The sequence below is a fragment of the Periplaneta americana genome, chromosome 3 (genome assembly GCF_040183065.1).
Source record: "Periplaneta americana isolate PAMFEO1 chromosome 3, P.americana_PAMFEO1_priV1, whole genome shotgun sequence".
In the NCBI taxonomy this organism is placed as follows: Eukaryota; Metazoa; Arthropoda; class Insecta; order Blattodea; family Blattidae; genus Periplaneta; species Periplaneta americana.
Window position 1 is genome coordinate 78,704,814 of NC_091119.1, and position 120,241 is coordinate 78,825,054.

At 35.0% G+C, this 120,241-nt stretch overlaps 2 protein-coding genes and 1 long non-coding RNA gene across 9 annotated transcripts; 1 reads left to right on the top strand and 2 right to left on the bottom strand.

Annotated features, from left to right (window-relative positions):
- Positions 1-48,582: 48,582 nt before the first annotated feature.
- Positions 48,583-84,785, top strand: RpL27A (ribosomal protein L27A). The gene is made up of 5 exons (XM_069820825.1): positions 48,583-48,643; positions 48,907-48,970; positions 49,063-49,160; positions 78,110-78,262; positions 84,586-84,785. Exons 1-5 carry the CDS (start codon positions 48,641-48,643, stop codon positions 84,712-84,714), a joined length of 447 nt encoding a protein of 148 aa, XP_069676926.1. The 5' UTR covers positions 48,583-48,640; the 3' UTR covers positions 84,715-84,785.
- LOC138696192 (uncharacterized) lies at positions 57,125-62,991 on the bottom strand. Of its 2 annotated transcripts, XR_011331277.1 has the most exons (7): positions 62,831-62,991; positions 62,544-62,703; positions 61,424-61,580; positions 61,067-61,317; positions 60,679-60,804; positions 60,245-60,452; positions 57,126-60,025 (listed from the first exon to the last, which is right to left on the bottom strand). It is a non-coding gene; the product is annotated as an uncharacterized lncRNA (long non-coding RNA). The 2 variants fall into 2 exon arrangements; XR_011331276.1 differs by having other exon boundaries at positions 57,125-60,025; positions 62,544-62,991.
- Positions 82,374-116,935, bottom strand: LOC138696193 (N(4)-(Beta-N-acetylglucosaminyl)-L-asparaginase-like). Of its 6 annotated transcripts, none has more exons than XM_069820823.1 (7): positions 116,863-116,912; positions 115,409-115,532; positions 108,452-108,608; positions 103,889-104,114; positions 102,842-103,032; positions 94,521-94,628; positions 82,374-85,264 (listed from the first exon to the last, which is right to left on the bottom strand). In XM_069820823.1, exons 3-7 carry the CDS (start codon positions 108,463-108,465, stop codon positions 85,027-85,029), a joined length of 777 nt encoding a protein of 258 aa, XP_069676924.1. In that variant the 5' UTR covers positions 108,466-108,608; positions 115,409-115,532; positions 116,863-116,912; the 3' UTR covers positions 82,374-85,026. The 6 variants fall into 6 exon arrangements, with proteins under 6 accessions (XP_069676924.1, XP_069676923.1, XP_069676919.1 ...); XM_069820822.1 differs by lacking the exon at positions 116,863-116,912 and adding an exon at positions 116,612-116,856; XM_069820818.1 differs by lacking the exons at positions 115,409-115,532; positions 116,863-116,912 and adding an exon at positions 116,612-116,856.
- Positions 116,936-120,241: the final 3,306 nt, after the last annotated feature.

The window sequence follows — 120,241 nt, forward strand, 5'->3', positions numbered from 1 at the left end:
ATAAACTTTACAACAAGTACTTGATTTGTTGCAGAAAAATACTGTACATAAGGCAGAGGTCGTTACTTTGAACAATTTCTGTAATTTGTTTTTCAGCTGACAGTGAGTAGTGAAAGAATAATTTGTTTTCCTTTATTACAGTATACATACTACGTACAGTTACCCTGAAAAAGAATGAGACGATTCTTGGTCGTCGGAAGTTAAAGTTCTACAGCGCGGTTCACTCGATATCGACGTAGGGATACATAACATGACAGATAGTACAAGAATTGTTACAAGGACCACAACAAGGACAAGGACCAGAATAAGGATCACGAAGAAGACTGCCATTTAAGGCCAGGATTTCACAACATAGCTCGAGTCCCAAAATATCATTGCTTCACTGTACCGAATGGCAAATGCCTGCTAAGGGATCTACATTCTGGACTGCTGCTATCACTGTCTTGTCTCGGTAGCTCATATAGTAGCGTGCCGGTTCCATTGTATAACCGAAACGTCTCGTGTTCGATCCCAGGTAAAACTTTTTTTTTATTGAGGTGTAATTAATTTGTTCAGAGTTCCTCGACTGTCTAATTTGTCGAAAAATATGGAATAATTTATGCCCAATTTCTGGGTCTTACAAGTGGGCTGAACCTCGTCAAAAAAATAAATCTTACTTGGAAGTTAAAAGTATTCTTCCTCAAACAAAAATCATAAGAAAAAAAAAAAAGAGACCTGTTAACTTAAAATCTTGTCCACATGCCATCAGCTTCTATTACAGCTCTAAGTCGATCCGGCATGGATGTCACGAGATTGTGGAATAAGTTTTGATCCCCGGCGAGATCTTCCCAGGTGTCAACAACTTGATCCCACAATTCGTCTCGATTTCGAGGGCGTCGGTGGGCATAGGTGGCTATCCTTCTCTTTTTCAATTCCGCCCATAAATTTTCGATGACATTCAAATCAGGTGACTTCGGAGGCCAATTAGTGATTTCGATCTCGGGTCTCCTTTGAAACCATCTTTGAATGCTTGCAGCATAGTGCACGGGATGGTTATCCTGCTGGAACAGCAATGTTCCTTCGGGAAAACGTTCTCGGGCGGAGGGAAGGAATATATTTTCCAGAATGTGCTCGTAAGTTTCCGCATTAAACCGGCCATCGATGCGTTCTATAACGCCAGATCCATCGTAAGACATCCACCCCCAACACGATATGCTAAAGCGCCCCGATCTTTCACGTCGGTGCACATAGCGCTGATCATGTCGGAGACCATCCTCACGATAGACACGGATAGGACCTTCGTAATCACTCGAGATGGTTGTTTCGTCGGAGAAAATTACATTTCTCCAATCGAAATCCACTCGATTGGTAGCGAAGGCAAGACGGTCGACAGCTTGTGCTTCCCCCAATATTTCCATTTGCGCAGCCCTCCGGCTCCTAATGCCGCGGTTCCTCAACCTGCTGATCACAGTCTGTGAAGAGCCGGGAAAGTTAGATGCTGCTCTTATTTCGTTAGCAGTCAGAAAGGGGTCCTGTCGAACTGTCTCGAATAAAAGAGCATCCTCTTCCAATGAAGAAATCCGCGGACGCCCAGGAATAGGGCGATTTTCGACCTCCCCAAAATTTTGGTAACGATGAACCCATCTCGCGGCTGTACTTCCAGGAACACCGACCAAACGGCCAGCAGATCTAGCCCCATATCCAGCCTCAACTAGAGCTATAACTCGCTGTCTCATGTCACGTCGGTTCGCCATTACGATGAGAAATGAGAGATGACGATAATACTTTAGTGTAGACAATGACTATTTAACATGATATAGAATTATTGAAATAAGAGGCATCTTGCATAGTAAGAGTTAATAAATCAACCCTAAATTAAATATCTAAATAACAGGATATAACAGGAAGTCCAATTGTTGCGAAACTAATCAAATTAAATCTAATTACATTAAATAAACAAACCCCAAGTTATGACACCACATTGCTACAGCTAAATTGTATGTTATTAACATAAGCATTGAATAGGTCCGTGGTTGTGCGTTGGACGACAAAACCAAACATCGAAAGTTCGAATCTTGCCGAGGAATGTAACTTCTTGCTTTTTATAATGTAAATCAGACTTATAACTACAATCATTCATATTTCTTACATTACTTATTAATATTTATAGCCAACATTGAATTTGTAAAGAAAAGACTTTAGAAATCTCATATGGAATTTGTGATCTGTAGTGACATAAACATAGATTATCTCTCGGAACTTTTCCGTAAAAGTAAATTAAATTCACTCCTTGAAACTGGAAACCTTATTCGTAGGGTCATTTTTCCCATAGCATACAAGCTGAAGTAACACAGCCATTGATAAACGTTTTGTACACAGAATTAGACTGAATTCCCATTCGACAGAACCTATAATCAATGGCTTGTCTGACCATGATAAACAAATCCTATGTGTTTCCAATGTCACTGAACAATTTCAAAATATTAATTTAAAAACTAAGAAAGGATCGTAATTGCTGTATCTAGTGATTATTTACATTTATGTCTACAAAATGAATCTTGGATAAACATATATGATACTGGTACTACTGATATTAAGAGTAAATATATTGAATTTTTCACTTAATTTCATAATCACTTCAGTGGATGTTCTCCACTCAATGTTGTGAAAAAATTCAAAAGTTAAAACATGTAGATAACGCAGGGACTTCAAAATCTCATGTATTAAAAAGAAGAATCTATATGTAATGAGTTGCAATGTAATGATCTTCATGTTCTTAAATACTGCAAGAAGTACAGAGTAATTTATCAAAAATTATGAAAGTGGGAAATAGAATATATTTGAGTAGAAAAGTACAAAATTCAGATAATGCAATTAAACCTATTCGTAATATTATTAAATTTAAACTTGTAGATATCCTAAGAAAGAAAATATTTTTTCATTAAAACCAATTATTATAAAGTAGAGGATCCCAAATCTATTGCAAATTCTTTTAACGTATTATAGTATATAGTACAGAAATATTATTGACAACTTAAACATTCAAGATTTTGCAAAAGATACTGCAATTGGTTACTTAACAGATGTATTTAATAATTATTATTAATATATGTAATTAGTCAATAACTGCAACAGTGCTTATACATTCAATCATAACGTGAATAAAATTGAATGCAAACACGTAGATAAAATAGTTAAAATTAACTGCAGGGGTGAGAATGAAATAATCCAAAGCCATACTTTTAACAAAAATTGTTTTTTGCGAGTGCATTTCTTACACATATGGGAAAGCTATTAATAAATTATCGTAATAATTACTCAACAAATGACATAGCCTAAGGACTCTAAACCTTTGTAAAAGTTTGTCTATTATTATATATTTTTTTAATTTCATTTTAATTGTTAGTTTTTAATATATATGCATTTACATTGTATATATGTGTGTGTATAAATGCATTCATTAGATTAACGTTTATAATATTATAACTTGTAATTTTGTATTGTTTGCGATCATTAACACTTAATCTCAGGACTTTGTAAAACTATATTTCAACGTGACTTAGCTATTTCAACGTTATTTAGACAAAAAAAAAATTGTTGTGTAGACTAAGAATCGAACTCGCACTCTTCTACACAACACGCAGAAGTCTTACCGTCAGAGCTATGGAAACGAGATGAAAGATTTCCTTTCTGTGCGGAGTGTCGATCTAGTCATGAAGGTCCATTGTCGATTTAACTACACGATTTATGTATATATTTATCTTTTATTTACGTAATATTATCACATTTTTTGCAGTTTTTTAATTGAATTTCGGAACGATGCTAGTAACAAACCAAATAGCCTGAATGTAAGTAACTCAATATTCGTTATCTTGTGTATCGGTGCTCTGGTCTCCGATCATGCGCAGTGTCTTACATCTGAGACTTAGGAATATTCAATCGTCTCATTCTTTTCCAGGGAAACTGTACATTAAAAAACTCAGGTACAATAAAAATTGAAGTAAAAATAAAATGATGTCTCTGTACTAAACTAAAGGCACTACCGTATATGTCGGTGGTATCTTCTATTAGTCTGAATTATAGTAGGTATAACTATGTAAACAAACTTTCACTACACTGCACTGCTTAAGCGATGCGTTCACTACCAGCTCTTAAGAGCAACTGACTCAAAACAACGGTCAGATATCTTGGTCTAGTACTGGACAGTCGTTTGACATACAGACAACATATAGCCTACAGTTAGTACGAGACAGAGCTTTTGAAAGATTCTTAGCATTATATCCAATACTTAAAAGCTTCATTCCCCTCAAAATCAAACCATTGCTGTACAGATCACTTATACGATCATACATGTCCTACGCGTCATAAATTTGGGCTCAAACCCATCCCCGCCACATCAAGAAACTCGATGGAATCCAAAGAGCTGTGTGCAGAACCATCACAGGAGCTGATTTTTACATTACTAACGCACAATTGTACAATGACCTGGAAATCATTTTATTCAGTGACTACGTGCAGCACTTACGTAAAAACTATCTTCAGAAACTACAAACACACCCTAATCCACTTAATAAACTATAAATACACATAGCATTCAGTGAACAATCAAGTAATGTTAAGTTTTCTGCAAAAATCATTGACTTTGAAAGTTTTCCTACATATCCAGCTTACCAGTCTCCGTTTCTGATGGAGAAGATAGTCACACTTTATTTACGTACTTATGTTATACTAAGCAATATTCTTGTTAAGGCAAGGGTCCATGAGACCTGGAACTTGTAATGACATGTGTCTTTATTGACACAAAAAAAATCTGAGCTTGGCAGCTTTGAAAGGAGAGTTAGCTAATTTTCCCAAATTATCAATGAGAACATCTAGTTTGACACAAGATCAATTACAGGCATTTGCAGGTACGTATTCTTGAGAGTCTAATTGAAGAATTTTCTATGAGATTTCGAGATCTACACGATGCATCTATGGATCTTAAAATCTTTGCTGTCCCTATTCAGCTACTATAATAATAATTGATGCTGTTCCTTCTGATCTTCAGTGCGAGATGCTCACAATTCGATGTGATAATGAGTTGAAGGCTAAATATGAATCACGAACAAGCCTATCACAATTTTATGAACATTTTTCGCAAACAGATTTCCCACATATGCAGAAAATGGCTACAAAACTGTTATCAATGTTTGGCTCAACATATCTGTGTGAGAAACTGTTCTCTCTAATGAAGATATATAAAATATCTCCAAGAAGAGCTACTCTAACTGATGAACATCTCACTGCAGTTCTTGGAATTGCAAGTGCAAGATCGATCGCACCAAACATAAACTCGTCTTATTCATCATCAGCGGAATGAAATTTAAGGTATGTAATAACAAATGATTTGTTTATGATTATTAATATTTATTTATTTCTGTATTTAACCTACAGTTTGTCATTCATTGTTTGTGCTGTATTCCTAATCAAGTTTTTGTGTACTTATATTACCGTATTTCCATGACTACATTATTTAGTTATCACTACATCTGAAAATAAATTATTTTCTTTCCTAATCATAACCTAATGAAGTGATCTAGACATATTTATTTAGCATATGTTTGTGTTTCCTAAACATAAGCTGACGAACTAAATAGAACTAGATATTAGGTACAATAAAACTGTTAAATGTTTCGATACGCGTCCTTTCCCTAGTTGTAACTACGAGACGCAAGCAGCTGCCTGCAGTGCCTTCCGTCCGAGCGCTTACTCTGCTCCTTCTCCTGACTGAGCAGGACGCTGCCCTTTGAGTCGAATTGTGCCCGCTAGAATAGAATAACATTTTTTTCTGTAAAATTTAATTACTTTGTTGCCTTTTAATTACGTAAATTTATTTATTTAGTAATATTGGAAAATACAGTTATATAATATACGTTATTGACTTGTGGGCGAAATTCTTCCAAGATTATTGATCCCACTCCAATAATAGATAGCCACTATCATACACATGCTTAAAAGCATAAAATCCTCTTGCTTTCAGAACAATTTATTTAATATTTTAAAGACTTATTTTATTATATTCAACTAATCGAATACAAAATGGTATTACTTCCATTAGTAATGATGCCTACATGATGACAACAACTTGGTTACCATGCCAACATCTTTCCTTGATTAAAAAGTATAAATACATTATATAACATTTCATTTCACTACCATTTTAGTTTATTAGTTCAGTCGAATTGGTGGTTTTATTGCTCTTCTACTTCCTGTATAATATATTCCAAGTCTAGACGTATTATTAGGTGACATGTTTTTTTAGCTTCGTTTCTGGTTCCTTGTTCTTCTCCCTTTTCTCCAACGTTTTTATTTTCTTTCTCTGTACCCTTATCCTCTTCTATCATTTGATGTTTTTCTAATATATCTTTATAAATACGAGACTGCACTCTCCATCTAGATTTTAAGTTGACTCTATTGTGTCTGATTCTTTTTCCATCTACCGTACTTCTACTAGATATGATCTTAAATCTTTCTTATGAATGACTACACCTGGTTTTCATACTGGTTTTGCTTTAGAGCTAGAATTCATTTCCATTCTTACCTTGTCTCCATTACGAAATTCTGGCAAATCCTTTTCTGTTTTATCATAGTACTGTTTGCAAGTATTTAATTTTCTTTTTATCAATTGGTTGTCTTGCAGGCTTACTGCTCGTGCTTACATAGTAAAAGGAGGCTGGACGTCATCATTGCGGTGATAGTATTTCCCCACACTAAAAGAGTTTCATATGCATCTCCTTTTTCTTTTAACTCCAAAAATATGTTGACTAGCTTTACGGCTGACTCGGCTTTACCATTGGATTTGTGATGATGTGCAGATGATGTTTTATCTTAAGAAATTCCAACTTACAATAAAGTTTTTAAATTATGCAGAACCGAACAAAAATTTGTCCTTTCATCTGCATATAATAGTTTTGGAACTCCTTATCTAGCAAACATTTTTTTAAATGCATTAGTTGCACTTTTGAAGTGAAATCATTCACTTTTTTAACTTAAAAATTGGTTAATAATAATCTTTCAATACTAAATACAATATTTGCTCTTGAATTCTAATATATCAGCTGCTTTTTCACTCCAAGGTCTTACAGAAGTAGGCCTAAAAATCATTGTCTCTTTTTGATTTTTATTTGTATCAAGGGCTTCACAACTTCACAACTTTCAACCATCTCTTTCATATCACGGTTCATTCCTATTCAAAACATCTTCATTTTAGCAAATCAATTACAGGCATGATAACCATGATGATCTCTATGTATTTTAATCACAATTTTCTTTCTCATGCTTTTAGGCATACCTACGTGGCTAACTTTCAATAGCTGTGCTTGTGAAGCTCTTGTTATACATATGAAGACATCAAGAACAATTAACTTGCTTCCAAGAGCATAAAATCGTAGGGTTGAAAACACACATAATTTCTGTGAAAAAATTGTTTCTTGAATTTAGTAAACTGTTAATAATTGACAGAAAACAGTACCGGTATGGAAGAATATCGAGTAACTTAATATTATTATGTTATGAGAATTTACCTCTCCGTCTTAGGCCGAATTTCTTAATGAATAAGACGAAAAAGTAATAATAATAATGGTTTCGCCAAGCGAAATGGCTTAAAACACTCTTGATTACCCAAACTTTCGTAACAATAATATATACAAGGTGGACCAAAAGTCAGGTTACATACAAAAGTTAGAATATGTGTTCAATATAAGAACAGGCTGCTTGATAACTTGGTTCAATTCGATTCTCCCAGTTGTGTAAGACGTCCCCTACTGTGGTGGGAGTGATTTTTGAAATGCAATCCGTGACCTTTTGTTTGAGGTGATCCATGTTGTTAACCTTTTCGACGTACATCATGGCCTTTAAGTGGCCCCTCAGATAATAATCCATGGATGTTAGGTCTGGTAACCGTGGTGGCCATTCAACAGGACTTCGGCGACCAATCCACCTCTCTGGGAACTGTTTATGTAATCACGTGCGAACAACGATACCGTGATGCGGTGGTGTACTATCTTGTTGGAACATACTGGGAAATTTCCCTTCTTCATTAAGGATGCTCGGGAAAACATTCTCTTCAAGCAGTTCCTTGTGCTCTTCAGCACTGAGATTACCTTCGATGAAAAAATGCCCGACGACTGTTGTTCCCCATATGCTACACCAAACCATCAATTTATTGGAGTTAGAATCGCTCCAGTATCCCCAATTTTGCTTATTGACTTCGCCATTAATGAAAAAATTGGCTTCGTCACTGAACAGAATTGAAGACACAAAATGCGATCCTGCCTGATACGTTCACGTGCCCACTCGCAAAAATTCCAGTCGCTGGTCTAAGTCATCTTCAGTAAGGTGCTACAACATCTAAAGCTTGCATGGATGCCAATGATATGTGTGCACCGCTTTTGCTGACATTGTATTCCATTGACTATTACACTTTTACTACATCATACTACTTTTGACCAATAAAACGGTACGAAAGGACGTCTTTCAACCAACCATGTCTGCTTATCGCACAATTTTATCACTTCCCTAGCATTTATTTATTTTTATCACTTCCCTAGCATTTATTTGTTTTTATCACTTCCCTAGCATTTGTTTCTTTGTTTGTCAACATTTAAAATTCTTTACGGTACTATAAAACATGCTTTGCGATCGTCATTTCTTTCCTGCATAAATAGTCGATTGAATATGGCGGCTCCGTTCAAACTTTTGGTGAAGGGAACATTAGTGACATAGAATTTCAATGAGTCCATTAATATCTATTTTATTGTATCAGAGTACCTACTTTATTTCTTCTAATCTTTGTATACTTTCTTCTGTTTTTGTCACCTTTTTACCATTTGTTTTGCGATCGTCATTTGTTTACCGCATACACAGTCAACTGAAAATGGCGGCTCCGTTCAAAGTTTTGCTGAAGCTAACATTAGTGAAATAGAATTTTAGTACCGGTAAGTTAATTAATATTTTATTGTATTAGAGTACTTTATTTATTTTAATCTCTATATAGTTTCTTCTAATCGTCTAATAGTCAATTAAATCCCGTTCGAGTTTTGATTTTCTCTAGATAAATCAAAACCTCTAGTGAGATTACTGTTGATAAACGTCTAGAGTTTTTATGAAGGCTCTTGGTGAGTGCGGCTAGAACCGCGACTATGGTTCATCTGTTGCTGTTTGTGGTCTTCCGGAACGCCGTCTCTCTTGCACAGAACCAATGTCCTTGAAACGCACCAACAACTTGGCGACGACATTATTGGTGATTGGCTCTCCGTCTGGATGTCGCCGGTTGAATTCCGTAGCAGTTTTTCGGTAGCTACGTTCACCCATTAGTAAAATGACTTCCACTGTATCGTCTATCGTCAACATGCCAGAAATCTGGGAAAAAAAGAAAAAAGAAAAAAATTTACCAATGTAAGCTGACTTTTGGTCCACTCTGTATGTATGTATGTATGTATGTATGTATGTATGTATGTATGTATGTATGTATGTATGTATATATATATATATATATATATATATATATATATATATATATATATATATGCTGACATTGTGTTCCATTGACTATTACACTTTTACTACGTCATACTTCTTTTGACCAATGTATCTTAATACATGTGTCACTACACGAGAACTACACGATTTATTTTCGCCATTTTATTCAGCTTATCTTGCAAATTCTTTTAACGTATTATAGTATATAGTACAGAAATATTATTGACAACTTAAACATTCAAGATTTTGCAAAAGATACTGCAATTGGTTACTTAACAGATGTATTTAATAATTATTATTAATATATGTAATTAGTCAATAACTGCAACAGTGCTTATACATTCAATCATAACATGAATAAAATTGAATGCAAACACGTAGATAAAATAGTTAAAATTAACTGCAGGGGTGAGAATGAAATAATCCAAAGCCATACTTTTAACAAAAATTGTTTTTTGCGAGTGCATTTCTTACACATATGGGAAAGCTATTAATAAATTATCGTAATAATTACTCAACAAATAACATAGCCTAAGGACTCTAAACCTTTGTAAAAGTTTGTCTATTATTATATATTTTTTTAATTTCATTTTAATTGTTAGTTTTTAATATATATGCATTTACATTGTATATATGTGTGTGTATAAATGCATTCATTAGATTAACGTTTATAATATTATAACTTGTAATTTTGTATTGTTTGCGATCATTAACACTTAATCTCAGGACTTTGTAAAACTATATTTCAACGTGACTTAGCTATTTCAACGTTATTTAGACAAAAAAAAATTGTTGTGTAGACTAAGAATCGAACTCGCACTCTTCTACACAACACGCAGAAGTCTTACCGTCTGAGCTATGGAAACGACATGAAAGATTTCCTTTCTGTGCGGAGTGTCGATCTAGTCATGAAGGTCCATTGTCGATTTAACTACACGATTTATGTATATATTTATCTTTTATTTACGTAATATTATCACATTTTTTGCAGTTTTTTAATTGAATTTCGGAACGATGCTAGTAACAAACCAAATAGCCTGAATGTAAGTAACTCAATATTCGTTATCTTGTGTATCGGTGCTCTGGTCTCCGATCATGCGCAGTGTCTTACATCTGAGACTTAAGAATATTCAATCGTCTCATCCTTTTCCAGGGAAACTGTACATACTGTATTGTACTGTACTGCACTTCACTATACTGTACTGTACAGTAATTCCTGAATATAGATTACTTCCTCCTCTAAGAAAGACGAAAAGGGAAATTTCTTTCCTTTCTCATTTAGACATTTTGTTAAGATATTTTCTATTAAACAGAATACTGGTATGCACAATTAATGTATACTACAAGTTAATTGATAAACTGTGACTCGTCCACAGTATGGATATACATTTCTCAAACCACCCTCTTTACCTTCCTCCCCACAGAAATCCACACTTCCACAGTGCTTTGAGTGGAGTTTGTGGTGAGCTTACAGTGGACCGTAGTACAGTTTCTCGTCGGGCTACTCGTTTTCGTGATTGTCGTGACAGCAATTTTGCAATGTTCAGGTTTTTCTGCATCTGTTCATCAGTCAAGCAGTGAGGGTCTCATCGCGCAGAAATGTTTCTCTTCTTCAAATTATTTGTTAAAATATGGAATACTGAATTTAGTGAAAACCCCGTAGCTTCTGAAAGTTCCTCACATGTAGCTCGACGATATTCTTCACGAGCATTCGTCACAAGTTTCACACCTTGTTCATCAGTTGATGTTTTCGGTCTTTCTGATCTTGCGTCATCATATATTGACATAACCATCACGAAAACGAGGAATTCGATGAGAAACTATACTATGGTTCGCTTTACTTTACTCAAAGCACTGTGGATTTCTGTGAGATTTTTTTCATGTTAAGATTCGATCTTTGATCTTCAATCGTCACAGTACCCGAAACACATGTAGGCGCCATTTCTAGCTCTCATTATCTAAATAGAGATTAAGTTATGGCTGAAATGAACACAAGTGCTTCTTCCTCAAGTCTTCAACTGTAACTGGCGTAATTTTTATTGGTGTTGCGTCTTCCACTTCACAGTTTCACCAACCTGTGCATTATTTATAAAATGGCCCTAGTAAAATGAATAATGGAAGAAAATAAGGTAGTGTATTTATATGAGTTTGCTTTTACTTTGAAGTCCACACCTGTGAAGTATGGCTGAAATGAACACAAGTGCTTCTTCCTCAAGTCTTCAACTGTAACTGGCGTAATTTTTATTGGTGTTGCGTCTTCCACTTCACAGTTTCACCAACCTGTGCATTATTTATAAAATGGCCCTAGTAAAATGAATAATGGAAGAAAATAAGGTAGTGTATTTATATGAGTTTGCTTTTACTTTGAAGTCCACACCTGTGAAGTAACGGTCAGCGCGTCTGGCCGCGAAACCAGGTGGCCCGGGTTCGAATCCCGGTCGGGACAAGTTACCTGGTTGAGGTTTTTTCCGGGGTTTTCCCTCAAGCCAATACGAGCAAATGCTGGGTGACTTTCGGTGCTGGACCACGGACTCATTTCACCGGCATTGTCACCTTCATTTCATTCAGACGCTAAGTAACCTAGATGTTGATACAGCGTCGTAAAATAACTCAATAAAAAAAAATTTTACTTTGAACTCTTAGAAAAGGTTATGATGACCAACCACGCACACTTACGTCTTACTGGGAAAGACCCGAAAAACATTCATAATGGTTCAGTAACTTGGGGGGAGGGAAGAGATGCTACTGGTAATAACCTCGGTTCGAATCTTGCTCTCGGAAATTAACTCCCATCCCATGAATACTGATACATATCCGAACACTGTTTTCCTCAGGAGTGAGAGAGGAAGGAGCTCAAGTTCTAGCACCATGTTGCGAGAATGGACGGCAATCAGTTTCTTTGTACATTACAAACAAAGTTGGTATCTTATTTCAATTCAAAGTTTATTCAGAGTCTATCAGATGATAACAGACATGTGGTGCATGCAATGGGGTAAATCGAAGAAATTTACCAAAAATAATTTTATCCGCCAAAAATCTCACAGACCCTATCAACGGTTGATTTCCTTGAGGATCCCTTGACGTTTGAGTTATCGTACACAGATTCAGACATGATGTTAATAAAAATGAAGCAATGAGAATGAAGGTGCTTGAAGAAATTATGTCGCAGAAGAATTTTATTTATTTAAGTTTCTTAGAAATTGCCTTCCCAGAAGCCATTAATTCTTCAAGACAAAATTATTCTACAGGGTGAATCAAAAGTCTGGAACCATATAAATATCTTCTATTTGCTTGATTTTCGATTACTATTGGTGTTAGGCCTACCAGTATTTGTAAGACCAAATGCTCTACCAGTGACACATTCGATTCTAGCCCTCAGCTATCTCAAAAGCCGCCATTTTGAATGTAACTTTGAAATGTTAAATGGAAAGGGGATTATGTATGTACTCAAAATCATGTGAAATTTTCTGAGAAAAACAACGGCGCAATCCGTTTTGAGATATCTCTAATCGTTTTCAAGTAATTTAAAGATAACTGTCATAATGACACAAACATTAGTTACTGCAGCTATAGATATTTTGTAACATGGTATAGTACTAAGGAGGCTTTGGAAAAAGGTATTTTTATGCAATTCTGGTAATTAACTTTTCCTGATTTATTGTTTAGTTAACCTGTGACAGTTTCAATGCATTGTTGTGAATATTTGAAGCTTTCCTGTAACAAATTTCTTGATTTTCGTGATGGCATTATCGAAAGAGGAAGAATTAATATCATCCTTCATTCTGGTAGGTTAAGCCACAGAAATGTTGCAGCAGACTGGACGAACAGTTCCCTGGACATTGGATTGGTCGACGTGGACGAGTAGAAAGGCCGGCTAGGTCTCCAGATTTAACACCCTTTGATTTTTTCTTTTGATTTTTCATAAAAGGCTTGGTAGGATGGAGAAAAAATTGAGAATGTGGAACATTTAAAGAACCGTATCATTGAAGCCTGTGCTAAAGTCACCCCGGAAATGCTACAAAATGTTCTATCGACATTCTCAATTTTCCCTTCAGCGTGAGATTCTGTTTTTTCCCTAGAATTGGCGCTGACATCACACCAGTTAGCAGTCGACACTGCGAAATATAACAGGTACCTACATTATGTACTCAAATAAAATAAATTGGACCGATGAAATAATAAATCCGTCATTATCTGTAATGTCTAGACTCTAAAGTTCCTTTATAATGAAAGTTGAGACGTTTACCCCATCAATAATTAAAATATGTAATGATTTGATAGCGCTGAAAATGGAAAAACAAAACTCCCATGAGAAGTAAAACTATATGCCTATATCTTGTATACAAATATTAAACGAATTTGATATAAAATTTTATAATGTATCATATTATTTTACAATATAACTTATGTGCCTACAGTAATTTATTATATATAAAACATAAAAAATTATTATTACAACTAGTTTATCACTAAGAAATAAGGAGAAGCTGTTAACTTGAATTTATTTGAAGCAAAGCGTTACAGAATTATGCCATAAGGTAGGCGATGTTTGGATCCTGTGTCTCAACTCTTTTATTCAATTATTATCTTAGCGTGTGCTCGATTACACTAACCTCTAGCGCTTGAAAGTGGAACTAAACGCCGGCGTACAGAGAAACAAAACAGGAAAATTCGTTCAGTGTTCATTCTGTATAATCCTTATTCGCTGGTTATGTCATGTACTAGGTTGAGTGTATATTAAGTGTTAGTGTAAGTGTAGTGTAGGGAATGAGCGAGGATGATGATGAAGATGAGGGAGGGAGAAGAGGGAATCTCGTACCGGCACGTAGCCTACTCCTGCCAAATAGCACCAAGAGGGCCACCAGTCTTAACGTCCCCATCCGACGAACGAATCACTATCAACAGTGACATTATGTCTTCCCTTCATATGCACTGCGGACAGATTTGGGATTTAACCCAGGCATATTGTGATTAGAAGTTGTGCACCGCCATCTCTCCTAGTCCCGAAGTAGAAATTTTTACACTCGCAAATTTTGCAAACCATGACACATATCGTAGTTCGTTGTCTTGCGGGTTTAAGGCTTTTCTCTTATTCTATCGTTATTCGTAAGAACAATGATATAAAATTCCTGCTTTTTAACTTCATATTGGAATAGGGTTGCCAGATTGGGAGATTTATCGCAATTTAGGCTACATAAGAGGGAAAATCGGAGCATAATAAAATTGTTAAGTCGCTCAGTTGCTATTTAGGCTGCATCAAAATACGAAAGGCGAAATTAGGTTACATGTGTACAATAATATTATTATTCATAGGTTTTCAGATTTTTTTTTTAATCTGAAGTCAATTTTCTTCATTGTTGACAGTAAATCCGGTGAGAAGAGAGTTCCGTAAAAATACTGCCTAACCGAGACATATCTTTACCGTAGCATATATTTTCGGTAAAGTCCTAACCGGACGATATTTTGAGATTATGTGTTCTCGTAAGCTGAATAAAATGGCGAAAATAAATCGTGTAGTTCTCGTGTAGTGACACATGTATTAAGATACATTGGTCAAAAGAAGTATGACGTAGTAAAAGTGTAATAGTCAATGGAACACAATGTCAGCATATATATATATATATATATATATATATATATATATATATATATACATACATACATACATACATACATACATACATACATACATACATACATACATACATACATACATACATACATACATACATACATACATACATACATACATACAGAGTGGACCAAAAGTCAGCTTACATTGGTAAATTTTTTTCTTTTTTCTTTTTTTCCCAGATTTCTGGCATGTTGACGATAGACGATACAGTGGAAGTCATTTTACTAATGGGTGAACGTAGCTACCGAAAAACTGCTACGGAATTCAACCGGCGACATCCAGACGGAGAGCCAATCACCAATAATGTCGTCGCCAAGTTGTTGGTGCGTTTCAAGGACATTGGTTCTGTGCAAGAGAGACGGCGTTCCGGAAGACCACAAACAGCAACAGATGAACCATAGTCGCGGTTCTAGCCGCACTCACCAAGAGCCTTCATAAAAACTCTAGACGTTTATCAACAGTAATCTCACTAGAGGTTTTGATTTATCTAGAGAAAATCAAAACTCGAACGGGATTTAATTGACTATTAGACGATTAGAAGAAACTATATAGAGATTAAAATAAATAAAGTACTCTAATACAATAAAATATTAATTAACTTACCGGTACTAAAATTCTATTTCACTAATGTTAGCTTCAGCAAAACTTTGAACGGAGCCGCCATTTTCAGTTGACTGTGTATGCGGTAAACAAATGACGATCGCAAAACAAATGGTAAAAAGGTGACAAAAACAGAAGAAAGTATACAAAGATTAGAAGAAATAAAGTAGGTACTCTGATACAATAAAATAGATATTAATGGACTCATTGAAATTCTATGTCACTAATGTTCCCTTCACCAAAAGTTTGAACGGAGCCGCCATATTCAATCGACTATTTATGCAGGAAAGAAATGACGATCGCAAAGCATGTTTTATAGTACCGTAAAGAATTTTAAATGTTGACAAACAAAGAAACAAATGCTAGGGAAGTGATAAAAACAAATAAATGCTAGGGAAGTGATAAAAATAAATAAATGCTAGGGAAGTGATAAAATTGTGCGATAAGCAGACATGGTTGGTTGAAAGACGTCCTTTCGTACCGTTTTATTGGTCAAAAGTAGTATGATGTAGTAAAAGTGTAATAGTCAATGGAATACAATGTCAGCAAAAGCGGTGCACACATATCATTGGCATCCATGCAAGCTTTAGATGTTGTAGCACCTTACTGAAGATGACTTAGACCAGCGACTGGAATTTTTGCGAGTGGGCACGTGAACGTATCAGGCAGGATCGCATTTTGTGTCTTCAATTCTGTTCAGTGACGAAGCCAATTTTTTCATTAATGGCGAAGTCAATAAGCAAAATTGGGGATACTGGAGCGATTCTAACTCCAATAAATTGATGGTTTGGTGTAGCATATGGGGAACAACAGTCGTCGGGCATTTTTTCATCGAAGGTAATCTCAGTGCTGAAGAGCACAAGGAACTGCTTGAAGAGAATGTTTTCCCGAGCATCCTTAATGAAGAAGGGAAATTTCCCAGTATGTTCCAACAAGATAGTACACCACCGCATCACGGTATCGTTGTTCGCACGTGATTACATAAACAGTTCCCAGAGAGGTGGATTGGTCGCCGAAGTCCTGTTGAATGGCCACCACGGTTACCAGACCTAACATCCATGGATTATTATCTGAGGGGCCACTTAAAGGCCATGATGTACGTCGAAAAGGTTAACAACATGGATCACCTCAAACAAAAGGTCACGGATTGCATTTCAAAAATCACTCCCACCACAGTAGGGGACGTCTTACACAACTGGGAGAATCGAATTGAACCAAGTTATCAAGCAGCCTGTTCTTATATTGAACACATATTCTAACTTTTGTATGTAACCTGACTTTTGGTCCACCTTGTATATATTATTGTTACGAAAGTTTGGGTAATCAAGAGTGTTTTAAGCCATTTCGCTTGGCGAAACCATTATTATTATTACTTTTTCGTCTTATTCATTAAGAAATTCGGCCTAAGACGGAGAGGTAAATTCTCATAACATAATAATATTAAGTTACTCGATATTCTTCCATACCGGTACTGTTTTCTGTCAATTATTAACAGTTTACTAAATTCAAGAAACAATTTTTTCACAGAAATTATGTGTGTTTTCAACCCTACGATTTTATGCTCTTGGAAGCAAGTTAATTGTTCTTGATGTCTTCATATGTATAACAAGAGCTTCACAAGCACAGCTATTGAAAGTTAGCCACGTAGGTATGCCTAAAAGCATGAGAAAGAAAATTGTGATTAAAATACATAGAGATCATCACGGTTATCATGCCTGTAATTGATTTGCTAAAATGAAGATGTTTTGAATAGGAATGAACCGTGATATGAAAGAGATGGTTGAAAGTTGTGAAGTTGTGAAGCCCTTGATACAAATAAAAATCAAAAAGAGACAATGATTTTTAGGCCTACTTCTGTAAGACCTTGGAGTGAAAAAGCAGCTGATATATTAGAATTCAAGAGCAAATATTGTATTTAGTATTGAAAGATTATTATTAACCAATTTTTAAGTTAAAAAAGTGAATGATTTCACTTCAAAAGTGCAACTAATGCATTTAAAAAAATGTTTGCTAGATAAGGAGTTCCAAAACTATTATATGCAGATGAAAGGACAAATTTTTGTTCGGTTCTGCATAATTTAAAAACTTTATTGTAAGTTGGAATTTCTTAAGATAAAACATCATCTGCACATCATCACAAATCCAATGGTAAAGCCGAGTCAGCCGTAAAGCTAGTCAACATATTTTTGGAGTTAAAAGAAAAAGGAGATGCATATGAAACTCTTTTAGTGTGGGGAAATACTATCACCGCAATGATGACGTCCAGCCTCCTTTTACTATGTAAGCACGAGCAGTAAGCCTGCAAGACAACCAATTGATAAAAAGAAAATTAAATACTTGCAAACAGTACTATGATAAAACAGAAAAGGATTTGCCAGAATTTCGTAATGGAGACAAGGTAAGAATGGAAATGAATTCTAGCTCTAAAGCAAAACCAGTATGAAAACCAGGTGTAGTCATTCATAAGAAAGATTTAAGATCATATCTAGTAGAAGTACGGTAGATGGAAAAAGAATCAGACACAATAGAGTCAACTTAAAATCTAGATGGAGAGTGCAGTCTCGTATTTATAAAGATATATTAGAAAAACATCAAATGATAGAAGAGGATAAGGGTACAGAGAAAGAAAATAAAAACGTTGGAGAAAAGGGAGAAGAACAAGGAACCAGAAACGAAGCTAAAAAAACATGTCACCTAATAATACGTCTAGACTTGGAATATATTATACAGGAAGTAGAAGAGCAATAAAACCACCAATTCGACTGAACTAATAAACTAAAATGGTAGTGAAATGAAATGTTATATAATGTATTTATACTTTTTAATCAAGGAAAGATGTTGGCATGGTAACCAAGTTGTTGTCATCATGTAGGCATCATTACTAATGGAAGTAATACCATTTTGTATTCGATTAGTTGAATATAATAAAATAAGTCTTTAAAATATTAAATAAATTGTTCTGAAAGCAAGAGGATTTTATGCTTTTAAGCATGTGTATGATAGTGGCTATCTATTATTGGAGTGGGATCAATAATCTTGGAAGAATTTCGCCCACAAGTCAATAACGTATATTATATAACTGTATTTTCCAATATTACTAAATAAATAAATTTACGTAATTAAAAGGCAACAAAGTAATTAAATTTTACAGAAAAAAATGTTATTCTATTCTAGCGGGCACAATTCGACTCAAAGGGCAGCGTCCTGCTCAGTCAGGAGAAGGAGCAGAGTAAGCGCTCGGACGGAAGGCACTGCAGGCAGCTGCTTGCGTCTCGTAGTTACAACTAGGGAAAGGACGCGTATCGAAACATTTAACAGTTTTATTGTACCTAATATCTAGTTCTATTTAGTTCGTCAGCTTATGTTTAGGAAACACAAACATATGCTAAATAAATATGTCTAGATCACTTCATTAGGTTATGATTAGGAAAGAAAATAATTTATTTTCAGATGTAGTGATAACTAAATAATGTAGTCATGGAAATACGGTAATATAAGTACACAAAAACTTGATTAGGAATACAGCACAAACAATGAATGACAAACTGTAGGTTAAATACAGAAATAAATAAATATTAATAATCATAAACAAATCATTTGTTATTTACATACCTTAAATTTCATTCCGCTGATGATGAATAAGACGAGTTTATGTTTGGTGCGATCGATCTTGCACTTGCAATTCCAAGAACTGCAGTGAGATGTTCATCAGTTAGAGTAGCTCTTCTTGGAGATATTTTATATATCTTCATTAGAGAGAACAGTTTCTCACACAGATATGTTGAGCCAAACATTGATAACAGTTTTGTAGCCATTTTCTGCATATGTGGGAAATCTGTTTGCGAAAAATGTTCATAAAATTGTGATAGGCTTGTTCGTGATTCATATTTAGCCTTCAACTCATTATCACATCGAATTGTGAGCATCTCGCACTGAAGATCAGAAGGAACAGCATCAATTATTATTATAGTAGCTGAATAGGGACAGCAAAGATTTTAAGATCCATAGATGCATCGTGTAGATCTCGAAATCTCATAGAAAATTCTTCAATTAGACTCTCAAGAATACGTACCTGCAAATGCCTGTAATTGATCTTGTGTCAAACTAGATGTTCTCATTGATAATTTGGGAAAATTAGCTAACTCTCCTTTCAAAGCTGCCAAGCTCAGATTTTTTTTGTGTCAATAAAGACACATGTCATTACAAGTTCCAGGTCTCATGGACCCTTGCCTTAACAAGAATATTGCTTAGTATAACATAAGTACGTAAATAAAGTGTGACTATCTTCTCCATCAGAAACGGAGACTGGTAAGCTGGATATGTAGGAAAACTTTCAAAGTCAATGATTTTTGCAGAAAACTTAACATTACTTGATTGTTCACTGAATGCTATGTGTATTTATAGTTTATTAAGTGGATTAGGGTGTGTTTGTAGTTTCTGAAGATAGTTTTTACGTAAGTGCTGCACGTAGTCACTGAATAAAATGATTTCCAGGTCATTGTACAATTGTGCGTTAGTAATGTAAAAATCAGCTCCTGTGATGGTTCTGCACACAGCTCTTTGGATTCCATCGAGTTTCTTGATGTGGCGGGGATGGGTTTGAGCCCAAATTTATGACGCGTAGGACATGTATGATCGTATAAGTGATCTGTACAGCAATGGTTTGATTTTGAGGGGAATGAAGCTTTTAAGTATTGGATATAATGCTAAGAATCTTTCAAAAGCTCTGTCTCGTACTAACTGTAGGCTATATGTTGTCTGTATGTCAAACGACTGTCCAGTACTAGACCAAGATATCTGACCGTTGTTTTGAGTCAGTTGCTCTTAAGAGCTGGTAGTGAACGCATCGCTTAAGCAGTGCAGTGTAGTGAAAGTTTGTTTACATAGTTATACCTACTATAATTCAGACTAATAGAAGATACCACCGACATATACGGTAGTGCCTTTAGTTTAGTACAGAGACATCATTTTATTTTTACTTCAATTTTTATTGTACCTGAGTTTTTTAATGTACAGTTTCCCTGGAAAAGAATGAGACGATTGAATATTCCTAAGTCTCAGATGTAAGACACTGCGCATGATCGGAGACCAGAGCACCGATACACAAGATAACGAATATTGAGTTACTTACATTCAGGCTATTTGGTTTGTTACTAGCATCGTTCCGAAATTCAATTAAAAACTGCAAAAAATGTGATAATATTACGTAAATAAAAGATAAATATATACATAAATCGTGTAGTTAAATCGACAATGGACCTTCATGACTAGATCGACACTCCGCACAGAAAGGAAATCTTTCATGTCGTTTCCATAGCTCAGACGGTAAGACTTCTGCGTGTTGTGTAGAAGAGTGCGAGTTCGATTCTTAGTCTACACAACAATTTTTTTTTTGTCTAAATAACGTTGAAATAGCTAAGTCACGTTGAAATATAGTTTTACAAAGTCCTGAGATTAAGTGTTAATGATCGCAAACAATACAAAATTACAAGTTATAATATTATAAACGTTAATCTAATGAATGCATTTATACACACACATATATACAATGTAAATGCATATATATTAAAAACTAACAATTAAAATGAAATTAAAAAAATATATAATAATAGACAAACTTTTACAAAGGTTTAGAGTCCTTAGGCTATGTCATTTGTTGAGTAATTATTACGATAATTTATTAATAGCTTTCCCATATGTGTAAGAAATGCACTCGCAAAAAACAATTTTTGTTAAAAGTATGGCTTTGGATTATTTCATTCTCACCCCTGCAGTTAATTTTAACTATTTTATCTACGTGTTTGCATTCAATTTTATTCACGTTATGATTGAATGTATAAGCACTGTTGCAGTTATTGACTAATTACATATATTAATAATAATTATTAAATACATCTGTTAAGTAACCAATTGCAGTATCTTTTGCAAAATCTTGAATGTTTAAGTTGTCAATAATATTTCTGTACTATATACTATAATACGTTAAAAGAATTTGCAATAGATTTGGGATCCTCTACTTTATAATAATTGGTTTTAATGAAAAAATATTTTCTTTCTTAGGATATCTACAAGTTTAAATTTAATAATATTACGAATAGGTTTAATTGCATTATCTGAATTTTGTACTTTTCTACTCAAATATATTCTATTTCCCACTTTCATAATTTTTGATAAATTACTCTGTACTTCTTGCAGTATTTAAGAACATGAAGATCATTACATTGCAACTCATTACATATAGATTCTTCTTTTTAATACATGAGATTTTGAAGTCCCTGCGTTATCTACATGTTTTAACTTTTGAATTTTTTCACAACATTGAGTGGAGAACATCCACTGAAGTGATTATGAAATTAAGTGAAAAATTCAATATATTTACTCTTAATATCAGTAGTACCAGTATCATATATGTTTATCCAAGATTCATTTTGTAGACATAAATGTAAATAATCACTAGATACAGCAATTACGATCCTTTCTTAGTTTTTAAATTAATATTTTGAAATTGTTCAGTGACATTGGAAACACATAGGATTTGTTTATCATGGTCAGACAAGCCATTGATTATAGGTTCTGTCGAATGGGAATTCAGTCTAATTCTGTGTACAAAACGTTTATCAATGGCTGTGTTACTTCAGCTTGTATGCTATGGGAAAAATGACCCTACGAATAAGGTTTCCAGTTTCAAGGAGTGAATTTAATTTACTTTTACGGAAAAGTTCCGAGAGATAATCTATGTTTATGTCACTACAGATCACAAATTCCATATGAGATTTCTAAAGTCTTTTCTTTACAAATTCAATGTTGGCTATAAATATTAATAAGTAATGTAAGAAATATGAATGATTGTAGTTATAAGTCTGATTTACATTATAAAAAGCAAGAAGTTACATTCCTCGGCAAGATTCGAACTTTCGATGTTTGGTTTTGTCGTCCAACGCACAACCACGGACCTATTCAATGCTTATGTTAATAACATACAATTTAGCTGTAGCAATGTGGTGTCATAACTTGGGGTTTGTTTATTTAATGTAATTAGATTTAATTTGATTAGTTTCGCAACAATTGGACTTCCTGTTATATCCTGTTATTTAGATATTTAATTTAGGGTTGATTTATTAACTCTTACTATGCAAGATGCCTCTTATTTCAATAATTCTATATCATGTTAAATAGTCATTGTCTACACTAAAGTATTATCGTCATCTCTCATTTCTCATCGTAATGGCGAACCGACGTGACATGAGACAGCGAGTTATAGCTCTAGTTGAGGCTGGATATGGGGCTAGATCTGCTGGCCGTTTGGTCGGTGTTCCTGGAAGTACAGCCGCGAGATGGGTTCATCGTTACCAAAATTTTGGGGAGGTCGAAAATCGCCCTATTCCTGGGCGTCCGCGGATTTCTTCATTGGAAGAGGATGCTCTTTTATTCGAGACAGTTCGACAGGACCCCTTTCTGACTGCTAACGAAATAAGAGCAGCATCTAACTTTCCCGGCTCTTCACAGACTGTGATCAGCAGGTTGAGGAACCGCGGCATTAGGAGCCGGAGGGCTGCGCAAATGGAAATATTGGGGGAAGCACAAGCTGTCGACCGTCTTGCCTTCGCTACCAATCGAGTGGATTTCGATTGGAGAAATGTAATTTTCTCCGACGAAACAACCATCTCGAGTGATTACGAAGGTCCTATCCGTGTCTATCGTGAGGATGGTCTCCGACATGATCAGCGCTATGTGCACCGACGTGAAAGATCGGGGCGCTTTAGCATATCGTGTTGGGGGTGGATGTCTTACGATGGATCTGGCGTTATAGAACGCATCGATGGCCGGTTTAATGCGGAAACTTACGAGCACATTCTGGAAAATATATTCCTTCCCTCCGCCCGAGAACGTTTTCCCGAAGGAACATTGCTGTTCCAGCAGGATAACCATCCCGTGCACTATGCTGCAAGCATTCAAAGATGGTTTCAAAGGAGACCCGAGATCGAAATCACTAATTGGCCTCCGAAGTCACCTGATTTGAATGTCATCGAAAATTTATGGGCGGAATTGAAAAAGAGAAGGATAGCCACCTATGCCCACCGACGCCCTCGAAATCGAGACGAATTGTGGGATCAAGTTGTTGACACCTGGGAAGATCTCGCCGGGGATCAAAACTTATTCCACAATCTCGTGACATCCATGCCGGATCGACTTAGAGCTGTAATAGAAGCTGATGGCATGTGGACAAGATTTTAAGTTAACAGGTCTCTTTTTTTTTTTCTTATGATTTTTGTTTGAGGAAGAATACTTTTAACTTCCAAGTAAGATTTATTTTTTTGACGAGGTTCAGCCCACTTGTAAGACCCAGAAATTGGGCATAAATTATTCCATATTTTTCGACAAATTAGACAGTCGAGGAACTCTGAACAAATTAATTACACCTCAATAAAAAAAAAGTTTTACCTGGGATCGAACACGAGACGTTTCGGTTATACAATGGAACCGGCACGCTACTATATGAGCTACCGAGACAAGACAGTGATAGCAGCAGTCCAGAATGTAGATCCCTTAGCAGGCATTTGCCATTCGGTACAGTGAAGCAATGATATTTTGGGACTCGAGCTATGTTGTGAAATCCTGGCCTTAAATGGCAGTCTTCTTCGTGATCCTTATTCTGGTCCTTGTCCTTGTTGTGGTCCTTGTAACAATTCTTGTACTATCTGTCATGTTATGTATCCCTACGTCGATATCGAGTGAACCGCGCTGTAGAACTTTAACTTCCGACGACCAAGAATCGTCTCATTCTTTTTCAGGGTAACTGTACTTCACTTCCACCCCTTCTACTATTGAAGTTCAACCGTCCTCCACACAGATCCAAGACCGCATATACAGTCATAGTAGCCTTACGGTCATAGTAAACAGTACATTCCAAAAATATGTTCGCGTTTTCCAGTGACGAAAAAACTTTCAATATTAAATCATTTTCGCACAGGTACTGTCGCCCATTTGCCTACGCCGCATCCCGGTTTCCTCCACCTGCTTCTATTCGCCTCTCTGTAAAGACTAGTGCCTGGGCTGTCTTAGCTCTTTTCTGAGAACATTAATTTCTGTTATGAATTTGACGTCTACGTAATATTATACCCATACAACTGTTTAAAATAACTTAAATAAAAGGGCTTCGTTAAATAATTAACGGTCACGTGATTTCCCCCCTTTCTACGACCCTGCTACATAACCACTTGGACGGACAGTAGATAGCATGTCTGAGTAATTTTATCTTTTCGGATCGGGCAGAAGTGAAGATTGAATTTGCAGTACGTAAGGTAATCTTTTATAGAGTAGGTATAAAATTATTTCAACCTGAATTATTGATACGAAGTACGAACCTGGTAATTGGAATTAGGTACAATAGTCTATAGTGCGATAATATGCACATTAGAACTGAAGCATGAATCGAAATGAACGGCCACCATTTTAAAAAATGTGTTTAAATATCCATATTATGATTATTTTTCAATTTAACTTCATTCTCTATAGTGTACGCTAATGTGCTTTAGACAGTATAATATACACTGCATAATGAATACGTCCGCATGGATAACTCAGTTCGAGAGTAAAAACACTTAGCCTATTGTTAATACTGTATTGTATTTTGATTCAACAAAAACCCAATGAAAATTATCAAACTCAAAAGCGTGATATTTCCTAGTTTACGTAAATGGATGAACTACTTTTCTTCCCTCCTATACCTAGCAGAGTGATTTGTTTGTGTTTTACGCCAGTATCATCGAACTTCAGTCGTGGAAGGGAGTAGCAAACAGTGTTTCCGGTTTTCAATCGTTGATCCAAAGATATAGCCAGGTTAATATACGAAATGTTAGTAAAAATAAAATGATGTCCCTGTATATATTCTATATATTTTTCTCCTTTTATTTTCTTAAGTATATCATGCAAAATCAATCGTTACCATTCAAAGAAAAAATACAGTGAAAATAGTGTTTACAACTGAAGCGCAGAGACCGTCGGCATTAGAAATCCATAATTGGATAGATGGAACATTACACATCACAGAAGACCAAATTGATATGATTCAGCTCAAAACACTGGAAAGGTCAGTATATATAAAACTGGTATCAGCTGTTCATTATGATCGACTGTTGAATAAATATACAGATCCAGTTAACTTTCAATATGATAACGGAACTATAGTAAAAGTGGCCCTAGAGCGTGCCGATGTCAACACAGTTACAGTGCGACTATTTAACTTACCCCCAGAAATAGACGATAATACAGTGGTCCAGTCTCTTTCACCATACGGAGCTGTTAGACACGTCCGTTCCGAGGTTTGGAGTACACAATACAAATACCCCGTACGTAATGGTGTTCGGGCGGTCCGTATTGAGATCAAGAAACATATACCGATCAAATTGGTCATTGCCGGCTATGCTGTCATACTGGACAACCAGGACAACCCAAGCTATGTCATATATATGGCGAAGAATCACATCTACGATCACAGTGTCCGAATAAAAAGTTTAATCTGCCTGTCAACATTACAGGAAGGAAGCTTTTGTTAAGCGATGTTGTACGTGGAGGGACATCTAATGTACGGGAGCCAACAAGGGTGACCGAGAGAGAAGTCATAATAGACGAGAGTAAACAACAAAATGTGGATATGATTACGGAAGCTACTGTAGAAGAAGAGACCGACACATCCTCGGAGACAGAGATGGCAAAATCAGTGGTACCAACAACCGATCATCTTACGCTAGGCGAACTAGACCAGCCACAAGATACCGAGATCGAGCAGGAGCCCACCACAAGACAAGCAACAACTGACGAATGCATGGAAACAACTTCAGTTCCTACTATAGTACAACCACTCCATTCTCCTGGAGAATTGCCATCAAACACAGATTGCAACAAACAAGAGGAACGATCTGTAGGTACTCCCTATAAGAAACTGAAACAAACACAACACGACTTTCCACGCGACCCATGCCTCAGAGGACGTGATTCGGGGCCTAGTGTTACATCCCCGGAAAAAAAAACTTATTTTCGACTCATACAAGCAATAAAATGAAGACCACCCAACGCCCTCACCCATACGCTATATATGGATGCACTAAAGAGGGAGGTAAGAAGGACAGCACCGATGAGAAATCTGTTGCCAAGACGATCTATCGAATACAAATGATACTAATGCCTTGGACACGTCCCAGACTTAACGAAGCTGAGGTTCACGAGATGACGTTCTTTTATACAATAATGATATTGATGTCCGATACAGGAAATAACATACTTAAGAAATATTATTCAGCAGCACATCAGCATGATGAAATATGATCATTTTTGTTTAATTTTAATTTTACTATTGATGACTGCAAGTGAAAACATCGCAACCTTGAATATTAATTGTCTACGAAGTCAAGGTAAACAGCATTTATTACCAGAATTTATTTATGATAATGACATCGATATTTTATTCCTACAAGAAGTAAATATCGACAATTTTGATTTTTTAGGTGCTAGATATAGTTCGGTGTGCAATATAGGAGAGGACAAAGAGGCATAGCCATAATCTATCGTGCAGGCTATGCAATACAACAGAGTGAGATTCACCCTAGTGGGAGGCTTACAACTGTATTAATGGGCGATAACACACTTTTAATTAATCTGTACCTGCATTCCGGTTCGAACAGACAACAGGAAAGAGAAGATTTCTTATCACGCGATGTACCCTATTACTTAAGTCAGAGATTTGAGAAATTGATCATTAGAGGCGATTTTAATTGTGTTCTACATTGCAAGGACCAAACAGGGACATATAATCCGTCTCTAGCACTGAACCGTCTCACCAATGACTTGCACTTACTTGACGTATGGGAGAAGTTAAGAGGCAATGACGTTTAATTCACCTTTCATCAGGGCAACTCAGCATCAAGAATAGATCGATTTTATATTAATAGATCAATGCAAACTTTTCTACGGCGGATAGAAGTTCATCCTGTACCTTTCTCTGACCACGATTGTGTACTGATGGTGTTATCAAGGATTCATACTGCTCCACAAATTGAGAGGAGTTACTGGAAACTCAATTCTAAATTGATATGTGATGACGAAGTCATGGACGAGTTTTCTTCTTGGTGGGAGACGTTGAGTGTTCGAGCAGGAAGATCGAAATATACTGACTTAAGAAAATGGATGTACATATATAAACCAGCCATAAGATCTTTCTTTCGAAATCAAGGGATTGTTAAGGCAAAAGATCGCAAATCCAAATTACAGTTCTATTACAACGTAATTTATGATCTGTATAAGCAACAGTGCGAAGGGAAAGACGTTTAGTAAACACATGAATACTGTGAAAACAAGACTTCGTAAACTACAGGAAGACTTATTAAAGGGTTCCACTGTTAGATGTCATACAGAATCGACATTTCTGAAGAAAAAGCTGCATTATATCACATTATGTGCGAAAAGAAACGAGGACAAACGAAAGTTATCAACAGTTTATTATTAAAAAATAATGAGAGGATCACTTCAACTACATTGTGTTTAAAAGAAGCTGAAAGACACTTTACAAACATCTTTTGTAGAGAAAATTGTTCACCCGACGACCAGCAAATCTTATTGAACAATATTCACAATACAATTACTTCAGACGATCAACTGCGGTTAGAAGAGGATATAAGTGAAACCGAATTGAAAGAAGCAATTCTGAAAGCTAGCTCCAAATCATCTCCTGTACCAGATGGTATAGATTATAATTTTTACAAAAAATGCTGGGCATATATTAAACGACCTCTACTAAATGCAATGAATTAATTTTTTAAAACTTATGTTGAGTGTGTAGGATTTAATGAAGGAATAATTGTATTAATCCCTAAAATCCCGAAACCGCAGACGATTACCGATTACTGACCTATCACTCTCCTCAACACTGACTACAAATTATTTATGAAAATATTAGCAAATAGATTTCGACCTTACATGGATCATTTTATAGGGCCCGGACAAACCTGTTCAGTGCCAGGAAGAACTATAATCAATAATCTGGTATCAATAAGAGACACAATCATGCAATGTAGTGAAATGCCCATGCAGAAAGTTGCTATTTTAAATATCGACATAGAAAAAGCATTTGATAGGGTTAGCCAAGAATACCTGTTCACAGTTCTTGAACAATTTAGGTTTCCTCGACTAATTGTAGATTCCATCCAAAGATTATATAGAAATGCTCATTCTCGTATACAAATCAATGGATATTTTACAAAACCTATACCGATACAGAAATCAGTTCGACAAGGATGTCCACTTTCAATGGTATTATTTACACTTTGTTTGGAACCATTACTTCGGATGATTGATAGGCATTTGACCTTCATGGCTAATCCTTTGGGTATACCAACAGTGCAAGCTTATGCTGATGACATTTCTGTTATATGTAGGAATGAAAGTCAACTTGGCAACCTGGTGGATATTCTAATACTTTACTCTAACGCAACAAATGCTAGAGTTAATTACGCATCTTAGGAATTAATTTTTCTCCTCGACTTGATGATATAATAGAGAATAATTGGCAGTCTACGTTAAATAAACTGCGTGGGACATTACATCAGCATCTAAGTAGGAACCTAAACTTACTACAGAAAGTATGGCATGTTAATACATTTGCTCTCTCGAAATTGTGGTACCTTGCTCAAGTATTACCAATTCCGGACAAGGTATCTCAGAAAATTGAACAGTTAATCGGATACTATGTATGGCGTGGATACCCATTCCGTGTTGTACGTCCGCAGTTGAGACGGAAAATTACAGAAGGCGGACTGAATCTAATATTTGTAAGCATAAACTGTCACTCCTTGTTACTGAAAATCATAATATTAGCTAAAAATGGTATTGGTCATCCACAAGATATAGTTTTTTGGAGACAGTTCTTGCAGCTATCTACTTTTTGTCGCGGGACAATAGGTAGTCACTTTCGTGAAACTATCAAGTTGATGGAGTCTCTTCCTGATACTGTTACTTCTGATATAACCCGTTTAAATACCAAAGAGATATATCACTGTCTTCATCAGTCATTATATGAAATTTCATACATACAAAAAGAATTCCCAAACAAAAACTGGGTTACGTATTTGGACATGTTTTAAGTGGTCTAACGTCCCAAGTGAATGGAAGGTGACTACCTATGAAGTAGTTAATGAAATTATACCTACTGAACATAAAAAGTATATGTGTAATATGGTTATGTCTCTATTATGCAAGAAATGTGGACAAATAGACACAGTTAGACATAGGTTAACCAATTGCAATGCTCAAGTTACACAAATGTGGACATGGCTGAGACGACATCTGCAGCGAATACATCGGATTGGCAATCCTAATGATGTATTACGCATCTTTCTAGAGATGGAATTACCTTCAGCTGCACATTCATATACATCTACATGGCTCACGATGGGATATATTCAATATTGCATGAGAAATACCACTCCATCACTGCAAGGTCTTCTGGCTTTTTTAAGAGGACATCATGAGCATTTGAAACCAAATTTAAGATATAAGATTCAGTGTATTATTAATAGGTAGTGAATAATGTAAATTCAGTCAACCTAGTGTTCTTTAACTGGTTTTAAACATCATATAAGAAATAAAAAAAAAATAATAATTTTATAACTTGAAAAAAGAAACAAAACAAAACCGGATTGGACAACATAGGCCCTCATAAGATCCGAAAGAGTGACACATGCTGATGACACATTTGTGATATGGCCACACGGTGAAGCAACCTTGCACACGTTCCTGACCAACCTCAACGCACAGAATCCCAGCATACAGTTCACCATGGAATTAGAACACGAAGATCAACTCCCGTTCCTGGACGTACTGGTTAAGAAGAGAAGTGATGACTCTCTCGGCCACTCGGTTTTCAGGAAGTCTACCTACACCAATAGATACTTACACGCCTCGTCATACCACCACCCAGGAGTCAAGAAATCGGTCATCAAAACTCTCACCGAGCGCGCTCATAGAATTTGTGACTCTGACAACCTACGAGCAGAACTTCAATTCCTACACAAAACCTTCAAAAACAACGGACATGATAACAACATTATAAGGAAGTCCACATACAAGAACTCACGACCAGAAGCACATGAACAAGATCTTGAACTTATGAACATGAAACAGAAGCCTTTCTCCCATACATAGAAGGAACCACAGACAGAATTGGGAAATTACTGAGGAAATTCAATATCAAGACGATATACAACGCCCCACACAAGATTTCCCACTCATTAGTCAAAGTTAAAGATAAACTTCTATACCTCCAATCAGCCGGAATATACATGGTCCCTTGCTCCTGCGGTTTAAAATACATAGGCCAAACTGGACGTACGGTGGAAGATAGAAGGAAGGAACACATCCGACTCTGCAAATACGGACCATACGAAAAATCAGCAATAGCCTTACACTCAGCAGATTCAGGCCACGCCATCGAGTTCGACAATATCCAGATAATAGATAAAGAAGACAACTTATACAGAACTGGTTAAAGAAGCCTTCGACATCAAACAATATCCCAACAACTTCAACAAGGCGAGGGGTTACAACTCAGCAACTCATGGGGAAGTCTATTCGAAGATCTTACTTAGGAACGAGAAACCAGGTCTCCACATGTACGCGGCGTCCCCCTTCATCCGGACATCGGGCACGGTATCAAGGTCACTCTTTCGGATCTTATGAGGGCCAGTATTTAATATGAATACTCCCCTTCATACAGACCTCAACCGGATTGGGCAACGTAGGACCAATCAGATGCCAGAAGGAGAACCTACGACCTATCACCGCAAGTACTCCTCCCATCGAGACTACTATATATATATATATATATATATATATATATATATATATATATATATATATATATATATACGAGCTCGCAGACTATTTCGTACAGCCCCCAACCCCTTGCAAGGACGCGTTATGCGTACCTTTAAAATTTTTCCTCCCAATTATCACCTTTCGATTTTTTCGATTTTTTTTTCTATATTTCCTTATCCAACAACTGCTCTGAAGATGACCACAACACAGCGGTCGAAACATCAGCCACTAACACCAAGACAACGCGGTAGAAGCCCTGAAGCTTATCCACACATCATTATTTGTTCTTTCTTCATTCAAATAAAGATTATCAGTGTAAAACCAATATTTGCTTCATTCAGAGCGTCGTGTACTACTAGCCTATGTTGAGAGTAGGCCTGCGTGATTATAACAAGGATAATAATATATTTAGAAATAGTGGCTTGTGCAGCAAATGCTCCAAATTAAGTTCAATACAAATATAAATATAAATAAAATTTTTCAGATTTATTTTCCAGAAAGAATACCACACATTTTGAAAGTTATTTGCTTCCATGATAATGATAATGAAACATACTCCACGGAAGATATAACATTGAAAGCAACTTAATAACTCAATGAAGTGTTGAAAATAATTTTGATGTATATATGAGTTGAATATCTTCGTTAAATATGTTATGGTTTCTTTTGGTAATTTCTTCAATATAGCTGGTGTGATTTTATTCGGACCACGCGTCTCTTCGATGCTAGATTTCGAATTATGGTTTTGATTTCTTGTGGTCGTACATGAGGTGCATTTCCAGGTTCAGAGCAATACAATATGGACTGTACATGTTGTGATATTTTTGTTGAAAAGTCTTGTAGTGAGGAGTGATGGTGGAAGGAGAATCGGTTTTGAAAGGAGTTTGCAAGAGCTTCAAGACTATCAATAGGATCATAATGAAATGCACTTGAGTTTTTAATGGGTGTTGACTTTTTTGTGTTAGTGTTTCCTAGCATTCCTTTTGTAAAGTCCAAAAGATTTTTCCTGAAGGCTGTATGTTTTCCACTGTGTTGGCAAACTTATTGATTTTGTAAGTCTCAATTTTATGTGGATCCCCAAGCAAAAAGAGCTTTTCATCGGTATCAACGTGACATCCGAAGAAAGCCCTATAAAAATTATTGCTTTTAAAAAAGCTTCCTTCTGAACGGTTTTTATGCCAAATGCTTTTTCTTGAACATACTCATCTTCAAAGAATTCAACGGAAAAATTGTCCGGGGCTGGGTATCGACCCAGGACCTTTGGCTGAGCACACCGACGCTCTACCGACTGAGCCACCAAGGGACTCTACCAAACCCAGAGTCAATTATTCCATTTATATGGGGGAAGAAATTTTCTCATATTTCGGCCAGTGTATGAGACCTGTGATGCATTTGGGGACCTACGATAGGTATATAGCGAAATCCGATAATGTGCATTACAGTGAGTGACTATAGGGGAACTAGTAGCAACAACAGATATTGCATTTTAGCGGAAACGTCTCTCCACCTTATGCTGTTCTTTAAAAAAAACATGTTATCTGTTATCTAAATGGCATTATAGGCCTAGTACAAAATATCCGCTCATTTATTACCAGTAAAAATACGTAGGCCCCCTAACATATTAGAATATTGGTAATTTGCTAGAAACAAAACAGTATACCTTGCTTTACTAATGTCGGTTAAAAATCCCAGGTCAAAGAAACTGTAGCTCGTTGAGGATAACAATACTGCAGTTAAAATCCGCTAGTAGTATAGAACAAAATATTTAACTTCCAGATTACTAAACTGGGGTTTACGTATCTGAAGGTTTAACTGGAGAACATAGTACAGGCCATCGTTGGTGACAACTATGCAACAACTGAAGGAGCCCGATAAGAATACACGTGAAAATTTCTGCCGCTGGTTGTTGAATATGGATACAGATATTCGTTTATCATGGCTGATGAGGTTCTATAAACTTCCAGAACAGCAGGTATTGGGCGACAGAGAATCCTAACCTAGCGTATGAGCAACCCCTACACTACCAAAAGATCTGTGTGTGGTGCGCTTTGACTGCAAAACGCATTATCGATTCAATATTCTTCGACACCACAGTCAACACGGATGTATACTTGTCCTTCTTGGATGAATTTTATCACCACCTAGCAGAAGAGGAGCGTAATTACTGCTTCTTTCCACAAAATGGAGCAACATTTCACACATCTGAGAAGTCACTTACGCATATTCATCAGATGTTCACTGAAGAGAAGACTGTGAGCAAAGGCTTGTGACCACCGCGATCACCAGATTTGGCATGTGACTTTTATTTATCGGGATACTTTAATGGGAAATTGTACGAACATAATCCCATACTATGGATGAACTGAAGGATAACATCAAGAAAATCATCCGCACTATCACCCGTGAGGAATTGGCAAGTGTTTATATGAACCTGTTAATACGTACACATAAGTGTCTAGATGTTGGTGGATGGCACTTTTAACATCTATTACGAAGGTTAGTACGGGACACATTCATTTATTCGTTTTATTTCATTTCTTCGAAAAAAGTTTGCTTCAAATCAAATGAGATGAGATGGACCGGATTTATCTGTCCAATCCTGTAGAATGGAAGTTGGCCCTAAATGCGTTAAACAATCTTTATGTCTAAGCTTATAACTTGAGTAAATTATGAATTATCACAACAAACTTTCAGGTTTTATGTTTTATTATTTTTTGCAATATTGTATAATTGAAGACCTCCCCGAAATAAGGATGTAACCAATAAAACTGTAATTCATCTGTCAGGAGGAAGAAAATAATTTCAGGAGCATATAATGTGATTAGGCCCATGTTTATTATCACAACTATTTCGCTAAAAAAAGGATTCAAGTTTATTCCGCCATAAAGCGTAATAAATACGTAAAAATTACGTTTTCCACCTATATAACATATTTCAAAACCCTGATGTTGCATTCTTTTTTCGGGGAGATCTTCAATTACGTTCTTAGCTGTCCCTCCTGTCAAAACACTGCCAACAATAATAAGGACTACCCGAGAGTTTTATAGAATTTTGGATGCCACTGTCTAAATATTATTTTAATACGAGTATTATATTGCTATCGGTTTTAATGGGTTTTAAATGGAATTATAGCGGTAGGCCTACTTTTTCTAAGCTACGTATAGTTCATTGTCTTCTTCTTTAAGCAGCAAGTACATAGGGACCTGAAATAAAGGACATTACACAATTTTGTTCATTAAGAAAGCACGCAAAAACATATAAGGCGGAAGTCTAGTGTATTGTTTTTAATGAAAGTGAGTAGAAAATTTGAAAGTTGTAGGTACTGCGCTGGGCAGCAGGTGTCTTCTATAGTAGTTATTCACTATATAATTTTATTTTCGAAGTGTAATGAACACAAAAAACTATACTCGGTGAAATACCACTTATCTGGTTTCACATTTATACCCACCGTTTCATCAAATAAAAACACTACATACTGTAGGATATGCTGGACTTTGTTACAAATTTTAGCATGCAACAAAATGCTGTTAATTAGCAAAACTGTGCTTTAACTTCGTAAAATTAATCTGAAATTATACATCATCCTTTGCCTTTTTTCTGCTACTGTAGTTATACACAGCTCCGTATGGAAAGCAGTTGAAATTATACAAAGAAATGACCTTATTTACTGGCTTTCTTATTTCGTCCCGGCATCACCCAGATCTGTGCCACCAAGAGATACCACGAACCCAACGACGAGTGTGTGTGTCAGAAGCCGTGTGGACGATATCACGTTGAAAACTGCCTCGAGAGGAAAACTTCACTCATAAATTTCTATAAATCCTATGCACATTGTGCGCATTCCATTGCATTCATTCTATAGATTCTTTCTAGCTCGTTAGTCATGTCCCCTCTTTAAATAAATACAGGTATAAGTAAGGGTACGTACACGTTGGAGCGACGATAAACGATAAAAGAAGCAGCGATGCTATATCAGGGAGAATTGAAGCATGCATTCTCATTGAGGTGTGCATATTGGAGAAACGATAAAAGCGAAGATACACGATAAAAGCGACGAAAAAGAAAAGTACCATTTACTTCGCTCTTGTCGTTTATATGATCTCTGATTAAGATAATATTAATCTGTATAATTACCGGTGGTTGTCAATATATCCGAATATTAATCGATTTATTATTATTTCGGCATATTAAATTAATTATTGTAGATATTGGCCAATTGATCAGTTCTGTATTTATTGGTCATATGTTATGCAAAGGCGTTTTATAGTTTAACCTAGACTCACTACGAGCGCTGTTCCTCGACCAAAAATTGAACACTTTCGCGCATCTCCATCTTGAGGGTGAGTAAGAGGCCTATAAGTCCTCTTGGGGTGAGTGTCATGTGACTACGATATGTTTACATCACAACTCCGCCTAATTTGAAATAACATAGAAGGTTATTCAGTATTATTGAATGTGTTAGGAGTAAGTGCGTATTAATTTAATCAATAGTGTGTGTATATAGTGTTTATATAGTTTATATTATAACTAGGCCATATCTAGATAGTATGAAAATACTTAACCACATTTATTTTGCACTCACTTATTGATTCATAAATAAAATTGATTTAGAGAGATGCTGTCTAACTATCTTCTTGTGCAAAGCAATACTGGTGGTGAATTGATGGTATAAATTTATCGCGTTTAACAGCAGATAACCATTTACTGAGAAGCTCAGGCTTTTGCAATGGAATCATAAAAAGAAATTTTGCGCTTACTCCTATAAAACATTCTCTTCTATTAACACAATATATATGTAGTAATGTTCTCAGTCATTTTTCAATATCCTAATACAATATATGTAACTAACTTACTTGTGAAAAGAAATTTCCGAATCCTTCTTACGTCGATTGGTACAGTTGTATGCGGCACAACTATGCACCATGGTTCCACTTACGGAATTTATATAGGAGTACGATGAAAATAAATGATAAAAGAACACTATTTGTACAGTTGTATGCAGCACAAGAGCACATAATGGTTTCACTTTTAAAAAAGAAATATGATTAAAATACTATTGTTTGTATAGGCCTCATATGTAGCACAATAGTAGGCCTGCACTGTGATTTCACGTATATCACAGGAGAACGATTCCTTTAAACTATATAAACACTATATACACACATTATTGATTAAATTAATACGCACTTACTCCTAACACATTCAATAATACTGAATAACCTTCTATGTTATTTCAAATTAGGCGGAGTTGTGATGTAAACATATCGTAGTCACATGACACTCACCCCAAGAGGACTTATAGGCCTCTTACTCACCCTCAAGATGGAGATGCGCGAAAGTGTTCAATTTTTGGTCGAGGAACAGCGCTCGTAGTGAGTCTAGGTTAAACTATAAAACGCCTTTGCATAACATATGACCAATAAATACAGAACTGATCAATTGGCCAATATCTACAATAATTAATTTAATATGCCGAAATAATAATAAATCGATTAATATTCGGATATATTGACAACCACCGGTAATTATACAGATTAATATTATCTTAATCAGAGATCATATAAACGACAAGAGCGAAGAAAATGGTACTTTTCTTTTTCGTCGCTTTTATCGTGTACCTTCGCTTTTATCGTTACTCCAATATGAACACCTCAATGACAATACATGCTTCAATTCTCTCTGATATAGCATCGCTGCTTCGTTTATCGTTTATCGTCGCTCCAACATGTGAATGCATAGAATATCTTCTACTGATAAATCAAAATGTTCGCTTCCCGCGTCGTCGTTGCTCCGATATGAACACTTGATTCTTTGATAATACCACAGTCTAATATACACAGTCGCGCAACTTCAACACTTTTTTGCCAACATTCACGACACTAGCGCTCAAGCGGCAGGCAAGGCACTGGTCATAGGGTTGATACAGCCAGCACGTGCTTTAAAGGTATGCGAGATGTTATATTAACGTTTTAATCATGCGTCGGAATAAAGGCAATGTGTGCAATGGCCAAAATTGCAGTAACAACAAGTTTAAATCTCCGAATTTGTCGTTCTGCAGATTCCCTAAAGACCAAGAGAATATTATAACTCAGCCATAACCTATAATCCACGCTGTAGGTAGCCTACGTATTGTGTTCTATAAAACATTTATTAGTTATCAGTTACCTATTTGTATGTCAGGAAGGAGAGTTTAAATATAAACAAAGTAAATACCTGTTACAGTATATTATTGTTTTGCAGAGATCATGTGTAAATGTGTAACCATTCCGATTTTGGATAATGTATCTACAGTTTTTAATGCAAGTAATTCCATAATTTTTGTATTCGTGTTTTTTACTTTATATTTTTCAAAAGTTGAATGTTATATTGCATTCAAGTAGGGATTATGGTGTTAATTTTTTCAAGAATTCATGGCGTATTATAATCCTTTTGCAAAATATTCACTTCTTGAATAAATCAAGACTGTGTCGATAAATTTCTGATGTGTTGGTGTAGATTCATGTGGCAGACGTATTAAGTTCTCAAGAAATAAAAGTGCCTTTTTAAATTTCATATAAAAACTAAAAAGCAATCTTTTCTGTAATAATTTGCATGACTGTTATTGGTGTTGATTTTACATTGCCAGTGATTATTTGAGCCGTTCAGAGCAGAAGTGGTATAAGTCAAAATTAGGTAATGAGATTTAAAGTAAAAATTCTGTAAAATACAGCGCAAAGTAGCAATTAATATGTCCTTCGTGCTATTCACTGATTACTAATAGTTTAAATAAATTCAATATTAACTGCTACTTTGCGCTGTATTTTACAAAATGTTTACTTTAACCCTCATTACCTATTTTTGACTTACACCACTTCTGCTCTGAAAATAAAATTAGGCCTACATTTTCTGAGTAAATTGAAGTTACAATTTTTTGAACAAAGTTGTGTATTCATTTGTTCTCACCTACGTCATAATAACAGTAAGTGCATGAAAATTACGTATTATATAGGTAGGGTAAGTTAAAATTAAGCTTATGTGTGAAAACTGGAAATGTAATGTAAAATGCGGTAAACATTCCATAAAAATTTAAACCTTAATATCAGCACTATTAGCGACTCAAAATAATAATAATAAAAAATTGAAAAATAATGAACTTCATAAATCAATGTCTGTCAAATTAAAGTTTAAATCTTCTCCTTTTTTATTTTTAAGTTTACCTCAGCGGCCGAGTTTACCCCAATTTGCGGTATGGAAAATACTTAATTTCTCAGGAAATAGGGAGAGGAGTTCGCCACGCGATGTACCTTACGAGATATGCCCTACAATTTTGACTCTTCTCACAGGAAATATAGAGTTCCAGTGGTTTATAAATATAATTAGGAATGAATTGAATTAACCGTCCACGTACAAACAATTATATTATTTCAAACCATGATACGTGATCAGGGCCATGATTCAGTTGTAAGGAGCAGAAAGAATTACGTTTATTCCCAGCTTCTGAAACTTGTAAATTAACTGCGTGTGAAATTCTCCCAGGATTCTAAAGTAGAATTAGTAAGAACCATATACACTTATTGTATAGCATAAAAATATAAAATGAATTACGCAAAACCCGTTTTCTGATGTGTTATCATATGTCGTGTGCACACTTTTCCCTTGCCTGCCGCTAGAGGGCTACTGTCGCGCCAGCTGTCAAATGTTGGCATATTTTATAAGTATGAGTTGCGTGACTGTATCTATTAGACTGTGATAATACCAAAGCGTCGCTAGATCGTTTCTTTTATCGTTTATCGTTGCTCCAACGTGTACTAACCCTTAAGCCTGGTTCAGACGGTGCGTGTTTCTATGATGGATTCCAAGGTGGCTAGCAGGCTGGGTGCCCACACTTCATGGGGATGCAGAGTATCGAACCCAAATGGACATCTTCTTTACAACTGCATTAACAACCTTGGTCTCCATATTCTCGCACCAACTGAACCAACACACTATCCATATAATCCCGCTAATCTTCCCGATATCCTTGACATCGGAATTCAAAAAAATATGCATTTACCAACTTATATTGCATCATTAACAGCACTTGATTCAGATCATTGTCCAGTGTTGATTACTTTCCAATTGTCTCCTAATGTAACACCTAAACTGCAACGCCTTAGCAATGGCTTTGTTGATTGGGATAAATTTCAGTTGACTCTAGACTCATAGTTAGTCACAGAATATCATCCACTAACAGCAACATATATTGACAATGATGTTCAACATTTTACGGACACATTATGCTCATGTGTAAATTATTCTACAATGTACTCCAAGCGGCCATTAACGCGCTACTACTTACCATCTTCCATACTCCAATTAATTAAGGAAAAACATCGTATTCGTAGACAATGGCAACAAGAGAGGCAACCATGGCAGCGGAAGAAGCTGAATTATCTCATACGATTAGTCAAGACAAATCTTGAACAACATCGCCTGCAGTCATATCAGTCTTACTTATCATCTCTATCTGAAGCTGATAATACTCTTTGGTACGCTACAAAGCGTATTCTACGCGAGCCAAAGGTCATCCCGACACTTCGGTTAGACTCTCAAATAGCCACAGACACAGAGTCGAAATGTAATTTGCTTGCATCTCATTATCAACATGTATTCACCCCAAACGAGAATAAAAATGAACAGACTACCTCTGAATTTGAAGAAGAACTTATAGAAAATATTAATAAACCAACTGTGCCAGAGAAAATGTCCTATACTACTCCACAAGAATTGTCTCATTTCATTCAAAGGCTTCCAAATAAAAAATCTCCAGGCCATGATCTTATACCCAACATTGTACTAAAGAAGCTCACCAACAAAGCTCCTACTTACTTGACGATAATTTTCAATGCTGCCCTTTTAATTGGGTACTTTCCTCGAGCCTGGAAGCTTGCTGAAATCATTGTTTTTCAAAGCCTAACAAATCTAAGCACTTGCCATCAAGTTATCGACCTATTAGCTTACTGCCCACACTATCGAAATTGTTTGAGAAGGTTATTCGTCATCGCATTTGTAAATTTACGTTCCAAAACAAGATAATACCAGATTTTCAGTTTGGCTTTCGTCCAAAACATTCTACAACACACCAACTGCAAAGAGTCACTGAATCCATTATAAAAGGCTTTGAAGAAAAACAGTATACTGCCACTGTGTTTCTGGATATTGCCCAAGCATTTGATACTGTTTGGCATGATGGTTTAATGCTAACATTATATAGAATTGGTTTTCCTGACTATCTCACACGCATCGTGAAAAGTTTTTTTTTATCTGAGCGTCAGTTCTCAGTACGTATAGATGGCATTAAATCAACGCTTCGTCCAGTTTTAGCCGGAGTACCACAAGGATCTATACTGTCACCACTTCTCTTCAATATCTTCACACATGACATTCCATGTTTACAACCGTCACATATAGCTATGTATGCTGACGATACAGTTCTCTTTTATTCTCATAGTAATCTAAATACTGCAATCAGCACTCTTCAGACATCCTTACAGGAGCTGTCTAAATGGTTCTCTGACTGGAGATTACTACTCAACATTAACAAGACAGAAGCTAAAATCTTCTCTTTAAGGTCTATTCATAATCCACCTCCTTTGGTTCTTCTAAATGAACAAGTTACATGGCTCTCTAGTCAAGAAGCTGTCAAATATTTGGGAATATTATTAGACACGAAACTTACATGGAATGCCCATATAACTCGCATTGTTACACTAACCTCATCTAGAATTCGAAAATTATACCATTTGGTTAATAGACGTTCACAAATTGGATTGTACTGTTCAATGCTACTCTACACCTCGCTTATACGACCTCTTTTAACTTATGCAGCGCCAGTATGGGGGACTGCAAATAAGACACATATGCATCGCCTACAAGTTCTCCAGAACAAGTTCCTGCGTACTACAACAAATGCCCCCTGGTTTGTAAGAAATCAACAACTGCATTACGAATTGGGAATTCTTCCACTAGAACAGTACATCCATTCAAAGTCAAAATCTTTCTTCAACAAACTTCCTGGTGTTCCTGGAGCTGTGACATATAACATTGGAGCAAGATCTTGTCAGCCATCTCGACTTAAAAGGAAACTCCCTCAAGACATCCTTCTTAGTGATACTGACGACTCTTCAAAATTTAACACAGAAAATCATCATATTTTTGTTCACATAATTCACAAAAATGTTTAATTAATTAACTTCAATTAATTAAAGGAGCCTTTAGAGCCAACCTCAGCATGATATTCTGCATGTGATATTCCATAATTTAACAGTGGTCAGTATAGCAAGTTTGCTGGTCGACCAATATTAAACATAAAAAAAAATAGAAAAGGCTGGGTGCCGTTGTGGCTACTTTGCTGGGTTCCGTGGTGGCTGCGGTGATGGTTTTCGTTCACACGGAGCGAGCTGCCTTGCATGCTGGATCCAAAGAGTTTGAAGTATTACAAACTCTTTGGCTGGATCCCAGTTTGGAAGTTGGAGATGCTGGCGCGGTACGATTTGTAAACATCAAATATGGAAGCTGTATGTTAAGCTGTACGAAGAAGACGTTTAGCAGCCTTTGCTGTTTTGCTAGCTTTGAACGCTGAGGAGACGGATCAAATTAAAAAGAGTAGAATGTGGGGCCGAAAATGGTTGCTGCGTAGAAATACGGGCCAAGATGTCTTAACAATGTTGTTTGTATAGTATATAAACAAGTTTCTTCTCTGTACGCCTCAATTAAAGTTCTGACTTGATCTTTGGTCCAACCGTGGGAATTCATAATCAAAATTTTCGACTTGCTCTCTTAAGGAGAGAGGATGTTATTTTTCAAAACTTTTTTCCTATTTGGTGTAAATTATTAAGTTTTTGTATGTAGAGAGCTCATAGCTGTGGCAACTCAACCAAATAAAAATATTTAAAAAAAATTATTTGGGGGCCCAAATTTGAAAAAAAAAATATACCCAATGTAGGATTGTACTAAAACCGATACATCTAAACCGTTTTTGAAGATAGATTCAAAGAGTTTTTGCAATGTATTTGCAAAAGTATGTTCTATAAACTGTCTGTAACAGAATTTTGATATTAGTCCCTACGTTGGTAAAATAAACAATTAAATTTTAATAACAATTTTCTGATTTCCTTTCTTGCAAACAAACCCACGTATTTTTTAAATGAAATCAATTAACAAAATTCTGTTACAGAGAAAAGTTTCCTAATAGTCTAAAGAATGTGTGTTCTAAATACTATGCATGTATCTTTAATAGTTTAGAAATTATATTCATTTTGTCTGGCAAGGTAGCAAAAAAAATGAAGTTACTGGAAACCGATAAAAACGGGCGTGTGATTTAAAAATCCATAGCGCAGGAAGTTTAAAAATGATGTCTCAACATCCGATAAGGGCACAAATACCCACAAAATGTTATGCAATGTATTCCACACATATCATAGGGTATTTTAAAGAAAAAAACAATTTTTTGAAAATTTAATTTACCGGAAACAACGATAAAAGTGGGCGAGTGATTTAAAAATCCATAATGCAGGAAGTTTAAAAATGGCGATCCACACATATCACAGACTATTTTAAAGATTTTTTTTTTTGAAAATTTAGTAATTTTTCATCAAAAATACCATCCTCTCCCTTTAAAATAGTAGCTTCTGCAACCTTCCCGAGGTTGATCCACACTGTTGTTCACAGACAAATAACAGGCTGTTGTTTTCTCGCTCCCAAGGTCCCAGAACAGTCTAGGTAACACTCATGATAAATAAGAAACTAACCATAAGTGGAAAACAACTAAAATTCTACATTAACAATAGTAAATGTTGCAACAAAGGAATTAAACAAGAAGTTTAAAACAACTAAAGTTCTATATTTGATTATTCTACCCTTAGAAACTAAGAAATACATATAAAAAAAAAAGATTTAGTTGGAAAACAACTATTTTGGTGACACTGAACCAGCACAGAAGCACGCAGGAAAAATAGCAAGGAACCTACCAACGAGTTAGAAAGAGAATACTATAGAGTGGCCATGTTGTCCTGTACAGCGCTCTTTGCGGTGCCACCGCGAAACACGGCAGGTCTGAGCTAAGCGCCCACCTTTGTAAAAATTCGTCTGCTTGCAATGTTGTATAACGGAGGTAAGAAATACAAAAAAACGAAGAAAAAACATGCCTGTTGTGTGTGCTGCATATAACTGCAATATCAAAAGGAAAAAGACAACTGATATATCATATTTCATGTAAATTTTATGAAGTTAAGTCCATAGTTTTGTTAATTAGCAGCATTTTTTTCATGCATAAATGTGTAACAACGCCCGGCATAAACAAAATAAATGGTTCACTGGTAATGTACTTAAACTAAATACGGATAAAACCAATACACTTCCGTTTCAGACCCAGTGAAAAACAAATAGCAATACAATATTAAAACTGTATTTCTACACCGGCATCCTTTATTTCTGCTCCTGTCCTTACTGCTTATACAAGAAGACGATGAGCTGTAGCTTATAAGAAGTAGGCCTATTTCGAAGACAAACGATTAATCAAATAAATGGTTCACTAGTAATAAAGTTAAATAAATACGGATAAAACAGCTACAATTCCGTTTCAAACCTAGTAATAGCAATCAAATATTAAAATTGTATTTCGACACTCGCATCCAAAATAACGCAAAACTCTGGGGTAGGTCGTATTGTTGTTAGTATTTTGACTGGAAGGACATGAAAGAACATAATTGAGCACCCACGTGCAATAATGGGGTAAGTATGAATATATTTCGTAACTACTTACCCCATTATTGTACGTGGGTGCTCAATTATACACTAATAATTATCTGTGGTGCCACAGCCCTTGAAAGGCTCAGACAGACCAGCCGGCTGTTGGCCTCACGTTCACATTTCGATAATAACTATACTTTACTGTAACAAAAAACTGAAAGCGTGTTTCGTCATGTTTCACCCACGTTACAAGCTTGGAGGTTAAAGGTTGTTTACTACAGATAGAGCCTACTTTCATTCTATATCTTATGGTATAGTAAATAGTTTTGCTACGTGTAGAGACTGGGAAAACAATTTAATAAAATCATCCGAATCATACTCGTTCATTTTATAGGCAATCTTGCAGGTCGCATTTAAAAGAACCTAGGAATATTAACATTTCTTCAGTATATTGGCTAGGACTTCTTGTCATACTACATGACAATTTTGCTTAGGTTATTCTTTTAAGCATTCCTTCTAGGGATAGCTCAAGTGTTTTAAATTTAGCGTACATAAGTTTAGATTAAGTTCCTAGCACGCATTTGACGAAATACTAGGTTTTTCCACTTCAGTTTAACTGATTTATGCAAACGAAATTAAGACAGCTGACGATTCTAATGTCAGTTATCACCACGCCCACTTTGTTTTGGGCGCATAAGTTCATTACCGACGGTCGTTCAATTTTCTTAAAATATGGCGGCGCAATGACCACTCTATATCTTTCTCTTTCTAACTCGTTGGAACCTACCCTCGAAATCCAGCAAGCTAGCCATCCACGGAGCCACCAGAGCGCATTATTAACGGTGAGTGACCACGCAGGCGACCCATCCGCGCAGCCACCTTGGAATCCATCACAGAAACACGCACCGTCTGAACCGGGCTTTATCAGAACCTTCTTTAGTTACAAGCCGGGGCCATACGTCGGCAACACTGTAATTAACTGTCACCCGGAGGCTGACCGTACAGTACACGTGTTTGTGCTAATGCCGATTTTCAATGTAAATTAATGTTATAATATAAGTGTGTGTCGATGGAATTATGTTTGCGGTCGTACCAAACGTTAATTGTTGATGTATTATAATCTAAATGCGTGTTGGTGATAAAAAAAACAAGACAATAAATGAAAATAAAATGGTTGCAGTCTTTGGGAATTTTTACGGTTATGGATGACAAAGTAATTGACTATTCTATTAAATATTAAATATTGTATAACCACATTTTTATATTCTTATTTGTGGGTTGTGTGTATCAGAATTCCAGTCAAATTGTTGGGTCTCGCCTACTATATCAATAAAGTTACGCCGTTGGTTTTCAAAGTCATTGTAAACAGCTGTTTTATGATCCCATAAATGTTGCAGTTTTGTTGAAGATTCGGAATGCCTGCTATACGCCAGAACTATCTATAATTTGTAGATGCATATAATCACTGTGTTGGTTTGGTCAATGTTACTTATGTCCCGCCCACTATAGAAACATAGGCCAATTTTACACATATTTAGTATAACTTGTTGTTTCTTTGACAGGTTAGGTTTGGTTAGTTTAGGTTTTTGTTATAGCCTACCTTGCATATACGATTATAGCGCAACATTGGCAGTGATAAAAGTGAAATATTCGTTCAGTGGGCGTTGGATACTCTACATTCACCCACTTGGTATTTACAGGATTTAAAGTCCACAGAGTTTACGCTAATTGATACATACATGTACTTAATAGATAATGTTGCGTTTTGTTACGTATTATGTTGAAGGGATGTGTTTTCATTTTTTCATAGATTGTTTTACTTGGCTTAACTGTATTTACATCCTCATACTTTTATTATAATAGGAATGTCAATAGTTTCTTCTGTTTACATTTTATTTCAGGCCTATTTGCATAATTCACATTCTTAGCTTGTTTTCTGTAGTTATATTTATTTAAAATTATATTTGAAAAAGTTTATAACAAATAATTTAGGATAACAGTATTGTTATGGTGACTGGCCAGGTTCAAATTAAAATTGGCTTCCTGGACATCTGAAACATTTATAGAAAAGCACGACATAATCACATGAAATTAAAATGCATATGATATCCTACACCTTTCATGTCAGAGGTGAAACAACATTAAGCGGCAAAACATTGTCAATTTATTAGCCACATAATGGTTAATTGATTGGAATAGGGTATTGTGAAAGTATGTCATTATTTTATTTATTTTTGGTACAAGTAACATTTCTTTAAGTATTTATTTATTTTCCCTTGTACCATCAATAAAAAACAAGTACGTTTTTTTTTTTTTTTTTAATTATAAGTGTACTTGCTACGACACATAGGCACACAGCACTTTCTAGGCATCTGAAATATTTGTAGAAAAACACGATAGATAATCGCATAAGATAATATTAAAATATATCCTAAACCATTCACAGATGAAACACCATTAAGTCGCAAAACATTGTCAATTTGCTAGCCACAAATTTGTTAACTGAATGGAACTTAAGAATACTGCGTAGGAACTTACGTCTTTATTGCAGTATTGATTTTATTATTTTCGGTGCAAGGAATATCTTTTTTATTTATTTATTTACCTTCGTACTATCAATAAAAACATGTTTTTTTTGTAATTGTTTTAAATGGCAGCCTTTGGGTAAGTAAGTAGCCTACTTACGCCGTATTCTGAAGTATAGCTAATTGATTGCAATAAAACACTATTTTCGAACCCGTAATAATTTACATCACTATCTGAATCTTGATCTTACCTTTGTGCATGAAGTAATATTGAAAAAATACGCGTTACGTATAACGAAAGCAATGAGCAAACACAATATCACTCTAAAATCTCCCGCCTCCACTCTGCGTTGCCAAACCTACCCATGCCCCGGCTTGTAACTAAAGAAGACTATGGGCTTTATAGGACATACCAAAGGTTATAGATTCTCTGTGCACTTTTTATCACAGATTGTATTAGACTGTTGTTCCATCCGTTTACCTCTATGTTCGAGTGTCTTTGGCGTGTGTTGTGTGTGCTCTGTGCAGCGTTGCCAACCGTGGCCGAATTCGGCTAAATGTAGCTTAATTTTTAGTCATGCAGCTTGTAGCAGAATGGTCGTAGCCGAATGTCAAAATGTAGCCGATTTGAGATTCGATCGAGCGACCATCTGTGAATACTCAAATTTTATGTGTAAACACTTTCTTTTAACAAATTTATTTTCTCATACTAATATACCCACCAGAATTTCCTCACTTCCTCATTAAAATTACGAAAACATACCGGTAGAAACTTTGTGTCACAGACTGAATTCTGAACAACGTGACCCGCATTTATGGCAAGGATAGCAGTGCTATTTTCAGTTTTATTCTCCTATTATGTGAATAGCGCCTATTACCTAACTCACAATTTCTGTACTCGTGAATTTGCAGACACCCGTCAGGGGGTTTATTAGGGGTCGCCTACCCAACAAAAGTAAACCAGTAACCTGACAGTTCCTCTGTTTGTGAACTTCCCGGCACACAGCAGAGTTTTTATTAGGAGTCGCCTACTCCGCAAAAATAACCGTATTCCGACTTCAAAATAACAATGAAACTTAAGCCTCTTAGATTTTAAAAACTGGCCCTTCCCACACATATCTATCCCAGTGTCCACTTGCTGCGACACGTTGTCGAAAACATTGTAAACATCATAACATTGATCGTCGATGCTATTTATTAGTCAATAACTGTAAATATGTACCTATAAATACGTAGACAAATATGTATAAACACATGGGCACTGTGACTTTTTTGTATACTTATGTTAGCAAGTGTTATCAGAAGGATCAACTGGATTTCATTAGGTGAGTTAATAAATACTTTCCCGTTTTTATATTGCTGCATGGTTTGTAGATTGGGTTGAGCAACGCTTTACTAAATCTATAGAAGTGTGTTGATGCTTAGGCCTATGTATTGATTTTTTGGTTTGTAAGAAATAATAATGATTATTATAAATATTAACATTAATAACCCCATTAATAATAATAATAATAATAATAATAATAATAATAATAATAATAATAATAATAATAATAATAATTGTATTCGTAGCTCTTTCGAATTATTTTTATTAAATTAATATAACGGGCAATGAAATCATCGTTAAACGCAGCACTTTGAACAACATATACGCAAATTCTTCAAGTTTTGAGCGTAGCTTAATTTCAGTCTTTGTAGCTGAATTTCGGTACGTTTGTAGCCGACTCGCTCGTGTTCAGGTTGGCAACGCTGGCACTGTGGTTCTGAACGCTGAAGTAGACTCTCCTGTTGTGACGTTGAAAGGAAGATGGTGAGTTTTAAATGTGGGATATGGGATGAATTATCAATAGTTCTTTATCTGGGCAATCTGTTGTAATGTAAGCTATTTAATCATACAGTAGAATCAGACGAAATTGTGCTACATTGGTAGAAAATGCGTTTTTCCTTTCGATGAAGCATCTAATTCTGTCGCGTGGCTGTTACTAACCTCACATAAAGATATTTCATAAGTAAGCCTATTTGCTAGGATATTATTCTCAATATCTGTTATCAGTTTTCATGTTGTAATTTCAGTCCACACACAAGAAGAAGACTAGGAAGTTAAGAGGGCATGTGAGTCACGGTCATGGACGGATAGGTAAGGGGTGTTTATATTTTTGTCTGTGAAGGATCAGTATTTATAGAGACGATGTCTAATTGGATTCTTTATATATTTTTTTATCTCTCTAGGCAAACATAGAAAGCATCCTGGTGGTCGTGGTAATGCCGGAGGTATGCACCATCATAGGATTAACTTCGACAAATATCATCCAGGATACTTTGGAAAGGTATTTTTTTCAGTGGGCTTATGTATAATATTTTAAACGTGAAGTTAATAGCATTTTCGTATTTCCGTAAATTTTTTGGGCCTTCTTTGGAAATGACTGCCCACTATTCATGCACAAAGTTACCTAAATATAACACGGATTGCACCTACCAAATTATGTCTTAAAATACTAAAAAGAGCAGATTTGTCTGCGTTTGTCGAAGGCGCATCATTATATTTACGAAAAGGCACTTTTCAGTGCCAATAATTTATTTTGTGTGCACAAGGTTGGAATTTTGAAGTAAGAGGGAAAGGGTGCAATCCATGTTCTGGAGTTTATCCCAAAGATGATATCCATTTTTCATATGGTACCTACAATACTGGATTGCCCCTCTAACCAAATATAACTTTACCATAACCATTGTATATTATGTCTAAAACGTCAAAAATAACAATACATAATATGATACGAGTATCAGTGCTAGCAGTAATGCCTACGAGATGAAAGAGTAGTCCAAAGTGGCTATGTGGACAGTTGGCGACTTATACAAATTACCATATGTCCGCTTCGGTATTGTGCACTTAGGCCCATTTCCTCTAAATCCGATGAAATTACTATGGATGTGTCAGGTGAGGGAAGTAGCAAGCAAATGGATCATGTTGAGTTGCAGTGCAACAATATTGTAAATGCTTAGCTAACTATTGTAGGAACACCAATATATCTACTGTAGGTATGCGGAAGTTTGGGAAACTAGTATGAGTAAAGTTATTTACTTGACCTGAAAGCAATTTTTCTGTTTGTAAAACAAAGCAAAGGAAGTAAGGGATAAATCGCAATATAGAGAACACCAGTTGGGGAAGTTATCCCCTCCCTTGCCGCTCAGCACCTCGCTCGCCACACGGCAGCTGCTCTCTCTCTACTGTCTGCCTCCTGCTCTGGTGGCTCACTGCCTGTAACTGCCAGCCTACCGCCTCGCACGTATTTAGCTGCCACATGACCCGCCACATTAAAATGAAAATGTGCATTCGACACAATAACACTCACGTATCACGTATTTAACTGGGATTAACACACACAAACTTAAAATATGTTATGACAGTCCCCCTTCAACATAATTAGATTCATTTTCCCTTCCATCACCAAGTTGTATCGGTAGCTGAGTGGTCTAAAGTGTTACCCAAAACCGTGCTTCTGTTTCGTTAACAAGATTGACAGATCAAATACTGTCAGCAAAGTAAGAAAAAGAAGAAAAGAGAGAGAGAGATTGAGCGAGGAAGGACAGACGATGAAGTTCTACTTTTGCTTCGTAGATGCTGCTTTCACTTTTTCATTTCTGCTTTTGTCTACTACATGTCACCCCACCCATTTTCCCGCTAGAGTGTCTGGTGAGTGAGTAGGAGAAAAGTGGAAGGGGTGGTGGGCGGAGGTTCTACGTTCTATATTTTGCGATTTTCCTAAAGTAAGTTGTGATTTTAATCTTTGCCCTCTGAAAGGAAATTGTTTGGTTTATCAATATAATTGATCTTGTGCATACAGTTTTTGTTCAGTGAAGATCTACTGAAAATGAAATGTGATGCCACCCTTCTTCCTATAATGAGGCGAGACCGCATGTTATACCCAGAACTTTTGAGCACCTAGACCTTGCCAGCACATACCACATGGATTAGTGGGGAGTATATATTGTAAGGCCTGTAACACACTACAGCGAAAAATATGTAATGTGTTTGTCGAGGTGTGGAAAATGCTTTCCTTTACTTACTTATTCATTTATTGCTTTTAAGGAACCCGGAGGTTCATTGCCGCCCTCACATAAACCTGCCATTGCAGTGGCGTAGCCAAACTATTTTGGATGGGTCAAATATGCGGGGTTTAGAAAGTACCTGACCCATCTCTTGACAATGCCGTTGCTGTCAACTCTCTTGAAACCCATTCTCGAGAGTCTTATGTAATAACGTGCAAAATTATGATAAATCATGCAAGACATTCCTATACAAACACTTCATAAGGTGAACTGGAGGTGTCGAGATTTCCTAGTAATGAATCTCTCGATCACTGGTGATGGGTTCTTCAACAATTCCCAACTTTTCTACCTCTCAATGGATAAAATTGCTAGATTACAAAGCCTTGTGCTTGACGTGGTTGTCCTGGTGAAAGTTTTTATTCGTCGTAATGCAGAAGAAGTCCTTTTTGCGGTTGCAGTTGTGATGAGACATATCAGTATAATTTGTAAAACTTGGAGTACAATATGTCCTGCAATGCCAAGCCCATGCTCATGTTCTGTAGTTCAGAATATGTCACACACGTGTTTTGATTTAATATTAATTAATTTCACTGGGGAACACAGTTTTTCTAGAAGTTCCTGGTTAATGTTTAACACACAATTTGAAGATCAGTATAAGTCAGCCAGTTCTCGCAGTGTCTTGAAGTTCATGAAATCAGGAGACTTTGGATCACAAGCTGATGCTGCTTCACAGAAAACAGAATTTTCTTCAAACTGTCTTTTCATTTCAGACATGACATTATCAAGTAGTTGCTCTCAGCAAAACCTTATCATGTTGCTCAGAATCGGAACTCTTCAGCATAGCACCACCATCATCAGTAACGAAATAGTCTGTTACCAGAGATTGAGGGGTCGATTATCTTTTTTCTTGTGCAAAGACACTGATTCCGAAAACTTCTCCCATACAAACAACACTGGAATAAAATTCTTCGAATTTTTCTTCGTTTCGAAGCTTTGAAAAGTTTTATATCGTTGATTTAATGAAGGACGAACATTTACTAATGAATTTGCAAGAGTAAGAAAATCGTCTAAACATACCAAATAAAATGTGTCGATTTTTTCTAGCTGATGTAACAATCCAGTAGCTTCTACAGCTTCTTTCTTTTAATCGTTGTCACTCAATATTTTTAGGTCCAACCTAACACATTTAAATTGACTCTTGAAGAAATGAATGCATTTTTGACTTATCTTAATTTTATCGATTGTAAGCATTGCTCTGGATCTTTGCTTTAGGACGCACTTCCGAACAGGGGCAGCGGCATTTCCTCTAAGGTTAGAGCTCAGTTTAGGTGTGTGTATATTAATCGAAAATTAGGGGCTAGAAAATATTGAGAATATGACGCATGATTATGACATTTTTTCCGATTAATACACACACACCTAAACTGAGCTCTAACCTTAGAAGAAATGCCGCTGCCCCTGTTCAGAAGCATGCCCCCACCTGGCACATCCGCTGGCTACGCCACTGTGCCATCTGTCCCTAGCCTGAGTAAGATTAATCCAGTCTCTACCATCGTATCCCACCTCCCTCAAATCCATTTTAATATCCTCCCATCTACGTCTCGGCCTCTCCAAAGGTCTTATGCCCTCCAGCCTCCCAACTAACATTCTATATGCATTTCTGGATTCGTCCATACGTGCTACATACCCTGCCCATCTCAGACGTCTGGATTTAATGTAATGTTAGGTGAAGAATAAAATGCATGCAGTTCTGCGTTGTGTAACATTCTCCATTCTCCTGTACTTTCGTTCCTCTTAACCTCAAATATTTTCCTAAGCACCTTATTCTCAAACACCCTTAACCTCTGTTTCTCTTTCAAAGTAAGAGTTCAAGTTTCACAACATACAGAACAATCGGTAATATAATTGTTTTATAAATTCTAACTTTCAGATTTTTTGAATGCACACTGGATGATAAAAGCTTCTCTACCGAATAATAAGTCATTGCCCATATTTATTCTGTGTTTAATTCCTCCCGAGTATCATTTATATTTGTTACTGTTGCTCCAAGATATTTGAATTTTTCCACGTCTTCAAAGGATAAACTTCCAATTTTTATATTTCCATTTTGTACCCTATTCTGATCACGAGACAGATGTTGTCTTTTCGGGATTTACTTCAAAATCTATCGCTTTCCTTGCTTCAAGTAAAATTCCCGTGTTTTCCCTAATAGTGTGTGGATTTTCTCCTAACATAGTCACGTCATCCACATAAATAAGAAGCTGATGTAACCCATTCAATTCCAAACCCTGTCTGTTATCGTGGACTTTCCTAATGGCATATTCTGGAGTGAAGTTAAAAAGTAAAGGTGATAGTGCATCTTGCTTTAGCCCACAGCAATTTGGAAAAGCATCTGACAGAAACTGACCTATACGGACTCTGCTGTATGTTTGTTTAATGAGACACATTTTAATTAATCAAACTAGTTTTTTGGAATACCAAATTCAATAAGAATATTATATAAAACTTCTCTCTTAACTGAGTCATATGCCATTTTGAAATCTATGAATAACTGATGTACTGTACCCTTAGGCTTCGGCCACAGTGCAAGCGCCAAGCGGCGCGGTACCGCTCTCGAAAAATTTAGGAGTGGGGAGGAAAGAGCGTTGGTGTGGCCATATAGCGCAGAGTTGGTGAGCGGCGTGGAGATGAGATCACGACAGTGTATGCTTGTAGGCAATTCTTATCTAGAAAGAACAGCTTCAAATAGGAATGGAAGAGAATTTAATATTCATCCATTTAATAAGAGATGTGAAACTCTGAGAATTTCATAGTTTGTGTGGAGAATTAGGGACATTTCCAGATAGATATTTGAAGTATACTCGCATGCCTATTACAACTTTCGACTATTTTCTAAATAAAAATAAGGAGCGACTACAGAAGCAAGCCATCAAATTTCGGAGATCTATCACTATTGCACAATGGCTAATCATTATATTAAGATAAAATTATTTTAAGTTAAAGACATGGGATCATGCATTCTTCGAGCAATGATGCAGGTAGGCTATAATGCATATAAATTAAATTAAATACAAATAGTCCTACGAATCCTTAAATTTTTGTGTTGATGGAATTAAGTGTCATTCATTACGAATAATTGCATGGGCTGCGTCTTATATGGCAAAAAAACACATGTTTATACTTTCGAAAATTTATCATTAGAAATGAGCAGTTTCCAATATTTTTTTTTTTTTTTTTTTTTTTGCATTTAAAACTTCTTACAATTGTGTGCTGTGCAATTTTAATTTTTCCACTGCAATTATAATTATTACTTTTTATATGCGGCAAAAGAGACATTAAAAATTATGCTCAGGACCACTGTATATAAGGTACTATTTTAAATAACCAATTATTGATAAATAGATTTAACAGAAATATATTTTTATATAAGTGATATATATTTAAATAATTTAGATTTATATTCGAGCCCTTGGCTTTGGTGCTGAGGCATTCGAAGACATATTCGTCTGAAGTGATACGTTATCATCGCTGACAATTGTCTTTACTTTCCCCCAAATCAGGACTGTTTGGAGTCGATGGGATTTCCTGGAAGGAAAGATTTCCTATAGTCCTATCAGAAAGGACGACGTCCTTCATAAACATCGTCAGGTCGAAAAACGTCCATAACAATGTAGCGATTCAAGAGCTTCGGAACCGCTTCATATCTTTGGGAGCTTCTGGAGTTCCTTCTCAAATTTATCTTTTAAATTCTACCACTTATTTTTGCCACAGGAACATCATTGCGATCACTGGCATTTTCCTTCAGGGTAGGAAAATTTACAGCAATTGTAATGGCAAGAGAAACGTGTGAGGTAATCTAAAATGAATCGATTAAAGAATTTATACCATAACCAAATAAAGAAACATTAAACGAAGTTAGTCAGTGATTACTACAAACGTTGTAGTTCCATAATTGCTTTGTAACAAACAACGAAAAGCATGGTCAGGTAAAGGGTCATGATAAATTCGGTTCCAGATATTTTAATTTACGTAGTATTACTACAGAGTATTGCTGGCGCAGACTAAACATGTTAGCCATTGATTTGGTGGGAAGAGGAAAACACAGTGATGGAGGCATTTTCACAACTTTACACTTCTAAATTTGTTGGAGACCAGCAGGTTCAATGTGCCTGAACTATCGAACTCACATGTAAAGGTATCACTTGTACTTATTGGAGATGAAGCCTATCCTCTAAAACTTTATCTTATGAGGCAATATCTAGTGAGAGAACTAACACCTAGAAGGGAAAAATTTAATCAACGTTTATCTAGTGTTCGAAAAATAATATGTGGAATGTGCTTTCGGAATATTGCGTGCTAAGTGACGATTCACGAATAGAAATATGGACACAAATGTGAAAAGAGCCAGCACATATTATAATCTTTCATTTGAGAAAAGATTGCGACAAAGAATGATCTGCATTATCATGAAACGACTTTACAAATTTACAGAACTGATGATGTGCAAACTCATTAGAACTCAGATCGCAGGAATAGGCCTAATAGTTGCAATGAATTTGATAGACAAAAATATGGATAACTTCACTGATTATTTCAATCAGCCGTAGATGTTAATATAACATTATAATTTGTACTTAATAGATTGTGTTTTTTCATAACAGAAGTGTCAATATTCTTATATGAGATTGTAATTAATTACTTTTGACCTAATAGTTTTAATCGTACCAGTATTTCTTTGCTTTAACGATGGTTAATCGTAACAACAGAAATATTTAAATCATATAATTGTACCTTTATTTCGGAGTTGGAATATGTTTAATATTGTACGCAATACTGAGCGTTTATCCCGACAGTATTCTACGAAGTATGATTAATAACAATAATAATAATAATACGACATATTATAAAAATATTATTCGGGTTCAGTAAAATGTCTTTCTACATATTCCTCGTCATGAAGAGGGTTTTGAAGTTCTTCTCCCAATTCCACAGGAATATTCGGGTTTTCACTTCTTAAAGAATAACTTCTTTCTCATTTCTTGACAATTCATACTTGCAAATGTGAGCGGCGCCGCTAAAATCTCAAACAAGAGCGAGCGGCCAGTGGTGTGTAGCGTTGTCCTTGAACCAACTTCCCCTCCAAAATGCCGCTCCGCTCACACTATGGCCAGCTGCATTTGCTAACATGCGTTTGTAATTCATCCATGCCGCCACTCAATGCGCCGCGCCGCTTGCACTGTGGCCAAAGCCTTATACTCCCATTTTTCTCCAATATCTTTCGAATAAAAAAACCTGATCAGTAGTCGATCTGTTATCCTAAAACCACACTGATGATCCCCAATAATTTCGTCTACATATGGAGTTAATGTTTTCAAAAGAATATTGGATAAAATTTTATATGACGTCAACAAAAGTGATATTCCTCGAAAGTTACTACAGTTATAGTGAGGATCACGTAAGTTCAGTTCCCAAACAGCAAATATTTCCGCCTTGTCAGTGTTGCCAACTGTTACCAGATATCACCACATGTAGTAAAATCACGATCCTATGTACTGAATGACTTCTTTACTCACCGTACTTTACCTTAATGTTGGAAGGTTATTCTAAATAGTTTCAATAATAATGAGAAATGTATTGCTATGTTCTATTCTTTTATTCCTTTACATTATTATTAGTATTAGCATTAATAGGTTACTAGACGTAAATATACAACAAAGTATAGTATATAATATTCAAGAATCAAATCTGTTCCAAGACCAATTAAATTATTGTCACTTCACTTCAAAGATTCCAGCGTACATATACTGTACTTCCTAAAGGTAGATAAATTAATAACCAATTGACTTTTGGTTGGAATTCGAATGAACTTCTGATTATCTTTTGAAATTAGTAAGGAAATGGATAATACAACTATGCTAAAACTGAAATAATAATAAATCAACTTACAAAAATAATTTTGGTCCTTAAAAGCCATAAGTAATTTCACTTCTAGATACCTTTTTAAAGATTTCATTTGTTTGTAAATTGCTTAATAATGCTACACTTACACTTATTATTTCTGCAACTCCACGTCTGTCATTGAAAAAATGTATGATACATAACTGTGAAGTCTCTTTTTGGCTCTTGTGTCCTAAATTTAAATAAGAAAAAGCAAATGATTCAAGAAATGTGAGCTGGTGAAAATTAAATACTCAATTAATAAAATAATTACTACCAAAAGAATATTTTATTAATTCTATACAAAAGATGGATTACACAGAACAGATGGCCAGAAATCATAGATTTATACACAACATACAGCATGAAACGATCATCAAAAAATGCTTTTTGTACACAATAACATCTTTCAAACGAAGTGAAATAGCCAATAAGTTCAATAAATATTATGCTAATAAGTAATAACTATAATTAATAATTATCTACAAGCTGTAAAAGGGAGTAAAATAGTATATTGTTGAAATTAGGGGGTTATGGTTTATTACGTGTATTTATAATTTTAATTACTTTTACTACATTTAATTATATTTTAATTTCTATTAGATTAGTTGGTGGTGTGGTTGTTAGTTTTATCTGTGTACGTCAGACTATTAAGGAAAAACTGAAAGAAATATTAAATCTACTATCTACTTTATATAACAATATTTAATCAAGAACTGAATATTACTATTAATTTAATAACATAAGACCCAAAACATCTCCAAGTCCAGACAATACTCATGCTGATTTTCTTAAACATGTTGGCAAACAAGCAAACTCACTACTTTTATCTTGTAATCTCATCTAAAATACAATATCTGTCTGGAGAAAATCTATCATAACATCAATTTTGAAAAGCAATTATTCAACTAATATCTTTTCGAGTTATCGACAGATACCACTTACTAGTATGATAGCCAAAATTATGGAAGAGATGATTTCATAGATTGAATTGGTTCCTGGAATCTAGTAACTAACTTTCATTTTATTGGGTTGACTTTAGAGAATTGCATTCAACAAATGGACAGATTTTAAATTTTAGTCAAGATATTAAAGATATTTTAAACAGAAAACAAAACAACTTAACAATTTTAATTTATTTTCAAGGATCATATGGCTCTGTAGATATAAATCACTTAAGAAATTGCAAATTTAGGGTGTCCATGATAAAGTGTTACACTGGGTCAGTGACTTGATTATTTGATTCATTGTCACAAATATGTAAATAGAGACAGATTCATCTGGGCTTCCCACATTCTTGTTTTCAGGAATACATTTTCCAATATTAATGTCGATGGTCTAACTAAAGAAATAGATCTTATGATAATCTCATCATTTGCAGATAATATGGTTGTCTAGAACAAAAAATCACAGTCCACAAATATTAATAAACTGAGCCAAAATCCCAACAGACTTTTTGACTCTACTTGGAGAACTCAAACTTGCTCAATTAAGGGAAACTTTACTAATAAAACACAATCCCAAGTTATTTCAAAATGAATAGTATATAAGTTAACTTTAACAGATGATGTTAAGAAATGTGATACTTCTCCAGACATTTTAAAAATCATTAGAAACGATAAATGATCTGGTCAGTGAGTGACTACATACAGTATTTTTTATAGATGGATCCTGTTTACCAAGCCATAGATGTAGTGGTGTTGTAGTACAATACCAGTATATTCCCTTTTACAGGGAATTATATTCAAACACTTGTTTGCCCCATTTTAACCGTGACAACGCTTTTTAGCTTTTTAAACATTCTGGTTATTGTATTGTGTTTGTGTTTAGTGAAAGATTTTAGATAAGGGCGCAAATAGCCATAGTAGCTGACGCGCCCTTTTTAAACGCCACTAACTAACTAACTAACTAACTTCAAACACTGACTAATTTTGATAGTGAAAATTTAGATACACTTTTAAGCTTACAAAATCTCCAGTATCGACTTCATAAATCTGAGAAGGCTGTCATACTATCAGATTCAAAATCAGATGTTCTTGCTGCAGTAATGGACGTAACAGCATGAAATCTCAATATTTTACAGTGTTTTAATATTTTAAGCAAAATGGTCGAATTACATTGACGACTGGTACTTCCGTGGATCCATGAACTTTATGGAGTGGGAGGTAATGAGGTAGCTGAAAGGTAGCAAAATTACTGTAAGGTTATCTATACCTGCATCTTACCACACTGTTAAAAGAATAACAAGATCAGAACATGACAATGTGGTAACAAAAATCGGAATGATTCTAAAGCAAATGAAAAAATTGCAATAGGCCATCCGGCGTCTGCTCCACGATGGAGGAAAATCCTCAGAAGAAACCAACTAATCAGACCAAATGGGGGATCCAAACTACCCTCGAGTGCAGCTCTGAATTTGCAGGCCAACGAGTCTACTGACTAAGCTACATTGGTGGCTCCACTAAAAATATGAAGTACATGGCACTCAGATTATTAAATTGACAAACCTAAACAATTATTCATCAGTTAAGCTATAAAATATAATACATAGCAAGCAAGTTAATTCAATTTAAAAGTATAAACAATTCAATCAGTTGAAATATACAGAAACTGATAATAAATATCATGCAAATTACTTCACATTACAAGCATAAACAATTCATCACTTGTGGTATACAGCCTACTATTTAATTTACAGCACATACAATTCATCAGTTAAGCTATAGACCTACAGTCTACTATTCAATTTACAGCATATATAATTCATCAATTAAGCAAAACAAAAATATAGTACAATACATAGTAAAAATAATACACCTAATTTAATAACTGAACTTCTATGAAAATCTACAGTGGCAGTACTCATATTATCACAGGCCATGATTGTCTCAAATATTTACAAAGAACTGATATTTCAGAATCTCCCCATGCCATTTCTGAAATCTCAATGAAGATATGGATCATTGTCTTGACTGTTTAACTTTACACAGCTTTCAATCATCTGGTTAAATATTGGAGTGCAAGATAACAAATGACATCAACTGCTGAACACTTGGTATCAATCAACCAACAACTTCATTACATTAAAGGGGAAAAAAAACTGAAAGAATTAATTGTATATAGACACAACACATAAGACAAGGCAGCTTCAGAACAGTAATTGGCAAGGCTCTGTTGTTTTAGGATTCTTATGTAGATTCAATTTCACCTGAAAGAAAAAAGTAGCATCTATAAGTAGTAGTAGTAGTAGTAGTAGTAGTAAAGATAATAATAATAATAATAATAATAATAATAATAATGACTGTAAAGTATGGAAATTAATATTGCAATGTAATATCAAAAGGTGATTTCACACCATCAACTCTTATCATTTAGTACAACTCTTATCATTTAGTACAACAAATCTATTATATTCAGTTGCAATCACCAGTAGCTGTTCTTTCCTCCATTTTGTTGTTGGCTGATTTTTCACAAGTCTGCTATGATATGCAGCACTATCCATGACAATAACGCATTGCCCTAATGTTCTCAGGTCAACAACTGTGTTTGCACCCACTTCTCAACTACAGGGCTATTCATAGCACTATGGTAGTCCTGACTTTTCTTTCAATTGCATGAAAAAATTAAATCAGCACCTGCAATAAAAATTATACCTGGGCATATAATTACGTCACATGAATTCACAGCATTTAAATAAAGAAAATAAAACATAACATAACATAACATGACATGACATGAGATCCTCTTTGGTGAAAGGCTTTCCCACGTTTTTATTTAGTCACCAATTTTTATATTTTTGTACCCTGATTTAAAAAATTACTCTTGCCAAATTTACGTAAAATATAAATCAATATAACTTACCGAGTATAAATCCACCTTTCGTTCCGGCATCTAATCTTCCACCCTCATTTGTTGGTCTATGAATAACACCATTCATGTCACTGGAAACTTCACCTGGTTTATTTCATGAATAAGTGGGTGATCATACTTAAAAAAACAGAGAGAGAAAAGCAATTCACATTGACACTCTAAGAGACACAAAAATTTTAAAGACAGGAAAACCGTTCAAGAATTTTATAACTAACCTCTAGTTATAATATGAAACTATTAATTGCAAAACATGTTGTTCCCACCTGAATTCATTACTAGTAGCCTATATTAATTGCAATTTCATATTCCACATAAGTGTTAATCTATTTGTTAGTAAAAAATTCAATCACTCAATGTCTCACAATACATTGAAATTTACCATTCATAAAAATCCAAGTCTCATCCAAGAATACTACGGGTTTAGGGTTCTCACGCTCCACATTTCTTATATATTCTCTTAAAAACGAATAACATCACTTTCTCATACATGTGTATAAGGATCCCCTTTGCTCCATAGAAATTTCATCTCTTTCAAAATTTTTTTCACCGATGATAAGGATACTCTAAATAAATATGTTTCATAATCATCATTCATATGTTCCAGAACTTTTGCTGCTGTTAGTACTTCCCCTGTAACAGTAAATGAAAATTATGCCATATTTTTATACATAGGCCTATGACTAATATCAGAATTACATTGCATAAATCAACACAATAATTCCTGTAACTTCCCTACCTTTATGTAACTTGTCATAAATAAATCTCGCAATTGCATCTTCCGTAAAATCATCAGCATCAGTCACTGGATGTTTACGTAGTCTATGTTTTCCTAGTGTCACGAGTGGGGTCCCCTTGTGTGAATTGATCACTTTCGTGGCTGTAGTTAAGCCAAGCTGTAATAACAAACAATAACATAATACTTCTAAAAATTGTTATATCATAAAATTCATGCATAATACCAACATTTACAGCTATATGAATAGAAAATGATCAACATGTTAGGTTGGGTCTACGATAGGTTTAAGTAGGCTAATATTTAGGTAATTCTCCAGAAAAGCTACACCAAAGAAGGCATAATTTTATTTTGTTTAATTGATTTCTGTGATATTTACATAGTGATGAACACGTGGTTTTAGTGCACAGCCACAAATACTTTCAGCACAAAAATCCTTTGACACTTACCTGTATATTCTAATGCATTGTTGTAGTCCCTCCCTCAAACTTGTTACTAATTACCAATATAACATGCGAGAGGTCCAGGACGAAGAGAAATGGTTAGTTTCCCAGTAGTGCGTCCTCATCCTCTCGAGTGTTATATCTTAACAAGTACTTTGGGTGGGGTAGCTTTTCTGAAGAAACACCATATTTAATATTACTTAGACCAGTCATGAATAAATTATTCAGCCAGAGTCAACGTTCCTATGCTTTATAGAGTATGTTATATAGTTATTATATAAAACTGAATTATTTTTAAGCACCATAACAGGCCAACATTCATGTAATATTTGCTGCAGTATCAAGTTAATAATTACAATATGACTTGTATTTTCTTCGGCCGATGTGGCATGTAAATTGTGATCTGAACGGTTAATTTAATACCAAAAGAGAAAACTGGAAATTTACTTTCGTGCTGTTTGATTACTTGTTCGTCTAATTTGTAAATGTATTTAAGCTATCACCTACTGCAGTATTACAGTATCTTAAATGTATTTAGTTTGGCAATATGAAAATCACTGACTTGATTAAACATTAGGCCTAACCTAAAAATTTGTTTTGTTTGACCACAATCATGAAATTATTAGTGCAAACTCCTAAAACTGAATACCACTTTGAAATGTATGCTTAAGAATACTTACTCCTAATAATTGTCCTATTCTGGTTGTAATTGCTGTCTCCGTTAGCATAATTCCTTCTTCATTACCTTCTTTCTTCAACTCATTATACACGTGAACTACAGATTTCTGAAGCGTACTCTGAATGCCACACATTTTCTTCCTTGGAGGAGTCACTGCAACACTATTTCATTTTTTTGACATAGTAATAAAAATCTAAACACGAAAGAAATTCATTAAAATTTGAAATAATATTTCTATCCATTACCCACGTGCATTATCACGCCCAAGTATATTATATTCATTCGTACTTATCTGACTATTCTTGAATTATAACCACAACGCAACACATAACATAACTATAATGTATTAATATTAATACTAATATTAATTAATTATTAATAAGTTCGAATTTCACTATCTTCCAGTAACCGGCTGAGAAATCTAGTACAATTTTAATTTCATGGAACTCCAGTACCAGCAAATATTGTCGATATTTGCCTCAGCTGCCAACATACCGGTTACAAAATCACTACCATTTATAGTATTTGTCAGTATCGAAATTCGAAACGAAGTTGGCAAAAGAAAATTCAACCTTCAAACTAGAAAATCACCATAATCCACTAGCATTTGTAGTAATGGGGGAAAAATGGTTAGGTTTCACCCTTAGGGTATCAAGTTACCTGGTCTTCCCTATAGTCTTGTCCGCCTGATAGATACAATTATGTACTTCTATTGTTCTCGTACAGTTTTCTTTTCCCAGATTGTAAGTACAAACTTATAATGATAAATTTCGCTAGATAATGCACTTCCCTCTCTTGTATTAATTCTGATGGAATTTGATTGATACCTGGAGACATAATTTTCCAGGTTTTCTATCGCAATTGCGGCTTCAGAAATTGTGGGTTCGGTTCTTAGCAGTTTGTATTGAATTTTGTCCCGATCATTTCTATTTGGCTTATGTACATTTAGTAGTTGTCCAAAATAGTTTTTTCATCTATTCAGGATTGAATGAGAATCTGCAAGCAAGTTACCATTCTCATCCTTGACCACATTTACCCTTGCATAATATCCATTCTTAAATTCCTTTATGCCCTTATATAAATCTCTAATGTTTTTATTCTTACTATTTGTTTCTACCTCTTTGAGTTTTTCCTTCAAGTAACCTCTCTTTTTATTCCTAAGTGTACGACTTGCTTGCTGTCTTTCATTGAAATAAATATCTTTATTTGCCTCAACTGGATTCTGTAAGAATTTCAATTTTGCCTGTTTCCTTCTTTCTACTACCCTGCGACAATCTTCATCAAACCACGTTTTCTTTTTCTTAGCCTAGTTTCATAATAACCTATGCTCTGCTTGGCTTCTATTTTGGTATTATCTCTGATATTTTCCTACATGCTATTAACTTCTAATACTTCCTCAAATTCGTTGGAACTTCCTAAAGCGGGAAACCTATTTAAAATTTCGACCTGAAAATGTTACTTAATTTCCTCGTCCTTTAATTTCGGAATATTGAATCTCCTAATATTAACTTGTTGCTGTACTCGCTTGGCTACTGATAGTCTTTCTCTTAATTATCCAATTACCAAATAATGGTCAGGATTACTGTCTGCCCCCTCCTGAAGGTTCGAATGTCTACTATACTAATATGTCTTCTATCAAGATGTGATCTATTTGGTTGTGTGTCAATCCATCTGGAGAAGTCCAAGCATATTTATGTATATCCTTATGGGGAAAAGGAGTACTTTTGACAATTAAATTTTTTGATGTGGCAAAGTTGACTAACCTAATCCCATATTCATTACTAGTCACGTGTAGGCTCTGTTTTCCAATAGTCAGTTTAAAAATATTCTCCCGTTCTACTTCACCATTGAAATGCCCCAATAAAATTTTCATGTGATAGGCTATCTAGATTTAACTGATCAAAAGTGTGTTAGAATTCCTCATAGAAGATATCCTTTATATGGTCGTCTTTCTCTTCTGTAGGGACATTAGCATTTATAACTATGATATCGCCCGTCTACCTTTAAGTATTGAATACGATAACCTGTCACTGATAAATTCTACCTTTTTTACTGCTGATTTTATTCTGTTATGACCAATGAATCCTGTTCCTAATTTTATTGGTGATTGTTTCCTTTCCCATATTACAACCTCCTGTACTCCCACAAAATCTATTCTATATCTAGCTAGTTCTTATGCTACTAATGTTACCCCTCCTATTCTATATAGACTTGTAACATACCAAATACCAAATCTCATAACCTTATTTCTTTGCTGCTGTTGTGCCAGAGAATCAGTCCCATTCCGACGCTCATTTTGAGGTTTCGTAACAAGCTATTTTTTATGGTGATGGATTGTTAGCCCTTCGCCCAATCCCTAAGTGGAGGACCACCCCTTATCGGCTGTCCGCGACTGCTTATTCAATATATTCGCAGCTACCTTCTTTTAGCACAGAGTAATGTTCGAAATAAGACATAGCTGAAATTAGTCGGCTAGCAATTTTTTTTTAACATAGCTACCTCCACCACCTGTATTTCCTGTTCCCACAGGAAACCTATCGAATTGTAGCCTATAACATATATAGGTAATATCCGAGAAGACACCGGTGTTTTACAAGGTATGTGACAAGGTTAGCAGATTAGTTGAGGGATATCTAAGTGATGTGATTTGAATGATTTAAGGTCATTCAAATCTTTTCACATATTCTTCGGCCTCACTTGGATATTCCCTCAACTAATCCACTAACCTTCTAACATACCTTGTAAAAGACCATTGTCTTCTCGGAAATTACAAATTTGTATTAGGTGAATAAAATTGAACAATTAATAGAAAGTCAGCTATTTAAATTCATGCAGCTTTGTTTCTATAAGCCCATATCAAACTGCCTCCTGTATGGCATAATAAAATTCGTGTTTTAATTTATCTATACAGAGATGGCTTCACTGTGTAGCAACATATTTGCTGCTATAGTGTGAAGACCAAAGCATTGCTAGCTGTCTCCATATAATATATGTCTCGGTGTAGTGTGTTACTGGCCTAATGGTTCACTGGCTAGTGGCTTTTCAGCATTCAGTGAGACAACAGATATACACTTGTATACATCAGGACATATATATTGAATGTCTGCAATGAGCTTCTGAAAGGAGTGATTTTCTATTTGTTCACTCTTGCTGCTGTTAATTTTCACACAATTGTCCACTTGGTCCCATCTATACTTTGATTAAAAATATTTTGCAATCGCCAGCTGTTGCATACTGAGAGCATTGTTGTTGTAAATTTCACTCTTTCGATACTTGATGTACCACACGATTTGCCTTTTTTTACTGAAACATGTGTCAAGAACAAGGTTTTAGAATAAATACACGGGTATTAAAATAATAAAATTATGTAACAATAATAGATATAACAGCACCAATGATAACTATATAACTATACATCAAAACAAACTCGTTTACATTAGCTAGGAACTGGTATGCACAAGCCAATCAGCAGACAAAATAGAAATACGAAGAAGCATGATTTTGTCTACAAAATGAATCTGCACCAATACTTCTATGTCCCAACAGAACGTGCTGTCATTTGTGTTCCCATAGCAAATGTGATAACTTCATGTGAACACACTGCTGGTGCAATCACAAAGTAATTTCAATCAAACCATAATGCTGTTGTTGGTTAGGCGATGCTAAAGAGGTCACTGGCGCAATTATGTTACTGGTATGCAAGTTGGTTGCTGGATCGACAAAGCAGACCAAATGGTTTGCCGTCAGGTGAATTGTGACACAACCAGCCAGCAATTTTTCTGTTTCCAAGATAGCACAAACGAAAATTAGTAACTTTCAATACAACTTTACTCTTCTATTTACTTATCGGACTGAAAGGGATAGTACATCACTTTCGTTTTCGGATCAATTAATACTCATGAAGGAACATATCGTTGCTGCGCCTCCAAAACTCACTAAGTGCATCTAAACAGATTTTTCAAGAGAAAGAAAAAGCATCACTTTTAATTTCTTTCATTTCAAGGCTACTTTCGGTGTAATTTCAGTCATTACATGAAAAATGATGAAATTATACCGAAAGTAACTGAAAGTCAAGGGAATTACAAATGACTTTTTTTTTTTTTTTTTTCTTTTTCCTCCTGAAAAATCTGTTTAAATGAATATAGTGGAATTTGGAGGTGCAGGCGACAATATGGTAAAGATATTTCTTAATTTTCATTCCATCCGTCTATATGCTTAGGTCTATGTGTGCTTTGAAAACTGCTACACACATCTTTCGTTATAGCTTGCATAATGTCGTATATGTGTACTATCATTTTGGGAGAAAAAAACTCAGTCTTTTCGAAAGTTTCACTTGTTCTTCCTACACCACTCATTGAATGCATTTATAACATTGAATGGAAAGAAATTGGGTGCAAAAACTCATCAATCGACATTTAAACATTTAATTACAAGCAGTCATTATGTCTCTTGTCATTGTAACACACACACATTCCTCCATTTATACTTTGAGGAGGAGTGCTGTGAACTATTGTTACTTGTTCTGGAATGATGATTTGTGAATGGGCGGACTGACTGCTTTAAGGCATAAGTGAAACGCTCACTTCTGACTAGAATGCATATGGAATTACGAAACATTATTTATTTCTCTCAAGTAATAAAATATATCTCCATATATAGTTAGATAGAATGAAGAAATATTCGTCTAATATGTTGCATTTAAAGTTGATGCTAGTGCAAGAATGGCGAGAATTTAAATGTGTGTACGAGATAATTGCAGTAGTTTATTAAAATTACTGTACTTCATTGGAAAAAAATAAAGTTTCTAAAATTTCATGCAATATTACTTAAGCTTCGTAAAATAATATTATGAAGTCCACATTACCTTTTAGTTTTTCTTGGTGTGATACACCTCGAAGCATTCTTCGACAGTGATACCAACATCGTAACTATGGCAGAATAAGAGTCTTTTCTTCTTCTGTCCATATTTGAGACATACAACACATTTTCTTTGTGGTCTCGCTTTATCCCCTCTTTTCATGCAACTTAATTTGTGGAGGTTGTGGCTTTTTAGCTCCTCAGAACAACATAATTTTTTTTAGTAAGTTATTTTACGACGCTTTATCAACATCTTAGGTTATTTAGCGTCTGAATGAGTTGAAGATGATAATGCCGGTGAAATGAGTCCGGGGTCCAGCACCGAAAGTTACCCAGCATTTGCTCATATTGGGCTGAGGGAAAACCCTGGAAAAAACCTCAACCAGGTAACTTGCCCCGACCAGGAATCGAACCTGGGCCACCTGGTTTCACGGCTAGATGCGCTGACCATTACTCCACAGGTATAGAACAACATAAAGTCATTTACGCTTAAGCAATGTTGCCTAGTTGTAATTTTAAGACTCAGTTGCTGTTAATTATAGTAAGTTAAATTTAATATTATGTGTGCCCAGATAAAACTTTGTAGCCATGAAGATGAGACATATGAATTAAATCGCATGAAAAGCATTTATAGGTGAAATTTTTTTGGGAAATTATCATCGAATTTACCACTTAGAAGTCTTCTGAAATTCTTCATTCACTTTTACAGAAATTTTCTCTGTACAAGATGCAACAGCTTATCTTTGAGATTGTCTCCCATATGTTTCTTATAGTAATACACATATAAGCTTTTCTTCCGCCATCCCTCTCTTTTATTTCTTCCCGAATTTGTTATTCTGAAATATATAGATCAGAGTAACAATTTTTTATGACTCCATTTCATTATAGTGATGGGGCGTGAATACTGAGCAAATAATTAAACCTTTTTTAATTTCTTATATCTTAATGATTCAATTTTAGTGTGTCAACACAATTGATACCTTCGTCTTTCAGCATTGCTGGCAGTTCTGGGGGATTGTAAAAATTACCCAAATAGTCCTGCCTTTATTTAGAAGCTATTACATGTGCCACAATAGTTTTGGGGCGCACTTCTGAACAGGGGCAGTGGCATTTTCCCTAAGGTTAGAGCCCAATTTAGGTGTGTGTGTATTAATCGAAAAAAATGTCATATAAACATGCGTCCTTTTCTCAATATTTTCTAGCCCCTAATTTTCGATTAATACACGCACACGCCTAAACTGGACTGTAATCTTAGAGGAAATGCCACTGCCCCTGTTTGGAAGTGCGCCCGATATTCAGTTGTAGATTCACACAATTCATATATTTTTGTTCCAAATTTTGATGCTTTTAGTAGCAAGTAGAGGTAGAATATTTTCGTAATGTCTCTGAATGCTTATTATGAGCAATTTCTGGAGTAACGATTAGCGCGTCTGGCCTTGAAACCAGGTGGTCCGGGTTCAATTCCCAGTCGGAGCAAGTTACCTGGATGAGGTTTTTTCTGGGGTTTTCCCTTAACCCAGTATGAGTAAATGCTGGGTAACTTTCGGTGTTGGACCCCTGACTCATTTCAGCACCATTATCACCATCTCATTTAGACCCTAAATAACCTAAAATATTGATAGTGTTGTAAAGAAACCTACTAAAATAAAAATTTAAAAAAAAAAAAAAAAAGCAATTTTGTTGTGAGTCGAGCACTCCACACCAAGGAGGAAGGGATATGGAGGGACAAAAGTAGAGCAGTATTTCTTGAGAAAAGCAGATGACTGTGCCAGTCATTCTGAGGATAATTCGAGACATCTTAACCGCAAATGAGATTCATTATGAACAGACAGCAGATTTTCGGTCCCGATACTGAATATTAGATGTATGTCACTTCCAGAGAGGTCATTGAACTCATTTCTGTGTTCTCTCCATATGCCTAGGGACATGACGTCTTGTCGCTGTGTAGGGACAGAAAATCTGCTGCTCCTCGTGAACTGTCAGTTATCACACCTACACCCTTATTAAACTAAATAAAAAGTCACTATCTATTTGTACAGCAAATTTCAGTATACAAGACATGTTATTGCAATATTTGACGAAACTATTTAAAACTATGAGACACAACATGCTAATTAGCAAAGTTTATGTAAATGTAAAAGAGACAACTTAAGTTTTATTTTAAAAACTTCCAAACACGTTTAAGTTAGCTGGTAACTTTACATGCACAATGTAATCAGCATATGAAATAGAAATACGAACAAACATGGCTTTGTCCACAAAATGAAATGGCAACATCGCTACTGTATTACAACTCAGAAGAGGCTGTGATTTGTTGTTGCCATAGCAACCATGGTAGCTTCCTGTGAACAGGTACTGGCACGATTGTTACTGGTATCTATGTTGGTCGCTGGATCAACAAGTGGACAGAATGATTTACTGTCAGGTAACACAACCCATAGTAATTTTTCTGTTTCCAAGATGGCACTTCAGAACTAGTAACTTTCGATACAACTTTACTTCTTGGATTGACAGGGACGGTACATCAGTTTCGTTTTCAGGTCAAGTAATAGCATAAAGAAGTGTATGCTGAAATAGTTCCATAATTTGCTTAGGCTACATGTGATTTGAAACAAATGCTACACACATCTTCATGTGTTATTTTGCACTGAAACCTTAATGTGCTTCTTCACTTGTTTGTTACAGCTTGCATAATACCGCACATGCGTGCTCTCATTTAAAAAAGAAAACTCAATCTTTTCGGAAGTTTCTCTCCTTTCTACACCACTCATTGAGTGCATTTATACCATTGAATAAAAAGAAATTGGGTGCAAAAAATCATCAATCGAAATTTTAACATCATCATCATCCTTCACGAATTAGGCCTCTGTAGACCTGTTTCAGCCCCATCTAGCAGTCTTCTTAAAGGTCTTCCTGGTCGACGATGTTCTCTAGGTTTATACTGCATCATAATTTTTGGGATTCTTGAATTTTCCATTCTTCTTACATGATCTAGCCAATTGAATTTGTATCTGCTGATTTTTTCTTATACTGACTCTACTTCTAATTGTTCTAAAATTTCTTCATTCCTTTTTCGGTCTAAAAGAGTATATCCTGCTGTCCTCCTGAAAAATTTCATTTCCGTTGCTTTCATTCTGTTCATGTCTTTTTTTTCTTTAATGTCCAAATTTCGCTTCCGTATAAAAGGGAGGGTAATGCTAGTGTATTATATATTTTTATTCTTGTAGATTTTTGTACTAATTTAGCTTTTAATGTATTGTTTATTATTTTAACATTTACAGTAAAATTCCTTGTAACCGGCAATACCAAAACAACGGCACTTTTGGCTGGGAAAAAAAAGTTTGAATGTGCCAGATTGCTACAGTCTGGGCTGTTAAGTTTGCCACATTAGGAAGTTCGCATGAACTTTCATTTTCAGTGAATAATCAAACCTAAAATTTGTGTTTTATTTGTGTTGTGTGATGTGTTGTAATAAAGAAAATTCACACAATTTTAATGTTTATTTAGTTATGTTCGGACTGTCAGTGTTGCCACATTAGGAAGTTCGCACGAACTTTCGTTTTCCCGAGAATGTTCTAACCTAAAATTATTATTTGTGTTGTGTGATGTGTTTTAATAAGGAAAATCCACACATTTTTTATGTTTATTCAATTATGAGCAAGTGATAGAGAAATAAGCTTCATACAGCTGCAGTTTCAACATTTGGTACCGTGAAATACGAACTTGTTTTTGTATATACCGGTATTTATTCAATTATCCGGCAAAATCTCGTATCTGGAACTAGCCTGGTCACTTTGGTACCGGTTAAGAGGGATTCTACTGTACTTACAAGCAGTCATTAATATGCCTTTTGTCATTGTAGCACACACATTCCTCCATTTATACTTTGGGAAGGAGTATTGTGAACTATTATTTGTTCTGGAATGATGATTTGTGAACGGGCGGACTGACTGCCTTAAGGCATATGTGGAACGTTCACATCTGACCGGAATACATATGGAATTACGAAACATCATTTTTTTTGTCTCCAAGTAATAAAGTAATCTCCATATGATAATTAGAATGAAATATTTGTGTAATAAGTTGCATTTAAACTTTGCGATAGCACAGGGATGGCTACAGTGTAAATGTGTGCACGAGACAATTGCACTAGTTTACGAAAATTGCAACATTTCGCTTGAAAAAAAAATCGAGTTTCTAAAATTCCATGTAATGTTAAGTAAGCATCATAAATAATATTGTGAAGTCCACATTACCTTTTAGTTTTTCTTCGTGCGATATGCTTCAAAGCATTCTTCAACACTGATTAACATCGTAAATATGGCAGAAAAAGTATTTTATTCTTCTTCTTTCCAGTGTTTGGAACATGAAACACTTTCTTTGCAGTCTAGCCTTATTTTCTCTTTTCATCGGATTTAATTCATGGAGGTCGCAGTTTTTAGCTACCACAACATAAGGCATTTACGCTTAAGAAGTGGTGCCTAGTTGTAATGTGAAGACTCAGTTGCTGTTAGTTATGATAAGTTAAATTTAATATTTTGTGTGTCCAGACAAAATTCTGTAGTCATGAAGAAAATGAAATGTATGAACTAAGTAGCATGAAACGCATTTATAGATGGAATTCTTGCAGGAAAGTGCCTCTGTTTCAATCGAATTGTGGTGTTATAAGATCTTTGGCACAAATCCTCGACTAGCAGAATTATGAATGATAAGTGATCACTTTTTTTTTTTTCACTAGTTTGCATATGTTATCAGGAATTGTCCACTGTGGCATTTAGAAGTCTTCTCAAAAGCTTTATGTGGGTATCATTTAAACAGACATTTCACCTCTACTAGATATGCCTGTAACAGCCGATATTTAAAGTCAGTGCCTCCGATATGTTGCTTATAGTTATAATAAAACACATATGGGCTTTTCTTCTGCCCTGGCCGGGGGCAGCAGTTTCCGAATTTGTCATTCTGAAATGTATAGATCAGAGTGACATATTTTTTGTCATTCTGTTTCATTATAGTGATGGGGTGTGAATGCTGAGCAAATAATTCACCCTTTTTCAATTTCTTATGTTATTGATTCAGGAACCCCCTCCCCCATCTGTTCAATCCTAGTGTGTCAACACACTTGATACTTTTGTCTTTCAGCATTGCTGGCAGTTCTGGGGAATTGTAAAAATTACCCAAACAGTACTGTCTTTATTTAGAAGTAGTTCTACTAAATGTATCACAATAGCTGTTGTCTTGTGTTTGGTGTAATCAATAATGATTCAAACTAGAGCTGGGGACGGAGAGAGTAGAACTGCTGAGTAACTCGGTTCTAGCAGTTTAATGTGCTTGGCACAGAGCACCGGAATTACTCAGTTAACCATAGCTGTTACTGATCACTTCAAATGTTCGAACAGAGTTTACATGTTTCACTTAATTCTAGCAGGCAACGAAATAGGTACTATTGTTTTAAATATTTTCTACTGCAGGACAAATTATTTCCGACAGGAGATATCCCCAAGGCGGGCTGAAACCTTAGTATTTTTGGAGAGAAATTCATTCTATATATGACTATCATGTGGACCTAATGAACACTGATAGTCTGTACATATTACTGTATATAATAATAATAATAATAATTATTATTATTATTATTATATTAGTGTGTTTAATTAATATTGAAATATGTTTAAAAAAAGGAAGTTTCTATATTTTTCTATTTGTGTTTATTGGATTTATGTTACCTCATCATTTTATTTATATGATTTATAAATAATACTACTCTTTACCAACGAGAACATGGTTGTATGGAAGGCTAGTCATGTTATAAAATAAATAAGCATTATGTTCTTCAGTTCAAGGTTTCATGTTTTATTAATTATTTCATACACTTTCTGTAATAAATAATTCTGTGTGTTATTTTTTAAATACTTTAGGCAGTGCTTCATGGAGCCTGTCTTTCTATATACATTTTTACTTATCTGCAGCATTTGACGTTTACCTCACATGTTAACTTATTAGCTGTTAGTTTTATAAATTATTTTATCAATTTTATTTCTTCTGTCCTATATAACAACACTGAAGGTTAAATAGACTGTGCATATAAAATAACTCTGAAAATAGCTGTAATCGCTAAAATAAAATTTGCAACCACCATTTTGCAATGAAGCAAAGCACTTTTTTTTTTCTCGTCAATTGGCAAGCGAAAGCGCTTCACTACAATGCTTTTAAAACACGCTTGGTTTGACTTTCAAAGTACATTCTAAAATCGATTCAATCCAAATTTTTATATCTGCCGCCACAAATTTGTACTCTGTACTGTAACCGGATCAACCGAATAATGATGACACAGTACTTGCTCCGAACCGAACTGCTCCATCCCCAGCCCTAATTCAAATGTAGTTGTACTGTGGTGTAAACCATAACGGACCACAGATATCCAGTTGCAGATTCACACAATTTATATGTTTTTATTCCAAATTTTGATACTTTTAGCAGCAAGTAGCTTTAGAACACTCGTAATGTCTCTGAATGCTTCATTGCGAGTTTAGCACCACAAACCTAGTAGGAGGTGGTATGAAAGTTGACAAGCAGTATTTCTTAAGAAAAGTAGACAACTGAGACAGTCATTCTGAGGATAGTTTGAGATATCTTCCACTGTAAATTACATTTCTCAAAAGCCATCAGATATCCTACACCCTTATTTTAAACTAAATAAAAATCACTAGTTATCTATATGTACAGTAAATATCAGTATAAAAGACATGTTATTTGGTTGGTAGCCAATGCTCTGGTATCATGGCAATGAAGCTATCATGTTATTTTAACATGTGATGAAACTATTTAAATGTATAAGGCAAAACAAGCTAATTTACAAAGTTTATATAAATACTAAAGGGACAACTTCAGATTTTTTCTAAAAACTTACAAACTCGTTTATGTTATCTGGGAACTTGTACGCATGAGCCTATGAGCATACGAAATATAAATAACAAATATGACTTTGTCCATAAAATGAATCGGCAATATTGCTACTATGTCACAACTCAGAAGGGGCCATGATATTTTGTTGCCGTAATAACTGGTAACTTTCTGTGAACAGCTGTCGGTTCAATCACAAAGAAATTTTAATCAAAGCATAATCCTGCCATTGGATATGCGATGTTAGAGAGGTTACCGGTGTGATTATGTTACTGATCCACGTAGGTCACTGGATCGTCAAAGTGGACCAAATGGTTTACCATCAGGTAGGCTGCTACACAACCAGCCAGTAATTTTTGTATTTTCAAGAATTTTCATTGCATCCATCCATAAGCTTAGTTCTACATGTGCTTCTTTGTTTGACAGCTTGCATAATACGACACATGTGTGCTATCATCTCGAGAACAAATAAAACTCTGTCTTTTCAAAAGTTTCTCTCGTTCTTGCTACAACACTCATTGAGTGTATTCATACCTTACTTACAAATGGCTTTTAAGGAACCCACAGGTTCATTGCCACCCTCACATAAGCCCCCCCATCGGTCCCTATCCTGTGCAAGATTAATCCAGTCTCTATCATCATGTCCCATCTCTCTCAAATCCATTTTAATATTATCCTCCCATCTATGTCTCGGCCTCCCCAAAGGTCTTTTTCTCTCCGGTCTCCAAGCTAACACACTATATGCATTTCTGGGTTCGCCCATATGTGCTACATGCCCTGCCCACCTCAAATGTCTCGATTTAATATTCCTAATTATATCAGGTGAAGAATACAATGCGTGCAGTTCTGCGTTGTGCAACTTTCTCCATTCTTCGAGCGTATTCATACAAGTGAATGAAAAGAAATTGAATGCAAAAATCACCAATCGACATTTAAACATTTAGTTACAAGCAGTCATTAGGTATGGCTTTTGTCACTGTATCACACACATTCCTCCATTTATACTTTGAGGAAGAGTGTTGTGAACTATTACTTGTTCTGGAATGATGATTTGTGAACGGGCGGACTGACTGCCTTAAGGCATATGTGGAACGTTCACTTCTGACTGGAATGCATATGGAATTACGAAACATCTTTTTTTTTTTCTTTCCAAGCAATAAAGTATATGTCCATGTGATAATTAGATAGAATGAAGAAAAGTTTGTGTAATATGTTGCATTTAAACTTTGTGCTGCTACAGTGTAAATGTGTGGACGAGATAATTGCAGTGGTTTCTAAAATGACTACACTTCACTTGAAAAAAATAGTCAGTTTTCGAAAATTTGATGTTAAATTTCATGAAGTTCACATTAGCTTTTCCTTAATGTGATTGGCCACGAAGTATTCTTCGACACTGTCATCAACATCGCAAATATGGCAGAATTTTTTTTTTTTAATTTCCATGTGTGGTCTTGCCTTATTCCCTCTTTTCATAGGAGTTGGCTCATGTAGATCGCAGCTTACCAAAACAGTAGAAGCCATTTTCGCTTAAGCATTGTTTCCTAGTCATAATGTTAAGACTCAGTCACTGTTAAATTTAATTTTACATGTGCCCAGACAAATTTTGTAGCCATGAAGAAGATGAGATGTATGAACTAATTTGCATGGAAAGCATTTATAGGTGGAATTCTTCCAGGAAAGTACCTGTTTCAATTGAGTTGTGATGTTGTAAGCATCTTTCACGCACTTTGTTTAAATTTCCTAATTGTAATTACAACCCCTTAGCCGGGAGAATCCTAAATGATAAGTGATTACTTTATTTGCCACTAGTTTGCTTATAAATTATTATGGAATTGACTACTGTGACATTTCGAAGTCTTCTGAAAAGTTTTGTGTGGGTACCACTTAAACAGACATTTTCTCTCTACTAAATATGTCTTTAACAGCCAGTACTTGTGGTCAGTGCCTCTCATATGTTGGTTATAGTAAAGCATATATGTGCTTTTCCTCTGCCCTGCCCTCCCTTTTTTTTTCTTTCCGAATTTGTCATTTTGAAATGTATACATCATAGTGACATTTTTTGTCACTCCATTTCATTATAGTGATGGAGCATGAATGCTAAGCAAATAATTCACCCTTTTTCAATTTCTTATGTTACTTATTCAAGAACCCCCCCCCATCTGTTCAACACAATTGGTACCTTTGTCTTTCAGCATCGCGGTCAGTTCTGGGGATTTTTTTTATACTAATGGCAGGTACTTCACTTTTCCTCATTCACCAATATGAAGCCAGTTGTGTAGACCAATTATCGACAAAGCCGTTGTCCAGGATGCGATATAGGTGGTTGGTCTATGCTAGGGGTGTCAAACATGGCCCACAATATCATTCCAAAATATGAAGTTTCTATTAAGTTTGGCCCTAATGTACCTAATAAGTTTTTGCCTAATGGATTATAGGAACCAAATATAAATAAATATAAATCACAGAATAGAATACTTCTTGGCAGGTATTAGTAATTAATTAGTTTAATACAGAACAGCGCTTAGTTCAAATATTTTAATGTGATCAGCTGTGTTGCCTTCCAATCTGCCATCAGAGATAATGTGTTCGCTCCTAGAAAAACGAGACTACCGCAGCATGTAGATAGTAGTTCACTCTGAATCTAGTAGGTGGAAACAGCAGACAGATGCAGAAACAGTTTCATTTGTCTTCGTGAGCTATGACTTAAGGTCTATGGTGTTGCATGCTTAAACCTGTACCCATGCTCTCAAGACAGAAAAGTTCTGTCTCTCAGTCTGCTGTTACTTGCTTTAAAGGTAACTTCTGACGATAATTTGCTTCTCCGAGATTAGAAATGAGTTTCAGTAAAAGAGAAACGTTGACAAGGAGTGTAGAAGGAAGCATGGGAAATTTCGTATTTATTTTATAATAATAATAATAATAATAATAATAATAATAATAATACGAATACATATCTTAGTTGTAAATCTGTTGTTTTTGTAATAAAAGAATACATTAGATGCTATTATGACACTAAACATTGTTAATTTTATGGTAAATTTATTGGTCAAGCTCGTGTGGACAAAGTAGATAAATTAAAAAGTGATTTGTCAAAGCAGCAGAATTTGTTTAAACAAGCAAAGTCACCGCACCCCGCGATGAGATGAAATGATGGTGGATATTTGATGGGATGCCACAGCAGAACCAGAGCTTCTGGAAAAACCCTTGTGTTGAACTGGATCCTGGGCTTGTCCAACACAAGTTTATAAATTTGGGGGTATGCCAGGGATCGAACCCTGTTCCACAGGATTAAAGTCCAGCGCTATAGCCACTAGACCACCATGGCAGCTTCTGGGGAATTGTAAAAATTATCCTAAAAGTACTGCCTAGTGGTTCTACCAAATGTACCACAATAGCTATTGTCTTGTGTTAGGTGCAATCAGTGATGATTCAGATGTTGTGCTGTCAGGGTAAACCACAAAGGACCACAGATATCCAGTTGTAGATTCACACAATTCGTATATTTTCGAAATTTTTATGCTTCTAGCAGGAAGTGGAATTGGGACACTTTCGTAATGTCTCTGAATGCTTAATATGGGCAGCTTCGTTGCAAGTTTGGTACTCCAAACCTAGAAGGAGGCGGTATGGGGTGTGGAAGTTAATAAGTGGTATTTCTTAAGAAAAGCAGATGACTGGGCCAGTCATTCTGATGATAGTTCGAGATATCTTCCACTGGAAATGAGAATTCTCAAGAGCCCTTAGTTATCACACCTACACCCTTATTAACACTTTGGATCCAGAGGTTATAATAAGGCATTTATTTGTTTATAGCTTGGTATGAGGAATTACCACCTGCGAAGGAATTCGAAATGGTGTCCCACACTTAACTTGGACAAACTGTGGACTCTCGTCAGTGAACAGACAAGACTCAAGTACAAGGATCATCCAGATGGCAAGGCACCTGTCATTGACATTGTTAAGGCAGTGAGTACAGTTTTGCATTGTTTCAGCTTTTTTTTCTATTAATATGATAAAAAAAAAAAGAATATTGTATGCTTAGAAAAAAATTTATTTCGATATTTTCATGGAAAAATTTTGCAATTAGTCTCACTGGGCAGAAGAGAAGGTCTGCTGGTTTTAGCTCTGCCAGATTTACGAAGATTGTTTTCCTGAGGTCAAATGAAGCGAAAAATGTAAATAAAAAAAATAGAATCTTTCTTATAGTTATATCACTACAGGTTATTGAAAATTTGGAAGTAGAGACAAAATTTAATAGTAACACTACAGAAAACTCAAAAAATGGATACAGTTCCCACTCTTGTAACTGCTTGCTTTGCTTATTGTAAACTTCATTCTGGTCATCAACTCTTAGTTTTACAAGAGATTTTCAAATGTGTCTTCTTCTACCTTATGCACCGCTTTGGAGTAACAGCATCTCTCACCATGAAATGAGCAATCCCAGGTTCAAATCCTGGTTGGGACAAGTTACCTGGTCGAAATGTTTTCCAGGATTTTCCCTCAATCCATTAAGAGGAAACACAAACTTTCGCTCAGATGCTGGATAACCATAGCAGTTGATAAAGTGTTGTAAAATAACCAATAATTAAAAAATCTTTTAATGGGCTTTAATTTGATATGTGTAACATGATGAGAGTTGCAATATAAAATTTTTTCTTAAAAAGCAGTAAAATTCATGTTCTGGGAATAATAAGTTAAGTAGTAAAATATCACTGCAATCGAAAAGTATTGGGAATAAATTTGAATAAGGAACAAAAAAAAGCTTCCTTCCCAGGTAGGATTCGAACCACGAAAGTCTTAGTTACCAGTCTATCGTGCTCTGGAGTGAACAAGGCTCTGAAATCAGCTACAAGGGTCGGTCCGGGTTTTTTTGCCCACTGCTGTACCTAGTGCAAATATCCAGAGCAAATCAGGTGGTGAGGACTAATTAAAAGAATGAGAAGATCCTCAAGAGTGAAGAAATGAAACTCACTTCATTGTCTTCATTTTTCCCTAAAACTTAGCTCAAACACCATCTGCCATTCCATATAGAAATTACATAAGCATTCAGTTCAAGTCTTAACATCTCTCCATCAGGGATGACTGGATAGCTAGTTGGTAATGGAGTAAAGGTAAACAACTTACGTAAACCTTTGTTCCATACCTTGAGGGAACGAAAGCATGAAGAAGCTTTTGAGTTCTTGAAATTGCCATAATGTCACTGAATTATAGTGCCAGCTGTGATTCATTTTCTATTTTACTCTTCTTGCATAAAAAACACACACACAAAAGTGTTGCATCACCTTTCTAAGTATCGTTAGCATTCTTCTACATTGACTGTTTATGTTACGTGTACACATCAGTCCCTTGAACTGTCTCTAAGTATAAACAAACTTGCACTGCACTCTACCTTTCGAAAACAAAACAATAGCAAAGCATAAGGAGAATATCAATTGAATTCGTAACATTGGGAAGGAAGCATTACAGACTTGTTCTGATCACTGTTGGATGTTACTCACTTACTGTTGTGGCAAGAAGACAAAGCCCGACTTTTGACTGTGTCCGAATAGTCACACTATGTCAGGAAGGATTGTGTTTGAGGAAAGTTGTTAGATGTTTACATCTGAATCGAAGCAATGTGATACAGACTTGGTTTGTGCTAAGTTGTTTACCTTTACTCCATTATTAACTATCCAGCCAGACGTTCCTCATGGAGAGATGTTAGACTTTTATGAATTTAATGGTTATGTAATTTCTATATGCAATGGCAGATGGTGGTTGAACTAAGTTTTAGGGAAAAATAGAGACGAAAATGAAGTGAAAGTTACATTTTCTTCACTTGTGAGAACATGATCATTTTTTCAATTATAGTACGTTTGGCCAGTTGATAGATTCTGCCTGTGTAAAATTTTAAACCATAGTCACGTGACGCGGTAATAATAGAAGAATCACATGATGCTTCAAAGCTATGACAACCAGAAGAACTTCTGCAAACGGATTAGGCTATAAGATTTCTTTTACAGAAATTAAAAGTTATTGCAAAGGTGCAGCAGAGTCCATAAACTTGCCAAATATAGTATAGACCTCAACACCTGATTTTCTCTGGATACTTCTACTGATGTAATTTGCAAAGTAAATCCTTACACACCAACATGTCAGTCTTAGGTTCAACCTGAAGATGAAAAGAATATTGCTGAGGTCATGAAGCACTTCCCACATTAAACAGAAGACAATAGATTTAAGTTAGCGGACACCACCTCCAGCATGAGACAAATACTATGTTAATGTTAAGTTAACATATACTAAAACTAACATTTATATTAACCAATATATTGTTTAAAACTGCTAGTAATAAGTCAGCTAGATTTGTCAGAGGCTAGCTCAGATATGCTGCTTCTCTTTACATGTGAAACTTATACTCCTTGTATCACCTGATCCCATTATGATTCCAAAATGAAACTTTGCGGAGTGTAAGAAGATAGTATGAAGTAATTGTTATTCCTGAATGGTGGACTTTGAGCATCTTAGTGACTTTTGAGGAGTTGTTCGTTTAAAAATTTTTAACATTTAAAGTATTTTGTTTCTTGTATGAAATTTTTCAATATTTGCATTGAATTGATGGTTAAAAATGGAAGTCATTTCTAGAAACAGCATGAAAAAGCACTTCAAAAAAACACACTTTTTTTAGAAATCATTGAAAAATAATTCCAAAATGGAGAGTGATGTTGTCACTTCCAGTTTATTACAAACGTGAAGGTTTCACATTATAAATTTGAATCAGTCTTAGGACATTGCTTCCGAAATGAGTGTGTTTTGGGCACCTGATATCTCCCAACACATCTTTCATTGGCACATCAACATATAATATCTGCTAAGGTGCAGTTTTCCTATAAAGCATTTAGTTTCTTCTACCAAGCAGTTTTCAAGCCTGTTTCTCTTTGCCAAATACCAGTTTGTATATTTCACTAATAAACTAGTAATATTGTCAAAAAAGCAATTCATAGTATTCTATCCCTTTGTATTTTATGATGCAATTGATAGTCTTCTAATAGCTAGAATTGGAAGATTGTCCCCTACTCATTGTGCTGTCTTTGCTAAGGGTGAAGTTTTTTTTTTCTTTTGCCTCTTTTAAGAGTTTGCATCTGAAGTTGGAATTGTCAAAGCAGTAGTTGTTGAGGTTGTGGTTATGATTGTGTCTTTGTTGAAATCTCAGGTGTTAAAACCATGGATGTTAGGAATGATGCAGAAAAGATTTGAATCAGGATTTATTTAATGATGAGTGGTAACAAGGGAACATTCAGGCCATTTTCAGGTATTACATTATCATTTTCAATAATGATATAACACAGCTGCAAAGTCACTGATCTCCTATACAAATTATGCGAGATAAGTTTCGATTTTTTTTATTATTATACTTGGAATGAGCTCGGATGGTGGGTCGTGTACAATTGAAGCAAGAGCGAGCAATTAGATAGTCTGTTCAAAATGAATAACATCGTAATATGAATATTTTGTTGCCCTTCTTCCATTTGGAAAGATATGATGGATTTCCATACTTCATTAAATGTGTCTTTCTTGCATTTCTGCCAAAACTATGTAAGAATTCAGTGAAAGGTCATGTTCTGTCCATGAATATCCTGTAGTAGAAGAAATTATATTCTGTCCAGATTCCAGTGTACACGTATAATTGAAGAGCCTACTGCAAAAAGGGGGAATGTCGAATTTTGTAGGAAATGCAACTTTAACTTTGACATTCCCACTCTTTATGTGGTATACCAATTCAACACAATGTAGATCTGGAACTATCATCTTTCTTGCAGTGCAGTTCTTTGATCTATAGTACTGAACCTTCATCTCATTTTTTTCACAAATTTGCGACATTCCCCCTTTTTTGTTGTGGACTCTTCATTCATAATGATTGTATATAAATGACATTCTTTTGGGAAGATTCATTTCTAGATGGAGTTGTTTTTGAATGGATGTCACATGATTCAGTATGATCCATCTGTTCATAAATCTACAAGATAATCTGTTTTCACTGAATGTTTTGACGATGCCACCAAACAGTAGTCACTCAACAAGGAACACTAAAACACCATTTACTTTAGAACATGTTTATCAGATTACCAGGAAACAGTTGGCATTCATACAGTCCTCTCTGTAGATTGAAAACTCAAAGTTTCATATCCATTGTTCAAGAATTAAAACAGAAAATCAATATCCCGAATTTAAAAGAAAACTTACAAATTAAACCAAACCCTTTAACTCTATTAAATACAGAATATAATCTAAATTTAACAGACGAAATACTGAAATCAGAAGTAAACACTGAAATACTGAAACAATTGTCTTTAGAGACAATTAATATTAGGTACCCTCCACAAAACTGGCTTCATTTATACACCGACGGATCCTTGATCTCCAGAGAACAAGGTGCAGGTGTTACGTGCTGTCTCTTCTCACTTTATAGATCTCTTGGATATGGAACAACAAGTTTTGATGGTGAAATCATTGCAATAAGGGAAAGTCTCAGGAATCTTCTATGCCACATCAATAAATTTAGGAATGCAGTTATATTGTCAGACTCCAAAGCAGCTATTCTATCAATAGTCTCTAAACACACACCTTCATCTCAAACAGCAGAAATAACTAAAATGTTCTCTCAATTAATATCACTCAATAAAAGAATTATATTCCAATGGATACCATCCCATTGTGGAATCCTAGGAAATGAGAATGTGGATGCTTTAGCAAAGAAGGGCAGCACTGCTACTTACAGACCTGTTACTAAATCTACGTATTACTCTGTGAAAAGATTTATTAAATCTACATACTTAGACTTCAACAAACAAAATTTAATAACACAATCCCAAGGGAAAAAATGGAACTCTCTGCATCAAAATCCACAGTTAATTCCCGATTTACCACGAAAATCGTCTGTAGCTGCATTTAGATTGGCAACAGGCCATGACTGTTTGGCCAAACACCTGCATAGAACTGGAATATATCAGTCCCCTAACTGTCCATTGTGCAACTCAAACCAAGAAATGGATTCGGAACATCTCAAAATATGTGCTTCAGTGGCTGGTCATAATAATATCTTTGAAAAATATTGGAGTGCAAGAGGTCAAATGACTTCATTGTCAAATGCCTGGCATTAGAAAACAACAACTTTAGAACATGTGTATAGGGTTGCCAACTTTTTTTTAACAAAATAAGGAATCTACAAAAATTCCACATAGGAAATTGGCAAATTATTCTGTTCAGTTGCTAAAAACAACTTTATTCTACACTTTGGCAGCTAGACTTGTGTATTTTGAGACAGATTTTGTCTCGCTTAATAGTTGAAGTTGACTGCAGTTTTCAGCTCTGATTTGATTAGATGTGTCGTGTTCCTGTTTCGAACATCTGAACAATTATTCAAGAGATAAAACATCCTCTTTGTATGAGCATTACTACTTGGTATGCTTAGAACAAAACTAGACAGTTTTTACAAATTTGTAACATTAATATTGTTTGATTTTAAGCAGGTGAGCACTAAAACCCATTTCTAGCTAGCATTACCTTCTACAAAGACTGCACATTTTAGTGCATCTCTTGAACAACAAAATTCATCATATAAATGATCATTAGTCACGGAAAAATCAAATGTTTATATCAAAGATTTTTATATTATGCAAAAATAAGGGAGAAAAATGCACAAAAAGAAGAAAAATACGGGAGATCTCAGGAAATAGGGGAGGTTTGGCAACCCTAGTTGTGTAGCAAATTCGGTTTAAAGTTAACAGACGAGAACCATATTTACATACCTGCCACTGCATACAACATTCTGCAAGGATGCCAGCCTAACCCAGGTTTTAAATACATATTATTTACAGTATAGACAAGTTGAATGAACATTTATGTCCTGCTATTAAACATTGTTCAAGGATACTTGGGATTTCTCTATTAAGCAAAGTAGGCTAAATTATAAATTAACAAGCAAGTCACATGGTGTCGAGTCTTGTGACTTAGACACAGAAAGACTTTACATTGTCATTTTTTTACAATGTCTCCCATGACAACAGAAATAATTTGAACTTGGAACTTTGAGAGTTTTGGCTATGAAATTACGTGTACTATAGGTTCATTTCTAATTAATACTTAATATCATGAAAGTCTTTTAATTTGTAAACACAGCATACACTTTCTGTAAAATTAAAAACCGAATAACATTAATAGTGAGAGTTATATACTAATCACGTGATTATATTTTGTATGTGAAAGTGTTCAAAGTATGTTTGTACATTTATTTATTTTCTCTTTTTTAGGGATATTACAAGGTTTTAGGGAAGGGAAGCCTACCCAAGCAACCTGTGATTGTGAAGGCCAAGTTCTTTTCCAAGAGGGCAGAGAACAAGATTAAAAAAGTTGGAGGTTGCTGTGTGTTACAGGCATAACCTGTGAAAGGATTTGTATTTCGTAAATTGAAAACTGTTGCCCTAAAAATAAATTGTGTGGCTCTTTATATGATATGAGAATATTTTATATTCCTTCCTCTACCTCTCGTTAGTGTTTTTCACATCATACAGTATGTATCTAACAATAATCATCACAATCTTGAGTGTCTAAATCCAAGATAAACAAAAAGTAAATATTGACATTGCTTCATTTGAGGTGTGAAGTTATTAAATTCCATAATTAAAACAGTGCAGTTCAAACAATTCTTTATAAGTAACGTTCTGGGAGTGGCTCCCTTGGACAGTTCCTTTCTACACTACTGATTCGACACAAGGAACAGTGTGCACTGTGGGCTGGCCCAGCAGATTGTTACATACACAGTACTTGAAACTTGGAAGTCCATGGCAGGCAGCTCCATACTCTCCATCATTCCTCAGTACCACAACTGCCCCCACAAAGTCAGGGTAGTACATAACAATTCGTTGGATTGCTGCCTCACCAGCAGATGCAGGAGTAGCGCCATTTCTCATTTCCTCCACAGCAAGAAAACTGCAACAAACGTCTTAATTAGTGTATACATTCTATTTTACTGGGTCAGTGCCTCATGTTCACGTTCTGCTATAGTAATGAGATGTCACATTAACAGATGTTCAAAACTGTAATAACAGAGTGGTTAGTAGCATGCACAGCTCCTTACTGTAAGAGTGGATGTATAATTGTGGAGTGAAATAGATAACAAGGGGCACTGATTCACGCCAGTCACTTTGATTTAGAGTTTGCTGAGTTGACGTATTAATCAGTTCTGCGTTAAAATCATCAGTGTGCATAAGTTATGTTGTTGATTGTTGGCTATGGCATGTCCTGAGTATAGTCTAGAATAAAGGAATAAAAGATTGTGTCCATTTGTGAATGTCTTGGTTAAAAAAAAAGTTCAATTTGAGGTACGTCCAAACCATTCACAGCGTAGAGAAGCATGGTTGATATAAGCACAGTCCTCCACAGGTATCGGACATGAAACAGAACCTTTTACCATTTTGCAGTTTTTTCATTTGAGCAAAGAGACATGATGGTACGTCTGCAGCTCCCCTTTCTGCAATTTTCTCGTTCCATAAAAAATTTTTTGCTGTTCTGTTGGCTACATCATGCATGGTCAAATTATATACAGGTAATCTACGTTTATAAAACACTCATTCCATTTTAACATTTGGACTGTAGCGCACAGGTTCGAAATCAAATTGAAAAAAGTAAAGATCGTTTACTGATGCTCTAAATTTTGTAATCTTTTTTTACTTGAGCTACTTCCCTTCTTTCAATGTGGGACTGATGACCTTCCTCCGTCTCTATCTTCTTACGTTCAGACATGTGATCATATTTATAACATCGCATTGATCCTTTCTGGAATTATGAATATATATATTAAAATTATTTTTGAAAATATGACGATAATATGAAAGGTTTTCTGCTTGGACATCAGCATTCCTGAATTCCCCCCCCCCCCCCACACATTTAGGCCCGTCATTGCTCCGGACGCATTGCAGCCTTAGGCTTATTGTGCTACCTATGTTTTTATAATTTAATACCGATTCATCAGCCCTGATACCTTAATTAAGGTATACAGTCGAGATATAGAACTCGGTTCAAAATCTGAATTTTTCTTTATACAATTCATACATTTTTTTGTAAATTTAAATCACAAGACAGATATTCTCTAGCAGTGTCGTTTCTTGTTGAACAGTACTCTTGAAAATGAAGCAGTGTGGTTCACTATATATTCACGAGTATCTTCAGATTTCTTTACTCCATGTTCATGCTTTCCTCTTCGACCAGTATCCACTAAGTTATCACTTTTTTCAAAATATGTTCTATTATTGTGTTGGATATGTCAAAGATGGAGAGAAAAAAAACCCTGCATATCCATATGTTTTTTTTGTTTTTCACCAGACAAAAAATGGTGTTTTGCCTTCTAGGTTCATCCTTTTTGGATTTGGATTTCCTTCACTTTTGTAAGGCCCATAAAAAATTGCCGCTTCAAATCGTTATTCTCAATATTCCAATATTGTTTATGAATGTCATGTTTGTCTTCAGCACTAAATGAGAGGTTGCATTTAAGGGGACATTTTGTACAATCTTTGTCTAGAACTTTTTTTTACCAGCAATTTCTTTCCACTATTTAAGGACTTGTGGGCTTTCCCTGTTATCCAGCGTTGGACATGGACTATTCTAACAGCTATGCTCTTATTAGCTTCATTCCTTGTGAAATTTTAGATGCCGCTAAAGCCATCTTCACCATTAACCTGCCCCTAGTATTCGAATTGAGTATTTCTTAGCTCTAATAAAAGAGTATCAAATTATCAGAGCAATTCTGTTGGTTATTGTATTACATTCTTGGTTGTATGTTCTGAGGCAGTGTCAACAATAAAATCTTAGAAATGTTAAATAATTTAGAGACAAAGAACACTATCTCGACTTAGTGCTCTTCTAGTCTATATTTTGTTACTGTCAAAGAAAACTAAGTCTAGATAGTGTTGTTTGACACTCAGCATCTATCTAATTTAACACAACACTATCTCCAAAAAAAATAAAACTATTATTTGTAGCGACATATTACTTTCACACTATATAAAGGCTACTTTATACAACATGATACTATAAATAACTCAAAAAGTCGTTTTTTGGAGTTAGTGTCCTTTGACACTAAGCCGTCGTATAGATAGGTTTTATTTTGTTCATTATCACTCAGGGAGGCCATTGTGCTTGTAATTTGATCTGTCAGCAGAATAAATTGTATTTGCACAATTAATCTTGAGGACACAAACTAATTTCTACCACTTGAAATTTTGTGAAAGTAGCCCAAACTGCCTGCCTCATTTTTTCCAGATCACCTTTAAAAGACATATCACAATCTATTAAACACTGTAGACCCAGACTGTTGTGACCTTGCACTTGACACTTGTTATTTGGGTTGGCAACCCTTCCTATGAAAAAAATTGAATGTTGTGCGGTAGCTGAGAGGATAAAAAGAAGTGCGGTAGCCTTCTGAACCAATCTGAATGTAGCATTTTCTATCAGCTGCTCATGCTGCCACTTGTAGCGCTGCTGTGTTGTCGGTTTGCTTATGTTACATAGTGTTACTATCACACGCGTAATTTATATGTTAGTGTTGTAAAGTTATAAATAATTTGTAGCACTGCTGTGAAATGTCGCAAAAAGAAGACATTGTTAAAAAATCGTAACTCGCAAAATTAGAATATTTGCGTAAATAGACGTCAGAATTGGTACAAATGACTCGTTAATTTTAGGAGCAAGAGAAGGAATTTGTTTGTATATATGGGCATCCCTCCATTTCTGCAGATAATTAATACAGCGGACATCAAAAGCTTTAGGCCACTCTGAGAGGATAGCAATAAAAAACGGAGTTACATAATATCATTTGAATTATCGGAATAGAATAGCAAACTCTGCATAAGTTAATTCAGCTGTTGTGACAACGTTGCATCTTTCGCTACCAACATTATGCTAAGTTGTTAGGTGGAACTTCGAATGTGTTAGACCATTTGAAGTGATCACACAAACGCGAACTTGATGAAAACAATTACGCAAAACATTTGATACGATTTCTTTTTAAATTGTTTAAGTGCTATTGTTCCCAAAGGCCCACAGTATAGGAAAAAGTCTTGAAATTTCTCTAAAACGTAACTTTCGAGGCAATAAAAAACATATGAAATATTTAAAAGACGACTTGAGTTATATTTTACTGTTTGGTAAAAGAAAATTCAACCTGAGAGCTAGAAAATCACTATAATCCATTAGCATATGTAGTAATAGGGGAAATGCACTACATATCGAAAAATCAAAACTTCCTGACTTAGTTGGGAGATGTCTGTGGTATCATTTGCCATAATCGCTAAAAAAAAAAAAAAAAAAAAAAAACTAATACCATCGATTTCAGTCTGAATTTTAGATCGGCAGATACTCAACAAGCCATCTACCAGTTCATTCTGAATTGTTTTAGAATTAGGCTACCTTTAAACAGTGGCATGTTCCAAATGATTTTTGAGAGGCTCGTTTAGATTACTAACGAACTGTAGCAACACCAGGGTTCTTCGAATCATTTTTTCATCATGTTCCCTAAGGGGAAGTTCATATTGGCCACAAAATTTGATACAAGCAATATTTTTTAAAATAATTTCACTATTTTTTCTCACTTCTTGATTATGTTTGAGAATGTTTGTTCTGTTCGCTTCACATAATTGCACAGCAATATTAGTTTTGCCTAACATAGCCAATGAAACAACATTTTTCAGGTGAGACTGCGAAGATTCGTGCTTTTTAATTTTTAGGGGCAAATTTCCTAAATCTGTCACACCACTCCTAGTCTATGCAGTATCACCACCGAAGAGGAGGCAAGGAAAACAAAATACTGAATTTTTTTGTTCATATCCACGTAACCACAAATGCTTAGCGTAAATTTCGTTGTTATTCTTCCTTACATAAATGCACTATTTCGGCTGGATGAACCTTGAGTAAGATTTAAGTCAGGTAACGGACGACCATTTAATTTCACTTCATTGCATCTATTTTCTCCGCAAAGGAAAGTTGAGAAAAATAAAATTAATATTCTGCAATTCACACACACTCATGCTTGCACATTTGCACTGGTTAAGTTACTATACTAAGACTTCACACCAAAGCAACACTCAGATATACTGATGGTCAACAATTTTCTAAAACTGGAAAAGAAGTCTCTTTCATATTTTACGTGCTATATCAAAAGGATTCTACTCGTGCAATCATTTTGAATTAAGGCAAATATTAGGTTCTATTGGAGGCTGGATATATACGTAATAATAAGGCAAAAGTGAATATTAATTTCGTTATATTAACTCGATAAGATTCTACAAGAATAAGTGTATGAAGAGAAAATAAAAATGTTGTCATTAAGTTTCAAGGGAATAGAGAATCCATTTGACGCAGCATTACAATAGCGGTGTGGGAGGGGAGGAAAGATCTTCCCTTGTCGCCTGGCTCTGCAAGCCACTGCAGCGAAATATGGGTTTTAAACAGCGGCAGTTTCCCTCTGCTTCCCTTCACCTCTCTACCCCCTGACCTTTAAGACACACTCTCTATGAGCTGACCACCCTGCAGATCCCAGGACGACTTTGAATGCAGTGTCAATTCCAATACAGTCGACGGGCAAAAAGATTATGCATAAGATAATAGTACATATTCCCGGCCAGATGAAATATAAAGCAATTTACCAACAAAAGCTGTAACAATTCTTCTACAAGTTAAAATAAATATTTTTATTTTCCTGTCAAAGCAGGGAGTGCTGCAGCTCCATAGCTCTTATGGACAAGCCCCCTGCCTGTATTAATATAAACACACAATTCAGTTCTGTTTCGTTGTGATTCCAATTCAACTCTCTATTCAGGTAAGTGTAAAATAAGAAATAACTTATAGACCTACTTCGTGTGAAACATGCATGTAAATATATTGACGATTTAATTAAATTCTTTCGTGTTTAGATTTTTATTAAAATGTCCAAGAGAGAAAATAGCATGGTAGCGACTTCTCCATGAAAGAAAGTAAACTATACATTTTAAAGTGGTGTTCTGTTTTCGGAATTCATACTAATCATTTCATGTGATCAAAGTACATTTTTCAGTTAGGTCTCGTGAATCGTAAACTGTTTAATTAAAGAAATGAATTTCATGTTGCCAGACAAAATAAATTTTAATATTAGATCATAGGCCTACTAATCTTAATTACCAACATAATATGCGAGAATTCCAGACGGAAAATATACTGTACTATTTCATCATGTAGAAAACACGTCGCAACATAAATATGAGATGTGGTAAATAAATAGGACATGTAGTTATTGTTAATCACTGTATTATTATTATTATTATTATCATCATCATCATCATTATATCAGTACGTAGCATTGTGATTTTTCCCTCTTTGGTGATAACTGGTATTAGTTGGCAACACTGAAGAGATGACCAAATTAGACTTTTAGGAGCTACACTTACGTGATTTTCACTACAGCAGAGTCCAAACTTGTAACAGACACTGGGGAGTTACTCATTAATGCTGCTCTTGGGATCCAAACCGTTTGGTAGTTACAGTATTTAAGCCTGAAGCATATATTTAAACAAGAAGCCTTTTCCGCTAGCTGATGCCATGATAAAATTAGATCTTAGGAAAAATTTAGAATACCATATAATTCAATTTTTTTAATCTTACAATTGTATCATATTAATTAGAACCAAGTAGGGGGTAATTTAGTGAAGGGGATGTTAAGTCTATTAGAAAGAAGTAGTTGTGTGGAGTGATATTATGAAGGTTCCTCCTGTCTACTATCATTCTGTTAGCCTCAGTTCAGAATAGTAGATGACATTTAGTCATTAATCTATACTGATAATAAATCTGTAACCGAAATTTTTCTGGTAATTTTCGCTCTTCCAAAAATAATTGGTCCTGACATATATAATTAACCACCCTGATACCGAAAATCGCTTTTTTGAAATTCTTGTTTATATGTCTGTTTGTATGTCTGTCTGTCTGGATGTTAGTTACCTTTTCACGCAATAATGGTTCAACCGATTTATACGAAAATTGGAATATAAATTAAGTTCGTTGTAACTTAGATCTTAGGCTATATGGCATTCAAAATACTTTATTTAAAAGAGGGGTTATAAGAGGGCTTGAATTAAATAAATAAAAATATCTCCCTTATTATTAATTTTCATGAAAAATATTACATAACAGAAGTTTCTTTAAAAATGATTTCCGATAAGTTTTATTCTATGCAAAATTTTGATATTTAATGACATAAATGAGTTTTAAAATGAAAATAACAATTCCACGTAATGGCCTGTAATGAAATAGAAACAAGTGACTTCGTCTATAAGGGGCCTTGGACGACAACAAACGGAAGCTATTAAACATAGCCTACAGAGAATGTTTCTGTGTTTGTATGAAATACTCTTGGAAGCTAATTAATAGATTTGTATAATTATTATTTCACCATTGGAAAGTGTAGTTTATCTAGATGGACATAATGCTATAATGTTATTACAGTAACTTCTGAGTGAATCGAGGACAGGTAAGATTAAAATAGCTTCTTATGCACAGAAAACTTGATAGGCTATTCTGTATATTCGTTTCCTATATTTCTTAAAATAATGTTTATATGTACATTCATTTTCATCTCAGAGAATTAACGAACGAGAGTGTATTGATTTAGTATGCAATAATAGTACCTACATTGCTTAGAATTCCATTATTTTATAATCCAATTTTTAACTATGCTCAATTGAATCGTGTTCAAATACATAAAATGAATATACTATGCAATAAATGCAATGCAAAAAAAAATGGGTAATGAGCCAAGCAGATTATGTTGTGCTGTTGTAAAAGTTGTTCCTTCTGAGATTCAAGAAAAAACTTAGGACTACTTATCGGAGTACATCCATTATCAACACGCTTTTTAAACAATATATAATATAATATAATCTATACTAATAATAAATCTGTAACCGAAATTATTCTGGTAATTTTCGCTTTTCCAAAAATAATTGGTGTTAACATGTGTAATAAATTATCCATCCTGAGACCGAAAATCGCTTATTTGAAATTTTTGTCTGTCTGTCTGGATGTTTGTTACCTTTTCACGCGATAATGGCTAAACGGATTTCGATGAAAATTGGAATATATATTAAGTTTGTTGTAACTTAGATTTTAGTCTATATGGCATTCAAAATACTTTATTTAAAAGGGTATTACAAGGGGCCGTGAATTAAATAACTCGAAATATCTCGCTTATTATTGATTTTTTTTTTTTTAATATTACATAACAAAAGGTTCTTTAAAAATTATTTCCGATAAGTTTTATTCTAAGCAAAATTTTTATAGAACTGATATTTAAGGATATACAAGGCTTTTAAAATAACAATACAATACATTTTCACTGCCACCTCAGATTATAGTGTCGTTGTTTCTGCAATAACTCCTATGTGCAAAATATAAAATTTTTCAGTAGAAAGAAAAAATACATTTATTCACTCTATGGCAGTGGTACATAGGAGATCGTGAATTCTTACATTTTCGAAAGAAAGAAATATAATTACATATAGGAGATTTTATTATTTGCTGTATCACTATTTAAGTTATTTAATAGAGCAAAAATCAGAAAATCGATAAATATATCACATAGAAGTTATTGCACGAAAAACGACGATGGTTATAGGCCTAATGAAATTAAAACAAGTGACTCCGTCTATTTAAGGCAGCCTTGATGTTTATCAATATTAATTTACAGAGAATCTTTATGTATTTGTATGAAGTAATCTCAGAAGCTAATTAATTGATTTGGGTAATTCCTTCACTATTTGAAATTTGTAGTTTCTCTAGATGGATGTAATGCTACATGTGAGGACTGAGGTAAGAGTAAAATAGATCTTTATGCACAGAAAACTTGATATTCTGTCCAAATATTGTGTAATTTGATTATTGCAACTTTATTTGGTCCTCATAAAATGCTCTAATTTTATACATTTAAGTTTCTTTTCGTTCACATAACATAATAGTTAAGAGTTTTGTGTAAAGATGAGTATTTTTACTGGACCAAAAATACAGCCTATAATAAATAAGCATTTTACCATAGAGCTCACTGAAGCTGAGTTGTTTTAATAGGTGTCACGAAATGGCGTTCCTGTGCTCACAATTTACCCATATTCGTTTCCTGTGTTTCTTAAAATAATATTTATGTAGGGTACCTCATTTTTTTATTTGCATAAAGAATGCTATATGACCGAGCGAGATGGCTCAGATGGTAGCGTTTGAGACACGGATTCGGGAGGTCCTGGGTTCAAACCCCGTGGCCAACCAATCTGACTGGGGTTTTTCATGATTTTCCTCAGTCATAAAGGCAAATGCCGGATTGGAAAGATACATGCCATGATTCATCACTGCTGCAATTACCAATACCAAAAACATTAATCAAAGTCTATAATAAAGTACATGAACACAAGCCATCTACAACACACAATAGAAACAGGAACTCAACAGGAGTAAGAACAGCCTGCTGATATACCCACAGATTCTAAACACGTGACATGACCACAGATGTTAAGGTGTGAATAAAATAAACTTAACAAACAAAAAAAAAAAGATGCACAGTAAGGTTAACATAAAAATTATCTTCGTACACAATCCACTCTATTAATTTGGAGTGATTTATTAAAGGATGCATTCAAGAGTTAATATAAACATGATAAATGATATCTTACTCACATACATTGTTTCGTTTAGTCTAATCTCTTTCTTAACATTAACTTAAAAAAACTGACATTTACACAACTTCAGAACAACCTCCTCTTTTCAAAACATCTCTGTTTTCGTGTTGTGTGTTGCACTTTATAGTCTTAGTTTTTCACCATTATATAAATCTATAACTTCTATGCTTAATATTTGTTTTTAAAATAGAAAGTGTCATCTACTAGTCAAAAAGTAAACATAATACTGATCAATTGAAGAGAGGGATGTTATACTTGGCACCAAGGTAGGGAATACAAGGCTGATAACTGATCCTCTTTACATGATCAATTGGTCCCGCTATAATCAAATATGAATCATCTGTCAATAAGAGAGCAATCAACATCCAGTAAGAACTGAGTCTACAAAGAAATTCCTTATGTATGCATTACAATAAAATCGATCATTTTTTGCATCCAAAACATGAACCACTTTTAGTTGCAGATAAGGGAAATCTTATCTCCTCTGTATGAATAATACACACCTGGGTAAGAATCTCATCATGATGTCGCCATCTCCTGTAGCTGCTGCAGCACCAATAGCATAATCTGCATATGCTCCTGCCCCTGGAATAGGAGAGTCACCAACTCTCCTAAGAAATGCCAATATTAGCAAATTACAACTACTTTACTAGCAAAAATGCGTCAATAAGAGCACAAGAACACGTGAACATCTTATTTCTGTTGATGCACGCCTATTTGATTCTTTAATGTCGCCTTGGCATACAGGGAATGTACTTCCCGCAACTTTCAGAGAATGTTTATAGGCCTATAAATTTGGCAATGTAGATACTTTCGATCATATGATGAGACTAAGAGGAAGGCGAAAAATAGGAAAGACTGGAGGATGCTGGGTTTTTGTCCTTAGGCAGAACATTAATAATGAATGACGTACTTTCACATGTAAGTTGTACTCTTTTCAAGGTAGTTATATGCATGCACAGGACAAGTAAGTGTTTGCAGTTGACTGTTTGTCACTCCTACAAAGCATTAAGTCATTGAATTTATCCTGCAGATATCAGGTCCATTCATGCCTGTGCTTCATGCTTCATATGCTCTTTCTCTGTGTAGAAAAGTTATTATTATTATTATTATTATTATTATTATTATTATTATTATTATTATTATTATTATTATTATTATTATTTTTTGCTATGATGGCATTTGATATGCCTGTTTAAAGAAGTTCCAGGTCTATTACAGACCCTTGTCTTTTGTAGTCATATTACAACATTCCCATCTTTCTTTATTCTTCGTCAATGGTGAAAATAGGTGAACTGACTGTAGTGAGTGCAAGTTAATCACTAAACTAATTCTTGCATGAGATGATTGACATAAGAGCGTAGCTTTTCCAGGTAAGTTTCTTGTAGTTTTTGGTCTAACCTCTAAATAAACTGATGTTAAGATCGTTATACAGTTGTGTAATATCAATGTGGTAATCTGCTCTTGTGACTGTTCTGCAGTGTGTTGGATACAGTTCAGTCTCTGAAGATCATACCTCAAATGCTTATAACATGAGCGATCTAATGACAGAAATGTGCAATTGTAATTTGGTTCTCGTTGGTATTAAGCTCTTGAATACAGAATACAGTCGAAACTTCGTATAACGAAAACCGATATTATGATAAATCCTGTTGCAACAATAAATTTTATTGATCCCGGCATATTTTCTATATTTTCAATATGTTTTATCCATCAAGACAATGATAGTCAAATTTTGGAGAAACCCTGATGGAACAATAAGAACATTATAGTACACCTCACTTGACAATATGTCGGGAGGAAGAACAATTGTTTGTATGCATCTGAAGCCTGACTAGTGTAATATGTTACTAGTCAGGGATGTATGCAATGAAGGGGGAAAGGAACTGGTCACCCTACCCCATTATCTCCTGGCCTAGTTGCCTCATAAGCGGTGCCTTCTTGGTATCACTTGTGAGGTTCAGACCTGTCTTCGGATAGTTGACTAAACAACAGTGTGTATATATATATATATATATACTTTTTTTAATTTACTTGGTTTTCATATTCAAAATTTCACTTTTCACTTAGTATCACCTCTTAATCCTTCAGTATTCGCGTACTTTTTCATAATGTATTCAGTCACATGGGGAACAGCTGTCAACCAAGTTGTGTTCTTGCATTGAAAAATGATTTTGAACATTCTTTTCAATGTAAATGGTTACATAAATGTTTTACTATGGAGTTTACACAGTTCATTTATAAATTAAGATAAAAATAGTTTTGAAACAGAATTAATTTATTTATAATTAACAGATAATTAATTTTATGTGCCTCTTAGGTTCTGACTGATATGTATATATATTATCAGGCAGAATATCTCACTTGATATGTGTCGGAGAAAGAACAATTTATTGTTTGTATGCATCTGAGGTCTGATTAGTTGAATATGTACCTAATTGGCGATGTATGCATTGGAGGGGGAAAGGAACTAGCCATACTAAAGTAACAATGTGAACCAACTACATATAAAACACACCCTTGCTCCTAATTTTGTTATTCCTTCACTCCCTTGCCAAAACAATTCGGTTGTGTGCTGTTTATGTCTAGCCTATACAGATGAGTATTCAACATTAAATCTATTAGATCACCTTTCATAGTTTTCAGAAACAAAATTAAACTCTATATAAAAAATCTCAGTAGTAAAACAAATAATTATTACTAATCACACAACACATTCTGGCTGTCTTGATAGTACAATGAAGGACGCAGTAGAATAGAAAGAGATGTCACATCTCATATCAATCAGAAGCAATCTACAGCAATGTCTTCCTTTCTACAGTGATGAAAACACAAAATTTCTTGTAATTGCGTTACATCTCCATGTAAACCATGAGGGTGAACTGTCGCGAGCATCTTCGACATATGCTGTCCCATTTAAATCTGTATTTTTGTTACAAGGAGGTGACATCCAGTTTCGACCACAATGTAAACCTCGACTACAAGCAGCAATGCATCTTCAGCATGTCCATACCCTAATAGTGAAACTTGTATCTTGTGTTAAGGAAACTGGAATAACGAATAAACTTGTTAAGTGTTGTCAACGTAAAGTGCTTGGCTGGAACAAAGTAATGTGACTGTAAATAAGTGTAAACTTGAAACCTGTTTTTTTCAAACTTTTTGTACACTGGTACATCATCAGTGTCAATTTTATTGTTTCTTAATAATTATTTGCTACCTACATCAATGCAATTAAAAATATTTGTAAAACACGTCTTCACTTCTTCATACCATATGGATTATTATAAAATAATATTAAGTGTTTTTGTTCTTTAAAATGGATTAAAATTCGTTTAACCAGCTGGTTAATCGATTAAAGACATCTCGTTAATTGATCAAAATTTAGTTAATTGACAGCTTTAGTAATAATATATTTCAAATAAAAATGCAGACACTGAACTTCTTTGTAATTTTTTGTAAAAGTTAATTACAGCTGCTAATACTATCAAAATAGAAATAATTTCTATTTCAAATCAACCATTCAATAAATCTAAATAATCTTATATAATTACCAGGCAGCGCATTTGTGTTCCCAAACATACAGCGGATCAAGCAGTTCCTTCTGGTACATCTATTACGTCACGTGGATGCATAAGCAGGGTAGAATTGTAAAGCAGGTATCCATAGCATAGAGAGTAATTAATCATAGTACAATACAGGCACTACATCGTCAATGTTGTACCTATATCATTCCACTGTTGCGTGTGTGACATTTTGACAGTAGATTCATTTACAAAAGACACTGTAGATAAAATGTTTTAAGAGCTAACATTTTTATTTTCATGTATTATATTAGCCATCAATTACTTAAATCAGTATTGAAGTTTTCAGTTTGTTAAGAAGTATACACTTAACAAAAACAAAATGTCAGTCTTTGTTGCGTGTGTGATGAAATGATACAGCTCCTTCTCAATCAAGTGAAGATTTTATTACAATTCTGTACTCTTGGATTATGTTGTTGTTGTTTTCTAATGCCAGGCGTTTGACAATAAAGTCATTTGACCTCTTGCACTCCAATATTTTTCAAAGATATCTGAAGCACAGATTTTGAGGTGTTCCGAATCCATTTCTTGGTTTGAGTTTGATATATTCCAATTCTATGCAGGTGTTTGGCCAAACAATCATGACCTGTTGCCAATCTAAATGCAGCTACAGACGATTTTCGAGCATTTCATTGTAAGATGTTTAGTTGATTCTGTACCATTAAAGTAGTCCCCACCCGGAGATCCGATTGGGGGACTATTTTACCTCCGGATAATTTTACCTTAATGGTTCTCATTTCATATTGGAGTGAAAATGGCAAGTTGTAGCCGATTTAAGTGAACACCATATTTTAACGTTTTGGTGGCTACTTCATTCACACACAACCTCCAGAATGTCTGGAGGACTACATCTGCTGTTGGTCGATGGGTCCATTGGACCTAGCTAGGAGATCTTGTGGATCACCAGCTTTCCCTCCTTAAGCCACTGGAGGATGATTTTAGTGCCATAGCAGGTCAGCACTAGGAACAGAAAAGTAGAAAGAGGAGGAAGGAAATTGAACTGAACTCCTAGGCCTCGAATGCTCTAATGCCGTCGGTGTTGAAGAAAGCAAGAGTTCAGTCAGAGAACTGGATAGGAAAGGGTAAAGAGGGAATTAGGTATTGAATAGAGGAAAATTATACCAAATTCAGTCATTCACTCATCAAGCTGACCAGTGCTAATTGATGAGTAGCCCCTCTCTTTAGATCAGCTTGTAAAATTATGCTTACTAACAGCTGCACCACAGGAAGGTAGCGATGGGACTCTTGATTATGAATATGATTATAACTTGTTGGTGATACAAATAAAATGTATACCGGTACTTTTAAGATGATATAATAGAAGTTGCAGAGAAACATTAACATACCACGTAAATTCTAATTAGAAAATGTTGCGTGTGTGACATTAAGATTACATATTTTATCAGCAGCAATGTGACATAGATATTTATTTACAAAGAAAACAAAAATACCACTGCTATTGAAATTAATTAAAAAAATAAACACATAGTCTACAAATTTCAAACACTGTTACAAACATTCATGTAAAAGCAAGCACAGACATAAGCATAGTCACCTAAAGACAAATGACCCCTGTTATTAAGCAAATTAAGGGACATAGACATTAAATAATTTAATATGTTCATAAAATTAACTGTTTATTTGGTATAAAGGTTCATCTACTCTAGAAATATGGATATTACAATTACTTTAAAATATTTTAATTTTTTTGCATACAGAGTCCTTTGACATGGAATGACCCAAAACACCAAGTTACGACTATATTGTGATCTGATTCTAATATTGAATAAGTTGCATTTTCATTGAGACTTCCGTATTAATATTGTTTTAATTTATCAATATATGTTATATCGTATTTACTATATTTTGTATTTTGTATATCTTGTATAAAATGTAAATAGTGTTAATTTGTATATTGATTTTTGTTATTATAATTGTGTTTCTGTAATGTCTTGTGATGTAGGAAGAACATTTTCTTAGCTTAAACAAATTTTTACTGACAGTATTATGGTAAAAGATATGAATTTCATAATCTCAAAATATATGTTTTTGTTTACCGTAATGGAGCTGATTTTGTTAAATGAATTACTTACTTACTTATGGCTTTTAAGGAACCCAGAGGTACATTGCCGCCCTCACATAAGCCCGCCATTGGTCCCTAGCCTGAGCAAGATCAATCCAGTTTTAGTGTTGGTTTCGTAACAAGGTGTTTTTTACGGTGATGGGTTGTTACCTCTTCGCCCAACCCTCAAGCTGGAGGACCACCCCTTATCGGCTGTCCATGACTGCTTATGCAATATATTCTCAGCTACCCTCCATATCTGGAGGCCGTCTCCTCTATCCGCAACCTGAGGACGCGCCATGCCGTGGTGATAGGGACCCACAATACACATAAATAAATGAATTGTATATATTGTATTTATAGAGTATATACAATTAATATTATAATGTTTACTATTATGTTCTATAATATGTATTATATATACTAGTTCAGTATTTTCATCGATCTAATTATATTTTCTGTCACATGTAGGACTAATATTTTGTAGAGTGCTAGTTTTGCAGTTTTTTGCGTTTATGTGGTTAAAAAGTAGCTGGACAGGCCATTTCAATTTAGTAGCAATCCCACTTACAGTTGTCATGATCTATTATTATTATTATTATTATTATTATTATTATTTTTATTTTTATTATTATTATCAATGGGAGGGGAAGCCATGATACCCTATCTAGTGCGTATATTTGAAATATCAATTAACGATGGTACTGTCCCGCGAGATTGGAAAGATGCAATAGTGGTGCCAATTTATAAGTCAGGGTCTCGCTCAGATACAAAAAATTACAGACCGGTCAGCCTTATCTCTGTGGTTTGCAAACAGATGGAACACTTGATTTCAGCTTATCTAAGGCAGCACTGGGATGACTCAAATTGGTTACATAACTGTCAGCATGGATTTCGGGGGGGGGGGGCTATTCATGTGAGAGTCAATTAGTAACGGTATGTCAGGATTTAGAAGACGGAATAGATTCCAATAGCCAAGTAGATGCAGTGATTATTGACTTTTCATGCGCATTCGATGTAGTCCCACACGATATATTGTTGGTTAAACTGCAATCAACGGGGATTGACTTCAGAGTGCTCCAGTGGATCAAGGAATTTTTAACTTGTCGCACTCAGAGAGTACGGGTAGGGGAGGAATTATCGAACCCAATTGAAATTACTTCCGGGGTCCCGCAGGGGAGTGTCTTGGGGCCTCTTCTATTCTTGGCTTTTGTAAATGATCTGCCAGTTAATATCTTGTCTAGGGTTCGCTTATTCGCGGATGATTGTATGGTATACAGGGAAATAAAAAGTCATGAAGATACTACTCTTCTCCAGAATGACCTCAATAGAATAAACGATTGGGCAATAGCCAACAAAATGAAAATAAATTCTCTAAAGAGCAAAGCCATCAGCTTTACAAGGGAAAGAAATAAAATAGTCGCATCATATACGTTAGGGGATGAAACCATTCTGGAAGTTAACAAATGTAAATAGCTTGGAATAACATTTAGCAGCGATCTCGGCTGGGGGGAACATGTTACAGACACAGCGGGAAAAGCATGGAGAGTGTTACACTTTGTGATGAGGGTACTAAGAAAAGGTTCTGATAAATCCAAAGAGATTGCATATAAATCACTAGTACGTCCAGTAATGGAATATGGTGCTGCATGTTGGGATCCTTACAGATTAGAACATATTAAGACACTGGAAAAGATTCAAAAACGGGCTCTTAAGTGTTGTCGGAAAAATTCACCATTAAAATGGGACACACTCACGGACAGGAGAACGCGAATTCGATTATGCGCACTGTTAAAAAAAAACAGAGGTGAGCCTGCCTGGAGAGAAATAAAAAATAGGTTGCAGCCGCCAAATTACTCTTCAAGGAACGACCACTCATATAAATTGAGGAAAAGAAGGCAGAGGACGGACACTGGAAAGTTTTCTTTTCTCAATCGTACTATCAGGGACTGGAATGCTTTACCTGCAGACTTACTAAAGACTTTACCAACAACCAAAAATATATTTAAAAATAGGCTTAAGGACCTTACTAATAGACGGTAATTATACACAGTATTTAAAGGGTGTAAATGATATGTTGTTATTGAAGTGTTGTATCAGTGAAGAATTATGTTGTGTCAGTGAAGAAGTATGTCGTGTCAGTGAAGTGTGCTGTGTAAGTGAAACGTGTTCCTGTCAGTGAAGCTTTATAGTTTATAGTGGTAGTGCATAGTATTTGAACAGTGAAATGTTTTTGAAGTGTTAGTGAAATCAGGATAGAATCAGTGAAATGTGTCGTAGTTCCAGTGCAGTGAGTGAGTTGACAGCGAAATGAGTGTAATTTGAAAGGTACTTGTGCAGATATGAACATATCATACTCGTGGGTTTTAGTTCAATCTTAGTTTTAAGATACAAATTAGATTTATTTCAAATGTTATTTTAAGTGATCGTTTCATTTAATTTAGTATATTGTTGTTGTTGTTATTAATTATTGTTAGTATTAATTATTAGTATTATTATTAATTGTATTTTTAATTAATAAGTTTATTATTGTCATTATTGAGTGTAATTAGTTACCACTGCCACCGGGTATATACCCACTGCAGTGTGAATAAATACATACATACATACATTATTATTATTATTATTATTATTATTATTATTATTATTATTATTATTATTATTATTATTACTATTATTATTATTATTATTATGCACCGAACTAGGTTTTACCATTCATGGCGTCCTGACGTAAGCATTTAAGGTTAGAGTTTGAATCCTGAAACTCCACAATATACTAACCAATAACTTTCCGAACTTGTTTGGAAACGAAAATGCGCTGCCTGACAATTACACATGTACAAATATTACTATCATTTTGCACACCACAGCAATTATTATTTTTATAGAAGCATATTTTACAAACGTGGAAGCCCACAATGAGATGGTGAAATCAGTTTTTATTGAAGGTTAAATAGATGTAATGCAGGAGAGAAGGAGGAAAGAGATGAAGTATGTGTTGACTGTGGTGGCAGTATGGCAGCGGTGGCAGAGTGGTGGTAGTTTTGGTTGTAATGTTCGAAGCAGTCATGGAGGTGGCAATGGTACCAATAGCAGAGGGAAGGATGATAATGCACAGATAACTGTAGTATAATAAAAGAAATTAAACTTTCGTGAGAATATTGAATACTGAACTACTCACCCTGGAATTTTGTATTTGGCTCCATTAGTTGATGTACCAGCTGCTATCCTGCCCATGCTGTCAATGGCAACCATGCCAATCGTGTCATGGTTTTTATCACTGAACACGTTTGCACTCTTCTGACTGCCAGCATCCAAATTAGGAGTCACTTTGTATGGTCCACAAAATTTGGTTGGGTCAGGCTCCACATTCTGAATTAATAAATAACTAACTAGATATTCCTTATTTAAAGTTTTAAATAATGCAAGATTATCCAGTACTGCATATATAAATTAATTTAATCACTTCTTAAAATTCAATTTATTTAATTCAAATAAATTTTATCATTCAGTGTTCTGCTCAAGGGCAGGTCTTTCGCTGCAAACCCAACTTTTTCAAATCTTTCGTATTTTCTGCCTTCCTCTTTGTCTCATATGATTCAAATGAATTGTAACTTAATAATGACTACATGATTGGCTTCCAAAATTGATGTTTATAATTATTTACTATCACGCTACCGATAAATAACAACAACAACAATAATAATAATAATAATAATAATAATAATGTTTCTGCAACACAAATAGTAGTGTTTTTAGTTAAAAATGTGTATAGTAAAAGTGAATATGACACAGGGGAAAATGTATAAACAGTGGTTGTAAAACCCAAAAATTTCTTGAGAAAACTTCCTCAGAACCATAACAACTTTTTCTAATTACCATTTTATTATTTCTGTTCTTTTATACCAACTGGAAAACAGTAATGAGTAAACGGACTCCATGCAGAACATGAGTTTATATTAATCAATTAAAATCGATAATGTAGAAGGTCTAACTGCACCTTCATATTGCAATAAAACTAATTTTATTATTATTCAGATTCTAGTACAATTATTGTTCCGAAGATATAGCATTTTAAAATCATTTTCCATTGTCTTGGGAAATATTGAAATTTATATTCTCATTAAAAAACAAAAGTTTAAATTTCTTGCTAATTCAGGGCCAAAAAAACCAGAGAGAGAGAGAGCAAGACAAACGTCTTCAAATTCTACTCTTATAAATTACATACCATCCAAAAATTAGGTTGGCAGTTGTTTTCTTTCCACTGTCTCCACATTTCTCGAGATTTATCAGTCTCCAGTGATTCTTCTTTAAAGCCCATGGAGACAGCAAACTGTGTAGCCTGATCACCTACTAACATGGAATGTTTTGTACGTTCCAACACATGGCGAGCAACTGATATGGCACTTTTGATACGCCTTAGTGCTCCAACAGCTCCCATATTCATAGTCATTCTAAAACACAGAAATAATAATTCCTTCACACCAGCATAATGCTAACTAAGCCTCACAAATATATAATTTGTTGTGTATGATTGTCAGAGAGAAAGTTACACAACGCAGAGCTGCACGCATTGTATTCTTCACCTGACATAATTAGGAACATAAAATCCAGACGTTTGAGATGGGCAGGACATGTAGCACGTATGGGCGAATCCAGAAATGCATATAGAGTGTTAGTTGGGAGGTCAGAGGGAAAAAGACCTTTGGGGAGACCGAGACATACGTGGGAAGATAATATTAGAATGGATTTGAGGGAGGTGGGATATGATGGTAGAGACTGGATTAATCTTGCTCAGGATAGGGACCAATGGCGGGCTTATGTGAGTAAGTAAGTAAGTATGATTATCAGAGTGCAAGGCATTCGAAATGTCAGTAGAGAAATGGCAGTAAAACAGGTTATTCTAGTAAAGCCCGTTCAGAGACAATGATAGCATTCCTACTATTGGACATGTCAAGCCATCATCTTTTGACAAGTCATCAATTGGCAAGCAAGATGACACCTGTCAAGTTTCACAAAAAAAAGAAAAGCAGGGAAAACAAGGAGAACGGGAGTAAGACATGGAGAACAAGGCGAAGAGAAGGAGAAGACATGGGGAACAAGGGAAATACAAGGAGGAGAGGAAGATAACAAGAACAAAGGAAATACAAGGAGAACAATGGGAAGACAAGAACATGGAGAATACGAACAATGGGAAGATAAGGAGAAAAGAGGGGAAAAATGAGTTGCATTTTTGTGAGTCAATTCCCAAGTTAGACTCTCCCTCCATACCCATACTGTGGAGAAACATGTAGTCAAAAACCAGATTACTGCTAAAGCCAATGGCAGCTGGGAAGGCAGTCATCTGCTATAAATGATAGCATTTCTGGCATATGACATCACAACCTTGCCCATACCTATAATGAGGAGAAAGATATAGTTTTACGTCAAAAACTAGGTAACTATTAAAGTCAATGGCAAATGGGAAGGTGCGCCATAGCATTTCTGGCATGTAATGTCACAAGCTTGTACAGTAGAACCAATCAGAATCAGTCCCAAGTTCGTTTGTTTACGTGTGAGGGTTTCAATACACTGAATAAGTAAAACTAACATATAATGTGTGTAAGATAAATAAATGGAGGGAGAGATTGTAAAAAGACAAGTACTGCATAGGCAAGCACAGGAAATTGTGTTAAAGGTGTATAATTATTTTAAAAACGTTGACGAGCAGAATGTTGCTGGCCATTATGGTGCTGTCTGCAACATTGCCAACATGCAAGAAACGACTAGAGAAGCATGAGGTGTGGGTTTGTGAGTCATGCAAAGAATTGTTAGTGAAGGAAACAACGTTTGTTTGGTGTCATTCGTACAGTAATCAGAGACTAAGGTCATTATTGTCTTTTGATAATTTATATTCAGTCCTATGTTATTTGTATTGTGCGCACGAGTACGGCAATGTTGTACCAGAACGAATAGAAGACAGAAAGTGAGATCACTAGCGAAGTTTTTATGGCCTGACACAGTGTGGTGTTAATATCACTAGTTCTTGTGAAAATATGCAAGGAACAGAGAGAAGCATGTGGTGAGATATGAGTTTCAAAATAAATATAACTCTGCTTATTTATAATTGTAACCATAGATTCTATCTATAATACACTATGATAAATACAGATGCAAAATATACTTGCTTTAAGTAATGTGTACTCCACCTTAGTCTTGGAATTTCAACAGTTTTGTCATTCACAACAAATTAATCCACCTATACAAGCAAATTGCCTGAAAAATGGACGTGACAAACATAGAATTTTCGACTAAGAGACTTGTTTTTTCTGGGAATTGCCCTCACCCACTTCGAAAACTGACCTTCGTCCTTAGAGGATTTGAAGAAATTAATTCCTTTGTAGGAATCCTTGCCATGTCCATTCTTACACCCTAGCACAAAACACGATGGCATTTCACACTGCTTAGAATCCCGCAGAGCTATTCAAGACAATACTTCAGCTACAGCACGTGGCAAGTGATCTTACTTTCTGTCTTCTACTCGCTATGGTTGTATGCTGCCTTGCTCTCTCTATCTATCTCTCTCGACGCAAACGCTAGCAGACAACCACCTTCCCAGCAGCTGTTGACTCTAATAATCTCATCCCAAACCAAATACTAAAGTAACAATCCAAAGTTAGAAGAAACTATGACATAAAATCTAACTTGTTACATGGCATAACACTTGAAAGAGGTTAGAAGAAGCCTAGGAAGACTGTTAAAAACTATTAAATAAAACCTAACTTGTTACATGGTATACCATTTGAAAGAGACTAAAAGAAGTCAAGGAAGGCGCTTAAGAACTATGAAGTAAAACCTAACTTAAGATGGTTTAGGCCTAGCATAGTCATGTCAACTGATGCCCATAGGTGCAAGCGCACGCTTTAGAGCTCAGGAGACCCTGAGCGCTTTATAGAGGAAAAGAAAGAGACAGACGAAAGAGGTAGTATATGCCACTAAACTGAGATTATACAGGGATGGCCAGCACTGATTCAATGGATAAAGGAAAGAGAGCTTATTAAATCTGTATCCATGTTAATTTTTAGATTTGTCTGAGAAGTGTAAGTGCATTATAAGAATGTAACTTTTAATTTTAATGCTCCTTTTTCACAAGTTTGCTTTTTATTCAAAAGGAATATTTTCTCAACTTTTTTACAGAAAAGTGAAACTTTCAGATATGTTTATTTAGTAGCCTTACAGGTACTGAAACAATGTTTTCTTAAATCTAATATATCGTAAATACATATTACTGAAGATAGTGTATTGAAAATTTTGAAAATATTCACATGGAAAATATTTGTAAGGAAATAAATTAACAAAGCAACTACTGTTACATCATAAACAGAAGATATGTCCCCATCTGTTGGTGAAACGTCAGCTCTATAGCTTCAGCAGAATTCGAGAAAATAATTTAATATTCTGACGATAGGAAGTTGCACACTAATATCACTTTAAACGCATAATGCGATAAGAATTTTTTTTTTAATATTAGTTACAGTTAAAACATATACCTAGGTAACTTTGCTTTGTACTATAATATTGTTTTGATTAGTTTATTGATTACTTTATTAAGGCTAAAGATACCATCAAGATCAATTCCAACTTATCATGTCATACTCAATCTCTTTCTTTGGGATATTGCTTTCTTTATAAATGATGTGTTTCATTCACTTAGTACAGTATAGTTGTACTACTATGGAATTTATGCGAATATTCCTTCTTAACTCTTTATTATGTTATTAACGTTTAAAGCACAACTGCAATATTAAGAAATTGGTGTTAGTACTTTTGTTTTACAGACTATATATATATATATATATATATATATATAATGTCAAACAGATAGAAGCCATATAAAAATAACGACATAAAATTTCATGTTGTGTTTGAAGTTTGTACACTAATCGTTTAATCCAACAGGCTGCTTATTCATATACATAATCCTTCCTTCTTCCAAACCTAGCGCTTGATGCCCTTGCACAATGTCAAGGTCAGAAGAATGTGCTTGCTTTGACATCACATCAGAGGTTAGAAGCCTAGGAAGGCTGTTAAAAACCATGAAGTAAAACTTAATTGGCTGTTGAAATCCATGAAGTAAAACCTAATTTTTTACATGGTGTGTCACTTGAAAAGAGATTAGAAGAAGCCTAGGAAGGTTATTAAGAATCATTAAATAAAACTTAGGTCTAATTGAGGACCGTTTTTGTAAAACTTGCTAACTGAAAAAAACTAAATTTACAGGAAAGACAAAATACTGAATGAAGACAAGTAGGTTACAGGTGCAACCATCATACTTTGACACACTATAATGAAGAGAATTAATTCAATTTTACTAAGATAACTTTAACATCATGTAGAGGCCTGCTTTATGTTAACGAATCCACCAAAATCTCAATTTTGCAAATTTTGCAGTTAGCAAGTTTTGCAAAAACAGTCCTCAATTTGTTACATGATGTATCCCTAGGAAGGCTGTTAAAAACCATGAAGTAAAACTTAACTGACTGTTTAAAACCATGAAGTGAAACATACATGGTGTATTACTTAAAAGAGGTTAGAAGAAGCCTAGGAAGGCTGTTAAAAACCATGAAGTAAAACCTAATTTGTAACATGGTGCATCGCTCGAAAGGGGATGACGACGATTACAATGATGACAAACTATCCTAAAAATACATTTTTACCTCATGTTTTAATTTCAAGTTATTCGTAGCTGCTTATACCTTTTTATGAATTTCACTTAAAGATATGAGTCTGGTTGACAAGATCATATACATACCCATCCATTATCATAGCATCCAGGGTAGTCTCTCCATCCTCATCTGGACTTCCTCCATATCCTACGGTCCCATCACATTGTTCTTCCTCACATGTACTGCAACCCTTCTCCACAGCATCCAGTGCCGAACCTTTTTTCAAATAAATTGTGTCCCAAGCTGTAATCGAATTTTGATATTAGCGAGAAAGTCTAGTGTACAGGTAGTACAGAAATTATAATGGGAAGAGTCACAGATAAAAGTGTTACATTCTATAATGTATCAATGTCATTGCTGAAATTTGAATGATTTACAGTTATGCACATGAACAAGAAACAACATTTGAAAATATGAACATCTAAATGCACAAAAGACTTTTTTCTTTGTAGTTCAAAAAAGGACATAAGCATGTTGCACTAATTCTTCACACTGCTGGAGTAGTTGTAATAGTGTATTATTTGTCAACCAGTCACATCCCATGTAGTTGTCTGTGGATACTGTAATAAACGTAGTGAATGCTTTGTCGAAATATCATGCAGAATCTGAAGGAAGTTTTCGAAACATGCATCAGTCAACAATAGCTTTTTTACAAAAAAAAATCTCCTTACCATGTGTTACAGGTACCACAAACAATATGTCACAACCATCGAAGTGAAAATATGGAGAATAATTCAGAGAACAGTTTTCCTTCCCACTCTTGATGGCTCAATTAACACATAGTTAGCCAGCAGTAGTGTCAGGCCACGGAGATTTCCAATTTTACATAAGGGTTTGTTTTGCAATGTATTAGATTTTGCAATTTACGTCATAGGCTTTTAAATGCTGTAACCTGTTACTGAATATAGAAAATTTCTTTCAGACCTTCCCACCCTCCATAAAAAATATAGTATAGTCTAAAGAAACATTAACTAAACTTCAGTAAAATTTTCGATTTTTCTTAACTCGACAGTTTCACTAAGCAGGCGAAAATATGTGTTCATCACGTGATTGTGAAATTATAGATATGCTGTATGCAGCTAACTTTTCATATGTCTCTAGTGACTGTGATATAGAAAGTGATAGTGATAGTGCTAGTGAATTTGATTGTGATATTTCGCGTGAAAGGAAAAGTCCACATGTGTTAGACATTTTTAGTGAGTCAGAATCCAACACTGATCATAATAATCACATTGATATAATTTCATTGGTGGGAATTGATACAAGTGATGGTTTTTATAAAGAAGATCCCGTTGCATTAGGACAAGTGAAAATTTTTAAGTTGTAAGAAGTCTTGCTCCTACTCTGGACAATAATAATTATGTTTCTGATGCTGTGGAATTGTTTTGTGATAACGAATTATTTTCACTTTTTGTAGAACAATCTGATTGATAGTCGATATCTCTGAAATCGCTAATGTGGAATATCACTATAAATTAAATGAAGAAATGTTTAGCAATAGTTATTCTGATGGGAAAGGTAAAGAAAAAGATAGAATTAGGGACTACTGAAGTACCAACCCATTGACAGAGACTCCAATATTTAGGAAATTGGTGGAAACAAATTTGAAATTTCTGGCATTTCAGTGAAAATACATTTGAGGAAAATGCCGAGGGTAGATTATATAAAGTTAGATGCATCTATTTCAGACCATATACAGAGTGTTAAAAAAAGTAATATTTTAGGAAGTGATAGTATGCTTCAAAACAAGAAAATGTCTAATAAACATGGGTCCTACAACACATACTTTCTGAGATCTGAACACTTGTTCATAGAAGGAGCTCATTCATGGCAATGCATTTCTCTGCCCTACAATACAGCAGACTCCAGATAATCATATCATATAGTTGACACTCCTGGCATAGAATAATGATACGTCACAAGGAATACTGAAAACAAAAGTTTGGTTGCGGATATGAACAGAGACTATGTGAATTTTCGTAATCAGCATGTAAGGCATGTAGTTGCAAAATCAGATAAATCACTTTTTTTCGAAAATGAGTTAATTTTATATTTCATATCTTCATATGATTCTACAACTGCTATAGCACTGTTACATTCCAAAGCCAGATACATCGCATGGATTTGTATGATAAAAGAATAGTATTGATTGCAAATCCTTGATTCCTTACGCCAAAGGGCAGAGGAATGCATTGCCAAGAATGGACGCCACATTGAGCATCTCCTATGAACAAGTGTTCAGATCTCAGAAAGTTTGTGTTGTAGGACCCATGTTTATTAGACATTATTTTCTTGTTTTGATGCATATTAGCACCTCTTACAATATTGGATACTTTTTTCTTAACACCCTGTATAATAAGCCAGCAAAGGAACTGTCTCTGGATGAGGCAACGATTCCTTGGAGAGGCCATCTAAGAATATAGACATATAATTCTGGAAAGTTAGTAAAATATGGCATTCTCGTGAGAATGGTGAGGTCATTACAGGGTATTTAATGTACATTGCTGAAGGAACGAGATTAGAATACACATTCTCTGTCCTGGAACCGAACCTCTATCTATGGCATTACATGTATCAAAACAAATGTTATAATAGTGTTGCCATTGCAGAATGTCTGCTTGAAAATAAAATGAGGGTTTGCAGTATGTAAGCAACAGAAGTTTCCGAGGTCTTTTTGTTGAAGCAGGAAAGAATTTGAAAGCAGGAGAAAATGTATTTTGTAGAAAGGATGACGTCCTTCTTCAGATTTGGAAAGACAAGAGAGAAATTAGGGTTGTCAGCACATTGCACCAGGCGGCACTAAAAAAGAAAGAAAAATAGAAGGGGAGACAGTGTAAGAAAGCTCTATTGTATCCTTCAATGGAACAATTATAGGGCTATGAAGGGTGTACACAAGACAGATCAAGTCCACACAGCTGTGGAGTAACGGTCAGTGCATCTGGCCGTGAAACCAGGTGGCCCAGGTTTGATTCCCGGTCGGGGCAAGTTACCTGGTTGAGGTTTTTTCCGGGGTTTTCCCTCAATCCAATATGAGCAAATGCTGGGTAACTTTCGGTGCTGGACCCCGATTCATTTCACCGGCGTTATCACCTTCATCTCATTCAGATGCTAAATAACCAAAGATGTTGATAAAGCGTCGTAAAATAACCTACTAAAAAAAAGACACATCAATATTTGTCCTATTACTCAATTCTGAGAACAACTATAAAATGGAGTTGTTGTGGCTCCTAAACTGTGCTCTTTTCAAAGCATTTAGGTCTATAAATACCAAAACTCCGACAGAAAGCTGCCATACAAGAATTCTTGCTAGCAACAGCTAACTACTGGGAGGGAATGAACTCAAATGATGACGGGACACATGAGGGAGAGGAAGAAAAAGTGGTGGCTGAAAAGTCAACAACCTCTAGGGCACCATACAAAGATCCATCAGGAAGACCATTAGGGGAAATGAAGAAACACAAGCTAGAACCAATTGAGGGACTGGATGGACTAACATCATCAAGGACATTAAGATATTACTATGGCGATTACGTTTTCTGAATCTCTGGACTATATTTTATAATACCACAATGTTTTGTTTCTGCAGTGCGTTCTTAGATGGTAGCAGAAACAAGTAACATACTCACTACATAAGAGATTAGTCCACAGAACAACGATCACTATTGCAGTTATGCTGTGTAACATACCGGTAGTTGTGTTTGTGGGTCTGGTGCAGCTGTGTTAATGGTTGATTTGTTCACTGTTCACAATATTAACATGGAGGGCAATAATTATTCTGAAAATAATGAAGTTCCAACAGCAGGAGTGAAAAGAAAAGCAAACAAAACAAATTGGAAAAAAGAGATTGCTAAGAAGAAACGAAATTCAGGTGAGAGTTATGTTTCAAGGAGTGGTAAAATGGTCCGTACTAAACGATTTGCTGCTGTTAAGACATGTTGCAAATCTAGATGTGTTGGGAAATAAAGTCGTTTAACCAAAAGACGCTTTTCAATGGGTTCTGGAGCACTAGGGATAAACAAATACAGGATATGATGTTGATAGGTTATGTGCAGAAGACCGATATACATTGCAAGACACAAACACCTAAATCTGGAAAGAATCGTGAGTATTCCTTCGTGCAAAACGTAAAACTAGGAGGAAAGAATATCACTATGTGCAAGAGATTTTTGCTGCAAGTTCTACAAATTACAGAAGCCCTAGGAAAATTTGTCTCAGTGCTTTGAAGTTAGGGGCTATTTCGACACATGAGAGGCGTGGAAAACATGAAAATTGCTCAATTAAGATAGGCGAAGAAGTGTGGAATTTGGTTAAAGAACATTGGGCCTTATTTCAATCGAAGATGTCTCATTATGAAAGTCGCAACTCTGCTCGCCGGATTTTGACAACTCTACTTTGAATGTAGTCACTCTGTACAAGGCATTCCAGCAGCATTACTTTGAAAAAATCGGCAGAACGAGTATGAAATATTCCACCTACCATAGATTTTATAGAGAAAATAGTAGTTACAGTTTCAGGCAACCAAGGTCTGATGTCTGTGATTATTTTAAGGGAAGTGAAATAGTGTTGCAGACAAATTCACGTGATTCAAGGAAACAGCAATACGAGAGTCTTCTTGGGAAAGTGAAAATGTATAATAACTTTAAGCAGGAGTACCTAGAGAAAATAAATAACTTTGCAAATGAAGAAAACATCGACACTTTAGTACGCGAATTTGATTACGCTCAAAATTTGGCTATTTGAAGGCTCAATGTCACGTTGCAGTTCTATAAGCGACTCTTGTGGCTGTAACTTTCAACATCCATTGTCATAATGATGGTTCTAGTTCATTCCATTGTTTCTTGGAATGTGATTCAAGGAAGAATCCTAACATTCCTATGACTTCTTGACAAAGAAACTGGAGAGGATGAAAAATGTGAAAAGTGTTATATTGTTTTCAAATTCGTGTGGTGGCCAAAATAAAATTTTGTGCCTGGCTATCAAAATCTTTGAGCCTGAACATCAAACACATTTTCCCCGTTCGAGAACACTTGTATAATTAAAATTACAGAAATTTCGGTTTATATGTCAGATTCTAAAAAGGATTTAAACTATTGAACATTCTGATCGATACCTTCAGGTTATGACTGAGTGCCACATCAACCCAACTCAATTTTCTGCAACCATGTCATCGAATGTTACTGAAAATTGGTCAGATTTAAGTCCTTTGTTTCTGACTAAACTTGTTCTGATGGTATTTGGTATACAAAAATGCGTGATTTTAGAGTACTCTTCAGACAGTTTTTCAGCTTCTCAGTCATATAATGGTGAATTCCAAACTTACAATCTGATAAAGAAGAAACGCGATTTCATTTCAGAGAAACTTAAGTTACATCTTGTAAAACCCGTCCCACCTGAATTGAAGAAAGAGAAGATTGCAGACATCACATCCCTATTGAAGTTCATGTCAACTGAAGATGCTAAGTGGCTTCAAAGCATTTTGAACAATCATAATTGCATCACATTTCATGAAGATTCTGATGCCATATAAGTGATACATATTAATTATTATTTTGTGTTCCGTACAGATAAGAGTTCTTTTTATTTCAAAGTAAGGGGATAGTTGTATTACTACCTCACATATTGGTGCCTTTAAAGCTGCTTCAAATAATGGTTTATATGTATGTGTTAATATTGGTCAATGTTACTTATGTCCCACCCATTATAGAGACATAGGCCAATTTTACACATATTTAGTATAACTTGTTGCTTCTTTGACAGGTTAGGTTTGGTTAGTTTAGGTTTTTGTTATAGCCTACCTTCCATATACGATTATAGCGCAACATTGGCAGTGATAAACGTGTAATATTCGTTCAGTGGGCGTTCGATACTCTACGTTCACCATAATATTTAATATCAGGAACATTTAACTTTCCTTTTGTAAATTCTATTTCACGTGGACTCAAAAAACTAATGCAGATGCCCACGTCCATGTTGAAATTCATGTTAAGCAAAAATGCTATGTACTTGCTTTAAATTAAAAATAATGTTTACTTTCACTTCATATCTCAGTGTGTTTTCTATAGACTTACATTATTAATTTACAAAACAATGTAAAATAAAGAACATACTCCTATTTTGTATCCCTAGATATTATTTTGCATAAGTGCATTGCATATCAGTCTATGGTCTATGGACTAACGACTTAAGAGAAAAAGTAATTAAACATTTTTGTTTATATTACATTTCAATGTAAATGAATAATTCTGTAGTATATCAAAGACAGCAGTGCTAACTCTAAGCTAAATAAAAAAAAAAAACTATTACATCTCATTGGATGCAAGAAATCAATAATGTCAAAGTTTCAATTCCTGTTTACTCAAACCTACAGTTCTGAACTTAAGTCATTAGTCTCCCAACCTCTCAATTGTGACAGAAAACAAAAGGCATCCTTCAAAACCTTGCTAAGTCTGCAGTGCACGCAAGAGGAGGAAGGAAACCTGTACATATGCTCCTTTTGCATTGTGCCCCTTCACAAACTAGAATGCTTTGGTACCACACCTTTAAAAATTATTAGAAGACGCAGTGAGTACAACAATAAAATTTTACATAAATATGTTCCTATTGAGAGAAGTTATGTTCATTTAAAGAGGACTAATAAATTATCAGGGATGCAAGTTTAAAGGGAAAGGCCAGTGGTTTAAATGTCTGGTCCACAGGGAGGTAAGCATAATGATATGGTTCAGCTGTCAGATGACAATGTGTTAATGTTCTTTCAGGAAAAATTTTAAAATGACAAAGATAATCTGACTTCGTTTGGCCAAAGTACGAATCACCAGAAAAAAGTCGTTTAATAGATAATTTGCATATTTGCCCTGGGGCACAAACTATGGTGCACAGTCATTGTAAAAACTTAATACATCATATGATGTGAAAAGTAGAAGAGAGAAAGAAAAAAAGACCTACAAACTATTGATATAACGGAAATTCTGGATAACTATTGATTAAAATTTATTCACCGATTGACTTTACAACTGCTTTATTATGTTAAATTTTTAGTAAATTACCTGGCTGACTAGTTTCGAAGTGTTAACCTTCATTGTCTCCAAATCTAAATTTATTGCTCCATCTTAACCATGTCTACAAGCTGATGTCGAGCACTCGTTTTCTATGATGGAAAAGGTAATATCTCTGCAAAGGAATGGTAGAGAAAATGAGTGTCTATGCCTAACATATTCAGTGTTATTGTTTGTTCAGTGGGATACGCCTGTCATTCCTGTCAGATGTTGAATATCGCAGCTCCATGCAAGAATCGAACACTATTGCTTTGATTTATAAGAATGGCAAATATGAAATTTAAAAATATTCTTCACTCCTTACTACTTGTAACCTAATGATTACTGTTAAATTTGCACCTATATTTAAGGACAGTGAGTCTTAAATATTAGGACTGTTTTGTTTTGGACACCCTCCAAATAAAAATCCTGGATGAGTGCCTGGAGGTGATGAAAGAGCGATGATTGTGATGTGATGGCATTCCAGATGTAATGGTGGCTGCCTGTAATAGAAAAAAATGGACGAAAAACAAAAGAAAATGAGAGACTAGCAAGTGATATGAGAAATGCAACAAAAGGGAGAGACCAAGAGCCACTGTTGCACCCTCTGGTCACCGGCTTGGAGGTCCATCCAAATGACTCATTATAAGAAAAATAACAAGATTAGAACATTGCAAGTGTCTACGCTCTTTAATACTTATTAATGGCTTTTACAGAACCCAGAGGTTCATTGCCCTCATATAAGCCCACCATCGGTCCCTATCCTCAGCAAGATTAATCCAGTCCCTAGCATCATATCCCACCTCCCTCAAATCCATTTCAATATTATCCTCCCATCCATGTATCGGCTCTTTTCCCCCTCAGGTCTACCAACAAACAACAAACACTATATATATATATATATATATATATGCATTTCTGGATTCACTCATACATGCTACATGCCCTGCCCATCTCAAACTTCTGGATTATGTTCCTAATTACGTTAGGTGAAGAATACAATGCATGTAGTTCTGCGTTGTGTAACTGCGAAGACCTCAAGATTAATGTAAAATCGCCTACACAAAATTTCAAAATTTCTTCACAATCATATTACCGAATAAAACTGTCACTACCACTTTGAGATTTTATTTGTTTATTCCACAAGTGGGATAACTGGCTGACATCTACTAAGATTCAGAATACAAAACAAAGATTAACTTAAAAATGAAGTACCATTCTGTGTTGCATTAGTAAAGGGCCAAGTATTTACAACAACAGGTATCATCTTCCGTTTATGATGTACTGTATCTTTTTTGCTTCCAACAATACAAATACCAAGGAATAGAAAAGTAGCGAGAGCATGAAACCAAATACTATATCCAACAGAAAACATTCTCAACTTCGCCTCGTAACACGCTACACAAAGACCTATCAACTATCGATATGCTAAATTCCAGATAAGAAAAATATTGTGGTAAACAAACATTTATTGCAAAATGTATTACGCCGCTGTAATACGTAACATGATTTGTCATGTTGCATTGCGCGAACTCTCCATACTGAGATGGGACTAACGAGTTAGATACTATAGAGAGGCCAAAGACCTCAGAAAGTTGAAGACAATTGAACACTGGTCCGCCATGTTTCGGTTAGTCAAAACAAAGGGGCGTGGCTCGGATGTTGTAGGAAATGACTGTGATGAAGTTAGTATTATTGTGAATTGAGTTACATATTAAGACTATGTTAATAAGTAAAAAGTAAAATACACACAAAACTTTACGTTTTATAACAGCTGTAGGCCTATGTTTTATTAGTTTCACTAAATATAGCCCAGATATTAAATGACATGCTATACTCGATGCAACCAAAGCAAAGAACCTAAAGAAGGATGAATTTAATCGGCAGAAGAAAAATAAATAATTTTTTTACTTCGTCACAAATTTAATTACCTTACAGCTAATCTAACCTAATATTAAATTATGTAATTCAGTGCTCACCAGGTGATTTCAAGAGAGACGACGTATGTAACTAATAGGAGTAAAATATAGAAAAGGTAGTGGCGAAAATTAAAAAAAAAATCCAGTAATTAAGTTATTGAGAAAAATTCATTTGAAATTGGAATTAATACAGAGAACTTTTGAAAACTGCAATTATTAAAACTACAAATAACCTCTTAGCATGCAACATAATAATTAAAGAATGACACCAATAGAAAGTTACTCATGATCATAACTCACCACATTTATTGAAACGATAAGATACTTACGATTAACATTGTTATCAGAAACAACAGGAGCCACAGCTAGGTACACTTCTTTTCGCGTGATGGAGACATCGTGTAGTCTAATATAATTTGAAACAAACATTGATCTCACACGTGTCTCGCAACTAGGCAGAGGCTTTTGCAGAATAAAACTGTTCTTACATTATTTTGAACAATAATGACAAATTGTGTGTGATGCAAGTGCTAAGTTTCCTCTTTGTTAACAAAAAGAGTCCTACGCATTAATAAAAAGAAAATTGGAGTAGGCCCTATAAACACAATAAATACTAAACTCTTGATGGTACAAACTTATTAATACAGATATTTCGCTTATGCTCAGTCCGTCTTATCTTATAATTCTCTGCGGCAGTGGTACCTGTATTGAGAGGGTTTAATTATCCAGCAACGAATATTATGATTTACGGTACATTTCATTTAAATCCAAGGGAATGAGACATTTTTGGAAAATTTAAAGTCTTAATTGCAGTGTACATTTGATAAGCACTCCTTGCGGAGGCTGACGGTACTATAGACCGCCATGTTTTTTAGGGAACGATCCATAGTACTGTTGGCCTCCGCAGGGAGCGCTTATCAGAGGTCTTCAGCCTCTCTATAGTATCTAACTCGTTGGATGGGACGAATATTCTGGAACTGCTACTTTGAAACTGTTACAAAAATGAAACTGTTTCGTGTACCAACCGGTTCCAAACAGATTAAAGTTGCTTTCTGTACTCTTTGGTTCCACGATACATCTTGTTGGTGACCAAGCCCCTACAGTCTCGGCTGCGCGAAACGAGGAAACCGGGGCAAATTGAACGCTGCGCTTGCCGCCATATTGTTGGAGAGCAGACAAATAATAGCAGTGCGTAAATCACGCAATTTAACGCTGTGATGATCTAAAATTGACATATTATGGCCATTTTCGACGTTTAACGTAAAATTTGGACGAAATAAACATATTCAAAGTTTCATTGATATGTGTTAGAACATTAAAGAAAAGAAAATACGTATGCAGTAATTTATAGAAAACATACTGATACATCCATAAATAGGCCTACACAATACACATTATAGATTGTATAATTTTACGATAATCAGCAAATTGTTAGGTTTCAGAGAATCTAAAATTATATTAACATATTAACTCTTAGATCACAAGACATAAATATATGCACCTTGATTACACAAGTTCTTGTTATAATCAAATTCCTAAGTGAAATAAATATGCGATAATCAGTGTAGACTTGCTGTTAAGTTTTAGAGAATCAAAAATAAATTATATTACCGGTACTTTTAGACCACAGGACATAGGTAATCTGGCAAAATATAATATGCGAAGGTAGCCAAATTACATTGAATTCATTCTTCAATTAATAAATGGAATGCTATCAATTATAAAAAGTATCGGTACCTAATACATTGCAAACAATAGGTAACGTGAAGACCTAAAAACTAAACAATCACTTTATGCAAGATAAAAAAAAACACATACTTTTTATGTGTGGATTTTTTACATATTGTATTGTTATTTTAAATAAATAAAATATATATATTATCATTGCTTGCGGAGTGATGGTACATAATTTTTATGCACATATGCAATATCAATAAGATGCCATTCCTTGCTTTTGTTAATAAAATATATCCGGCAAAATGTAAAAGAGTTATTTATAGGTGAACTCTGAATCATAAATTCACAAAGGAGGCTTAGCTATTATAGCTATTTATTTATTTATTATCTGTATATTTATTTATCCATATATGGATCTTGAATGAAAGTTTATTATCTTGCAGATAAATTCATTTACATAATAAAAACAAAAAAATGATCTTTCCACTAATGTTTTAACATCTGATGTGTAAGTCTAAATAATTCACTCTGTGGGATTTCTCTACAGTCTGATATACCTGTACTAACAATTAAGTATTCTTTATTGTCGTAAACTACTGATTGATTTTTAATGATATTGATATTGTAACAACAGAGATAATATTATATCGTACCTTTTGCAAATAGCTTGGAAAATTAAACAGGGATGGTATTATCGCCGCGCTCTCATGGTTAACATTCGGCAGGTCTTTGAGCGGCCTCATGCGTTCGGCAGGTCTTTGAAATTTAATTGTATTATTGTTTTCAATTTCTTGTGTCGCCGCTCCAATCACTCGCCTCAATTTCAATAATGTAACCAATAAGCTGCTTCAATTATTATTAAATGACACTTACTTGTCTAATCCACGTAGACTAAACCCGAGGTTGCAATGTCTTGTGCTGAGGACGAACATTAAGGTATGTGATTAAAAATTATTATTAAAGAGTTATTATTAAGAGTTAAGAAAGCCAACGTACTCGTATATGAAATAATAATAATAATAATAATAATAATAATAATAATAATAATAGCCATTTAACAATATAACAAACTAGTGCTTATTCTTATCGAGAAAGTAGACGTGACAACGTGACGCTTAGAGTGAAACCTACAGAGCAACAATCGGTCGGCAAAATTATTTTTTTAAACCACACCGCACGTTATTGTATGATGCCGAGATGTTAAGCATGAGTCCGCGGCGATAATATATCATCTTTCAAAATTATATTG

Excerpts from the sequence above, each read along its gene's own strand:
- RpL27A (XM_069820825.1), top strand. Across the intron at positions 48,971-49,062 it reads TCACGGTCATGGACGGATAG|GCAAACATAGAAAGCATCCT; the intron begins GTAAGGGGTGTT and ends TTATCTCTCTAG. Across the intron at positions 49,161-78,109 it reads ATCCAGGATACTTTGGAAAG|CTTGGTATGAGGAATTACCA; the intron begins GTATTTTTTTCA and ends ATTTGTTTATAG.
- LOC138696193 (XM_069820818.1), bottom strand. The coding sequence starts at position 116,771 with ATGTTTTCTGTTGGATATAGTATTTGGTTTCATGCTCTCGCTACTTTT. Across the intron at positions 94,629-102,841 it reads GCCAAATACAAAATTCCAGG|GAGAGTTGGTGACTCTCCTA; the intron begins GTGAGTAGTTCA and ends GGCATTTCTTAG. Across the intron at positions 85,265-94,520 it reads ATGATGAGATTCTTACCCAG|TTTTCTTGCTGTGGAGGAAA; the intron begins GTGTGTATTATT and ends CGTTTGTTGCAG.